This window comes from Pseudopipra pipra, chromosome 9 (genome assembly GCF_036250125.1).
Source record: "Pseudopipra pipra isolate bDixPip1 chromosome 9, bDixPip1.hap1, whole genome shotgun sequence".
NCBI lineage: Eukaryota > Metazoa > Chordata > Aves > Passeriformes > Pipridae > Pseudopipra > Pseudopipra pipra.
Window position 1 is genome coordinate 26,675,649 of NC_087557.1, and position 131,868 is coordinate 26,807,516.

At 44.1% G+C, this 131,868-nt stretch overlaps 9 protein-coding genes and 2 long non-coding RNA genes across 19 annotated transcripts; 5 read left to right on the forward strand and 6 right to left on the reverse strand.

Annotated features, from left to right (window-relative positions):
* The first annotated feature begins 1,050 nt into the window (after positions 1-1,050).
* Positions 1,051-13,102, forward strand: LOC135419172 (riboflavin-binding protein). The gene is made up of 6 exons (XM_064665353.1): positions 1,051-1,366; positions 2,235-2,389; positions 3,110-3,209; positions 4,294-4,422; positions 8,708-8,819; positions 12,738-13,102. The coding sequence occupies exons 2-6, from the start codon at positions 2,251-2,253 to the stop codon at positions 12,978-12,980; spliced, it is 723 nt and encodes a 240-aa protein (XP_064521423.1). The 5' UTR covers positions 1,051-1,366; positions 2,235-2,250; the 3' UTR covers positions 12,981-13,102.
* Positions 9,676-17,537, reverse strand: LOC135419173 (uncharacterized). The gene is made up of 2 exons (XR_010432852.1): positions 16,656-17,537; positions 9,676-13,911 (listed from the first exon to the last, which is right to left on the reverse strand). It is a non-coding gene; the product is annotated as an uncharacterized LOC135419173 (long non-coding RNA).
* Positions 17,538-23,180: 5,643 nt separating this feature from the next.
* IPP (intracisternal A particle-promoted polypeptide) lies at positions 23,181-30,242 on the forward strand. The gene is made up of 8 exons (XM_064665354.1): positions 23,181-23,533; positions 23,617-24,048; positions 24,359-24,514; positions 25,253-25,420; positions 26,184-26,321; positions 26,680-26,802; positions 27,428-27,648; positions 28,462-30,242. Exons 1-8 carry the CDS (start codon positions 23,230-23,232, stop codon positions 28,684-28,686), a joined length of 1,767 nt encoding a protein of 588 aa, XP_064521424.1. The 5' UTR covers positions 23,181-23,229; the 3' UTR covers positions 28,687-30,242.
* A 2,158-nt stretch (positions 30,243-32,400) lies between these two features.
* Positions 32,401-34,681, reverse strand: TMEM69 (transmembrane protein 69). The gene is made up of 3 exons (XM_064665356.1): positions 34,524-34,681; positions 33,881-33,943; positions 32,401-33,253 (listed from the first exon to the last, which is right to left on the reverse strand). Exons 2-3 carry the CDS (start codon positions 33,923-33,925, stop codon positions 32,537-32,539), a joined length of 762 nt encoding a protein of 253 aa, XP_064521426.1. The 5' UTR covers positions 33,926-33,943; positions 34,524-34,681; the 3' UTR covers positions 32,401-32,536.
* A 520-nt stretch (positions 34,682-35,201) lies between these two features.
* On the forward strand, positions 35,202-65,506 carry GPBP1L1 (GC-rich promoter binding protein 1 like 1). 3 transcript variants are annotated; one of them, XM_064665368.1, is made up of 12 exons: positions 35,202-35,317; positions 49,353-50,229; positions 51,076-51,190; positions 51,468-51,597; positions 51,960-52,243; positions 54,949-55,021; positions 56,143-56,336; positions 58,637-58,777; positions 62,331-62,489; positions 63,209-63,333; positions 64,201-64,303; positions 64,565-65,506. In XM_064665368.1, the coding sequence occupies exons 3-12, from the start codon at positions 51,131-51,133 to the stop codon at positions 64,709-64,711; spliced, it is 1,416 nt and encodes a 471-aa protein (XP_064521438.1). In that variant the 5' UTR covers positions 35,202-35,317; positions 49,353-50,229; positions 51,076-51,130; the 3' UTR covers positions 64,712-65,506. The 3 variants fall into 3 exon arrangements, with proteins under 3 accessions (XP_064521438.1, XP_064521440.1, XP_064521439.1); XM_064665369.1 differs by lacking the exon at positions 35,202-35,317 and adding an exon at positions 36,054-36,072; XM_064665370.1 differs by lacking the exons at positions 63,209-63,333; positions 64,201-64,303; positions 64,565-65,506 and adding an exon at positions 62,968-63,174.
* A 1,666-nt stretch (positions 65,507-67,172) lies between these two features.
* CCDC17 (coiled-coil domain containing 17) lies at positions 67,173-70,637 on the forward strand. Of its 2 annotated transcripts, none has more exons than XM_064665371.1 (10): positions 67,173-67,635; positions 67,893-68,084; positions 68,191-68,323; positions 68,440-68,575; positions 68,679-68,738; positions 68,817-68,947; positions 69,029-69,154; positions 69,428-69,597; positions 69,913-70,049; positions 70,379-70,637. In XM_064665371.1, the coding sequence occupies exons 1-10, from the start codon at positions 67,456-67,458 to the stop codon at positions 70,398-70,400; spliced, it is 1,287 nt and encodes a 428-aa protein (XP_064521441.1). In that variant the 5' UTR covers positions 67,173-67,455; the 3' UTR covers positions 70,401-70,637. The 2 variants fall into 2 exon arrangements, with proteins under 2 accessions (XP_064521441.1, XP_064521442.1); XM_064665372.1 differs by having other exon boundaries at positions 67,175-67,635; positions 69,032-69,154.
* A 595-nt stretch (positions 70,638-71,232) lies between these two features.
* NASP (nuclear autoantigenic sperm protein) lies at positions 71,233-82,662 on the reverse strand. Of its 2 annotated transcripts, XM_064665357.1 has the most exons (15): positions 82,509-82,662; positions 81,686-81,736; positions 80,799-80,909; positions 80,170-80,250; positions 79,890-79,987; positions 78,181-79,125; positions 76,274-76,356; positions 75,419-75,495; positions 75,218-75,291; positions 74,039-74,227; positions 73,642-73,808; positions 73,173-73,226; positions 73,008-73,079; positions 71,908-72,039; positions 71,233-71,401 (listed from the first exon to the last, which is right to left on the reverse strand). In XM_064665357.1, the coding sequence occupies exons 1-15, from the start codon at positions 82,568-82,570 to the stop codon at positions 71,348-71,350; spliced, it is 2,250 nt and encodes a 749-aa protein (XP_064521427.1). In that variant the 5' UTR covers positions 82,571-82,662; the 3' UTR covers positions 71,233-71,347. The 2 variants fall into 2 exon arrangements, with proteins under 2 accessions (XP_064521427.1, XP_064521428.1); XM_064665358.1 differs by lacking the exons at positions 71,233-71,401; positions 71,908-72,039; positions 73,008-73,079; positions 73,173-73,226 and adding an exon at positions 73,233-73,530.
* A 604-nt stretch (positions 82,663-83,266) lies between these two features.
* AKR1A1 (aldo-keto reductase family 1 member A1) lies at positions 83,267-103,895 on the reverse strand. Of its 3 annotated transcripts, none has more exons than XM_064665376.1 (9): positions 103,725-103,895; positions 101,381-101,476; positions 95,984-96,103; positions 94,151-94,302; positions 91,437-91,632; positions 90,825-91,024; positions 89,720-89,792; positions 88,693-88,779; positions 83,267-85,134 (listed from the first exon to the last, which is right to left on the reverse strand). In XM_064665376.1, the coding sequence occupies exons 2-9, from the start codon at positions 101,468-101,470 to the stop codon at positions 85,069-85,071; spliced, it is 984 nt and encodes a 327-aa protein (XP_064521446.1). In that variant the 5' UTR covers positions 101,471-101,476; positions 103,725-103,895; the 3' UTR covers positions 83,267-85,068. The 3 variants fall into 3 exon arrangements, with proteins under 3 accessions (XP_064521446.1, XP_064521447.1, XP_064521445.1); XM_064665377.1 differs by having other exon boundaries at positions 103,711-103,841; XM_064665375.1 differs by lacking the exon at positions 103,725-103,895 and adding an exon at positions 102,049-102,201.
* Positions 103,896-104,691: 796 nt separating this feature from the next.
* Positions 104,692-107,654, reverse strand: LOC135419188 (uncharacterized). The gene is made up of 2 exons (XR_010432853.1): positions 107,523-107,654; positions 104,692-107,167 (listed from the first exon to the last, which is right to left on the reverse strand). It is a non-coding gene; the product is annotated as an uncharacterized LOC135419188 (long non-coding RNA).
* A 176-nt stretch (positions 107,655-107,830) lies between these two features.
* On the forward strand, positions 107,831-115,258 carry PRDX1 (peroxiredoxin 1). The gene is made up of 6 exons (XM_064665385.1): positions 107,831-107,938; positions 110,828-110,944; positions 111,848-112,001; positions 112,285-112,407; positions 113,233-113,363; positions 114,875-115,258. Exons 2-6 carry the CDS (start codon positions 110,839-110,841, stop codon positions 114,958-114,960), a joined length of 600 nt encoding a protein of 199 aa, XP_064521455.1. The 5' UTR covers positions 107,831-107,938; positions 110,828-110,838; the 3' UTR covers positions 114,961-115,258.
* A 7,753-nt stretch (positions 115,259-123,011) lies between these two features.
* Positions 123,012-128,574, reverse strand: MMACHC (metabolism of cobalamin associated C). 3 transcript variants are annotated; one of them, XM_064665382.1, is made up of 4 exons: positions 128,459-128,574; positions 126,361-126,555; positions 125,973-126,125; positions 123,012-125,419 (listed from the first exon to the last, which is right to left on the reverse strand). In XM_064665382.1, the coding sequence occupies exons 1-4, from the start codon at positions 128,528-128,530 to the stop codon at positions 125,111-125,113; spliced, it is 729 nt and encodes a 242-aa protein (XP_064521452.1). In that variant the 5' UTR covers positions 128,531-128,574; the 3' UTR covers positions 123,012-125,110. The 3 variants fall into 3 exon arrangements, with proteins under 3 accessions (XP_064521452.1, XP_064521451.1, XP_064521454.1); XM_064665381.1 differs by having other exon boundaries at positions 123,012-125,422; XM_064665384.1 differs by lacking the exon at positions 128,459-128,574 and adding an exon at positions 127,889-127,975 and having other exon boundaries at positions 123,012-125,422.
* Between the last annotated feature and the right edge of the window lie 3,294 nt (positions 128,575-131,868).

The following is a 131,868-nucleotide window of genomic DNA, read 5'->3' on the forward strand; positions in this document are numbered from 1 at the left end:
ACACACAGACCCAAGTGCTGAGCAGCAGGCACGAATCCCTCACATTACAAAGCAGCGAGGAACTCCATGAATTTCAGCCAACACTAGATCGAGCCACATGAGGTGAAGGAGTGGGTAATAAGCTGTTAGATTTACTTCAGTTTCTCCCATAGTTACTTTATGCCTTTTTAGACTTGCCTTAATTAAATTCATTCTTTAAACTTGTCTTAATTAAATTCTTTCTGGAACATAAATATCGCTCAGTTTCCACTGATCTGGAAAAGGCTCTTTTTAGGCCAGCAAGACGTTGTCCTTGAGGCATTTCCTAGAACTAGGATAGAAATCAGTGCTTATAGCTTATAAAGGTTGTTTTGTTATCATGCTCAGTGATTTTGCTCAATGAGAATCATACCACACTTCCATTGTGCCAATGTTTGTATTTTCAAGAAAAAAGGTTAGTAAATAATGGCCCCAGAGTATTATCTGACAAACCAGTGTTCTATTCAAAACAGGAAAACAACAGATGCTGCTTTCCTTATGCATCTAAATAATCACAAGGTACTGAGTGGGGCTGCTCTTTACAAGTACTCAACAAGACAATCTGTGAAAGTAAGTGCAACTATTTGTCATCCCCATGTCTACCTTACACCATGATTTATGTTTAGATGCAAATCCTCTTTGCAGAAAGCAAATCTCCCAATGAAATCCCATCAAGAACCACTATAAGCCACTCAGTTAACAGTTTCTTGTAGTGCTTGTGACACTGGCTGTAAAGTACATATGTGAGGCAGGTAGAGCAACCAGAGTAAACAGCAGCAGGTTATGAAGGGATCTTGTGAAGAAAGAGCAAAGACCTGGGAATCAGGAGACCTGGACTATCTTCCAGGGGAGGCAGTAAAATTACTGTGTAACGAGGCAAACCATCACACCTATAGGAAAAGTTAAGCCAGTCAGGTTGAAATAAGAAGCATTTAATGTCTTGAATTCAGTGAAGCCTGAATCAGTGATAAGAGCCCCGTGAAACTGTTGTGGAAATTAATCTAATAATTAACAATACAGGGAATCATTGAAAAAACAGGCAGGGGGGTTAGTGGCATTTGGATTATAGGAGAGCTGTTGTTTTTCTAATCCTAACCCACATTTGTACTTTCCTCTTTATCATGTCGACGTTTGCAAGCAATAAAAGGGCATTATGTGCTGGTCATTGCATCTGCTCTTGAGATAAATCTGTGTTAGCATTCCAAAGGGTCAAGGAACTCTTCCAGGGCAAACAAATTCTGGAGCACTGATGCCAGATGGTGTGTGTATATAAAGTGGAAAATGAGAAAAGCAATTTACTGTGTTCCTGTTCCAGGGAGAAGTATCACCCGGGAAGACAATAGAAGAGGTGAGAAACTACTGAGAAATTGAAGAGACAGTTTTCTTCTTCTCTATCTGTTGTGTTCTTTCTATCTGAAAATATAGGTACATAGAGGAATGGCAGTCCTTATTCAGGAAAAGTTATTCCAAAAAGTTAACAGGAATATTTGACTAAAGAATGAAGGGTTAAATTAGTAACACGTATAAAGAATTTTGCATTGATTTATGTAACAGGTTCTAGATTTATCTGTATAGCTGGCTAATATATAGTCTGTGTTTAGACAAATTTTATTCATGAAGACAAAACGTTTTTATCTTGCATTTTTGACCAAACTCTACAAAAGAAGCAGAAAACAGTGGATCAGATTCTTAATTATAAATAAGCATATCTTCAACAAAGACAAGTAATCAGTGTAATTTATCCAGCTCAAGTGCTCACCACTACTAGCTCACTTGCAGCTGTATTTGTTGTGTAATTTTCAAGTGTGCAAAACAACTCTGCAAATTTTAAAACTCATCAATATTTTTGTCAAATCGAGCGAAGCAGAGAAATGTCTCTTGGAAGGGTTCAAAGATAATTCAGGTCAGTCTAAGAAATTTAAAGTAATTTTCTTAAACACTGAAAATTATAACAAGTTTTCATAAATAGCCTGAACTATGGATGGCCTTTATCACCTGCCACCACACCTAAGAATTAAGTAGCAAAAGTGTAAGTGTTCAGTTATAAGGAAAGAAGGAGAATGTGTGTCTTAATGTGTGTCTTAATATTTCTGTGTGCATCTTTGCTGAACGTATTTTACTTGATTATATATGTAGTTTTTTAAGAGCAATCTTTATTTTCATGTTATGGCTTCTCCTAGAAAAAAGGTTACAAACAAAGACTTCTCTCCATACAGGAAAAAGAACTGGACAATGCTCAGGTTTGCCGTCACCCTCTTTGCTGTCATAACGTCATCCACCTGCCAAAAATATGGATGCCTGGAAGGGGACACCCAAAAACCGAAGCCAAGTCCTGAGTCAGATATGCAGGAGTGCACTCTGTACTCTAAATGTAAGAGAGGTTTAATTTTTGCCAAATATAGTCGAGAAGTACAGCGTTGTACACCCTAATTGTTTTGGCAGCTCCCCTAATTTCTCAAAAGTACATAAGATTCAGTATACATTGTATTTGAAAAGCTTCCTTCATTGGCATTTTGCTGCATGCAAACCAAGAGTAAGATTCTGGGTCTTAACAAAGTCAACTGCAAAACTCCACTGACTTCATTTCTTTTCTTCTAAAAATCTGATGCAGTTTGCCTCTCTTCTAACTCCATCTGCTTAAAATTGGTTAGAGCAAAGATGAATCTGGTTTACTGTGATTGAGTATAAAAATTAATTGTAGCAGACACGAAATGGGAAAGGTTGAAATCAAAATTCTATTGGGAGAAAAGTACAGTACTTATTACATTTTTTCAACTATTTTGTTTATGTTTGATAGTTTTCAAAGTGAGTATCCCTTGGGATATAACGTCTGGCAGAACACTGGTAAAATTCTTGGGGCTCTCTGGGCACACCTTGACAAAGCACTGTTGGTGACAGTCCACCTCACCTAGCACACAGCTATTTCCAAACCCAAAAATGTTGGAGCTTGAGTACATCTCCTAGTTAGCATTAAGATTTTACCATATTATGGTCCAAACTAGATTAATCTTACATTTTGAGTCGTCCAAATACAGTATTTAAAAAAAAAAAAAAAATCCTTATTTCAAAATCTTTGTTTTATTCCCAACAGCTTCGTGTTGCTATGCAGACTTCACAGAGCAGTTGGCTCACTCCCCAGTAATTAAAGTAAGCAACAGCTACTGGAACAGATGTGGGCAGCTCAGTAAATCGTAAGTGAGCTTTGAAGTTGTCTCTGTCCTGCTTCCATGTGTCTGTGCTGTGGCAGCCACACAGCTGCTGGTGGACACCAGGTTGCCCTAGAGATTATGTCATCCAGCCCAATTCTCATCATCCTTACCAAATCTGACTCTTCTTCTCCTCTCACTAAAGCCCATGAATACTTAATTTATACTCCTTATGCCATTTTATCATGAAAAATTATGTTTTTTCAAGTTTGCTTTCAGCATAGAACGAGGTGTAGCCGTTGTAAACCCAGTAGGTAACAGCCACACCACACCTCTGTAGGTCTCCAGCACAACCATCACCCACCAGTGAGTGTGATCCCTAGTGAATAGGGACCAGGCTTCTTCCTTTGTTTAGAAAGAACATCAACTAGATTATTAAATCTCAGGGGAAAAAAAAAATCCACAAGAGTCCAGAAATGAAACTTCTGAATATTTAGAATAAAAATTCTTGTAGCCCAGTGGGTTTCATAACCATGCAGAATGTCTCCATAATTAAGACTTTTAGTATCCCATTAGATGTTAAAGCTGTGAAACATGGCAAGTTATAGAAATAAAAGGATGAAAGTACAAAACAATTAAGCAAAACCAGATGTGCAAAAGTAATGGCTCTTGCCTGCCACTCCCAGGAGAGCAGCACAGTTTGTGATTTTAAGTAACTTCAGCTGGGCTGTGGGAAAATCTAAAGAATAGCGAAACCGTGAGGCTACAGCATAGACAATGTTTTGTGCCATAGCTTTAAACTACATTTTATTATTTCCCGGAATCATTCTTGCCAGGAAAACTCAAGGCCTCAAAAGTTTACAGAAAGCTCACACAAATAGGGCTGAAATATGCACGGAAACATTTGTGCACTCTGTAGCTGGCTGTGGGGATTGCACGGTCAGAGTCTGTGCACAGCGCCAGAGGAACGAGTTTGGAACTTAAAAACTAACAGGGCCAGAGGATGCTTTTCTGTGTTTTTCTCCTAATTTGTAGGATTGCATCCACATCAAAGCAGGCCTAGAAAACTGGGGCTGTAGCCTTGATGCTCAGAAAGGGGCTTATTTGTGGCTTTTCTCATCCACCACAGCTGTGAAGATTTCACAAAGAAAATCGAGTGCTTTTACCGGTGTTCTCCACATGCTGCTCGCTGGATCCACCCCAATGACACCGCTGCTATTCAGGCTGTTCCACTGTGCCAAAGCTTTTGTGATGACTGGTAGGTTCAGCTCTTCAATCCAAGTATTTTTATTTAGTTTTAATATGCCCACAATTCAGTGGTGTTGTACCACCTTTTCTCTTGTTCTGCTTCCCCATCTCTACTTTTTCCTCTGCTAAGCTACTACCCCTAAAATAATAATGACACAGGCTGTGAATGCAGGATGGAGGCACTAAATTGAGATTAGTGACTCAGGGACAGCACTGCCCTGCTTCAGTGAGGATGCAGTGCAGTGGCATCATGACAGAGGAGCTCCCACCACGTTGACAGGCACTAACAGCAGCCTAACACCCTTTGAAAAGTCCATGTCTGTGAGTTAGTGTTCATGCAGTTAGCATTTTCAATCTAAATACTTGATCACTCTATGATACATTTCTTTTGTATGCATAAAATGCACTACAAAATCAGCAAAGAAGCCACTTCCTGTGGGATTTCATGTAACGATTAATTCATGTAACAAATTATCTTCATTCCTTAATATTGTGCCTTTGACCTTAACTCTTCCATTCCATTATCACACTCTCTAAAATCTCTTCTAAAAGCCTGAGAGAGTAAATTGCAGCCAAGTAATGCTAAAATTATTAATGGCAATGGGCAGCATAATAGCATTTAATTTTGTTCCAAAATACAGCATCAGGGAATCACATTATTTTTTGAGCCCAAGGCACATGGTGGGACAACCCTTAGTCTTGGGGTAGGAGCATTATATTCCTGTAGGGTTCTGAGATTTTCCCAGTGATACACACACAGTATATATCCCTCTCTCCCTGAAATGCTGGATCTTAAATAACATCATCCTGTGACACATAAACCTCAGTCAGCCCCATATGAATGTTGTGCCCAGTCACTAGAGTAACTTGTCTGGAAGGGTAAATTGCTGTGAAGCATAGTGCAAACAGCACAGGCTCTGTTCACACTGTGGGATTCTAACTGCTAGCTTTCCATGAAAGTGATGGTCTGTGAATGTCTGGATCCCTTAGGCTGCTCTGAAAATCATGGGAAACTTTACGATACTTCTAAAAATGTTATAAAAGAGATTTTCTTAAAAGTGCAGAGCACAGGGTAGTGCGAGGTAGGGTTCCCTTGCACTGCTCTCTGCTGTGCCTTCCTTAGTGCTTACACAACTTGAATATTATTGACATGTGGATCCATTTCCATTCTCATATTCCCTCCAAGGGCAAAGTCATGTATGCAGTGCAGAATTTTGGTAGGATTTGCTTTTAAATATGTCTCCACTCCTTTGTGCCAGAGAAGGAAATGAAGCCTAGCTTGCATTTGTAATGGAAGATAGTGAGAAGGGCTGGTGTATCTCTTAGCTTCCCTAGAGTTTTCTCTAGTGATGAAATTTATTTCTGTGTCATGAAACTCCATGTGCCTCAGGAACAGATTTGTCACATGCAGTCTTCTTTCCTAAGTTTTTGGTAATCTTTTAAACTGAATCCACATTATTGACCTCCTTGAAGACAAAGACTGAGACCTTGAATTTCTCTCAGTGCTCCTAGAGCTGAGTACCAAATATTACCAAATTTTGCATTTGGATATTAAAGCACTGGAGTTGCCAGTGAGCTTTACCATAGATCTAACAGCAAAATTATAAAATATCAATATCTAAAACTAATGTATCCCAAAATAAGTAGCATAAAAAGTCATTGCCCAACTGCTATATTGAGTGAAAGAGTAAAGATGAAAGAAAATGTTTGCTGTAAGTTTAGTTTGCACCTATGAAGTGGTTTAAGCCAGCTTTAGTATATGTGAGATTTATACCAAAGTGTATATTGTGGGTCAATATTACATTGCAAAATCCTCGGTGTCCCCTGGGCATTGCCAGAACCTGCAGGTATACAGGACTTTTAACTTCCATTGCTGGAAAGTATGGTGGGGTGATCAAGAGCTGCTGCACAGGGAAAATTGACCCTTTTCCAGTATAAGTCTCCTGCACAGGAAAAATTGACCCTTTTCCAGTACAAGTCTCCTGACAGAGAGCAGGCTCTGCTCTGAACAAATACTGAACAATGATCTATTGCCCCTGTTGGCATCACAGATGCCTGGCCTGAATCAAAAATGTAGTGACGACCCACTACCCTGAACACTGCTCTGTGTGTGCCGGCCTAATGCCAGTGTCAAACCCATTCCTTCACCCTGCCAAAGGCCTGAGGCTAGAAAAGAGCCTGGACAGAATTCCCAGTCTTTCTGGTGATTTAAAGTAACATTTTTTCATGTTCTATTCACTGGAGTCCCTTTAGCATGCTGTAGCACTGCTGGTGATGTGACCTACTTTCTCTGCATACTGAGAGTGTGCCTGCTGCATACTCTGTGTCTTTGTGGCCAGAAATGTGCAGAGTATTCTGAATGAGCAGTGACTTAATTTAAAGGAAATTCATCTGAGTAGCTCGGGGCCTTCCTTTTCTTCCTATTGTCTTAGAATTTCTTGCTCCCACTAGTCCTAAAACTATTGCTTTTGAAAGAATCCAGTGTGTGTAAGCCACTTTCTCATTCACCTGTGAAAGGGCCTTGTGCCCCCTAAAAGAGAAACAGCTCATTATAAAAAATACAGGGGGAAAAAAAGCTTTGAAATAACAATATCCTGCCCATTGAGCATAAGGAACTAGTATGTTCAGGAAGTATTTATGTTTCTCACAGGTTTTAATTAATATTTGAAGAAACAACTTGTGGGTTCCTGGGCAGCAAAAATCAGATTTTTCACAAGTCATGATTTTTCATAAACTTGGCTTCATAATTATTTCCATTGGGATAAAGAAAAACCCATAACAATAGAGTTATGCCTTGCCACCTGCTCCTAGAACAAACCACAGTCAGCCAATAATCGTAATTAGGAAACATTTCATCTCACAATTCAATAAATAATAGCGAATAAAAATATAAACACTTTAATAAGCATATTCTATTCAAGTTCCCGAGGAAACCAGATGCATACCATGAATATTAATTTATCAAATTGCAGCCTCTATTTCCAGCAGAGCCCCTCTCTCTGACAGCAGATTAATGGATGAACACGTTTGAGAATATGGGTCTCCTGCCCCAGACCTGCTCAGGCCCTGATTACCCTCCATCTGTTACTGCTCTTTATCCCTTCAAAAAGCCCAAAAAAACAATGTGAAGGTTCTGCAGATGTGCATGTTCTGACCTTTCTGCATTTGCAAATGTACTGCAATGTCTTGTTCTTTTAGTTCTATGACCACATGACAACCCACATATTTCATTTAAAAATGTAAGGCTGCAGCCCTCGTGATACCGAAACAGTTTTGGAAACACGGCCCTGAAAATGAAAAATTCCAAACAGAAAATATATCCAAAGGCATTAATTACAAATATCACACTGAATGATGCTCACTTTTTGGAAGCTGTGCCTTATGGTTTTGACACTCTCAGTAACTGGGTGTGAACAGTCTGCCTAAAACCAATGAGACTAAATTTAAGTAGATGTTAACTGATTTGCAGAAAAGGATCCTTAAGAAAGGTAAGAGCCAAAAAGTAGAACATAAAAAAGAAGTGGAAGGAAGGAAATTATGTAGGATAATAGTAAGCCATGAGATCTCTCATCGTGTAGACCAGCCAGTTGCACACTCTACTCATTCCAGGTCATTTATAGCCTTTTTTCCACATTACCACTTACAAGTAAAAATGAACTTAAAATTTAAAGTTTTAGTCCTATACCCTACAATACTTATCTTTCCTCCATTACTACAAGTTTAACTGCTTTGAAAACATCATTTTGAGGCTGACAGCCTGTTAGTTTATATGATTTTGTTGTTTGTGGATTTTCCTTATTTTCAGTGCACATTCCTCACAGCAACCCCTCTGCCCAGGAAACATCAGTCTCCTCCCATACTAATTCACAAATACAAACTTTCCCCACACCTCCCTCAAGTGACAGTTCACCCCTGGCATCCCTGTGCTCTGTCACAACGTTGAACATCAGCATTTGTGAAACCCCCTCCCACACAGTGTTTCCTCCACTGAGTAACATCAGATAACCAAGCAGAAAACACCCAGACCACGAGCCCTTTGCTCAAATCTGTGGGTATAAAACGTGGTGAGCGAACTGTTTAGTTTCCACGGGGATTTAGGTCTTCCTGGCCAGCTTGGAGTTTATATATATGTCAAGCAAAGATAACGTGCACATTTCTTGAAGATCAGTTGCTAAGCTGCACTGTAATCACACCACATTACTAACAGAGCCCCTGGACAGGTTTTGAGTTGAATGTGAGTCCACAGAAAAAGAGTGAGAGAAGTAACTGTGTCTTCCCCACTGATCTCCACGAAGGTACGAAGCCTGCAAAGATGACTCCATATGTGCTCGTAACTGGCTGACGGACTGGGAATGGGATGAAAGTGGAGAAAACCACTGTAAGGATAAATGTATTCCATACAGTGAGGTAAGAAAACTGGATCAACTGAAGCAGAAAATATGGCATTAGGAGTTCTTTTTTTTTTCCCCCTGAATATATGGGAGTAAAATGCCATCAATGAATTACCTTTACTTCAGCAGTTCCAAGCCATACCTACATCAGACTTTTTAAATATAGACATTTTCAAACATTTATATTTATGTACATCACTCACTCGAAGTATGTATACATTTAATTAATCACTATTCATTCCACTTGTGAAACAAAAGTTCAAGCAGCACTGATATTTTAACCACAGTGGGATTTAGAGAGTAAAAGATAATGAACGTTGCTTGTACAATGGAGACACTGAGATGCATTTCATAGGGTTCCTTACACAATCTGGGGCTCTACACTCTTCCTTTTTTTTAAATTGGGATGTAAATTCCCAAAACACTGAGGAATTTTTAAAGTTTTCTTGCCTATTAGGCATCTTTGCCCTTTTCTCTATTTTACCTTGTTATGTTCAAGTCATTCTCCATCCTCCACACCCCTATATCCTGACATTCTTCCAATTGTCTCCCTTTTGTTCTCCATAGACCTATTGTATCTCTCACGTGTGTTCACCACTGTGTCTGCCAGTTGTAGGCAGAGCTAACTTTGCTCTTTGTAACTCTGGTGGTTAAAGAGCAGCACTAACAAGGTTTCTGAGAAGGTTTAATGGTTGAGATAAGTAATTTTGTGAGGAAAAGTGTATAAAATGAGAACTGACAAGACTCACAGGAGTAAGGTTGCCTGGAACCTGATCTACAGACCTCTCAGGAGTCAGGATTTTTTTAGTGACTCGAGTAAATTTAGCTGCAGGGCGATATAACACAGCCCAAAACTGCTACACTTAATTGAATATTTTTAACAATTGAACTTTACTGAGTCCATGAAAAACTGTCCAAATTGCGGAAGTTAAACCAAATTTAAGTGAGGTGCTTAGGGACTGGTAGTAAGGCTTGCAGATTCAATGTTTTGAATTGAATTCAAATTCCTGTACTTTCAAAAGTCAGTTCAGCAACTGATATAAGTGGAAGACACAGTCCAGTTAGTGCAGGACTGCTGTCTGCCTTGCAAAAGTGACACTAATCAGCAGGCTCAGGAAGGTGGCCAAAAACAAATGGGCTGTGGAAACTTAAAGCTTCGTTTCCCAGATGTGCTAAATCATCAGTAGTTCCAGATGAAGTGAAAAACAAAATGATAATCTCCGTAAATAATCTCCAGTCTCTGTTCAAACTGTCCCTGGTTCAGAGATAGGAGTTTTTAACCTTGAGTTCCCCTGTATGTATTTCTTAAAGAAAATATACCATCTGCAGGGAAAAACATGCAGCAAATCCCGAGGTCTTATCACTTGAGACCAGGCGCAGCTATTCCTAAACTAAATGGAACCACACCCTAAACTGTCCATGTTTTTCACCAAAAATAGGCTTGCATGGTAAGTAGAAATAAAGATGAAGTTTCTTCAGAGAAATTTTTAAAAAAAGCATTTTCCATATGACATTTACATGATATAAAAACACTAGACTTGATTGGTTTGGACTCAACTCATGGAAAAGAAAGATACTGTTACCCAGAGGCACAGAGGGTTTTCCAACCTCAGAGCACTGTGGACAGTTCCTAATTTTTTTTTTTGATGCCCTCAGCTCCCACAGAGGAGCAATCAGCAACCCTACATGTGACATATGCAACTGGATCTAATGGGTCTTTGGAACAACTGCTGAATAAGGAACAAAGGCTGAATATTAAGGATGCACAACTGATCATGGCCAGTTTTAACCTGGCTAAAACGAGGCACATTTTGTCACTGTTGTCCCAGCTGAGTGCTCCCCGAGCAATGTTAATGCACAGACTAGAACATTTTCCAAGAAGCTAAAAAGTCAAAGTCCTTTGCAGTAACTTAGGGACATGCTGGGTAAATGGGCTGTGTGCACTGTTGGCTTGCTGCAGCATTCTGATTGTGTTCTGATCTTTAAGCAGAGTTAGGAGGAAGGTCAAAATAAAATTGCCAATTTAGCAAGTAGAAGAGCACGAGCATGTGTTACAGAACCTGTGGGACACAAGAATAGAATATAGCCATGTCTCTTGCATACAGACCCAAGAAAACCCACATGATAGGTTTAAATGCTTTCTTGAATGATTACCAAAAAGCAGGTCAAAATCTAGGAACTGCACAGGAACTGGAAGAAAACGTTTAGTGCTACATAAAATCACAGGAATAGTGGGAAAGAAAGAGCTAAGATCTGCCTGCCCAAGAACATAAGGAAAGAACTAGGTGGATTAGTGTTTCCTTTTCTGACCCTGCATTGCTCCCAGTGCACGAGTCAACCTCCATACTCCTTCTCCAGCATTCATGGCAAAAGCCCTGGCTAGGGATGGTATGAATTGAAAAGCTATTTTACAGACTACAGAGTCTTTGGGGCTATTTGGAATGGACTCCGTTATTCATAAAGGATAGAATTCTAAGGCAAAAGTGATTATTATGCTTTCTTCTCATCTGCCTTCCTTACAGTATAGGTCAACATTGTTTTGCACATGGGGAGACAGGGAGATGTAAGAAAAACTTGTTGTCAAAAATAACTGGAGCAGAAGAAGCTGCAGTACTACAGATACCCAATGCCACTTCTGCCTAATAGACTTAAATTTTCTGCACACAGAGCAGCTTCCATCCAGAAGTCTCCCAACCACAAAGACAAGGCATCTGCACAGATTCACAGTGCCAGATCTTTGTATGAGCTGGTGATGGTGGTAAATCAGCACACCAACCAGGAATTACAGCACTTTGAGAAACACTGTAGGATTAAAGAATCAGTGTCATGGGCAAGGAACACTTGTACTATTACAGATGAAACCCAGCTTCCATCAGAGAGATGCTGGTGACATGATCAAGGTGAATCAGTCAGTAACAGAGCCCAGCGATCCTGCTGCCTGACCTACACTTTCAGTTATTAACACTCCTGCCATCACTCCCACCCCCAACTTCATTCTTAGCTTTGTTTCTGGGAGTACCTAAAGCTTCCTTTCCAGGAAACAGAAAAGATTGAACTTCAACCACAAACACGTGGGAGAAATGCAGGCAAGATGAACTGTACATACTGCCTGCTTTGTGTCTGGGCATGATAACTCCTAAGCTAATACTTGTTAGGCAAACTCAGCGGGGTGGGCAGAAGGTTATCAGAACTGCTGTGTGCTTCACAGGTCCTATGACACCGGCCTTACAAAACAAGGTAGCACCAAAAACAGGACAGATGCACTTGAGGAGAGTACAGGAAGCTGCAATTGGAAATTCCTTGAGCCAGAGGGGCCGTTGCACCACTGGACACAGCGCTCGGGAAGCTTGAAGAAAAGTTACTTTCTTCAAGCAGTTGCTAAGTTATGTCCCTTCTCTTTGTCTTTGAGGTCCTGCCTGGACATGAAGTACATTGCAGGAGGCACAATGAGATCCCTCAGAGCTGTTATTCCATTGGGCTGTCTCTGGCCTGTAGATAAAAGGATTCCCATATTCAAAGCACTGTCTGGCACTTTCAGCACTACTCAGATTTTGAGGCATGTCAGAGTGTCCTGACATGCTACAATTTGTACAGCCTCTCACACACAGCTTTGGTCTGTCAGCCCCAGCGAGCTGCTGGGCTGTCAGCCCCAGGGTGGAAACAAAGGGCAGCTGTTGATCCCTGCACTTTGTGTAGCCACTTGCTCTCACAACAGGCAAATCACTCTTGCCAGCTGTGGGACTGGATAACATTTTAAGATATTTCAGAAAAGATGAAGTATGGCACATAGCAGGACAGTAAATGAATGCAGATAACTTTTCTATAAGCTAGTACCAATTTTTAAAAAGTGATAAATGTTTATCAATTTGTTACAAACTGATTTTAACTCAAATCTTTCAAAATGTAATGGAGGCATTTCTTATTTGTCACACAGATGTATGCAAATGGGACTGACATGTGCCAGAATATGTGGGGGGAGTCATTTAAGGTGAGCAAATCCTCCTGCCTCTGCTTGCAAATGAACAAGAAGGACACGATTGCAATCAAGTATCTCCTCTCCAAGAGCTCAGAGGAAAGCTCCAGCAGCAGCAGCAGCAGCAGCGAGGAGCACGCCTGCCAAAATAAACTCCTGAAGTTTCAGAAACCAGAGGAAGAGGAAGGTGAACAGACAAGATAAATGCTAGTGGATGTATGTCAGGACAAGAGAAATCATCATGGAGGCTGGGCTCAGGGCATCATGCCAGCCTGCTTTATTCCTTGCTTCCTAGAACATAATAAATCAATGGCTGGTTGTATTAATCTTTCTCTGATGTTTTTGCATCTGCATCACAAAGCTCCAGACAGGTTAGCACAAGTGTAATCCTGTGACTTGAACTAAGCAGCTACAAGCCTGAAGGTAACATCTAGGGGTTGACTTTCAAAGAGAAGAGGCACAGGCAGCCCCTGCTGACTTAAGGTGGAACAGTGAGAACTAGAGACCTGTGGAAGGTCATGCCTGCCAGTAATGCACCAAATCTTCAACCCAAACCCTTTGTTAGCACAGGCACACAGCACTCCTGCCACGAGTTCCTCTGTGCGTGGCTCTGCTCAGGCAAAGAAGAAATCTGCAGGCAGAAGTAGGTCAGTGAGCCTGGCTACTGACCACTGAAAATGTATTTATTTTGTATCAAAAACATTCTCACAAAACAGGGGATTGTGGTGTACCAGATAAATCCTTGGATCCAAATATTGTCAGTATAGAGTATCCACCATCTGTTGCACAGGGCTTTTACCTTAAACACCAGCAGTACAAAAGTCTCCAACAACACCAATTTGAAGCATAATTTTGAGTGCAATTAATCTCACTGAATGATTCCAAACAGAATGACCTCTGACAAACCAAAGTGTCAGGGAGGGCCCCAGTCAGATTTCTCCCATCAATAATTCTGCTTCCCAGCATCACTGTTACAGTTAAATTAAAACTAAAATCTGCACCAGTCCCAGAGGGACTCGTCAGGTAAGGGTGAACAAAATCCTGCTTTCAGTTGTGCATCCATACTTCTACTGCTGTAGAGTGGACAGGTCTGTGCCATTCTGTACAGCCTCTCATAGTGTCATCACCAGGGAAACTGTGAAAAGAGTTGAATTTGGGGGCCAGATGATCAAATTGTGAAAATCAGCATCATTTCAGTGCTTTCAAAGCGGCTCAGCGCCTGACAGCATTTAAAGATCTGGCCCACAGTTAAAACAATGACTTGGCACATCCTGTTAAACTGAGAGAATCTTAAAAATCCAGCACACTTTCTTCACTGAGCTGGTTATTTATTGGAATGGTTTCACACAGCTGCAATAGTAATGCTAAACCCGTTAGGTCATGCTCTGCTTCCAACCAGCTTCTCAGTACATTTAACAATTAGACTAATTCCTACCAGCACTGAATTGTTCTTAGAATGATACTTTGCCACATCTGCATTTCGTGCTAACTCAAATTGTCAGTTCTACTGTTTGAAAAGAAAGAACAAGAACTTGGTCTTCAGTAAAGCTCTCACAGTCTTTTTCCCCCCATTTCACTAATTCTGTTCTTTCCTGTCCTTTATTGCACCTGGATCAGAGCAGAAATTTTCCTGCTTTTTATTTTGACGTGGTCAAAATTCAAGAATTAATTATCCCCTCTCACTGCCATAACACCAACTTTTTCTGTATCACCATGGCCAAAGATTTCCTTCTTGGCTTTTTTTTTAAATATAGCACAATTGTTTCACAGAATCACAGAATATGCTGAATTGAAAGGGACCCACAGCGACCATCGAGTCCAGCTCTGGCCCTGCACAGGACCACCCCCAAGAGTCACACCACATGCCTGAGAGTATCATCCAAACCTTTCTGCCTATGTCTCTGCACTTTTTATTCCATTCCACTTCATTCTCTTTGCTCTGGCTAAACTACTCTTGAAATCATTCTCAATAACCAGCTCCTCCATGCTTAGTTTCAGGATGACCCATGACACTGGTTACTGCGTGCTCTCGGAGAGCACCAGGTCCTACAGCAAGATAAAGGACCAAGAAAGACCATTTAGCTCCTATTCATAATTTTCCCACTGACTCATGATGTACCCTAAGCAAACCATTTAACTCTTTTGTGATCCCAATAATCTTGCAGAGCTACCATATTTCTTCCAGGTCATCTCTTTTCTAGGACAAAAAGTCAAGAACTCCTCTGTTGTCCCTAGCATAGAAATTGCCCCATACCTTTGGTCATTCTTTCACTGATCCATGCATGTTCTTCCAGAAAGACTTTCAACCTTGATTTAAAACTTCAAATAATGGGGGGTTTAATTTAAAACTCAAAATAATTGTCCAATGCACCTGATAATTTGTTTCCTCAGTGTTAGAGATAATTCCCAGTTTAACATTTGTTGTTTCAGCTTTCAGCCACTGCTTTCTGCAAAAGTCTTTTTTATTAAAGAGTTCTTCATGTTTCAGGATTGCTTTTCTGCTCAGTAGCACATACCCTGGATCAAACTGCTTCACAGCAATTAGGTCTGTCTTAGCTCTCTTCAGTTTACATGTGTTATTATAAGACATTCCCTCTCTCTTTAAATCATACTTATGGTTCTTCTCTGCACCTTCTCCAGCCCTGAATATCCTCCCTAAATCATACAAATCAAAGCCATACTCCATGGCAGTGCTAAGGGTGACCTACAGAGAGACCTTGTCCCTGCCTCTCCCCACACTTCTCCCTAACTGCACTGCCCCTGTCTACAAGAGCATAGTTTTGATTATTTTCATGCCTCCAGTGTCCATGTGTTACAATTCTTGGTGTTACAGTCAGTTTTCCACTGTACAGCTCCCTGGTCCCACAGGTGTGAACTCTTAAGCAATAAGCTCCTATAGTTCTTGCTTTGCACTTGGTTGTATTACAAAACCTTCACCTGAATACACCAACCTTCTTAAGCCACTGTTTGCTCTGTCCAGTTGCTTCAAACTCGCAGTAATTTATGTCTTAAACAACCTTTGTGACACTCAGAAATGGGACCAGTGGGGATTTTACATTTGCAGAAAGGCTAGGATAACTCAGGTAAAGCAAAATGAAAAATAACAGAAATCGCTAAAATATAGACTAGAACAATACACTGTGCAGGTAACCAGGGAAAAGAAGGATCCAAGTTACTGGTGGCTGCAGACATCCCCACCTAATACTGCTTGGATTAGCTAAGTTCTTGCTATGCCTCACAGCCCAAAAGCATGTCCTGCCTCTGGACCCACACTGGCCCAGACCACTGAAATGTTTCTGTATTTAGTGACTTGACCAAGAGCTTTATTAAAATGTCACAAGAGTAAATCAAATGCTTTGTGAAATAGGTTGTGAAATATGTTCCTACAGCAATCTGAGGAAACAGACTTACAACCTTTATCAATAAATTACATTGGACTTACCAACAAGACAGTGTTGAGAAAACAAAAGTAATTGCCAATTATTGACTTATTTACGACCTGGTTGAGAATCAGCTTGTGTACTGTGCTACTTGGGCCTGGTGTCACGTTAACCATAACACAGCTAGCTGGGTCATCCTGATTGCTCTGTTTATTTAATTTTCTTTCCTTAAACATTGGCAGAATACTGTGAGTCTTCTGAAATTTCACTGACATGCCAGGAGTTCTTACAAATGAGATCTCTCTTGACAGCTCTGTTAGAGATCTCTACTATATGTTACCTGAGCACGCTGCTTTAAAATTATGAATGTTACTCATAATGAGGAACCTCATCTTTAATTACTTGCAGACTGAAAAGGATTTCATCATCCTCTGTAATACTAATACTTCATCCTGTATATATATCAATACTAAGCATTAAAAAAACTTGCCCACTGTACCTTGTGCCATTGCAAGGCTTTCTTCCTCAAGCCACAATTTCCTGTAGTACCTTTGGAGTCCTCACTCTATTTTTATAGTTCATGATTTTCCATGGATATCGATTGCCTTGTAGTCTTCCTTTTTAAAAAATAATAAGCATCAGTAATTATGACATCTTCAGCTTCTGTTGCATTTTTCATGTGCAACATAAATATTCATTAATCTTCAAAATATACCTGAAAGGAAAATAACTAGTGAGAAGCAAACCCAGTCAGTGGGAGAGAGTCAGAAAGAGACTTATCTGATCATTGCAAGTATTGCAGAACTCAGACTAGCACAGACAAGTTCTCTTTCAGAGCCTTTTTTCACACTGCAAATGGAGCTGCGCTTTGTAAGACGATCCTTGGACAAAAGTTATTATGAGAAATTATTAGGCAAAAGTTATTGTGCAAAAATTAGAGAATCACGGAATTTTTTAGGTTTGAAAACACCTTAAAGATCATCGAGTCCAACCATTAACCCAGCACTGCCAATCCCACCACTAAACCCTGTCCCCAAGTGCCACATCTGCATGTTTTTTAAATACCTCCGGGGAAAGTGACTCTACCACTTCCCTGGACAGCCTGTTCCAGTGCCTGACCACCCTCTCCATGAAGAAATATTTCCTAACATCCAATACAAACCTCCCCTGGTGCAACCTGAGGCCATTTCCTCTGGTCCTGTTGCTTGTTTCTTGGGAGAAGAGATCAACCCCCACCTTGCTACAACCTCCTTTCAAGTAGCTGTAGAGAGCAATAAGGTCCCTCCTAAACCACCTCTTCTCCAGGCTAAACACCCCCAGTTCCCTCAGCTGCTACTCATAAGACCTGTGCTCCAGACCCTTCACCAGCTTGGTTGCCCTTCTCTGGCCTTTTATGAAATAAAATAGTGCAAAAAGCCTGACCATCCAAAAATCAAAACGAGTTATTCAACAATGGGTTTCCATGTACCTTGAAGGACAATGGAATTATACAAATAATAATTTTTGCATTATTTAAGACAAATAACGTCAAACAGGCTAATTTCCCTTGCTGAGAGACAACCTGCCTGCAGAGAAAAGAAAGCTGTAAATCAGATATGACTTTTTAAGGTTTTTGATAACATTTAATGTAACATTCTGATGAGCAATCAGAGAAAACCAAAGTGCAAACAAAGTCACCATAACACAGGTGCACAACTTGTTAAAAATATATTAAAAGATTACTATGACCATGTTGTCATTAAACACAGACGGATCTTCTGTTTGGAATCCCAGAGGGTCTCTTCTGATTCTAGTCAACACTTATGTTTGGTCAGACAATGAAGTAGAGAATTTGCAAGCACTTTGAAGAACAAGATCAGAATAAAAACAATCTTTCTAACCAAAGAACTAGACCAAGCCTCCAAAGGTGAAATTCTGAAAAGGGAGGTGAAAAATGCTTGCACTGAGGAGAGGTAAATCATTGGAAAAACTCATCCAGGGAAGTGTATGACAAGGCAAGAGCAGAGCAGCCAAGGAGCTGGGACGTGTAGTAGCAACCTATGCCATTTACAGCTGAAATGTTACACTGTGGAAGTTTTAATCTTTTAAGGCTTCGGCGTATGAGGAGCTCTGGAAGTCCTGACTCACTAAGCAAGCAGGACCTACAGACATCTTACTAACAGTTCCTCAGAGTTCATGACGTATCTCACATTCCACTGAGGCACTGCTTCTGGGATGACCCCACCGCACACACAGGCGGTGGAATGTGGTGGGTATCAGGCAGAGTTTAACTCTATCCATCTTCTCAATGAACTCAGTTCACAGGCTCTGACAAGGCAAGTGCAACATGTTCTAGGAGAGCAAACATGCTGCTGATACGTATCTAATGACTGCATAATATAAAAGGAATAAAATTAGCCAAATTTATGCACATTTTCTGGTTATTTTTCTTCCTTTTTTCTGTTCCAAAGGTTTGCATAACTTGGAGTTATTAAAAAAAAAATGCCACATGCTCTAGACAGCTCATGGTTCTGTTGTGTGTTTGCTCTACATACAACACAGAGATTTAGACAAGAAGAGCTAAGTGAGGAGTCCAAAAAGCATTAGGGTTTGGATTACCATCTGAAACAGTGCCAAACTTTGCTAATGGCAAGACTGAACTCCCACATGCCTGCAGACTGATAATTCTCAAGCACAACACATTTTTCCTTTTGGCAAAAAAAGATCTGCACCTTTGATCCAGTCACCTTAGCAAGCAGATCTAACTCAGTGTGAAGCTGCAGGTCAGCTCTAGACTACTAGTGAAAAAAGACCCAAGCTATGAAATCAATCATCTGCTTCAAACAAGTGTGAGGGCACAGTTAGGATCAGACCCCAACAATCTGGCAGCTTTCAACATCTCCAAGACAAATTTGCAGCAATCTCCTGCTACTGAGGTTTATCTTCACAGAGACATGAGGGGGGAAAGTCTCTCTGCTGCTAAAGGGAAGTATTGATTCCCTTTAGCTACTAAAAGCACATCTCTCCTGCCTCTGTTTTGGTCTGCTATCTGAGTCTTAGTATTATTCTGGCCTCCTTCCTTGGAAATGCAGTGAGCTCTCTGTGGAGTTTGCCTTGGTTCCCCTCTCAGACATCTGTGATTAATTCAGTATTCAAGCTCTTGAGTTAATTCTCTCATTAGATCACTTTCCTTCTTCATGGAATGATTATTCCCACAGGAGAAATGAAAAAGACTAAAACAATATTGTGCTAGTATCTGACACATTGCATCCAGGATGTTTACTTTAAATCAAATTGCCTGGAGTTGCTCCAGATCTATGGCTTAAACACAAGAATCTTCTAAGTGGTGGGGAACTGCAGCCATGCATGTTGCACAACATTCCCAGTTTAACTGGAATTCCTCCAAACTTCCTGCTAGGTAAGTGTACCCAGAACACAAACCTCTCCAAACAAGTAGGTCAGATGACAGGATCCTTTCATCGTTAGGGCATACTCTAGGACCAAAAAAGTTTTTTTCCTTGTTTTATTACTTTTTATCATACACCAGTCACCTTTCCACCCAATGCTACTGTGAAGGTGAAGCCTGGAGCCCACAGCACTGAAATATTGCCGGTGCTCCTGAGATCACAAGACATTATCTGTCCATTACTCATTGGAAATGTCACATTCCCTCTGAAGGCTCCTATGGCTCAGATGTGTTCCCTACTTTTGCTGCTGCCACGTGGCTCCCCGGGGCAGGGCTGATCTTCGGAGGGCAACCCCCCTCTCAGCTGGACACCAGCACAGCCTGTGCCTCAGTGCTTTGGGTGCAATGAGGAGACTCAAGAGTTTCTCAATACCCACTTCAAGAATGCTAAACCTGTTCCAGACTGACAGCTCTGATGCCAGACTGTTACCTGAATGCCACCTTTACCTGAAGCCATATTATAGCGGAAGTAGTACAAAATCTTAATTACAATTTCCAAAACAGACAAGAAAGTTCGCAAAGGTTTCTAAAGATGAGAGGGAGAGGAGAGGAGAGGCATTCAGCATGGCAAGCAGTGAGCTTTACAGTTTCCCAAGCCATTAATAGTTCAGCTGAGAAATGGACAGAGCCATCACCACCTTGCTGACAGTGTGAAAAATTAAATGTTTCCACACAAGTCATATATTCTGGGACTGCCTGTGCAGAAAAATTAGCTTTGGGGACCCCTCTTGCTCTCCATCTTTAGGTCAATTCCAGTTCACACCTTTAGCCTACACACACATACACACATATTCATCAAGATTCATTAACCCTCACAGGAAGGAAGGTAAAAGCTCTTGGGCCTGGCCCAAACCTGCCAAGAGAGAGTTTTCTCACACATGGCTTCGGCCTGGTGTTACCTCACTGGGAAGCACACTGTGACCCACAGAGACTGGAAGCATTCAGATCCTGAAGGGAAGCTTCTTTATCCACTAAAGCTTATGGATCACGTGAAAATGTAAGCTGATAACAGGTTTATGCCGGTATCTAATTAGAATCTAGTGCCTGTAGCTCATTAGAGGCTTTTCACTGGGTAGACAACAAAATAACTAGTCATGATTATCAGCATTGGGGTGATAATGGGGTAACCAATGTTTTCTTCCAGGAGTACAGTACCTTCTGTATTCCTTTTCTGTCCCCCACGTTGCATGAGTGTGAAGTCCATCAGCCTGCCTGTGAGTGTGTGGTTGGGGGTTTTTTGGTGGTAGGTTTACTGGTGTGGGGGTTTTTGAGACTGAAAGCTCTCCATCTGTATGGAGTTCAGGGGGGAAAAAAAAAAAAAGACAGAAAACCTTGGATCTAACAAAGATCTCCCTGTAACAGAGGAGGGGTTCAGCACCCACACATGCAACAGCTTTCAACCTCACGTTTTTGTAATGTTCTAATACATCATCCTGCAGTCCCGCTTTTGCTAATGTTCCAATACATTACCCTGCAGTAACAGCGGCACCTGCAGGATTCGGGAAAGGTAGCAAGACATCTCCCTCAACTCCACAGATCATCCAGGCATCTGGAAAGGTTTTCTTCCTGAGAAGCCTTCAGCCAGTGAAATCTGAGGAGCCACGGGCCTCTGCGGGACAGGGGTTTTTCAAGAGAAAGCCTGAATAGCTTGTTTAGTTCCTGAAAATCTACAGCATGTTTTGGGAGACGCACAATAGTATATGGAAGCATTAGCCCCATCCTGTACAGCTCCTGTCTGATCACAGAAGACACCTGCTGAAGCAGTGCCCTTCCCTGGGGATGGAACCATCCAACCACATCAACACAGCACAGTCCTTTGGGGCAAAATTAGCCAGCTCAGCAACGCTATTTTGTGTCCATAAATTTGGCACCGTGGTGTGAAATCCTAGTGCTGGCCTGGAGTCTAACAGCTGACATCAGCCAGCGAGCAAGCCACTGGCATTTAGGAGAATTTTAAGCCTTTTATTCACAGGCCACTTCCGATGAATAAAATGTCAGCATGAGAGGGGTTTGGTTTCTTTTACTGATGTGTCAAAGAAAGAAAAACCTCAATGCATTTATTAGCCGAGCTTAAAATTTGTACTGAGTTATATCAGCATGCATCCAACTGTGTGTGCTTGCAGAAACCTTCTTCTATCTAGATCTATGTTTTCTATGGATGTTTTTTTAAGAACAACTTGAAATGTAATTAGAATGTAATGCTGATGAACAGAGAAACCAATAGGCCCCAGAGGGTATCACAATTCAAATTCCTTCCAGAAGTACATTTTAAAGTCATTACAATGAAACGCAGAATCATGAGAAAAGCCTGAGGGGCCATGACCATTGTAACTGTGAGCAGACATGTTTTTCTTTCCCAGTCTCACAGTAAATAGATATGGAAGCGTTCCAAGTGGCTCTCCGATTGCTTTTTGCTTTGGCTGGATGTCATGCTCCTGGAACAGTTGTGGAAAACTCAGGAGGGATGCTTTTCTCTCAGAATCGGTGCCAGCTCTGCCAGACCCGGTGACCGTGTGCGTTTAACTCAGTATGTGATGCTCATCCCCTGTCAGTGCTCAGGCATGCACTGACTCAGGGAATTATACAGACTGAGATGGAAGCATGCTCTGCCTCAGGGTCAGTGCTGACTTCAGTGACCCACGTGGTGCTGCTACAGGACACTGATGAAACATCTTTGCTGGAATGAAAAGGAAGGCCCAGAAATGGCATGAGACTTTGAAGAAAGGGGGTGCTGGGCTGGGTCTGCCTGTCACGCTCCTCGAACAGTTGTGAAAAACTCAGGAGGGATGTTTTTCTCTCATTATCAATGCCAGCTCTGCCTGACTCAATGACCACATGTGTTTAACTCAGTATGTGATGCTCACCCCCTGTCAGCGCTGGCTCTGGTGCCACAGCCCTGAGCTCAGGACAGGCAATGCCCCCACATCCCATCTCTGGGGTTCCCCAGACAGGCAGCAACTGTGGTTTCTCCCCAAGACTGCGACGTTTCTCCCTCACGAGCACAGGTCGAGGCGGGCAGGGATCCAGTTTGGAAGAGCATGACTGAAGGGAATAGGACTGAGTGACAGAAATTGTGAAGACAGTGAATAAGTGAATAAGCTATCGGGGGACCAGGTTTAACAACAAGCAAGCTCCCCATGGAGCAGGCAGCGAGCACAGGGTGGCCAGAGGTGCCAGTGGGGGTGCGCAAGGACTCTTCATTTTAGAAAGAACATTGAGCGTGTCCAGTGAAGGGCAACAAGGCTCGTGAAAGGTCTAGAAAACACGCCTTTTGAGGAGCGGCTGAGGGGTGTGTGCTCAGTACACGGACCCTCAGCACACAGAGCACCCTCAGCACACAGAGCACCCTCAGCACACAGAGCACCCTCAGCACACAGAGCGCCCTCAGCACACAGAGCGCCCTCAGCACACAGAGCGCCCTCAGCACACAGAGCGCCCTCAGCACACAGAGCGCCCTCAGCCCACGACCCCTCAGCAGCCCCAAATCGCAGCACGCGCCCGGTCCAGTCAGCGCGGCCTCAGCGGGGCGCGCGCCCCCGCGCGCACGCGCCCGGGCGGGCGGAGCAGGCGCGTGCGCGGCGCGGGGCCGGGCGGGAGGTGTCGGTGCCGCCGCAGCAGAAGCTCCGCGATGGCGGCGAGCGCCGGGGCGGGCAAGGGCAGCGCCAGCCCCAGCTCCTGCTCCAGCTCCGAGCGCCACGCCCGCCTCCTCCTGGCCCAGATCAACCGGCTGCGCGCCGGGCAGTGCTTCTGCGACGTGCGGCTGGAGGTGGGCCCGGAGGCGTTCGCCGTGCACCGCCTGGTGCTGGCGGCCAGCAGCCCCTACTTCGCGGCGCTGTTCGCGGGCGGCATGAAGGAGACCGGGCGGGACGTGGTGCGGATCGCGGGCGTGGAGGCGGGCACCTTCCACACGCTGCTCGACTTCATCTACACAGGTGAGCGCTGTGGCGGGGGCTCGGGGTGGGCGCCCCGCGGCCGCAGGCTGGAGCGGGGCCCCGCTGTGGTTTGGTGCCCGCAGGGGTGGTGAGCATCGCGGAGCACAACGTCCAGGAGCTCATCGTCGCCGCCGACATGCTGCAGCTCACCGAGGTGGTGGAGCTCTGCTGCGAGTTCCTCAAGGGGCAGATCGACCCGCTGAACTGCATCGGCCTCTTCCAGTTCTCCGAGCAGATCGCCTGTCACGACCTGATGGAGTTCACCGAGAGCTACATCCACGCGCACTTCCTGGAGGTGCAGGGCGGGGAGGAGTTCCTGGCGCTCACCAAGGAGCAGCTCGTGAAGATCCTGCGGAGTGAGGACCTGAGCATCGAGGACGAGTACCAGGTGTTCATAGCGGCCATGCAATGGATTCTGAAGGATGTGGGGAAAAGAAAGAAATACGTCGTAGAAGTACTGGAGCCTGTTCGATTCCCTCTGCTGCCAGCACAGAGGCTGTTAAAATACATAGAAAGTAAGTGAAAGAAGGAAAGAAAGGCTATCATGTGAGCAAGCCATGTGTTTTTTGGAGTTACTGGGCTTTGTTGGACTTTTTTTTTACATTAACAGCATGATGAGTGAAAATACTTATAGCAAACGAGTTCTATTTTTTTAACAAACAAGCTCAGCTTACTTTAAAAACTTGCTTTTGAAAAAGCCATATAAAAGTAGGCAACCTTGATTTGTCTGCTGTTTTAGGAGAAGCTATTAACTTTTCTACACCTGAGTTGCTTACTGCCTCTAACTTTTCACTGTGCCTTTTTTATTCTGCTTATTTCCTCAAGGTATTCCAGATTTCAGTCTTCGGGTGGCTCTGCAAACTCTGTTGAAAGAATATTGTGAAGTCTCTAAGTCTCCCAAAGAGAACAAGGTCAGCAGTTTTCTGCAGGCTTCTAAAGGTCGTCCCCGGAGGAAAGCCAGGAAGTACCTTTATGCAGTAGGTTAGAACGTGGCTGTTTGAACCTTGTAAAACAAATGAAGTAGTATCTCATGTTACAGTACTGAAGAGATACTGGATTTTTTTTTTTTAATATATAAAGATAGCAAAATGTTTCGTCATGGCTGAGTTACCATGTTAGCTGGTTTCTGCTTAGAATTGCACAGAAGTCCAGCATTCGTGTTTCTTGTCATTATGACATGGCATTCAAAGCCCAGATTTGCTGTCTAAAAGTCATTTGCCTTGGGTGGAAAGCTGCAAATCAGCAGAGGATTTACCCAGGGTTCGCTGCTGGAATGGTACATGCAAATCCACTGCACCCTTTGTTCTTCTGAGAGCTGTGGTTTTCTCTGTCCAGGATACTTTGGTTCATGTGATGGGGTACTTGAAATAGCAAGTTTTCAGCAAAGCTTTATATTTGGAAGAGAACGTGTTTGTTTCACCCTGTGGGAAGTAGCACCGACTTGGATAGCAAAGGCTGTTGGCTGATCTCTGTGTTTTATTCAAAACATGAATTCTAATATTTGTAGCATTATGGTGTCAGCTCAGCACAATTACCATGACCCTCAAGCCAACCTGTCTTCCTTGTGGGCTGAAGAAACCAAGCTGTTGTCAAAACCCAGTTCCTACTAAAAGTGGCTAAATGGCTGTTACTGTAATTTTTTTCGGTGGTTTAGTTATAGGAGCACGGGGATGAGCAAGAAGCTGTTACTCAGCCGTGCTCTTTCCACTTGCTTTCCAGGTGGGTACAACCGACTGCAGGGAGGACGCTGGAGTGACAGCAGAGCCCTCAGCTGCGTGGAGCGATTTGACACTTTCAGCCACTACTGGACCACAGTGTCCTCCCTCCACCAGGCCCGGAGCGGGCTGGGGGTGGCTGTGGTGGGAGGAATGGTCTATGCCATTGGAGGTAACAGCTCAAATATGCTTTCCTTGTTACATGGATACCGGAGAATTCATGGATGGGGATTTTTTTAAATTATTCTTCCTGTAAGTGGTTCTGAGGAACCCAGCAGTAGGTAGTACAACTTTTAGGTATAATTGGGGTTCCTTCGTTCTCTGCCTTGGTTCTCTACTGTCACTGCTCTGTGAATGTCTGTTTGGGCTCCTGTGTTGGCCAGTTTTTGCTAAGCTGCTCTCCCCTCATGGTGTAGCAACTCAGAGGTTACCAGACGGCTTTGCATACCCCCACTAATGGAATTCCTTGTCTCACTTGTAGTCTGGCAGAAGCCCATAGCATAAAAGGCAGTAGCACAGGACAGACCACTTGTGGTCTGCTGCCTGGAAAGGCTCGTTATGTGTGTTTGCACAAGGATGTGATGAGTAGCTCTACTAGCCCATCACTCAAGAATGCATATGTGGACTGGTTTTGTCACCTCAGAACACATTCTTTGGTCCTGAAAACCCTGGCAGTTGTGCTGCAGAGTAAAAGATGTGCAGCACTGTGGTTGTTCATCCCTCTGATGTTTTCAGTAACGTTTCAGGGAACTGTTGATGAAAGCGGTTCCTAGTGATTATTCAGTTCTGGGTATAAACAATGCTTTTGCTACGTTGGCTGTTTGGCTGAAAGATAGATCTTGTATTCAAATGTTGCCTGTCCTGGAAGGACTTGAAGAATGTTTCTATATCTGCAAAACATTTCCTCCATCTCTGTTCTTGCTCTTATTATGCAGGTGAGGACAACTCGATGATTTTCGACTGTACGGAATGTTATGACCCTGTTACAAAGCAGTGGACAACTGTGGCTTCCATGAACCATCCCCGCTGTGCACTGGGAGTGTGCACTTGCTATGGTGCTATCTATGCTTTGGGTAAGTTCTCTTTTTTTTTTTTTTTCCTCCTAAGTGAAGTTAATTTTAAAGATTCATGGAACTTGCAAAGCGATTTGATCTTAAATATTACGTCTCGGTGATGCAAATTTGCAGTTTAGGTTTTGAAAACTAGCTGTGTCCATAAGCATTAATATACCAAATCTTTGTGGATTAGTTATTGTTTAGTTGTAACTTATGTCCATTGTAGACTGACTGCATGCTGGTTTCAGAATTTGTCCTGGAACAGTGCACTGTATGCTAAACATTTGTCCTGGAACAGTGCACTGTATGCCAAACATGCAGCTAACACACAACTTCATGCCATTAAATTCTTTCCTGTGTTTGCTACTATTTGCAGGAGGTTGGGTTGGAGCAGAGATCGGCAACACAATTGAAAGATTTGATCCTGAAGAAAATTGTTGGGATGTGGTGGGAAGCATGGCTATGCCCCGTTACTGCTTTGGGTGTTGTGAAATGCAAGGTGTGTATTGTTAAGTTTGTATCCATAAATAATTCCAACAGCTGTTGGATTTTGAAGCTTTATGTTTCAGTCATGAATTCTTACCATTGTCTTGTACTGAGCTGTCAGTTGCATGTGTTTGTGCTTCGCTTGTTTGCTCTTCTAGTACCATATTTCTAATTCTACAGAACTCAAAGACTATAAAGTTCTCTCTTGTCTTCTGCCTTTTATCTCATGAAGACAGTTTTTCCTGATACTGCTTTTATTTACCTTCCATATTTGGGTTTGTGTGTGTTTCTTTGTGACGATCTGAAGAGTTGCTACAGGTTATTTTAAGACAGACATGTCTAAAGACTTGGTAAATAAATGTGCCTGTTAAGTGTTTGATTCAGGCCTGGTCAGCATTTGCAACCTTCTGAATTCCTTCCCCTGCACTTAATTAATTTTTGCTTTCATCAGAGCTTCCAGTGTTCAAACCCCAAGTTACTCATGCAAAAGCTTTATGTGTGCTGCTGCTGAACAAAAGGAGGTTTTTCTGTCGCTCTTAAGCCATCTTAACGTCAGGCTGAAACCTTTGTTGTGACAGTCATTTTCTGTCTTTCTTCATATTATGAAACCTAAGGGAGGAGAAATTCTGTTCCTGCAGGTTTGATTTACGTTGTTGGTGGTGTCAGCAGTGAAGGAGTAGAGCTCCGCTCTGTCGAAGTCTACGACCCGATATCCAAGCGTTGGTCTGAGCTCGCTCCGATGGGCACCCGGAGAGCGTATCTTGGTGTGGCTGCTCTCAACGACTGTATCTACGCCGTGGGAGGCTCCAGTGAATCTCAGGATGCACTTGCTAGTGTAGAAAGATACTCATTTGAAGAGGTATAGTAGAGTCCGTTCCCTTCCTAAATGCAGACTGCATCAGGTTTGTGTAAGATGCTGTAGAGGTAGCCTGCTTCCTTTCTTTAAAAAGAAAAAGCTGGAAATTCCATTTCCTTTTCACTACTGGCTGGTGATCTTGAGTGAAACAAAGCTCTGGTGATCTCAGGGTCTATCCTAACTAGTTGTTGTGGTTTAACCATGCACAGATATACTGTAGGTTGGTAAATTCTTGCTAGGGTTAAGGTGAGGGGATAGATTCCTCCTCTTCAGTAGAAAGGTCAATAATTTGAATAGAGAGAAAAAACTCACTGAAAAGTTGAGGATCTTTCTTCTGCATCAAAATGGTGTTTCAGCATGACTAAAATAAGAAATTATTCCTGACTGTTATTGCTTATGTTTCTATGATGCTGTTTAGAAGAGTAGCTACTCTTAAAAGCAGAACATAATCCAGTGTGCCAATCTGCTTGCTTTTTGAATTCAATCTAGTTTTCCTTATTTCCCACCTCAAACTGTACCATTCTCTATTTTGGAGACAGACTGCATCTTGCAGTGACTGAAGAAAGGGAGGGGCATTGTGGACAGACAGTATGGGATCTGCTCTTTAGTGACTAACGTGATTTGGACCCCTTGTGAAAGTGTTGTCATTCCTGGCTTGATAATCCTCTTGGTACTGTACACATACCATATTGGAGCCTGTGAGGTGCACACATAGTGTTCTTCGGATATGTTTCAGCCTTTAAGCTTTAGAAGTTATTTTATCAGAATCAGGGCTTGCCCTAAAACTACTTGCTGACTCTTTCACCCTCTCATTAGGAAAAGTGGGTTGAAGTTGCTCCGATGAAGATCCCAAGAGCTGGTGTGTGTGTTGTGGCTGTGAATGGACTCCTCTATGCCTTGGGAGGCCGAGCTCCCAGTCCTGATTTTGCTGCTCCGGTAACCTCTGACTCTGTTGAAGTTTATAACCCTCATATGGACAGCTGGACTGAAATTGCCAACATGATCACCAGCCGCTGCGAAGGAGGTGTGGCCGTGCTGTAAAACACAAAGAAGAAAACTCACTGGAGGAATGAGTAAATCTGTCTCCTCAGATCTCTGGTTTCATAGGCCAGAAACCTTTTTTAACACAGGAGCTGCAGCGGAGAATTAGATCAGAGGGATTTTCCTGAGCAAAAGGAAAAGCCCTTCAAAGTAAATTGGCTTATCCAGTGTCTGTCTTGGGAAGTATTCTGTTAAGAGTAGGAATGCCTCTCATAACTGGATTAAGCTCACTGAAATAAATGGTGAATTTGCCCCGTAAAAATCTGAAGAAATAATTCCAGCATGGCAGAGACACTAATCAGGTTGTTAACTCTCTCACGTGCACCCAAACTGGCATTTTAGCTGCCCTTGCAGTCTGGAAGGGGGTTACTGTGGACAGCAAGGAGTTACCTGGAGATAAGACCAGGTGGGCAATTTGGATGGCATTAGTTGTCTTTTTCTGGTGGAAAACAAGGAAGAGAAGGTAACAGGGGGGAAGCTTGGTGTCTCTACTTATGACCTTGATACATTTGAGCCTCTTTTCTGCTCCTGGACATAAAATATGAATTGGATATTTACTTTCTGGCTACTCCACTCACTTGGATGGTGAGTGGCTGAGAATTTCCTATTTTTGAAGGTTATCCTTACAGTTCTAATAATGTCATTCCACTTAAGTATTGGCTTTTCTTCTCAGTGGTATCAGCTATGACAGTAGAGCTCCTTTTTGTGTAAGCTCTGATCAGTTTTAAATGGAAATGCTATTCATTAATTTGCTGTTCTCTTTAGGACTGCTCTTAGTAAAAAAAATTAGGGAAAGCCTTTTGCCCCCATTTTATTTCCCCACAGTTAAATGTGCTTTTACCCTGTGTGACACATGCTGAGACTTGGCATTGGAGTATTTGCTGTTCTACAAGGCACACACATTCACCTTCACTGCATCTTGTGCCTCTTCCAAATTTGAGCCAATGGAGCTTTCTGTGATAGAATTAGCTGCACTCAGCATTAAAGTGATGCTATCAGTGTGCTCTTGAGGAGTTTGTATTTAGCTTGGATTCATCTAGTAGAACAATACTACTAGGAGTTTGGAGTTTTTTCTAGATTCATTTAATTAACAAATTTGATGTTGCTTTTTGCACACTTGTGATTGCATTTTCTGCACGGCTGTGGATGATTTGGATGGAGCCTGAAGTGAGGCTGCTTGAACTTTGATAGACAGTGTTATTCTGGAACACAAAACCACAAGTGGAATGTCACTGAACAGGAAGCCTGCACTGTGTAGACAAAGGAGCATTCATGCTGTCTAGGGCAATATCCCCTGTGTAAAAGTAACTAATTAATACAGGAATCAAATCCTCCAAGGTGAGAGCTGCAGGTACCTTAAGAATCTAGGATTTAAAATCTGACATAGGGTTGGGCTAAAACATGCTACGTGATGGAGAGTTTCTTTCTCTGATTGTTCTATAACCTTGTGTGTGCTTTTACTTCAGAGGATTTCTTATATGTCTGAATTAATGTCTATTTTTTTCAAGTATAAGCTTGTATTAAACAGCATTTCATAATAAAATGTGTTTTCAGAACTGACTGTGGAATGCTCTTGAATAGGTTGATACAATGAGTTGTATCACTGCCACTTTCATATAATAGGTCCTTTTTTCTTTTTATTGAAAATCCTATTTTCCAGTAGAACATTAAAAAAAGGTTGGTTATTAGTTGTGACTGTTTGAATGGTGCAAGTAACACCTTTCTGCAGTAGAACATTCACATCTCTTCTCAGTGTAGAATCACTCAGACTTCCTGGGAGTCTGGCTGCCTTGCCAGCTCTGTTCAGCCCTCTGTGGGATGAAATTACAGGTAATATTTCTTGGGCATTCTTTACATTTCAGGGTCTCTTGTGGAACCATTGGAGGAATACCTTTGCTGTATTTTATTAGTTTGGGAACTAGGAGTTCACTTCTGATCCCTACCCCTAAACTTCCTAGTTTAATGAAGCTTGAGGGAGCCTGCAGTTGTGTGGAGTTACCTTCTCCAGGTTCTGTAGCTGATTCCATCATGTTTGAATGGAACTTGGAAGCTGATTGATTATGGCCTCTGATACTCAGCACCTCTTTCACTGAATCAAGCCAAAGGCAGGACTCTACTCTGGATCCATCTTAAACAATGACATGTGTAAGTAAGAAAGAACAGAAAAAAAACATTTTAGTTCGTAAACTCAATTTTATTTCCTTTATATTCAGAGAACAATGAAGTATATTTTTGTTTCAGAGGGATGATGCTGTTAACATACAAAAGTTGACAGGTTGCAAAAGTGAGAGGCTGGTGTACAGAGCTGCTGTTTCAGCAATATCATACAAGATGGCTCTATCTCCAGGACAGGCAGGCTTCTTAAACCTCTGTTCTTTGCAGAATGAACAAAGTTTAAGTGACAATATGTGCTTTAGTCTGGGTAGAACAACAAAGGTTAGTGATTTAAACCACTACGAGGATCATCTGGTCCTAAAACCATGTGTGGACGTCACTTTTCAGCTTTCTTGCATATTATCCTGTACTTAAAGACTTACAATTAAAAGCTTACAATAAACATGCTCACATACAATTTCATAGCTTTCTAGAGGTACCTGAGACTAGAGAAGAGAATCCACGTGACTTCTTCCACTAAATGATGTGTTAGGAAGACTGAAGTACAAAGGCCATCTGCTTCTGCAGGGGTTTCAGTAACAGGCCCATCATGGAGGGTTTGCAGACTACAAATGCATCTGTACCTGTTCTGGGTGCTCAAATGTACGGATTCTTAGGAGGGACGAGACACAAACTACTTTCAATCCCTTAACTAATCCCTTAGTGCCAGCACTGGAGTCCTTGTGTCCTATTGTACCTCTGTCTGTGTGTATAACATCAGTTTGCAGTGCTTTAATTTAGGAGTGTGACAGATCTTCATGGCTGTGTTGCATGCAGCTTCCTTTGCTGGGCAGCCCTAATTCCAAACAAAACCTCAGAGCAGGTGGCCCACCTATCCTTTTTTATTTCAGTAAGCCTGAGCAGGAAGTTGACCTTCTGTCTTCTCTGGTGCCTTGTCAAAGATACAAAGCTCCCCCTTCAGCTTTCCCCACTCCAGCACAGCAACTGAATGACACAAATTAGGTGAGTGCTGACCTTGGCTTGCCCTGCAAACAAACCTCACCTGTCCTTTCTTACTGACTCTGCAGAGCACTTCCTCACACAGCATCCCTGGAAGTGTTCAGCTGGATGGAGCTCTGAGCAGCCTGGTCTAGTGGAAGGTGTCCCTGTCCACAGCAGGGGGGTTGGAATGAGATGATCTTTAAGATCCCTTCCAACCCAAATGATTCTGTGATTTTCAGCACCTTCTCAGGTGAAATAGGAGTCTTGTTCCAGAACACAGGAACTGAACATGGATGTGCTTGTGCACAGTTCTCTGCTGCTGCTGCTTTAAACACCAAACTAGAACTGCTTTCACCTTGTTACTGTTTATGACCACACAGTTGACCTCCCCACCTCAGAACATGATCACACATTATAGTTAAACCAGATACTTTAATAATTCAGCCTACAGCAATTCATACCCACATCATTTTGAATCTCCATTTGAAATTCCTATGACAGCAATATCTCGTTAAAGAGTGATTCCTTATTCCATGGATAAGGACAGACTCCCGTTTACCTTGGAAGTCATTGCTATTTGCAATCCTTCCCTCCTAAACTAGCTCGAAAGTCAGTAGGAAAATCAAGTTTGCTTGGAGACTAAGCATCTTGATCCCTGCCATCATCACTTCTAAGCACAAATCAGTTCTTTATTTCTCCTGGAACTCCATGCAAATATCTTACTGGCAGACAGTATCATTTCCCTATTGATTTATTATTTTGTGTTCTGCCATTTATCTCTGCCTTCAAGTCTCTGCACCTCGAAAATGAGCTTCAGTGCTGCAGTGGCCAACAGGGATAACACCATCACCACTGTTCCCCACACCCTCAGTCTTTTAAACCCTCTCGGGTAAGGGGGAAGAAGGGCAATGTCATAATGCAGCGCTATCCCCAAGGCCATCACCAGCATCACTGCTCCCAAGGTGGCATCCTTGAAGAGCAAGGCCTGCCAGGCAAGCACAGGAGGAACGACACCGTTAGCCAGGTTCAGCCAGTCTGGCTTGGCCGGGCTGTTTTCAGGAAGGGCAAAGCCCCACCTCATTCCCCCCAGGAAAGAGGCTGTCACAGCACCGTATGTGACCTGAGCAAAGGCCACCTCGGGGTAGTAGGTGCCCTGGATGACCATGGCCAGTGGTGCCATCACAAAGGGAACCAGCCCCCCCAGGCTCAGGTAAAGGGCCGGCTTGGGAACGTCCTTCAGAGATTCCTTGCTTTTTTCGGATTCTGTCTCAGATTCTGGAGGCTTTTTCTTCTTGGAGACGGGGAGAGAGGTGTGAAAAGCCTGGAGCTGGGTTGCATAAACTGATGCTGGTTTGAGGCTTGGAGGTCTTGAGAGAGGACACACATCCCTCTGGAGCCAGAGGCCAAGGGAAGACCAAGTTGTCTTATTCTTTGCATGGAGCAGCAGCCTGGGACCCGTTAACTTCTGGAGCTGCAAGCATAAAACTTGTCCTGAGCACCACACAGTGCAGGCTTACAGACCTGCAGTTACCACAGCCACCTATGGAATATTGCACCAAGGGGTTTTCCAGGTCAGGTCACATCCCAGCTGTCCCTGCTCTTGGATTTCAGGTGTTTTTAACTGAACTAACCAAGGTACCCCATGCAGCTGATGAAGAGCAACTGGGCTCTCCAGAGTGAGTAAGAAAACCTTTACTCACTGCAAAAGGTTTGTACACCCACCCATCCTTCCCCCCACACACGTGTTCTTTAGGCACTTTTAAGATATATCAGTCCCTTTCAGAACAAAATGTAAAATAATTTCCTCTGAAGCAGGACAAGGTCACCCCAGCAACTAACTACTGTCCCCTCACTGCTCAATCAAAAAGTGAGAGGAAAAACGACCTTGAGACAATAAAATTTCATTTTATAAAAGAAACAGCTTTGCCTAAAGGTGCTGTAGGAACCAGGAGCTCTCCCAGAAGAGCTGACTGATAAAACAGCTGGCTACTTCAACTGAAACCCACCTTTTTTTTTTTTTTCAAAGCTGCAGTTCATATCTTTTCCTATTTTACTTCTAAATAAAAACAGAGAGCAAAGAAAGGCTTCAGTAACTTACTCTGAAAGATGTGTGGAAGCAGCATCGTTGTATGAGAGGAAACATATTTGTTTTATCAACGTCCTAAAACCAGAAAAATTCAGGAGAAGGTCTGAAACTGATGAATAGGTGAGTTTGTCTTATGTCCAAAGTCTACACTTATCAGATGTGTACCGACTCTTACAGGTGTATTTTAAAGAAATATATATATGTTTCTTCATTTCTCCTGGAACTCCACGCAAATACCTCATTAGCAGATAATATCTTTTCCCTATTGATTTATTAGGTTCTGTTCTGCAATTTATTGCTGCCTTCTCTTCTCTGCTCCTCTAAAATAAGGTATAAAATATATCATATGTACTCAATCTGTACGTGCCCACTACAGAATACTACGTTTCAGGCAGCTTTATGAACTGAAGCGGTAAAGTTTTAATAAGTGTTGCAAGACCAATTTCTGGTTAATGAACGGAGTATCAGGGAATAGGCGACGGCTTCCCCTTCATGGATCGTCTCCTTTTCAAGGGATAAATGGCTCCGCACAGCTGATAAACGAGTAATTCCTCACATGAGGAAAAAGCGATCTTTAACAAAAGAAGGAGTGGAAAGGCCATCCCATCCCATCCCATCCCAAGCTGCAGGTAAGCTCCCTGCGGATGACACTCACCGGGGAAGGCAGTTCCCAGTCCTGCTGCTCCGGGGAAGGGCGGCGGCTCCGCACGGCCAAAGTCCCCGCACAGAGGGAAAGGGGAGAGGAGAAGCCTTATATCCTGGAAGAAGAAGGAGCCCCGCTGCCCACGGGCACCGGGCGGGAGTCGCCCGCACTGCCGCCCCCCCGCCCGCTCCCCCTGAGGTGGCTTCCGGTGCCCCGGGAAGCGCTCCGGCGGCGCTCAGCGCTGCCGGTCCGGACGGGAACGAGAGCGGTCCATCGTGTTCCGCTGGCCCGAGGAAGGCCCAACCTGAGCCAAGGGCAGCAGCGCCGCTGGCTCTCAGCCCGAGGGCCGCGGTCGGTCTGGCAGAGGAGCAACAGGGGCTTCTGCTGCCCGTGGGGTTGCGGGGCGGCGCGGCCGCTCCTCCTTTCTAAGCATCTCGGCAGTGGGCCAGCCTCCCACAAGCGGACTACAGATCCCAGCCTGCCCCGCAGCGCGCCGCCCGGCCGTTCTGTGCGCCGGGGGGCGCGTGGCCTTCTGGGACGCGTAGTCTGCGGCGGCTTCCGACAGGCGGCGGCGAGGGCGGTGCGCGGCACCGCCTGTGATTGGCGGGGCGGGGGGCGCGCGGCACGGGGCGGGGGCGGGCGAGGGGGTGCCGGGCGGGGCGTGTCCCTTCCGCGTGCTCGGCCCCGCCCCGCGCGCGCGCCGGCCCCGCCCCCTCCGGCCCCCGGCCGGGCAGGGCCGGGCGGCCATTTTGGGCAGAGCTTTGTTATGGTTGTGGGGCCGCCGGAGCCGCGCCAGGGCCCGCCCGGTGAGTGCGGCCCCCGCGCCGCCCCCGCCGCGCCACACGCGCCCCCCGCGCCCTCACCTGGCCCCTGCAGCCCCGCGGCCCTCCCCGCCGCCCCCCGCGACCACCGCGGGCTCGGCGCGGCCCGGGAGCGGCCTCCCGCCAGGCCGGGTCCCCCCCCACCCCCCCCGCGCTCGGTCCCGCGGCCGCGGCGGGTCCCGGCGGGGGCAGTGCGGGGTCCCCGCGGGCAGGGCCGGGCCGGGCGGTGGGGGGCCGGGGCTCCGCGGGGTATTGTTTCCTTGCCGAGCGGGGAAGTTCGCAGCGCTGACACTGCCGGGGCTCAGCTCCTGTCATGGGGTCGGCCGGGAGCGGGGCGGGGGGGGGCGGGCCCGGGCGGCGGGTGAGTGCGGGGACGGGCCGGGCAGGGGCGACCCCGCTGCCGGCTGGAAACGAAACCAGCGCGGCCGCTTCCCCTCGGCTCCTCCCGGGCCGCGCTTCCCGGCTCCCCCGGCGCGAAGGGGCGGTCGGGGCCGGCAGTGACACGTGTGCTGCGGGCGGCCGGGGCCCGGCTCGCCCTGCCCGCTGCCAGCCGGGCTGGGAAACTTGTCAGGTGCCCTTCGCTGCCTGCGCGCAGGAAAACAGCGCCCGGCCCGAGCGTGAGGTGGCTCTTTGCGGCGTGAAAGTTATTTCTGTGCGTCCGGTGTGTTTTGTGCCCCGTTGGCCGGAGGTTTTGCGTGGTTTGGCTTAAACGGCTGTGGCTGGACTCTGTCAGAATGCAGGTAGCGCTTCAGAGAGCCATTTGAGACTTTGAATTTATTAACGAGCTGTTTTGGAACGATTTTAGAGCAGTTAGTGGGTGTCTGCACAAGTTTCGAGTTCTTAAACAGCTTTAGAGGAACGGTCGCTATTTAAATCCTTGTACGTAATGGTGGAATGGTTGAAGAGGGTTGCTTAAAAATCTTTTTATGTTAACATGACCAGGTAGGTCAGCCTGCCTTTCCCCGCCCCCGAGGTGCGAGTGACACAAGTGTTAGTAATGTTGATAATACTCTGAAACGTTGCGAGTGCCTGAGCAAAGTGTGGAAACAGCAGCGGGGGGAATGGAGATGAGATAACAGCTGAGATAATTGGGGAGCCATCAAGGCTGAGTTTACTGTAGAGTTGACATTGCTTCTATAAAAAAATGTTAGGTGTTATGAAAAAAAGCTTATGCAAATGTTATTTTCATGAATGACTGTGGCTGGCATTTCAGCGAAAGGTTCCCTGTGCTTATCCATTTGGAGACCGGTATTTCAAACTTCCAGTCTCTGACTCAGGAAGGAAACAGGTGTAGAGCAGTGGTAGGAAGAAATAAAATTCCCCAGATTTAAGAGGAGCAGCTTTTCCTTTTGCATTCTTTCTCATCATTTCTAGAGAAAAGTCCCTTAAGAAGAACTTTTTGAAGTTTTGTATTTTTGTATTTAGAATAGAAAGGCTTCAGGTGATACTTCCCTATCTTTCTTTTTTCTTTTTCTTTTTTTTTTTTTTACAGCTGTTAGTAGCAAAGTGCAGCCTCTGCACTTTATATTCGTCTGTTTTATAGCCTTCATCCTATATGACACAGAAGTTTCCATTGCAGATATCATACGAGGACCTAAAGGGAAAATATGCAGGGAACAGATGTCATTTTAAAGGAAAGCAAGTCCTGTTTTTTCTGAGGGTGTCTCAGAAACATGAGGAGCAGAATGCAGATGTGAAATACAACAAATCAAATGGGAGTGCACACTTTCTGAATGTTAGGAAAAATACTTTACTTGGAGAATATTTGCACGGTGTGGTCACCTTGTGTCACAGATGGGACTGTTTGTGTACACGTGGTGTCACTGCCTCTCGAAATTCCTGTTTTAAATTAGGAAATTAAGTCACCAGAGAAAAAATAATATGCACTAGCATTTTCATGAAATGTAAACAGTATTTCAAGGGTGGTGGGATACTTATTTTTAATACTGAAAAATGTTGGATCTGTGAGTTTCTTCAGGAGTGTGGGTTCTCAGATAATGTTCTTCTTGCCTTTACAAAGTGAACAAAAACTATTGGCTCAGGAGTTAAAGTTGCCTTTTTTTTTTTTTTTTAATGTCAGTATTACAAGTTGTTTGAAGTTAGTTGTGTAACTGCTGAATTGACTTGGTTGTGAAGTGCAGTCCAGGGCGTGCTTGGTTTGTTTGTCAGTATGAAGAGGTGGGAACAGGGCTGACTGTTCAGTAGAGCTGAAACATAAAGCACCTCTCTCCAGTGGAGTAGGTGCTCACATGGACACAGGTTTTCCTTATGGCTTTGTAGAAACACAAAGAGGGGATGGCTATTGCTCCAACTTATCCAGGGAAAGGTCACAGTTACTGAATTTTGCAGTCGGTGAGGTGGTGTGTGTACCAGGAACTTTGTTTGGGATTTTTTAAGTTTTACATTAATTTATTTGTAGAGGGCAGGAGTGGTTTAGTTTTTGTTCTGCAAACTCAGCAATGTAAGCAGACGTTTTACTGTCACTTACATAGTGACCAGGATGCCAACTAAATCATGTGGCTTTTGTTTCAGCAAGAGTAATTGAACTGCTTGTGCTCTTTGCTCCTCAGATTTGATGAAAAGCAGTGAAGTTGGCAGAAATGTGGTCCTGCTCAGGATACTTCACGAATGCCAGGATGTTGTTTAACTTGTGTGCTGTAACTTAATATGTCCCTGTGAAAATGTGCCAAACTTTAATGAGTTACTGTATGGTCAGAAGATAAATTTACATTTTTGGGAGTGGATTTAGGTAGAGATTGATAGTGGCTAAGTGTCCACCGCCCCATACATGTATGTGCAAACACTGTGCAGACCTCAGAGTTCTAGGGCTGGTTCACAGGGCTGTGAGCATGACAGTGAGTGGGGAGGGAAGCATATTGGCTTCATTAATCATAGATATTAGTGATCAGGCTGTATCACTCCAAACTGGAAATTCTTGATTAAAGTGTGCTTAACTATTTCAGTTCCTGCCTTCTCCCTGGCCTGCAGCAGTATGGGGAGAAGAATTTTTTACACTTTATACTACTTAGACCTTTCTATATTTAAACAGCAAAACAGTTCTGCAAAGTGTTGGTGTGTGCAGTTCCACAAAATGACTAATCTGAAATAGTTGCACTTCCAAGGTCTGTCTTAACAAAAATCCTTTGAACCAGTGCAGCCAAACATAACTGAGGTTTTCTGCAATAAATGATGCTCAGAAAGAAATATTTTGCAGTCTGTGACCTTGTGCCCTGGGGACTGTTGTACACAAGAGTTCACCAGGAGTTACTGAAGTTCTGGGATTTATAGTCATTCCAACAAAAATGCCAGTATTGGTTTGGTTGGGCTTTTTTCTCCTTGAATCTTGTGATCACTTCCAGTTCAGTGTTTTACACAGTTTTATCCTCCACCCTGAAAGGAGCATCACAGCTTCATGGTGTGATGCTGGTGACTCTTAAGGAAAGGGGTGGGTGGGTGTGTATAATGTTGTCTAAATACATGTCCCTGGTTTTAGGAATCCACTTTTTCCAATACAGGAAGAAATTAAGATTTTTAATTTGATTTCCCTTGGAGCAGTTTATTTTCAGTGTCAGGTCTAGGTTTAGGTGGACTGTGAGTGTCAAGCATAGTAAGGGCCAGGAGGGCAATGGGGGTAGAGGTTTAGGGTGACAGGAATGGCTTTTCTGGATATCTGTGTGACCCCCATGGTGTAGTTACAACATAACAGAGCATGGGGCAATGAGCATCGCTCTTGGAATTTTGTCATGTTCAGTTTGTGATGAAAAACTAACTTGTAAATAAAGGACTGAGTCTGCCAGGGAGGTACATGGTATTTTTCTGGGCACAGAAATTATTGGTATTCACAAAGTTGCTGTGGGTTTGTATGGTAAAGATTACAACAGGTCTCCAGCCTTTCAGCAGAGAGGAGTGTTTTGCCATTGTATTACAGTGTGTCACCCATCATCAAGGGATTAATCAGGGCTCACGTGAGATGGTCTAAAAAGACCTTTGATGTTAATCTTAAAAAAACTCAGCAAGGAAGTCTCATCCTGAAAATGTTGAATGTGTTATGATCTTGCCTGTTAGTTTGGCAAAACTGTCTTTCCTCTGCTTTGAACTCTAGTTAAAAGTAGAGAAACAGGTTAATGGCAACTTTCATGTCTTCGGGTTGACTGGGCCCTATGGAATGTATCCTACAGTATTTAGGGAGCTGAGAGCCTGTGGGGGTGGGAAAAGTTCCATAATGCTGAGGAGTTGAGGTGCACTTTCCCTCACAACATCCAGAAAAAAGGCAGGACTCAGCTGTGTTCAAGGGGAGCACGTTCACGTCAGGGACTCTGTCCTGGATCATGTACTTTTTGGTAGTTTCACTTCTCTATGTTGAAATAACATTCTTACTGAGCACACAGATCTTGACAAATTCAGTAAATGGCCTGAAATCAATAGGATTGGTTTCAGCCATTTTGGTGTAGATGGGTTCAAATTACTGTGTTTTGGTACATTGCCTACGCAGACAAGTAGCAGCTGCCTGGGCAGCAGTTCTGTGGGGGAGTATCTGGGGGCTGTGGTGGTTCCTAAATTATCGTGAGTCAGCAGCATCACTGTCATGAAAATTCACTGGAACATACAGAGGCATTTTAAATAAGGTAATGAAGCAGTTTCTCCATTCTGCTGAGGAGTAGGTAGGTCTTCAGTAGTTACCTTGTTCAGTTTGGGATACTGTCACTCTTGGGAAGGTTATGGCTGTGTAATAAGACCTGTAAAGAAAACAACAATGTCTGTAAAAGAGCCAAACCCAGAGTAAGGAGTGGGGGGAAAATGGATTGTTTAGCTCTAGAATGGTTTTATACAATGTGTTTCATCAGATATCAGCAGGTATAAAGCAGCTTAAAAAAGTTACCTGCAGGTGTGACTGGGAGGCAGCTCTGACATCCTGTCCCTGCCTGCAAGCTGTCACACTTGGTAGGTGGGTCACGTCATTTTTTTCATCGTTGGTGCTTTGAACTTAAAAGCTTGGAGCTTCAACAGTAAAATTTGACTGGTTGAGGGTGGGTTGTTTGGGTTTTTTTTAAGAAATGTGACTATATTTGATCCCAGAATATGATAATACATCCCTTTTCTCCTGCCAAACGGTGCTGTGATACAGGGTGGTCTATGGGACTTCCCCAGGAAAAAAAAAAACACAACTGCTGAAGTTACCTTTCAGTCAGGGAATACTGAGGTATTGGTCTGGAGAAAAGATGTCTTAAAAAGTATCTGCAAGGAGAGTTTAGTCAGCTTGCCATATCCATCATGAGTAAAACAAGTAGTTATGGGTTGAAATTGCAGCAGAATGTGTTCAGGTGAGGCATTAGATGTGGGGACAGGCTTCCAAGCCATAAGAATAACCAAAACAGATTGTAGGGACATGCTGGCAAATGCTGGTTATGCTGATCTGGTTTGATTTACAGCTACCAAAAAAGTATTCCAGTGGAGGTATGTATAGCTTCATAATGAATTCCAGTCTGCTGATTACAGACTCATTTTTCTGGTACATTTTGAGACATTTTAGGATTAATTTTTGGACCTCTGTAGCCTGAAGGTCACTATACAGATTGGTGAAGGGGAACATTGCTTAGCTAATTTCAAAGACATCTAAAGGAAGAGGGTAGAGCTAAATTCTTTTAAACCTCAGGAAAAGGGGATGAATTATGTAGGCTCTGAAGATTTATTTTTTTTTCCCACACAGATGTTTTGCTGGTTTTCCCCTGGTTTATTGTAGGACACTAGGATAGAAGAATGACATTGTTTAACTCCTGGCCTGCACAGTGTACCTGCAGAAGAACAGCAAAATAATTCTCTGCAAGATCTAAAGACAAAGCTCAAACCAGCTGGACAACACCTTGTCCATAACTCCTTGCTTTATTTTATCCCTGTGAGTTTCACAGACTAGATCACAGAGAGACCTCCAGCAAAACACTGTGAACATGCAAAGAGGATATATCTCCCAGCTGCAGCAAATCATTAGATCACTAATTAGGATTAGGGATCCCTTTTCTACTTTTTTTTTTTTTAAAGCCAAGACCAAACAAGTGGAATATATATTATTTTTTCAATTTATTTTATATGTATAGGAGTTGTTTTAAACTGAATTGTCTTCAGTAACTTTTCTGCATTACAGTTTGTTAATACTTCCTCAATCAGAGAAAGTGCTGAAAATGTTAAAGTAGTGGAATGAAAACCATTGCACACAATGTAAACTTTACAAACTGTAAGGCAGGTGTTGTACACATGCTGAAAAGTGCTGAGTGGACATGTCTTTGTCAAGTCCTGGTCACAGAGAAATAAATGTGGAGTTTGATCATATTGTCCTGATGTAAAAGGGTTGGGAAATAATCCAAATGCAGGGAGGGGCAGAGAGGGTATGAGTTGTCCCTCAGTTCTGGGCGTGTTGTCTTGAGGAGGAAGTACCTATAATTGGAATGCACCTCCCTTCCCAGTTCCTAGTCCTGATCTTGTAGGACTCAGGTAATGGTACTGAGGGGAAGAATTACTACAGTACTGGTAGAATTACTGTACAACTACTGCACTACTGGAGAATGGTCTCTTATTTCTGAATGTTTATTTTGTTGACTTTCGATTCTCCTTCCTCTTTGCAAATACCTTCTCGCTTATCCTTCATCTGGAATGCAGATCCGTAATTCCCCCTGCTTGATTTGTAGTCTCTCTTGCCTTGACACAAATATTTGATAAATAATCTGATTGCATTTGATGCTCTTTTCCAAAGGAAATAGGTTTTTCTCCACTCCAGATGGAATGTATTTAAATGTAAATGTGCTACAGTAGCAATAGTAACCCTGGGTAAAATACTGGGTTATAAAATACCCTTAGTGGGAAATACCCATCCCATTATTTTTTTAAGGTTCTAGAGAACTTCTTGCTTCACTTCTGCTTACGCTCTGTCCCCATCTCTGGGAGACAGGTAGGCAGGAGGTATGTAGCATGCAGCAGGGATAAGCCAGTAATTACATATTTGCAATTCTTTCCTGATGATGAGGAACATTATCCTGATATGTACTACTGAGCAGTAGAAGCGACTTTGTTCCTTTGGGCTTTGGGCAGACTGTGCAGATGAGCTTTTCGTTGCTCTCACTCATTCTGTCATGAGGTTTTGGGGAGGAGAGTGGCACCTTTAAAGGCAGCTGTGACAAGGGGTTGTGCTTTCCAAGGTTTCAGGCAGAACAGAGCCTTATCTTGACTTCAGATACTTGCAAAAGGTCTGTAGATGGAAGTGCACAACAAAATAGATGTTTGGTTTTGTTCCCTTCAGGAGCTAAAAAGACCTTTCGATTTAATTAAAATGAGCAAAATAACTTCTCCAGATTTAAAATACCTTATTAGTAAGTGCTAAAGCTGTTTGAAAGTTTAGAACATTATTCACGTTTAAAGCCTAATACTATTTAAAATGTGCTTCTTTGTTTTGTATCAGTAGTTTCAACAGATACACTTGTTTAAGAGAAGGGTGTACAATCCCTGAAACCTTACTCCCTGCAGTAGGGCAGAGCAAGTGAGCAGGTTTTAATATTTCAGGTAAATACTGCAGTTCTCTAACATTAACAGCACTAAAGACAGTTAAAGGGTCATTGGAGGGAAGTGGAATTCTAAGAGGCACAGGAGAGAGGCATAAGGGGTGACAGCATTGCCAGCAGCTGCATAATATGAAACATCCGGGAATAATTGTTGGAAGGCATAATATCTAGAAAGTCTGTGCTGTCCCTGTTCTATGCTTCTGGGGAGTTGAGCCTTTTAGATTTTACATGCTTAAAATGACCTTATCTTGGTACTCTTGATACTTTGATGAGTGAACTCACCAAACCCCCCTGGAGCACGGTTCATTTGTGGTGTGTCACACTTGCTGGCTGAGGCCCAAAGGCTTATCATCTTACACAGGCCTCTGTACAGGTTCCCCAGATGCTGCCTTTTCCAAAATGTGCTTTGGGCTTTTGAGTTAAATTCAGCTTGCTTCCAAAGACAAGCTTGCTGGCTTTGCTTTCTGTGGTTTCCTCAGTACTGCTGACCCAGTGGTGATGTGGTAACCTGGCTGGCAGAAACTTGGATCAGCTGAGGCTTGGAGGGCAGGTATCAGTCAGTGAATAGCATTTCTAAAGATGATGGTTTTGCCAGTGGTGTTTTCTTGTTTGATGTAGAGCCTTTCCTAAGTCACAGTCCTAGAATTCACTTTTCTCTGTGATTTGGTTGTTACTCTTGTCTACCCTGGTGTCCTTGATTGCTGTTATGAAAGAAAAAAATCATCTCCTTACCCACTGCGCTCTGGATCTCACTATGTGTTTACAAGACCAGGCTGTTAAGGATTTGGACAGTACATGGTTGTGTGGGAGCATGTTTTTGTCCAGGAATTTTGAAGGAGGTAGGATTCGGTCAGTGTGACCTTAGAGAAGTGGAAAGTAAGTATGTAAAGGGACAGTTTGTTTGTGAAGCAGAGAAAAGGGGGTTAGGACATAGATGTGTCCGTGTGGACCTTTCTTAACCTATTTCCAGTTCATTTAAATTAGTCATCTGGGTTGCATAAGTGGTCAGGTATGTAACAGCATGGTTTTCCCCACCCCTAGCCTGTTACTCTGGAAGGACTTTTGTATGGCCAAGCTTCTGGCATGTTTTCAGCTGGGAATATATAGATTTGCAGTGTTGTTTCTAGAACACAAAACGTTGAGATGATTCTGCAAGATAGATTCATTTGCTTTAAACTTGAAAAACAAGGTCTTAATCTTTCAGTAATAGCTCCTTTTCACTAAAACTTTTAATATCTCTGTCTGGGAAGATTTTGTTTTAGTACATGATTAACATTTTAATCCATCATTTAGTGCTCTAAAATGGGCTCATATTTCTGTAATTCTAGAAAACCTGGTGTGAGTGATGCTCTGCATTTTTTTCAGCAGCCAGATACCATCAAAACAATGTTTTCAGCAGTGTTTTTAACTAATAGGGACTGTCCTTTCCCTTCAGGTAACCATTTTGGAGGGCTAGTTGTGTGGTATAATGGAAAGAACAAGTACTGATGGCATATCTGAGATTTAGTTGTTCTGGTTCCTGATACCTGAGGTGTGTGAGCAGTACCAGTCGTACGTGCCAGTCCGGAACATCTACATTTGTCCTTTCCAAAGGTGGCTGTTTTTCAGTCGTGTAGACAGGCTGGAGGTGTGTCTAGACAATTGTATTAATGGAAGTGAAAGCAAAATGAAAGTAAGTTTGTTTTGTAGACACTTTATGTAGGTGAACTGCAAATAAATGATCTCACCTGGAGAAGACGCGGCTCACCAGTTGTTATGACGACTGTTGAACCAGTTATGCTGCACTCATGTCTTTTATAGTAAGGCCTCATAATGCTTGCAAGGTTGAAGCAAGATTTATAGTTACATTATAAATGTAATTCACTGGCAGGGGTTGCCCAGAGAAGCTGTGGATGTCCCATCCCTGGCAGTGTTCAAGGCCAGGCTGGTCTAGGTGTCCCTGCCCATGGCAGGGGCGTTGAGAGCTCGGTGATCTTTAAGGCTGTGTGCCCAAATACAATGTTTTTATTCAATAAAATGTTTATAGTAGTAAGACCAAGTGATCTTTTTGGGGTTTTTTGGACTGTTATTGTGGATAACTGGATAATGAAATTTCACATGAGGCTTTCTGATACTCTTAAGGAAGTCAGTAGCATGCTTTTGACTCCTGGGTTGGGCTTCAGGCTGTGACTCCCTATTTCTGTAAATGTGTTGGGTGAATCAGAAGTTGTTAGAAAAAGATCATATTATAGTGAATGCATATGGTATGAATTCTTTATCATAAACTAACTTACACCTATTCAATGACACTACTCTGAAGAGTAACGAAGTGGAAAGTGGCCTGTTTTGTGTGTTTAGGCATATCTGCTTGATTAAATAACTTTAATGGAGCTTCACTGAAAGAAATTTGATGAGGGAAGTAAATTCTGTTCTGCCTTCTGCATCCATTAAATTGTTCACTAATTTTTCTGAATGCTTTTGCAACCCAGCTGACATCTGATCTTTAGGAATATTACTGAAATCCGAATTGACTTGGCTGGTTAGAAAAACAAATCTTTTTTTTTTTTTTTTAAGTAAACTTGTTTTATTTAGAGTAACAGATAGAAATGTAGCGAACTGAAATTGTGGCAGGGATAGACAGGTGACCTTTTACAGCTGCTATAACTGGGTTGATAAATGTGTGATGAAGGGTTAAGAGAAGACTGAAAACAACTGGGCAACTCCATTCAACTGTGGTGCAGCAAGAACTTTATGGATGGTGTGCTGGAGAATGAGGGTTTGTCTCGACTTTGAGTGTTTCTTTACTGTGGTCTGTGTCTCCTCTTTAAACTGAATATGCTTGTATGTTCCTTCCATTTTCATGTCAGTTTTTAATATTTGTTTAGACAAATGCACAAAGAAATCTGGCAGTGTAAAAGAGCACCTGACAATTTTGTTTGACTCAGTGATAAATACCACTTCTGCTTGTGTGCAGAATGACACAGTGAAGGGTATTAAGTTATGAAAGTTAAGCATTTACTAAGGGGAAAACGTACTTTTGGAACAATAAAATCTTATGAAAAAAGGTTGCTGTGAAGTAACAGTTAAGACATTTTTAAAGCTACATGTAAAAAATGATAGTTTAAATTATTTGTAAAGGTTAACTAGAACTGCTGACAAGTGGAACACCAGTGTTAATACAGAGTTTAATTTTATTTTTTTTACTTAGATTACTTGCCAAACACTCATTTTGATCAGTGGAACAGTATTATGGGATAGTTGACAGACAACCTTTTTTTCTTCACCAAAGCTCATTAATGCAGATTTCATTGTTTTGAAAGGAAGTATTCCTTTAGGGAATGTCTCATTTAGTGATATTATTAGTAGTAGTAGTATTTTCTTTTTTTTTTCCTGGTTGTATTACCAGAAATATTTCAAATTCAAATTCAGAGGGAATTAATTAAATTTACATTGACAAGCACTTTTGTTTCCTTTTTCCTGGAGTTGGGAGTGGCTACTGGTGATCTTTGTCCTTGTGTTTTCCACAGTGAAGCAGAGATCAGTTCAATTGAACTGTAAATGCAACATGAGAAGAACTGAGTAGTTGGCAAAGGTCATTTCAGTTCTGTGTAGTAATAATAAAAAAAAAGAAACAAGATTAGATATTTGGAAGAAAAGTTTAAAAATGTACAGTTTTTAGTCACTGGATAAATGGGCCATGGTCCCAAATCTTGAAAACAATTTTGGTAACACTGTGTCTAAAGGACATGGTAAAGGCTAGTAAGGATGATTAGAGGTCTTCAGAATGCTTCCATGAATACTCTTAGTTTGGCAGAGGGATGACTTGATGAGTCTGTGCACCTTGTATAAAACCATGAGTGCCATGAAAAACTCTTAGACTGGGGTTGGGCACTTTGGTAGCACGAGAAAATATGCGACTGAATTGAGGCTGACATTTTTTATAGCCACAAGTTGACTTCTGCACAAAGCACAAGTAAACTGTGCCCACTCTCATTTGGGAGGCAGAAATGTATAAATGTGTCTAAAAACAAAGCAACTGAACAGATTTACATGGAAGCTCTGACTGGTAATAAACTGTAGGACAGACTCTGGCTTAAAAGTCTAAGAAAGTATCCTGGGAGTCCTGATGCTATTTGCTCTTGTTCTTGCACTTTTTTCTCAAGAATTCATTGTAGGTTGTTGTCAGAGAAGGGAATTGAGAGACTTTGGGCCTTGACCATTATGATTTTGTGATGTTACTGTTGTCAGCAGTGTGGGAGTTTATGGGAATGGTCCCAGGTAGGTTGCACATGTGGTGTTGGACAGAATTTAGAGTGTGTGTGAGAAGGGGCTGTAAAACCCAGCACGTGGGATAATCCCAGAGACCAAAGGATTTCAATACTAGTATAATTTACAACACTTCATCCAACAAGGGTTTTGCTTTAGCAAGAAGTATTGCATTTGAATGTTGCATCTCTTGTTCTTTTTGTGCTTGTACATGCCCAGGAAGGCTGTGAGTGAAGAGTTGTGAATGTGCCTACTGGAATAAGGAGACAGGACTAGGAGCTGCCCTACGTGCACATTAGACACTGCTGAGTGAACTGCCCTGGTCACTCATACTCACAGTGACATCAAAATAGCAGGTTGGGAGACCCAAATCTTCTGCAAGATCGTTTGTAAAATTGGTGGTTGGAGTTTTACAACAAGTTTCACCTTGGTTTTGATTGTGCTGAAATATAAAAGGAAGCCTTGCAGCAACACGAGTTTTGCAAGCTGTTGATGTGCTTTCTTTTCAGTTACCCTTTCCAAACGTACTGGGAACCTTTTTTGTGAATGGAGCCTGAGTATTGTACTTCTGTGGGGGTTTTATTTTTGTTGTGTACTCAGACCTGGTTCTTACTTCAAAACTGTAATTCTGTGTTTGTTTATTTAGATACCTGAAATCCAGAGAACAGCACTCTGTGGGCTTTGCTCTCTTTAGGTTCATTTTTCACGTTGCTGCAAATTGTTCTCAAGGTTCATTAAATCAACTTCTTAAATTATATGACTTCTGTTAATAGTTTGACATGGCCAAACTGCTCTAGAGTTTGTTCTGAAAAGCGTATTTATTCAGAAAGTAATGAATCTTGTTTAAATGTAGTCAGCTGCTTTGACTTTGTCCCTGTTTTATCTTCTTACTGCTCAAATGTTTGGTAGCCGCCTCAGAAGGTCACATCTAAAGGAGTTCTGTACCTGTACAGATTTTCAGCATGATGGGAAGTCTGTTCTGTCTGCAGCAGATGTTCCATTATGTCCCTATGCACAATAAAAAATTACCCTTTAATATAAAACCAGGTCTTTATAGATTAACACTTCAGTTGCTTGCAATGTGTGACACTTAGTAGCTTGTGGTATGGGGTAGGATTGCTCAGAAAGTTCCCAGGTCAGTGTTGTGTATGGCCATGACCACTCTGATTTTTCCTCATCTTGGAGACTGGTAGTTCCTATGGGTTGTGAGGCTGCTTGTTCTTGCTTTATCTTCAGCAACATGATCATGGCTCACAGCTTAGGTGCAAAAGTGTTTCCATCTTTCCAAACTCCTCTACGCAAGAGTAACATTTAGTTCCAGAAACAAAAAAAATACATGAAAATGAGGGGATTTATTAGAGGGGATGACTCAGAGGATAAAAGGTGGTGATTCTTTTACTGTTCCCTGTGTGGTGTTTATTTTGAGTGCTGACCAAAATCACCTTAAAAACTTTCTTTTTAAAAAATCCACATACTTAAGGCATGACATAAGTGCAATGAAAACCAAAACTGATGAAAGAGTGGAACCACATCCAAACAAAGAAAACAAACTCTGATAAGTCAAATATAAAGGCATAATAAGGCACACCTGAAGGGATCCTGAGAAACAGCTGATGCCATCAAAACAGTAATAAAACTTCTCAGATGTTTCAGGAGCAGTAAACTATCTATTTGCTTCTGGTTAGGTAAGATGGTTCAAGGAAAAAGAGGTCATAGCAGAATAACTCAGGTTTTGTTGGTGGTGGTATTTTCTGTGGAGAAGTTAATGGAATACCAGCTGTATTACTGTCATCATCCTCTTGAGAGGGGAGTCTGGCTGTATTGGAGCAGGTGAGGAGTGATAGGGGCACACAGAGATGAGGCTTGTGGAAGGGCCAAGCCTGGAGTCTCATTTTAGCAGCAGGATTTAAAATTGCTGTGAAGTGTGCAATCGCTTTCATCAGCTGCAAGCAGTTTCTCCACTCTTCCCTTTATTCTGATTCAGCTTGGTTTTGTTGCCCTTTTGTGAACTGAATCTGGGAAGTGATTCATTTAAAAATAAAAATCCCCTTTTCAGGTTTGTTTTTTTTTTTTAATTAGATTATTTCAGGTTTTGTTTTGATCAAAGATCAAAAAGCTTTTGGCACTTGCACTGTAGTTGCTCTATTTCCCTTTCTGTTCTTCTCTTTAGTCATACTTTGTCATGTTTATGCCACTTGTATTGATGGAGTTTTGTTTGTTTTTTATAGTGACTTCAGTTCCTGTCTCCCCTCTTTGATGGAAGAGGACTATGACCCAGAAGTGAACTCTCCACTGTAGAACAAGAAGCTCTTGTGGAATAATTGTGTCCCTTAATAAGCAGCACCCAGTCTACAAAAAATAGAGTAGAAGAGATTATTTTTGGACCTGGCTTTTTTTGTTCATGTGACCTATGTTTCAGCATGTAAATGGTGAAAAACAGGGAAAATATTTGTGCCTGCTTCTGAGCTCTATATCAAGTAGTGCTTAGCTCTGTGGAGCATTTACCAAGTTACGAGAAGACCAGAGTATATCCCAACATTCATTTTTTAAAGTACTTTACCTTTTTTTAGCAGATGTATGTGATAAAAATGAAGTTTATATTTTAAGATCGCTTCGGCAGATGCTTCTTGTTTAGATCTCAGCATTTAGGGCAAACATTTTTATGTAACATCCTTTTTCCAGAGTGTTTAGGTTGATCTGCTGCAGATCATGAACTGTCCAGCAGCCTTGAGTGTTCAGTGTTAACCATGATGTTGCTCTGAATGTTGTCATGCAGACTTGACAAACCTTTTTGTGATGTAAAGGCTGATTTCTGTACTACCACAACCAGAGGAAATTTAATGAGGTGAACGTGGGCGTGGCTTTTTTAAATATAAATTACCTTCTTAGGTATCTTTTTTTTGTAGTGAGAGTGCAAAGAGAGGTTAAAATGAGCAGCTGAGGGGGTGAAGGGCACACTTGGCACGAAGTGCGGCCTCTCGTGCTCTGCTTTGAGACGCACTGTTGCCTCAAGGCTGGCCTTCCAGAATACTGGAGAAGGAAGGAACCCAGAGGTCACTGAAGCACACAAACTGAGGACATCGGACTGCAGAGCCCAAACTCAGGGTTAGTGATCATATGTACTTGTTTTTTTGCTTATACGATGTTGACTTGTTTATAGATAAAATTGAAAAATAAAGCAAAATGGAAAATCGGAGAACCTTCCACAAAAAGGTGGAATTCAGTTATACAGAGCAGTGAAATATTCCTCATTTTGAGCCATGAAAATTGCTATGATATGTTGGAAAGAACAATTTGATTTTGGATTCGTCAGTGAGACACCTCTGCTGGTTTTCAGTTGAACTTCCATTAAGATCCTTCCAGCAGTTTGTGTTCTGTTCCTCATCATCTGCTTTCTTAGCAATGGAAGCAGTGTCAGCATAGGATATTCCCTGGTGCATGGGAGTTGGTGGATCTGGATGCAGTTTTACTTTGGGGATGCAGGAGCTGAGGTGTGATTATCTTTCAGGTCTCTGAATGTCTCTTAACATCACTGATTTGTCATACTTGATTTACAGCCTCTGGAATAAAACATGCAGTGATCACCCCTTTGTAGATTATGGGGCAATGAAGGATTGTACCCCAAATTCTGGCATGTCTTGATTTTACATGTCTGTGCATTGTGTGGCTTTTCTATGCTGTTTGTTCCATCTTCTTCCCACCTCCACGCCCATTCTATCATGAACTTCATGGGTGTGTTAATTGTAAACAGGAAGTAAGTGGGAATGTTGAAGTTCTTACCTGTTTCAGTCAGAGGAACAAAGTCAGCATGAGAAAAAAAAGGGCTCAAGTGTGATATGAAAAACTGCAGCACTTTTCCCCTCCTGTTTGCTTAGGACAAGCTTTGGGAGATAAATTATATAATTATTTCAGTTTGGAAAAGATGATGGGGAGTGTCCTTTTCATTTACAGATCCTGGCCATGAGGTTTGATGCCTCATTTTATTGAAGGGAGACACTGGACCTAAATGGCGCAGCATGACTTTGTTCCTGCCTGGCTTAACTTCTCAACACCGCAGTCAACCAAGGTAACAGTAACACAGATCACCTCCTTTTGCAGCTGTGACCACTGGTAAGATTAGTGTGTTAGATTCTCTCTGATTCTGTGTGAGATCTGTGGATTTGTGTGCCATCCTGATCAGATCCATGATTAATCAATGCAGATGTGGAAAACTCGTGGGGTTTGGTGAGGTGTTGTGTTTTGTTTTTGTTTTTTTTTCAATTAACAAAACGCCACTGCTGGACTGACAGGCTCCTGGGGTGTCCAAATGAATGCTTCATTACATCACTTTTTGCTTTCTGCAGTCCCCTGCAGCCACCTTTGAGAAACATGGAGAGCATCTTCCCCGGGGAGAGGGCCGCTTTGGCGTGAGCCGCAGGAGACACAACTCTTCCGATGGGTTTTTCAATAATGGGCCCCTCCGAACTGCAGGAGGTGAGTGGGAAGGGTCCCAACGCAGCCCGAGAGCAAACACTTTTTAACATTCTACAGAATGAGGAACTCTGCAGAATATAAACAACGTTTTCCCAAAATGTACCTTTTCAAAACATCCCCTAAGGAAGCTGTACTACTCTCCTCTCCCATGCCATGTGCTCAGGGCTTAAGGGGTATTCATGTTGCTGTATGTGCATTGTGTAGCTCGTTTTCTGATACAATCACACAGTAGCTTAATAAATTCAGCTCAGTAGTTACCTGGTAAACACTGACTGAACAACAAAACAGCTTGATACTTCCAGTGTTCTGCATGCTGTGTTGATTTTTTTTTTTTATTTGCATCCTTATCTCCTTTTGTTTAGACTGCTGGCATCAGCCGTCCCTTCTCCGCCATGATTCTGTAGATTCTGGTGTTTCTAAAGGAGCTCATGTCGGGCTTTCTGGCAGTCAGCCTGGCTGGCATGGTCCCTCACGGGGCCATGATGGTGTGAGCCAGCGTGGAGGAGGAGGAACTGGAGTTCATCGCCACTGGAATGGCAACTTCCATTCTCGGAAAAGTTCCGCCTTTCAAGAAAAGCTGCCTGTTGAATCCAGGGAGGAGAAGAAGGAAGATAAAGAGCATTTGCAGTTTGAGGAAGAAGACTTTGTAAGTGTCTAGCTTCTCACTAGAAGTGGCAGCTGTGAGAAGTGGCTTTTCAGATCTCATTTTTATTAGCATTGATAGGTGGTGAGGATCTAGGGTTGCATTCCATTCCATGTTTGAGGTCACAACGAGTTTAACAAAATTATTCCAGTGCTGACAGGATGCTAATTGGTACCCAGAGTCCTCAGGACGTGATGACCTGTTGGACTGTGGGTTTTGGCACATGTATTTTGCCAAATGGTTATTGTGAACTTAAGGCATTGTAAACACACAAGCCAGGTCTTCAGCAAAACCTGAGTGGATTGACTTTGTGGCTTTGCTTACAAAGCCTTTTTTTTGTTCCTAAATACATCTGTTCAGCTTATCTTCAGTCTTCCTGTATTCTGGTACATGTTGGTGTTTGTGATAACCTTCCCAAGCTCATTCGTAGCATGTTCAGACCTTTGCAACCATCTGTCTTGAATCTTCTGGAACAGTATTTTGTTATCAGAGCTGTTTCCTCTCTCTGCATTAATCTGTGGATCGGGGTTTCTTGAGCCATTTCTTCCATCAGTATCTCCAGTTCATCAACTTTCTTCTTATTCAGCGTTCTGATTCCTGTGGTATTATCAGTATGATAGTCTCTTATATCCTGGCTCTATTTTTACTGCAATATCTTTAGTTTTTCAAGCTTTATCAAATTGTACTTGGACTTCCAGCTTTTATCCTTATCACATACATTCCTTAATGCTGATGTTTTGAGACGTGCACACCTTTTCTTGCTTTCTCTTTTCGATTCAATTTTATTTTTCCTGACCCCTGAAGAGGATTTTATTATCAAACCACATTTTTTTTCGTTTGCATCTGTTTCTTGCTGTCTCAACTTGACCAGTATAATAGGGACAATATCATCTGTAAAGTTCTGGCAATTTGGGCCATTCACCTAATGCAATTCCTCTGTCTTCACCTTCAGTGCTAAAGCCATTGCTGCCTCCTGTAATGAGAGATTCTGGTGATACTCTGCACACTTGTGGCGTATCATCAGCATGCAGTTTTTGCTGTCCTGTTCAGCATTTGTCTCTGGAAGGCTGTTTACAGCTGAAATTGTTGTGGCAGTTTGGCACTCACTGCTTCTGTTCGGGAAGTTAGAAGTTGGAGTGAAGTGTGTGAATGCCCACAGCTGCTTCAGGCCAAAATCCAGAGCCTACAGTTAAATTGCCACAGGAGGCAGTTTGATTTAAGCTGCTGGGGTTTTTTTTCAGTGAAGTGCCTGGGAAGTGATTACATGTTCTTGTTCAGCTGCTTCAGCTGAAAGCAGGAGCATCACAGGGTGGTTAACACCCGGAGAGCAGCAATGAAGCTGGAGCATGGATTTCTGTTACCTGATTTCTTAATAATACTGTAATTCAGGATTTCTATAAACCCGTGCTTTTGACTGTCAGAAACCTGTTGAAATATAGAAATATTGCAACAATTGCGACTGTGCACTGTTGTCGTCTGCCTTGGTCTAAATCCTTCTTCTGTGTTCTTTATTCTCCGGTTCTTTGACTGGTGCCTTCCCCAACTACGTGGCTGTTTCTTCTGTAATTGTTTCCCCCATTTTTAGGATGATAACACCACATGCCGGCTAGCAGCAAGTTTTGTTTTAATAACTCCTGTGTTGTCTTTGCCATAGTGGTGAAATTGCTGTGTGCTGGGGTTAAGTACGTAGCTGTTAGACCTGCCTGGCTGACAATGGCAACACTTGTCCTGACAGACTAACAGCCTGCTTTGCAGACCTAACTTCTCCTGTGCTGTGAGCACCCCTGCTGTAAATCTGACCAGTAACTAAAAAATGAAGCTCTGAAACAGAAGAATTTCTAGGGACTGAGGCAGGAATTCATGCTATGGTGTGACATTTTTTTCCTAACTCTTAAAGAACAGGAATACCTACTATTTCAGATGCTCATTATTAGAAACTTATGCTGTCACCATAGTAACTGACATATGAAGAATTCATTACAAAGAGGAAAAAGATGGCTGTAGTTTGAACTGGGGCTATTTGGGACAGGGGAAGAGGAACAGCTAATCAGAAACACTTGTCATTGAATGCTTAGATTTTCTGTACTCTGCTTTGAGCTCGAACATGTCCGTAGTTGTTCCACTAGGTTGAATTCTGTTGCTGAATCACAGGTAAGTCTGCAGAGGGCACTGAGTCTGCATGAAGGATTGTCCTAAAAAGTGGACTCTGAAGCTTAACAAAAATTTAAATGTATCGCTTTTTTTGTCAGTAAATGTATTCCTTTACATTAGGAATCCAGTATTGCTTTTGGTGGTGTTTTTTTTTAATTGGCTGATGCATAGTTCTTGTATTAAAGTATTTGAGAAAGGAGGCTAGATTCTTCATATACTGATAAGGTGGATTCTGTTTTATTTTTTGATCTGCTGACTAAATACCTAAATTTTTTATGTGTGTATTGGCTGGTAGAATCTACTGAATTGTAATACAAGAGTGAAGGGCCTATCCTGGACCCTCTGATAGTTCCACTGGAAATACAGCAGAAACCAAGGAGAATACAAACTTGATTTTTAGATATCTTGTGACAAAGCACTCTCTTCCACCTTCAGGTGCTGTTCAGAGAAATCTAGTTGTGCTCTGGGTTCCTAGAAACGTAATGTTATGTTAGTACTGTTTATATTTTTGTTATATACAATATAACAATGCACTCATTTGCATTGTCTTTTTACAGCCATCTTTGAATCCAGAAGCTGGAAGACAAAACAACCAGAACAAACCTTTAGGGACACCTTCTGGAGTATGGGGTAGGTAAAGGTCACTGCACAGAATGCTGATGCTGAAGCAGAAAGTTGTAACCAGTGTTTAAATGTTTAAATACTTTAAAGACTAAGTGAAGCAGACAGTTTACCACTTTCTGTCCTTTGTTATTTTCCTCCCACAGTCTTCACTAATCTCTCGGCCTTTCTGTCTACTTGAGACTGTGCTTGTCTTGTCATAAAAGAACTGCCAGTGGGCAGCAGTGTCGCTGTTCTGCGTTTGCTTCCTGTCGTGCTGCAGTTACAATTTCACACAGACATCTCTTGAAGGGCAGAGCAGATTGGAGTGAGCTAGACATTAGTCCCTGACTTGTGGTCTTCATATTAGAAATACAGCAAAACTATCATAATTCTGTGGTTTGCCTTGTTTGTTTTTTTTTTTTAACTCAGAACAGCCTTGCTTTTGATCCTGATGTGGTGTGTGAGTCTGTGCCTTTAAAAAACAAAAATGAGTGAAACAAGGTACCAGGTCTAGCAATTAAATATAGGTTTGTTAATATCTAGTTGGGTTAGATACTGTAAATAGTACAAATGCAAAAGAAACTCAAAACCAATCTGACAATAGTATTGGTTGTATTCTTTTTGCATGTTTGTCAGGTAGCTGTTGTTCTGCTCAAAAACTAATTTATGGGGCTTTTTCCTGTTATCACTATTACTATTTTTTTAAATTGTTATGCTCCTGGAAATGTGCTGATTTGGCCCAAGAACCATTAATGATGCTTGTTTGTAAAAGCACTTTGTCTTTTGAGGTATAAGTTATGCAATGTATTTTTGCTGTGTTAGTGAATTAACAAAGCTGATCCACGGTTCCTCAAAAAATGCTGATGTCTGTTCTGATTCCTGTAGAATGGTGCAAGGCTGTTAGCTGATGTCACTGTGGGTTTTTCCCTTCAGCATCAGGGGAGCTGTTGTGGTTAAATGAGAAAAGATTGGACTTTGACATCCGTATGCAGTGTCTTTGCTCAGAGTTGAAATGGAAGAGCAGCTGATAGCAGTGTCAGAATCAGATGTGTGGTGTTTAAGATGGAGAGGGGAGGAACTGGAGCAGTATTGAAGCTGTTTTGAAACTGAACATCTGTATTTCAGAATCTCTTGTTTCATTTTTGCAGAAAACCCCCCTAGTGCCAAGCAACCTACCAAGATGCTGGTCATCAAAAAGGTTTCAAAAGAGGATCCTTCCGCCGCCTTCTCAGCTGCATTTACATCACCTGTTTCTCACCTGGCAAATGGCAACAAAGCCACCACCATTGTCCCAAGTGTCTACAAAAATCTGGTTCCTAAACCTGCAGCTCCTCCTTCCAAGGTACAGGGGGTTCCAACCAAGTTAGTGAACTGTAGATCAAGGGAATCAAACCCCCAACAAGTAGCAGGAGTTGGAATTCAGTCCTTTCTGGGGTAGTGGCTTTTGCAGTAGAGGTCTGTTTACTACTAAAATTGTTGTTCCCTGTTAAAGTGCCTTTTGGTCTTGTCCATAGGGACTAACCTCTGACTACCCTGAGGTCTGTTTGGGTGTGTTCTCATGCATTAGACAAAACCTTATCTTAGTAAGACAAAACAGGCAATGCTGGAGAGGTGGAATGTGTGCTGCCATGTGCTTGAACTATTCACGTGACTATCTTGAAAAATCTTTATTGGGCTACACTACTTTGATGTGTTCAGAACACAATTGGGGTTAAGATCAGATTAGATTGTAACATCCTGCAATTCAGGTGTAATTTAGTTGAGCCTTAAAAACAACCTAGAAAAGTAAGGAGGGCTGTAGTTCTTTTACTGGATGAAATATAGGAGTGTTGAAAAAAAAAAAAGTAATTTTTTTGTTTGTGATTGCTGGGGCAGTGTGGTGTTCCTTGGAGGTAGGGATTACAGTGGGGAGAATTGCCTGCTGGTGTCATCAACAGCACTTTTGTTAATGAATGGTGACCTTTAGCAAAACAAAAAGGTGTGAGATATCAGCATATCTTTGGCCAGAAAAACTGTGTGCATTGATGCTTTTCTTAAAGACGTGGCCATAAAGCAGCTGTGGTAGGATGCATTATTCTGAAGACTTCTAGAAAGCTGTACAGGAATTGCAGTGCATAAAGTAGCAGAGGAGTCAAAACATTCCTTTCCACAAAGTCAGCAGTATTGGAAAACTGTCACAGGAAAACTGAATGAAAAATGGTTTTGTTAAGTTGTACCAAGTAGTTTTGAAAAGAAGAGAACTGGTGGCACTGGAACAAGTGCTTTCTTTCTTGGCTGGTTGAGATGGCTCATAGCTCACAGTCAGGCAATCCATGAAGGTCATATTCAGCCTCCCTAGGAAAGCAGTAGGGGTCTGTCTTTGGATCTGTCTGAGCTGCCCCTTTGTGGAAGCTGGGGGAACAGCAGTGGGAGAGCTGGGAATCGAACAGTGCAACCCCAGAGCTGCAGAGAGAAACTTTCTGTCATAGTCATACTGTACCCTAATTTTAGTACAGGCAGTATTGCACAGATCAGGATATTTTGGGGGTTTGAAGGGAATGTTTGTGATGGCTGCTGTGAATGCCTTTGATAATGCAGAATGCTCTTGTTTTTAAGTTGAAGAGTAATGCCAATGGCCTCCCCTAGTGATTATTTATTTAAAAATTAATAAAATAACCCATGAGAACATGCTGAAATAGTGGCCTCTGCTCTTATTGCTGGCAGATTGCAAGATCTATTGCATCTCAGATTGAACTGGATCCCATTTGTGCATGAGTTATTTTATTAGTGACTTGAAGCTGGCTTCAGAAGTCCAAGGGATCAAAGGAGCCTGTATATCTTAATGTTCTGATAGGTGTAATTCTTGTGCTACTCAATACAAGTTTCTTGTTAGGAACTTTTGTGTAAAGACTCTCACTTCTCAGTGTTTGTCCTTGGCTGATAAGAGAGGCCCAGGAATAACATTCCAAGCAACAAAAACTTATCTTGGAAGTCTCTGCTCTTCAACCAAATGGCCAGTGTGTATTCAAAGGGATACTGCAGAGAGTATCCAGAGCAAAACAGCAATTGCTCCTTCACTATGACAAAGTGGCTGCTTTTCCTTCTTTTTCCCTTTTTTTTCCTTGTTGTTGTTGTTGCTAAATCAGTGCAGTGATGGACACTTTCAGAACCCTAGGAAATAAATAATTTGAATTCTCACCCTGGACAGAAATGTGTCCCTGATGTGCTTCTTCCTTGCACAGGGGAACTTCCTGTCAAGTGATTGGGTGCTTTTCCTTGTGGCAGGCAGTGTTCCCCTAAGAAATATGAATTTAATTGTTTGGGTTTTTTTTATTTCCCATCTGTGGGATGAGTTGCATTACTTGGTAGTGATTCCAATTAACGAAGGGCAATGCTGGATTTTCTCTTTGAGCTCTTAATGGTGTTTTACTGGAGGGTGGTACCCATGAAGCAGAACTGTGTGTGATTTGAGGAAAAGGGAAGATTCCAGAGGAAAAATGATGGGGGTTGAGGTAAACTTGTTGAGACTGTTCTTGGAGAGGGGGGGAAAAATTTCGTACAACGACCAACATAATGTTGTTTATTTATTTCACTACTTGCAAACAACCCCTACTTGTGCCTTACCATTTAACTGCCCTGTATTTTATGTTCTCTTCAATGCAGCCAAGCCCATGGAAAGCCAACAGAAATGAACATAAACCAGGCTCACTCTCCTCCACCCGTGACTCTGCCTTTACCAGTCCAGTGTCTGTAACCAAACCAGCGGTACTGGCAAGTGGCTCAGTCCTCACCTCTCCCAAAGAGGTAAGGGATTGGGATTTGGGATAGGGTGGGACCTTCTATCACTATCACCTACTGTAGCTCAGACATGATAAGGCCCTCTCTGTACATGGTACCTGCCTTTGCACCCGTGAGGGATGACTCACTTGTACATTCTCTGGCACATCTCTGATACACTATAAGAAATAAAAATGTGGTTTACCTGGCTGTAAAGCCATTGGTCTCTGTTAAAATGTATTAGAATTTCCCTACAGTAAAAAAAACCCCAAAGTACTAACACTTTAAATGTTGGTGTGTAACTAGACATGTATCGACTTGGTGTTTGTTATCCAAGTGCAGATACCAAGCACTGATGTGAATGGATAGGTCAATTGATTCCCATGATGTTCTTCAGTATGGGAAAAGAAGGAAGGAAGGTGATCTGCCTAATTTCCTTTCTCTAAAACAACAGCACAGGCAGTGAGCTCTGAGGGGGTTGAAGGAGTTTAACATGTGTACATGTGACTTCAGCTACAGTGTCTAATTTTGGTGTTGGAAGGAGGCAATCTGCTGAGATTGAAACTGATTCACCCCTGGTTTTGGTCTGAAGTATGGAGAGAACCTTAAATACAATTCTATTAATATTTCAGCACTAAGTGTGACATAACACAAGGAAAAAAAAAGAACAAAAATAAAACAGGCTGTGATGATGATTCACAACATTTGAAATTACTGTGATCACATTTTAAGTGTAGAAATGGGATTTTTTTTTTAGTTGTGTATTTGTCTTGTTTCTTTACAAATATTACTTACAAAATAAAGCCTTGTCATCTTTATGATTTTCTGCTTTGCAGGCTTTACTTTGCAGCAGCCTGAGCTTCCCTGCCTTAGCCACAGCTGAGTGTACAAGCAGTCATTAAAGGCAATAGTTAACAAGCAGGCACCTGTCACTTTGACAAACAGATCTTACACTGTGTTCCTTTCCTTGCCTTCCTTTGTCTGTCTTTAGACCAAGTTCTTTGTGCTGCCTTGTTTTTTCTGTAATGCACAGCACAGCATGGACACCTCAAACAGGGTTTCATCTCAGCAGATACGGAGGGGTGTGTTCACTTTGTGTCATACACACAAGTGTCTCCTTCACCCACCCCCCAGGGAGGTCTTGTGTGAAGCTTCAGTCAGTGAAGGTGTGGGGTACTAACCTGAGAGCAGAGGTGGGCAGCTGGGTTTTCCCCAGAGCAAGCAGGACTTTCTGGAATGCTTCTTGTATTACCAGTGTCAATCAACTAAACAAAAAGGGCTTAAAAATTCCTCCTGACTAAAACTGAGCCACTTGTAAGATGCTTTTCTGTGAATCTGTTGGAGACTTACAGTATGAAAATATGTGACTGTGGCCAGCACATAGTACTGTAATCCTGGCTCCCCAGGACTACTACAAATAATCTCTGGTTTTTTGTTTCTGAAAGGTAATGCCCCTCCTGCAGAAGTGGTGAAAATAGCACCTTTATTCATAAGGGACCACAGTGTGTTGAAAACTAAAAGAGTGCCAGCTGGCACCGGCCCCATGTCCCCACAAGCCAGCCTAAGACAACTTAAGTTACAATACAGTCAGAATTGTTAATATGATTCAGGATTACTTTTCTGTAAGAGTAGCCATCCCTGATACATAGACTGACCTCAGAACAAATCTAGGGTGTTGCATAGTGCTCTCATTAAAAAAAAAAAATACCCAAAAAAAAGAAGGCAACACCAAAAAACTGAGAGATGCCTTGATGTTTCAGTCAAAGGGCTAAACTTACTTCAGAAAAGATGCCAAAAATGATTCCTTGTACTCCTTTAGTGCTAAAAGAGGATGTTCTGTAAAACATAAAACTGCTGCTATACATAACCCTTCTACAGAAGGTTACACGTGAAACCAGAACTGAGGTGAAATTAATTCCCATTCAGAAATCTGTGGTTTCTAAACTTTAGCTATAACTGTCTTCCCCTAATGCATATAAATTAAGTTTTAGTACCTCAACAGCTTATTAAAGATTAAAACAGCCACTAGCAAAGAGTTCAAGTAGAGTATTCCAAGTTACTAGAAGACATCTAATTTTAGTCTCCTTTGTTCACTGTTACCTTTTGTCTCTGCAGTCAAACTAGTTGTCTTGTTGAGAGCTTAATTTCAGTACTGTGTTGGCTTTTTATCCTGATAGTCACAGTCACTTTTTAAGTCTGTTACAACTGGTGATTTGTTCCTTGCTGTGTTGAACTAGGCAAAATCCAAGAAGGGTGCTTGAGAAATGTGTCCTGCAAGGCGTTACTTCCAGCCTGCATTTCCCTGAAGGCTTTATTTCAGTCCAGTGTTTCACGTGCAACAGGCATTAGAAATTCAAGCAGCAGTTGCTGCCTTGTTGTTGTTCTAGTTCCCTTGATCTTTGCTCAGAGCACGGCGAGTGTGATAAAAATTCTTGGCAAAGGAGATTTGTTTTGAAGAGCCTGAAATTGCAACCTTCTTCCCCAGCTTAAAAAAGTGTGTAGGTAGAAAAACACTACAGACTTCAGGAAATGTCACTGTTTTAATATTGACCAAAAAAAAAAATAAAAGCAAGTACATGAAGCAGAAGAGTAATTTTGCATTGAAGATTCTGCTGTCAGGTATCCATAATAATTATTAAAGTCCTCGTTGTTTTAGAGTAACCAGACATGAACTCCATACATGAGCAGGAGGTTAAGGTATCAGGAAATTTCACATAATGTTTTCTTAGTCTTCTTTTGAGTGTCCAGTCAAAATCATGGAACAGATTAAACTGAAAGCTGACCTTGGTTAGCAATGCTCCTATTGCAGGATCACAGCTGGGGTACTGCCAGTGGGCAACTGCTGTGCCGTGTGCCTGGTTCACAGCCCCAGATAATTAAGGAAGCTTAAAGGCTGTGGAAGAGCACAGGGGGTTTCCTTGGATTCTGCACCGAGCTGAGCAGGTTTCCCACAGGCTCCAGGGTTGTCTGTGTCTGGCTCCACACTGAACCATCTGGGCTGAGTGCACAGAGCAAGGAGTTGGCAGTTTGCTCTCCAGGGGAGGATCCCGAGGCTGTGGCTGCTTGTTTCACACCCGGTTGTGGGTAGTTAAGGATGTGACCTGACCACTCCCTGAAAGGAGATTACCTCCCCATAGCTAATTTCAGGGTAGAGTCTGTCAGGATGACTTAAGATGCAAATTTGAACTGAGGCTAATCTCCTTAATTTGTTAATTTTTGTAGGGCAGGAATCCTGCATGAAGTTTTCTGCCTTAATGTTCTGTTGTAGGCTTCAGCTTGCTTGGGAGAGTTATATTGCCAAGGAACAAAACAAATATGGCCACATGAATTGACTCCTGGGGGGGGGGAAATTGAGTTGATAATATTAGATGGGAGAACAGTGTGCTGGTAAGGGAAGAAGTGAATGTGCAACACCCATCAGTATTTTGGTGGGAATTTGACATTAGACTGGGGGGGTTTTGAGGGGTTAATAGCCACCCAAAGAACTGATGATTGTTTGAAAGGCGTAAGCACAGACACTGGAGAGAAACTCTGTAGCAGCACAGTTTGAAATTGTCTGTGTTCTCCCTCCCCTGTGCAGAGTCCTTCCAGCACCACCCCTCCCATCGAGATCTGCTCCTCGCGCCTGACGAAGCTGATGCGCCGGACCACTGATAAAAAGAGCGAATTCCTGAAGGCACTGAAAGATGATAGAAACGGGGAGATAACAGAGAACAGGGAATGTGACAAGCTGGATGATGTAAGATCACTGTCCTTGTGTATGTGGTCATTATTAGTTAAGGAGTTGGGGACTGAAAAAGCCCCGAGCAGTGTATGTAATTCAGGGCTGTGGAGGAGGAAAGGCTTGACTCCCTCTGGCCTGGCACATGTGCCAACAGATGCAGTGCACAGCACTGTGATGGAGGGAGATCTGTAACACAGAAATGCAAATGGATAAGTAATAAATGAGGTGGAAGGGAAGGTCACAGATGTTGAAGGTAATCTAGATTTTTTGCAAGGATTCCCTAAGGAGTGGAAGGATACCATGTTTTTACATCTCTGTTTTGCTTTCCAACTTCCTTATCAAACTACATTCGTGGGAAAGTAGAACTCTGTGCTTGTGAAAGGGGCAGGATTGTGGCTTAAGCCTCAGAGGCTCAGACCAGACTCCTGAATGCATAAATCTGTGCCTTAATGTGTCTGTAAAGCGTGTCCTTAGGATCATTTAACTCTCGTAGTTTTCTGGCTGTCACTCTGAAGCCCCTGGTGATGGCTTTGTCGTGCCAGCACTCGTTCCCTCGGCACAGCAGCGCAGTCCACCAAACGTCACAGCCAGGTACAAATTGCTGCAGCCATTATCAGTCAGGCTCTGTAAGAAACACAGGCTCAAGGTGAAAGGCTTGGCTGGACTTTCAAAGGCAGAAGCTTGAACTTGGAACTGTGCTCTTGGCACACTCTGATGCTTTTATTTTTCTTTAGATGGAGAGCAACAGCACACCAGAACCAAAGGAAAACTGGGAAGAGAATTGCCATCAGAATGGCCTTTCTCTCCCTTTGCCGGAGGAGGGGGAAAACCTCTCCCATTCATTGGAAGCAGAACACAGGTGAGTAAATGGCAAAATAAAGTCTCTAAAGTAAGGGAGGCTGAGTCCTTGGGCTGTGTGAGGAGAAGGAAATTATTTCAAAGAAAACTCTGTTTTTGGGAAGCAGCAGTAGCTTTGTGTGTGTGGAGCAGGAGGTGTGTGAGCTTTGTAACTAGTGCTGGACTGGGCAGGTTCTTATTGAAAGTAAAACAAGACACCAGTGTCAGGTGAGCCAAGGCTTTACCAAGGTCTGTAATTAAATTCCAGTGCTGCTCTAGTGCCACATCCCCATGTGCTAATGCTGCCTAGATATTTACTTGCCCACACTGGGAGTCAGCATGAACCTCGTGTGATTCTCATTAATTTACAAGCAGATGTCCTGAATGGAATGGTTTGAGGACACACACACCACACTTTGTTTGCATTTAGAATACTCCTGTGCTGCTTTACATGCTGCAGAAGTGAAGGAGAGCTAAGAAAATATTTGCCTGGTATCTCAGTCTGTATCTCACGTCAGTGAGTAAGCACTGTGAGCATCTGGTGCAAGCGGATAGTGAGGTTTAGGGAGATCCTGAGCTGTGATACTGGTTTGGTTGCCTCATGTCCTCCTTCAGTGTCCTTGGGCTGGAATTTGAAATCCCTGCCTTCCGCCAGGCTGGTTATGTACCCATTGTACAGGGCTGCTGATGGTTAAATATTTGTAAAAGACATTGAAAAATGTTGGGTAAACACAAAAGATTGTTGAAATGGTCTCTGATAGAGAAGATTCCCTGGTGAATTCAGGGTGGTTTAGTACAAAACCCCGTGCTTCACATACAAAGGGTTCTCTCCTTCGCCACTGTTCCCTTGCTTAAGTTCCCACGCCCCTTTTATTTTCTCCACAATCAGGTTATTGAAAGAAATGGGATGGCAGGAATATCCTGAAAATGATGAAAACTACCTTCCCCTCACGGAGGATGAGCTCAAAGAGTTCCAGATTAAATCAGAGCAGGTATGTTTACACCTCTTGCCACTTGTGACTGCTCTTCTCCCTCTCCCTTCTCATGCACACGTCTTCTGTGGGGTCATTCTTAAGGATGCTCAAGGAAGGCAAAGAGTTGAAGTGAGACTGTAGTAGAATTGATGGCTCTGCATTATCCAAGCAGAGTGTGTGTGTATACACACTTAAATATGTAATTTGTGTCCATGCATGGTTAGGGACAGTTACTGCCCACAACTTTACTTGTTTAAAAACTTGCTTTCATTCCTACAGCGAAGAAGAAATGGATTTGGGAAGAATGGATTTCTTCAGGGCCGCGGCTCCAGCCTGTTGTTCCACTGGAGAAGCACTTTTAAGACAAAGATTGAGGACTCAGACACAGAAACTAGTAGCAGCGAAACGTCAGATGACGATGCCTGAAACTGGGCACAATAAATTTAAAATTAATAAAACCAACCCAATAAACTCAGTTCATAGTTCAACACGTGTTTGGGGTTGTATAAACTAAACAGAGTTTATTCTGTCTCCAGTCTGTTCAGTTTTTTCTTTTGTTGTTGATACTTCATGCACAAGGGAAATGATTGTATCCCAAAGAAGAGAGAAATTGGCTTCTTTAGCTTTTTCTTTTGGTTTTGCCCTAATGCTTACTAGAAGTTTGTGCAGCTAGCAAATTTTGACAGAAATCCCTTGTGGGGCAGTGCACAAGTTCAGTCGTGTGAGCAGGACACAAGTGGCTGACTGATCTCTGCAACAACAAGCTTCTAACAGTGCCGCCGCATTGCCCAGTGCCGCGCGGTAACGGTGTGCTAAAACAATCATTGTCGATGACAAAATGGCTTTTGAAGTTCTAATTATGTTAAATTAATGCTAATAACATGGATATTTTATTTTATTTTTCTTTTTTTTTGGCGGCTCGGGGAGCTTCATCACTTAACCAGGCGTTTGTGGTTTTCTTTTTTTTTTTTTTTTTTTTTTGGGTACAGCTGTAAAATATTTGGATATAGGAATTGTTTGTGTTCTTCTTCTTGCAGCCTTGATATTCAGGGTGGATTGTAAAATATAAATTTTTTGTGAGATTTCAAAGATTAAGATTATTTTGATAACATTATTTACAGATTTTAAAAAGTGACTATCACATTGAGTCTGTATGAGGGGGAAAAACTACTGCATCAAAAATAACTAACTTGGAATAAATATTTTGCATCAGTTTGCCAATTCTAATTGTCTTTCTTATGTAAGAAGAGCTTTCCTCTAAGGGACCTGAAACTCTGGGGGTTCAGTAGCACTGGGGATAAACAGTTTCTTTTCCCACTCTGTATTTCCACTTGGCAAACATTGCTGTAGCGCTCAGACTGCAGGAGCTGAACTCTTCCTTTAAGAAGGGAGAGGGAGAACAATGCTGAGATGACAGCCCATGCTTGAGGGTTTTTTTTTTTTAAAGAAAATAATTGAAATTATCTCCTACTAAAGCAGTTTGCTTTTTTTTTTTCCGCTTCATACAAAATGGTGAAGCTCAACCGGTCGGTGTCACTTGTTCCTAGTGCAATGCTGCTGTTTATGTTCACAACGTGGCAAGGGAATGTCTGAATCCAAAGCTGTTTTCATTGAAATCTTTTTTAAAAATTCATGAAAACATTTCTATTAGATTAAAAAGAATTTTACAAACAACTCAGTTGTGGCCTAAGCTATTTTAGTGTCTGGTGTAAGTTCAGCTTGTGCACAAAGGTTTTGGATTGGAAAGCGCTCGGCTGTTGTGCAGTGTTTGCAAGTGGGTTGGATGGAGTTGCACAGCGAGAGCAGAACCCTGGGCCTGCTGAGCTGAGGGGGTTTCACACGAGGTTGTGCCTGTGTGGTTTTCAGTCCACTCCTGGCCAGGCAGAGAGGACTGAGGTGTAAGAAAGTTGTAATGTTTAGCCATGAATCTTTGCGTCTGGGCTCAAGGGAGCACTGTCGGCATTATCAGGTGTAACTGTGCTGCCTCTGCTTTCAGCTTCCACTGCCGTGGTGATGCTGCCTCTGCAGGGAACCCCAGGTGAGAGGAGCAACGGGGCATTTCTTCATCACTGCCTTCTGGAAACTGAGCTCCAGGGGCTGGGTCTGCCTAGGAATGCTTGGGGAAGTGCTGGGACTCCTGTAAGACAGACATTTTACAGCTTGTCTCGTTCTTTTTGAATGTCCTTGTGCTTTGATCCCATCAAACATGGCTTTTGGCTGGAGAAGTCCATCCATTTTTAAAAAATTTTATAAACTTCCTACATCCATTTAAATCAAATTATGCAGATCCGTTGTGTGCACTGTTGGCAAGAAATGGGGTAAGTTTAAAAACCCCTTCACCTTTTAAATCCGTGCTAACAGCCACTTGGAAGAGAGGAACTGGATTGCTGAGGAATCCCTGCCTGGACTGTGGGACCAGTGGGGGCCTGTGTGTGTGTGCTGGGAGCTTCTTGTTCTGTGCCAGAGTGACTCCTCTGCCCTAACCCCTCCTGTGGATTTAAGTATCCATAAAATTCTGGAAGTGTCAATGTCAGCCTCTGGGTGAGCCTGATCGAGCAAATCCCCGTGCAACAACCGGCAGCTTTTTCCTGAGGAGTCCCTGACCGGGATCACTGTCAGTGAGGTGGGGAGGGACCTGCAGCAGCCTGGGAAGAGCCCGTGGGTGCTCTGCAAGGACAGGTGGGTGCAAGGATGGAAGGAGGGGAGCTTGTTTTGGGAACAAGGGCAGGGCCTGGACACCTGCGGCATGGAGAAGGGGCAGAAGGAGGTGTTTCACCTCTGCAAAGTTTCTTCCTCAAATCCTCTGGTGCACGGGTGGGGGAGCTGCAAGGCGGGAAAGGAGCACCCGCGGGACACCCCGGAGCAGCCAAGGTTTTGTAACCAGGGGCGGGGGAGCTCTGCGGGACCTCCCTCATCTTGCTTTTTGTGGATTGCTCAGGTGCCCAAACGACGTTTTTTTCCCGTTCCGGTGCCCGTGGTGAACAGCGGGAATGGCCCAGGCCGGGGGTGCGGCCGCCCTCCCTGCCCTGCCCAGCGTCCAGCATAGCAACAGCGGCTCAAACACCGCCAGCACCGCCGCCGGCAGGTCTGTGCCCGCACCCAGCCCTCTCCCTGGCAGGGTGGCCCCCCCCCAGTGACCCCCACCCGCTCTGCTTTCCAGGGTGCCGGGCATGGGGAGCTTCCCGTGCCCCCGCTGCCGCATGGCCTTCAGCTCCCGGCAGCTCCTGCGGGCGCACCGGGAGAAGCTGTGCCTCGGGATCCCGGAGCCCGCCAGCTCCTGCCTCCATGGGGGGAACCCTCTGCCTGAGGAGGACGCGCCGGGCACGGCAGGGAGGCCACGGGACACCTCGGTAGTGCGGAGCTGGGTCTGTCACAGAACGGGGAGGGGCAGGAGGGATGGGGATAGGGACAGGGACAGGTGCTGGGCTGGGAAACAGCATCTCTGCCAGCATTGCTGGATCCAGCTTGGCCTGAGCTGGGGCAAACCATCTCCCACCCCTGCACCACACCGGCAGCCTTTGGTGATTATTTTACCAAAGGCAGAAAAGTATATTAGTAAGTGGGGGGGGATTTTTTTCACCCTTTCCTTCCTATTTGTGTCTGCGAGGTCGGGGTGTCCCTGCATGGGGACGGTCCTGAGCCACACCATCGCCTTGAGCTCCCCGGGGTCTCAGCGGCTGCGTGGGGACAGCGGGGACCGGGGTGGGCACGGGGGGCTCCCCTGGGGGCCGTGCTCACCCCCCGCGAGCGGGCCCTGCTCCGCACGGCCGACCCCGCTTCCAGGACGCCCACAGTGCAGGTACAGTGAACCCCCTGCCCCTGTGGGCACCAGCACCCCAGCGGCTCCCCACACCCCACGGCTGGTGGGGGTCCAGCCCCTCCTGCCCGCTGAACCCCCCGTGCAGCAGGGAGAGCCCCCCCAGCAGCCGGTCCTGCCCCAGGGGCAGCAGCAGCTGCCACAGGAGCTGCTGGAGGCCCACAAACGCCAAATGGCGGAGATCCAGGCCAGGACCCAGCAGCTGGAGCAGCAGAGGGAAGGTAGGCACTGTCAGCGGTTTAGGGGTGATGGGGGGCATGTGTGGGGTGCAGCAACCCTCAGGGAGTGGGGCTGTGGGGGCCCTGCTGAGCCCCCCTGTCCCCTCACCCTCCCACAGGGCTGTGCCGGCAGCTGGCAGCACTGGGGGCTGGAGGGGCTGGGGGGCCTCAGCCCGAGCAGGGGCAGCTGGGGCTGGGCCAGGTCCTGCAGGCCCCGAAGGAGCAGCTCAGACAGGTGCAAGCGGCACAGCACAGGTGAGCCCCAGCTCTGCCACCTCCAGGGGAGAGCCCAGTGGGGTGCTCTCCATCAAGGAGCCTTTGGCCTCCTCACCCCCCCATTTGCCCGTTTCCTCCCCAGGGCCACCCTCCACCTCGACACCCTCCTGCCACCCTCGGGGCCACTCACTGCTGAGGCCAGGTGAGGGGCTGTGGGCCATGGCAGGTCCAGCAGAGTGTCCCGCTGAGCCCAGCGATGGCTGATCCGGGGCTCTGGCAGGGCACTGCGACTGTCCTACCTGCGCGCCGGGGGACACGACCCGGCCATCCTGGACCAGCTGCTCCACCTCCAGCTGGAGGCCACGGTGCTGGAGAAAGGAACCACAGGGCTGTGCAGGGGCAGGAGGATGGGTAAGGCCCAACCCCAGCCCCATCTTCCTGCAGGGACCGTGACTCCACAGCCAGCACCTGAGGCATTCCCGGCTGTGCCAGCAGAGCCCCCTGGCACTGGCACACAGGGTCTGGATGTAGCACTGTTGGCTGTGGAGCTGGAAAACTGGCGTCTGGAAGATGAAGTGTTGGCGTTGAAGGTCAGGAGAGAGAGGAGAGCTGATGCTGGTAGGTGATGGGTCCTGGGGAAGGGGGTCCTCCATCTGCACCCCACAGCCCCTGGTTGCCTCTGGGGCTGCAACATCAGAGCCTCTGGGCTGGACATGACTCATGGAAATATGGGGAAGTTGGGGGGGTGCAGCTGCACGGCCCGGGGTGGGGTCTCTGCAGTGAGAAGGGAGAGTCCCGACTCCCCCAGATCCTGAACACTTGCCCAGTGACATGCTGGGAAAGGGTTGCTGGGGGAGCATAAACCCCACAGCAAGGAGTTCCTGTCCCCAGGCTCCAGGGCGGCCCAGCGGCACTCGGAGGAGCTGGCCCAGCTCCAGGCAGAGGTGGGGATGCTGCGATGCCACGCGGAGCAGGCGGGGCCACGGCTGCCCCCACCCATCCTCCCACCCGCTGTGGCCCCCTCACTGCCACCAGCCCTGGCTGTGCCAGAACTTTTTATGGTAAGAGCCTTGGCCCAAGGCGATTTCTAGCTCTCCAGGGAGGGGAGAAGGGAGATGGGAGAAGGGCTGCCAACTGGCATAGGATCACAGATGTGGAGGTACAAGCTTGGGAAGATTTGGGAACAGCTGCCTTGGCTGCAGCTTGGGATTAGGGCCTCTGGGGCAGGCGAGTCCCTTCCCAGTGAGGGAGCAGGGGTGTAATTTGCTCTGCACACCCAGTGCTGTGACAGAATGGCCAGGCAGCTCCTGCCTGTGCCTGTAGCAGGACAGTGTCAGGACCCTCCTGCCCTTGACACAACTTTTTTCATTTCCCAGGAGCCCCCTGGGCCAGCACTGGGGCCAGGCAGCCCCACAGGCCATGTGCCCCACAGCCTCCCCCTCAGCCCCTTTGTGGCCCTGGAGGATCCTCCTCCTGCTCAGGAGCCCTCAGAACAACACAGACCTCCACGAAGGTGAGCCAGGAATGGGCCACACTGCCCTGGCATCCCCTCACTACCCTGGAGTGGGAAATTGGGGCTTTTTTAACTGTTAGGGTCATGAAAGGATGGCAAAACCTGTGTTTGAACTTTAGTTCAGCAAGATGGGGCTTGGGACTGGCTGTGTAATTGGCACCAGGAACCCAGTGCTGGGGCAGGGGGAAGCATTTGGGATCTCTGCTGGGACCAGAGAGGGTCTGGGCATTTTGGCAGCAGAGAGAAGACAGGCAGCATCAGGCTGACCCCTAAGCCAGCAGGCAGTTACACAGCTTAGCCTCCACCTCAGGCTGCCCTTTGTGCCCCAGGACTGAGCTCACAGCCAGATGAGTGTTCCATCCTGCTCACAGTGGTGGTTTGGGGACAGGCAGAGAAGCCAATCACATTCCCTTTCCCTATGGCTCAGCTCATTCCATCGGGCACATCCCCACCAGCAGCCCTTTGTAGGGAAAGCCTGACCAGGAGCAGGCACAGCTCAGCCCTGGCAACCCAGCAAAACCCAGCACCAGCTTTCCTAAGTGTCACAGGCCCTGTGTTTAATAAATGGCTTCAGCCTATTGCTCTTCACTTCTTGGCCTTTCTCTATGTTTATACACACAGTGTCCCAGAGCAGGCTCCCCTCCCCACCTGGGAATGTACAGGCACACAGGCTGCCCAGGGGACAGCCATGCCCTGCCTGGAACCACCACTGCCCTCCATCTCCACAAGCTCTCCCTGCACAGAGGGGCAGAGCTAAAAATACACATCCAACAATGTCCAGGATGTTACAAACCTCTTCATCAGCCTTCCCCTCCCCTCTTTAGGCTGCTCAAGACTGAGGGAGGCACCCCCAGAACCCACAGCAGGCTTAGCTGAGACTGAACCCCAGCACAGCCCCAGCTGTGACCACAGAGCTGGTGCCCCAAGAGAAGGAAAAAAAGTCCCATCTAGACTATCCCCAGACAAGACCACAGTGAATTTCATTCACTGCTCTTCTTCCCCTGAAGCAGCCAGCTCTGCCTGCCCAATCCCACTCCCTTCTCCTGCCTCATGAGGCAGATGTGGATGGAAATGCTGAAGCTCAAGGGACCCAGCATTGGGCCAGGGCTGAGACCTGCACCCCAGGGGAACAGCCAGGAGCAGTGGCTGGAACCTGGCACAGGAGGAAGGTCAAGACAGGGACTATTTGCTTACAATCTTTATTGAAGTCATACAAAAGTTGCCAAAAAGTGAAAAAATACACTATATACAAAACCATTTTCCTTGTAAGGAGAGGAGTGTCCAAGGTTAAAGAATTATCATACTGTGCTTTCAACTGCAGCCCCTGATTCTGCTTGTGGCCTTTTCTCTGTCTAAAAGAGAAGAGAAGGGTTTGTTTTAAAAAACCAAGACACTGCCTTACAGCACCAACTCATGCAGCAGCCCAAGGGTTCTGTAATTTGAAGATTTAACTGACTACATGAGCTTTGCTTGTCTCCAGAGCCCAATACTACCCTACAGCACTGACATGAACAAGTGCAGCCCAGGGGTGGGTAATAAAACCCAGGAGGTATGAAGAACTGGGGGAAGACCCTGTGCTGGAGTTTAGCCCAGCTCAAACTCCCAGAACCCGTCTCTGTCCCACCCCAGAGGTGACAAGGCTCCACAGCTGGGTCTGTCCAGCCCACACAGGGTCAGGCACCACAGTACAACATGCATCCTGCCCACTGGGAATATTCCTCATCCCATCTTGGGAAGCCCTGTGGAGGCCAGCAGGCAATAAAACCTGCACATCTACCAGGCAAAAGAACCATCCCTGAACAGAGTGGGGGAAAATGAAATAAAGAGCACAGCCCAGACTCCTGGCTCAGCTGCCCACCTCCTCTTCCATTTTTTCTGCAACCTCATTTCCACTGGGGGCAGGATCCCCACCACCACCATTGACAGCCGGTTCTGGTTTAGATTTCTTGGCTTCATTGTCTCCCTGATGAGTCTCCTCCTCTGGTTTCCTCTGAAGACAAAATTGTTTATAGTCTTCAGTAAGTACAAATTAAAGCCTTAATCTTTTTGAGAAAACTTAGCATTAGAGGTCACTGCACATTATCTACCCAAGCTGTGCTGGCCAGGCTCAGGACAGACACCTCAGTGCCAGGGTTTAACAGAGCTCTGAGGCTCTGGCTCCAAGGTCTCAACCACAGCAATCTCCAGTGAGACACTGCTTGGGTGCCAGAATCTCTAGTGCTGCATTATCCTTGATTACACTCTGGCAAGGAAATGCAACCACTGAGCCCAGTAACAGTTCCAGGGTAGGTTCAGGGCATCTACAACACTTGAAATCACCCGTGTAAAGCAGCTCCAAGTCACTCCAGGCACACCTGAACTCACAGAAGCCAGTGGAACAGAGGCCAGGCTGTGCCATGGCCACAGGCAACATTAAAAACTAAAGTTCCTACAGGGGATACTCTCAGTTATATCAACACTTCCAGAGAACACACAACACCTTTAAAGGAACAGAGTGCTCAACATCTCATCTCCATTTTATCATTACCATCGCTCTGGCTTTGCTATTTATTAAGCCCAAGTCTCCATTTCCTTTTGGAAGAAGGGAACCCAGCCCAGCCTGGTTGCCTGCCCTTTCTCCTTGAGATCTGCAGGTGAGCCTGCAGCTCTTGAGGGTCCTCAGCAGAGGAAGCCCTTGTTCAGAGAGTACCTGCAGAAGCCACACAACAGGGTCAGAAGCTACACCATGGTCAGGCTGGTGCTGAACCACCAAGAATGGTCTCCTGGAGGTCAGGGTTCTCAGACTGATTGGCTCCCAGTGGAAAGGAGTTTCATCCACTATTTCTGGTTTTACTTTTAAAGTATTTTCCCATTATACAACTAAGTTAAAAAAAAAATCTCTAAGACAAGAAATCCAATTACAAAGAGCAAGACAGTGGTACGTGAACTGCTTGTTCAACAAGTCATTTCTGGACTCACCTTTTTCCTGACTAGGTGAGAGATGTCTGTAACACACTGAGATGCACCATCAGCTGCTTTTCTTACTGGAATCTGTTACAAGACAGACACTGAGACATGAGCAACTGTAACCAGTAATCCTTAGAGCAGACAGGAATTAACAACATCCATCTTAAATTAACTTACTGTGGAAACGGAACCACTGTCTTCACTTTGTGCAAAGCCAGATGTAGTTCCAATCTTAAGAAAAGCAGAAGAAGCAGTGAACAGATTGTGTGCAGACCATTCAAGCAAGCTTAGCAGGAGACAGAAAGCCCAACCCCTTCAAATCCCAGCACTGTACTGTGCACTTCTACACAGGACAGACAACATTTGCTCCACGTTTGCCTGACCCATCATTTCCAGCCCTGATACATTAAATGCCACAGAAACCTATCAAATTCCCATTTAGTTTGGAACAATTACTGTCAAGGTACTTACTAAATATCCTTTCTTTAGATGTCAGCTGCCTCAGTTTCCTTCTGAGAATCACAGCCTGTAACACCTGTGAGCAACCACCAGCCCCTGATCAAGTCCAAGCTCCTCCCATGACTGATTTACTTAAAGTTCCACTGGAAGAATGCTGGGTCAAAAGGATACCACAGGACACACTCACCAGAGTTGCTTTCAGTCCCAACTCGGCTACTCTTGCACTCTTTTGAGACTCCTTTGAATCTTCTATCTTTTCTTTGATTTCAGGAAGCAATCCCTTCAGCTCTTCAATCTCCTTCTCGTCCTCAGGGGACCCACTTTCTGCTTGCTTTATTCTCTCAGTCAGTATGGCTGGGGTGAAACAGTTATCAGGGCAAAACACCTTGAGACAAAGTAACTGTCCAGTTATCAACACCCAGAGTCCACTATCTGCTAACACACACAGTTTCCACAATTCTGCTGTGGGTGTGGTCCGCCTGCCACCGCCCGCAGACCAGCGGGGCAGGCAAACACCTCAGTTAAACAAAGTCTGCTCTGCCTCGACCAAACTCTGACAGAGCTTTAGAAATCCACTTACTTACCCAGTCTCTTGTCGATGACCTCCATGGACTTGCCGAACTGCAGGACGGCCTCGTCGAAGTCGCTGTTGTAGTGGTAGGCCAGGGCCAGCTGGTAGTGGCTCTCGGCCAGCAGACGGTCGTGAGCCTCCAGGTACTTCTGCTGCAGGGCCAGGCAGGCCTGGAACTCCTCTATAGCCTGTGTGTAGTTTTCTACAGGAGAAAAGCCACAAGGTCTTCACAAAAGACACTAATCATCCAAACAGCCCAAGCCCTCAGTGGGTCTCTCGCGTTCTGTCACACCCCACACAGTCAGAACACTGAGCCGCGCTCAGGGCCGAGCTGCTCTGACAGCACTGCCTCCCCCTCAGGGACCGTCTAGTCCAGTTCCTGAAGTTATCTCACGAGTGTTTTGTCTACTTCCAGCACAGTCAAACCAGGCACTAAATCCTCCTGTTCAACCTGCTATCAGGAATTCAATGTAACAGGTCCCAGCTGCAACTCGGATCTGGAGCCAAGGACAGTCCCCTGCCGCCCTCCCGCCGAGCTCTCTGCTAAAGGTGCTCCAGTGACATAAGACAACCCTTGATTTGTAGCCCCGGCCCAGAAACCTGTTGGATCATTTCCAATGCTTGCCCCAGAGAAGGAGTACACTTGGATTTAACAAGATTATGTTTTCAAATGAAAGGCAGGTGAAACATCAGAAGGCACAAACCTGGGGCTTGCTTCCCACTCCTTTTTTCTGCTGTGTAACACAAGAGTCTTTCCTCACTATACCTGAGGATTTTGGAAAGTCTAAGTCAACCATTTTTCATTTGCAGTCTTTATGTTCTGACATGGCATGGTACTGGCACCTCCTATTAATTAAGCTCAGTGACTCTCTGCTTCAGTAACTCTCTTTTAAGTTCATAGGCAAGGTTTGGTCACTTCAGAAATGGAACACATGACTGATTTTGGTCTGACAACATATTTCTTACTCAAATTTTTTCTTTCACTGCTCTGGAAAAGCACAACTATCCCATTTAAGGCACCAACTCAGTTCATCCATTGATGCCAAAGCTTCTCACATGGCTGCAACTACCATGATCAGTCTAATTTGTTTTCATTCTGAGAGCCTTAATGCACCTCTGCTCATTTTAAAGTATAAAACAGTGTCAGAAAGTGGAACTGAACACTTTGCACATGAGAATTAACATTACTTACCAGATTCAATGCTAACCTCTCCTAACTTCAGATGAGCTTGAGCTGCATGGAGCTGAGCTTCTTTTGTTTCTTGTCTAAATCAAGGAAAAAAATAGTTTCCAAGTCCTGATCAGAATATGGTACATTCACTAAGTGGTTATGCCACTCTCCAATTTACAGAGTTTCTCTGGCATATATCCAAATTAAAACTCAAGTCTTTACCTCTTGTAAATGACTTTTGCCAACTCCAGCATGTCCCAGGCTAGCTCAAGATTTCCAATTTCATCCTCCTCACTTTCCTGTAAAGACCAGAAGTTCATGAGAGATAAAGTTTACCACTAGAAGGAAAAGAAGAACAATAATATGTAGAAGAGTTTATTGCATCAATCAAGACTTCGCCTGCAGTGAAGATGGTTCGGTGGAACATAAACTCAGTTTGTTAATATGGCCTCATTAATTTTTTTTCCCCAGAAATATTATCTCAAGAGGAAGACTTTGTTTAAGGTGCTATTCAGATCTACCTTTTTTTTTTAAATGAACCTTTGAACTTCATTAGAGTAGTCTGAGAAAGGGACAGATAATCATTTAAAGACAGTTATCTAGAATGCTTAGTTTCACACTACGAGGCTTCAGATTTTTCCAGCTGTTTTGACTGCTACATCAATGTACATCTCAGGTTTGAGCAGCACCACATTTCTCAATCCGTTCCCATGCTAATCACAGCTTACTGGAGCAGAAGCATTCAACATGTATAGTGAAAGAACAAAACAAGCAGAGAATAAACTCACAGCTTTAGTGACAGGCTACAGCACTGCCCCCGCACTACCAGGCCACGTTACTCAGCAGACCACAAGAGTTTGTTTCAGAGCAGCTGAACAAACCCAAGTTTACAGACACAGCTGAGCAAGATCCCACAATGTGGACTAGGAACAACACTGGCCCTTCCTTAGGCAATACTGCCTTTCAAAAGTAATTTCCTACATAGGACTAAATAAAACACAAGTGAACTTTTATAACATGATGTTTAGGGTAACACTGCACTCTCTCGTGAGCAGTATCAGAGCTCAGCAACCTCACCTTGTCTTCCACTGTCAATTCATTCTCCTTATCATCTTCAGCTTTATCATTTTCTTTATCCTCCTCCTCAGATTCTTCTGTTTCTACAAGGCAAGTAGATGGATGAGAACACTTGTTGTTACTGTGCTTGCTTGACATGGAGTCAGGCAGAATAGATTACATCCAACCCTCATCCTTCCAGTGACAGGTTAGAGGTGTGATGCAAAAAGAGTACAGGTAGATTAAATTCTCAGCAGCAGCAGCAGCCATCTTGCTGAAATTGTTCAGCACTGTTGACTAAAGTAGTCTGTCATTTAAACTTCTCACTACCTACAACAGGAACTCACACAGAATTTAGTTCTCACAAATACACCGTGAGCTCCCACTGAACCCACGGGATCCTGAGAAGCCCCAGAGGCACTGGGCAGCTGATGAACTTCATCCTCCATAAAACAAGTATTTTCAGCAAGATAGCTGCCAAGCTGCACACAAATTAGTCTGAGTTCATGTTCCTTATGTCAGGGATTTAAGTGACAGTGTTATTAATGAACCTCCTGTTGTGTAGCACTAATTTGACTCCTGACACCCTGCAGGAGCATCACATTACCTATTCTGCCAGCAGAAAACATTTGGGGAAAATGTGCAGTGAAGGAGCATGGCTAATAACTTCAGAGAATTGGCTGATCTGAATGCTGAAGTCACACAATTCCTGTATCACAACCCCTGGCTAATTCCAGAACAACAGGAGCTTGATGGGGTGGGGACTAGAGAGCCGGTGAACTCATTAGTCTAACTCCCAAAAAGCACACACCTACCACTGGCAGGGCCAAACCTGTCAACATGAGGACACCTCCTTCATAAGTGAAACAGAAGAGATGTCAGGACGTTAAAATTTAAGTAGTGGGAGGAGTCTGCAATGACAGCACCAGGCCAGGATGTTCAATAGGTCCTCACACTTAGCAGAATTGGGGGGGAAAAAAGCAGCAGTATGTGAACATAGTCAGGCTTTCACAGGACGATGAGCAGGTAACTACTCTTAGTTTATGTTCAGTCATACTCTCTCCACACAGACACCTTGTTAGGCTGCTGCTCCACCACTGAGCGTTCACTGTGTTTAGCAGAACAAACCCTTTCAGTGTCCAGAATTCTTCAGTCTGAACATCTGCCTCTCCTGAAGTAAGGCACATGCTGTGAAGCCAAGTTTCTGACAAGCAAAGTTGCAATTATCAGCTCATCAATTAACTTGTGCAATACAAGGCACTGGCCTGCTAAAGCCACGTACAGTAATACTGCAGCAAAGGGTGCAGGTCTTGCTGGGTTGCTCCAACAAAATCCTGAAAACAGCTATGATAAAGCAGGGAAGCAGAGGGCAGAAGCTAGATAGCTGGAAGATTGCACTAGAGAGCAGCAATAAGCCTTCAGCAAATCAAGTTCAGATTTGCCAACTAAAGTCTCACCACCAGAAAGACTCAAATAGGGAGTTCCTTCCATCCACCAAAACTGAATTCACTATTTTCTTATGTGTTCAGCTATTCTTGTTTTTTCATCATAAATAAAATACAGGCATAACCAGAGGCAACTTGTGCTTCAAGTTATTTGGAGGTTAGTGCAATAAACCCAGATGCATGCAAGTGAACATCCATTCAGTATTCTCCACCAGCCTAGCCATTACTTACACATTTCACAGGGCTGTCAGTTTGCTTTTGAGATTTGCTTTGCAGTTAGTTAAGCGTTAGTCTAGAGAAACTGAGACTATTCACTATTCCTTGAAACTTTACTTGGATGTAAAGTCTTTCAAGAGCCCCTTTACTGTGCCTTTTCCTTATTCTAAGGCAAACAGAAAATTCTGAATGGAACACTTTTTACCCATTGTTAGCCAAATTCATCAAGTCATCCACCCACAAATACTTTTCTCCTCTCAGTGTTACCTTCTCCCTCTTCCACCAGGTCATCTTTCTCTTCTTTTTCTACCTTAGCACCTTCACCCTCTTCCATCAGGTCATCTTTCTCTTCTTTTTCTACCTTAGCACCTTCACCCTCTTCCATCAGGTCATCTTTCTTTTCCTCTTTCTCTACCTTAGCAGCAACTTCAGCCTTTTCTTCCAGGTCATTAGGTGGCTCTTTGCCCTCTGTGGGGACAGGTTCCTTTGAGGATTCTGTCTCTTTAGATTCACCTGGTTTCTCTTCCGTAGCTGTCTCTACTAGCTCTTGTTTCTCTTCCACCTTCTTCTGTTCAGCTGCCTCTGCTTCCCCTTCTGCAGCTTCTTTCTGCCCCGCAGCAGCTGCTGCCTGTGCTTCTGCCTTCTCTTCTGCTCCTGCCTTCTCTTCCACAGCTGCCTCTGCTTGCCCTTCTCCAGCCTCTCCCTTCTCCACAGCTGGCTCTTTATCTGTTGCTTCTGCTGCCTGTTCTCCCACCTCTCCCTTCTCTTCCACAGCCACTTCTCCTGCTTCAGCCTCTTCCCCAGCTGCCTTTGCCTCCTTGTCTGACACTTCTGTTCTCTCCTTCTCCTCAGTTGCCTTGACCACCTTGTCTTCAGGCACTGTCTTCTGCTCTTTTTCTACCTCCTTCCCCTCCACAGCTGCCTCCTCTTTCACAGCCTCCTTTTCCACAGCCACCTGCTGCTTCTGCTCTTCTGAAGTTTCTTCTTTTTCCACAGAAACCTCCATTTTCTCTTCAGCCTCTTCAGGCTTTACATCCCTGTCAGCAGTTGCTTCTTCTTTTGGTTTCTCTTCCGTAACCTCTTTCGTTTCATGACCTTCCTCTTTGATTTCCTTCTCAGACAGTACTGGAGACTCTTCTGTAGACTTTTTGGCCTCTTCTTTTTCCCCCATGGCGTTATAAACCTGTTCTCTCAACTCCTCCCTTGCTTCTTCTACATGATTGAGGAAGCATAAACATTTCTTCGAGTTTAGTGATAAAGACATTAAAGGGCACTGACAACACCACCCTCAGACCCTCCAGTGTGTGTTGGTTTGTTACCAAGTTGGATGACGCTCCTTAAAAGCTTCATTTTCCAAGTACAAGGAATTAGGACACAACCAACATAGTCACTTTGAGCTAAACAAACCCCTTCCCCTTCCCCAGCATTGCAAGCGGCCGCTCAAGCAGTGCCAGCGATTTTAGTCACAGCTAAGCAAGAGGTGCCAGTGTTTTAATAGTCTGGATGGACAGGAATTCCTGTATCATCTCCAGCTGCAGGCAGTGTAAAATAGTTACTGTTCCTGGACTTTTTACAGAGACTCAGACCTGCTGGACTACACACACTGTACTGCTACAAGGTTACAAAGCAGTTCAAGTCAGCGGTGAAGCTTAGGAAAGCAAGCTTGAATGCAGTGTTTCAGGACACAGACACCTGGTGACCCTTCACATATGCTTTCAGTGACCAGCTCCTTGCAGATGTTTTATAGGTTTTGCTCATTTTAAAGCAAGACTAAAAAAAAAAAAAAAAAAAAACAAAAAACCAAAACAACCAAAACCACAACCACCACCAAAAAAAAAAAAAAAGTCCATTCAGACTGCCAAGAGTTTCAACAGAACAGTTCAGGCTACCCAAGATACCAATGGACTAAACTTGGATTGTTTCAGCAAGAACATACAGTTTGGTGCCTCCACACCAGGGCAGGCAGCTTTACCTACCATCAACAGCTGGCAAGGCAGAATCATCTTCTGCTTTTTCTCCTTCCTCTTCCACCTGCATCCCTTCTAAGGCATTTCCCAGCACACCATTTTCCATTCTGCAGGGAACAAAAGCTTGTTATCCCCTTGGCTCTTGTAACACGTCACCACTTGAACTGCCCAAGCTCAATGTCACAGCCCATCTCACCCAGGGCAACCCTGTCTGAATCACATCCTAGTGCAACCCTGTCCATAAAGGAGTGAAATCCTGTTACACCAGACAGACAAACTGTCACCATACCTTGCCAACTCCAGGAGAGACTTTCCATAGTAAAAAAAAGCTTCTGCACACTCATCCGCTGTCTCACCATATTTCTTACCCCTAGAAAAATAATGAAGAATTATTTGCCTGTGCCTACTTTAGGTTTTGATACGTGAACTTGAAAGCTAAATTTTCCTGGACAGGAAGAAATCAGGTTTTTGCCTCCTCTTTCATTGGTTTAAACTAATAATGAACTCTCCCCTCACTTAGCTTTCATGTGGCTTTCAAACACACACAAAGGAAATTAGTCTCTAACCCAAAAAGTACCATTCTCAGAGACTGATCAAGACTAGTGAACACAGTACTAGAAAATAACAATATCTCATTGCTGTTATACTAAAAGACCCCTGCAAAATAAACTATCAAAGCCCTTTTCCTCCCTAGGGAACTGCACTGGCAATTACTATCACAAAAACCATCTAAGCTGCACACCAGCTACAGCACTGCCCAGCACTTGGGGGGAATTCAGTTTGTCCTCTCCTCAGTTCTATCGTAAATTACAAACACGTGAGGTAAAAATCCCAATCTTTCTTGCGTGAGCCACATCAGAACAGCCAAAAGCTGAAGCCCGAGCCCTGCAAAAACACACAGAACATTCTACTACTCACAGTAAACTTGCAGCTTCCTGGAATGCATTAACAGCAGCCGGAATATTTCCCATTACCAAGTGCTTCTGCCCCAAACCCAGTAGTTTCTTTGATTCTCCGTCCACATCCATACTGGAGGAGGGGAAATAAGTCAAATACAGGATGCTGTTAGTTTCCACAGTCATTTCACAGACAGCTTTCAAAATCTAAGCAGCTTTATGGAAGAGGGAGTTGTGTGAGTTCCAGCAGTTGGAACTACCAGCAGGGATTCGTTTGGTTTCGTTTGTTTAAATGTGGAACAACTTAATAGTTCCAATAACCAAGGGAAGATGGGCAAATCTGAACCAACCACTGCAAAAAGTATCAGAATCTGGTATGGCAAAGGGTGCTAAGGAATACACTTTAGGAGTTGCACAGAAACACAGCACTGAGTACCACAGCGTTTCACCAGAATCCAATGCTAGCTAAGTCAAGAAAAAGAAGAATAAGCCCAAGTTAAGACTTTTCATAGCACAGCACGATGCAGCTGAGAAGAATGACAGATGGAAATCTCAGTTTCAATTCACTCCATCCTGCACAGCTTTTTTTCCAGAAGGTTCAGCCCAGCACAGTATCTCAGACTGGGACAAGAGAGTATTGTCACATGCCAGTCTGGGCCTCCCCAGCACTAACTCACAGACCAAGAACTTTGAGAACAGCTGCTATTTGCATATTTATTAGTCCTTGAAATGGTTTTACTGCTCTAGATTTGTGCAAACCACGGGTGAGCACAAGTTTTCAGCACCTACAGCACCCACATCAGTTAAACCCCAAGCCTAACCATGTGATTCGAAGGGTGAGTTTTGTGTTTTACTCAGTAACTCCTGAATTTCATGTTGTTCAGTGACCGACAGTCCCGACTCCCTCACCTGTCTGTCTTGTCTGTGGATGTGGAAGGGGCTGCCAATTCTTCTTCCATCCTGCAAACAAAACATCGAGTGATTCTTTTATAAGAAGTCACCCACCCCACGGCAGGAGGGGTGTGAAACCAGGGCCGGGAGCGCTGGATTTCAGGCGTCCATCCCCGCGGGGCGAGCTCGGGTGGCTGTGCCGGGCTCGGCGGTGGGTTGGGTGTGCGGGGTGCCGGGGGTGGGTGCGGAGGCTCCGCCGGGCCGGCCCCGCGCAGACAATGGGCCTTTCCCGCCCTGCCCGGCCCCGCCCCCCGCCCTTGGCGCCAAACCCCGCGGCGGCTCCTCACGGGCCACGGGTCACGTGATGCCCCCCCCCACGCGGCGTCGGCTGCCCCCAACAAAGATGGCGGCGGCCGCGCCGTGGTCACGTGGTGGCTCCGCGCGAGCCGCGCGGGCCCAGCTGGCGCCGGAGGAGCGGGAAGCGGAATGTACCACCGGGGCGGGGGGGGAACGGGGCCGGCCGGTACCACCGGAGCACTGGGGGGACGGGGCGGGCCGGTACCACCGGGGCGGGAGGGGGGACGGGGGAGGAAGGTACCAGCGGCGGCGGGAGGGGAGCACAGGGGGGGATGCAGGTATAACCGTCGGTGCGGGGGGAGCAGAGGGGACAGGCGCGACATCCCGACCAGCACCCCCAGCCCCCCCCCAAGGAAATCCTGCCCACCGCTCCCCTCTTTCCCCCTTGCCCCCTCCGGGCGCGAAAGCGCCCCCCCCCTCCTCTGCTACCCCCCCGCCCCCTCCCCAACACACACACACCGCGACCGGGGCCAGCCAGGCCTACCTAGTCGCGGAGGCCGGCGCGGGCTCAACGCAGGGGGGAGCGGCGACGGCCGAGGATTGCATAGAAGCTGCTGGAGAGAGGGGCGGCGGCGGCAGAGTGCAGCCCCCTGCCCCTCGGGCCGCCTATATACCCCCGAGGACACGCCCCGGCCCGCCTGGCGGCGCGCGCGCGCCGCGGGGGGACTACCACTCCCGGCATGCCCCGCGCCCGCCCCGCCGCGGGACGCCGGGGCGCCGCCGCGCGGGGGCCGCCGGGAAATGTAGTGCCAGCCGGGGGACGGGGCCCCGCGGGGCACGCTGGGAAGTGCAGTCCAGTGCCGTCCCCAGCCCGCCCCTCCCGGAGCCTCCTTCCCGGCCTCGCGTATTCCCGGGAGGCTCCGGCGCCCTTACCCTGGCACAGCCTGAGCAGCCACCCGCAGCCAGCGCAAGGCGGGCAGTCCGTGGGCTCCGGCTCCGCTCTGCCGCAGCACACGGTCCCGAGCGGGCAGGGCTGACATGGCCGCGGCCCCCTCAGGGCACAGACCCGCGGGCTCCTCTGCCCCGCTGTTATTATTACAAGATAAAAGTTCACCGGCTCCAACTCCGCTATGTCACTGCACGCAGCAACAGAGCTGGGAGTGTGGACTTCACAGAGACACAGAATCAATCTGCTTTTCTTGGGAATTTTTCCCAGCCCACTTACCCCTGATTGGAGAAATAACCGGACAAAGTTAATTGGGGCCCTGACATAAGAGAGGGGGGAAAAAAGTCTCAAAGTCATAAAATGAGCGCAGAATTTATTTAAGACAAGCAAACAAGCAAGGGGAACAGAAGCAAGGAAAGCCACTGTCCTTGGCAGGATGACTGCTGTGAGCAGTGCACAGAGTGCCTTCGAAGCAGGATTGCTTCCCTAATGACTGCAGCAAGAACCATATTCAAACTCACCCAGTGTTTGATTAGAACAATCAAAAAACCCAACAGGAATTTCATTTTCCTTAGGAGAAAATGTCCAGTCTCGTAAAGAATCCTAACAGAGCTGCAATGGCTTTTTCCACTGAGGTAAATTCAACAGGAATTAGAAAACATTTTACCAAGAAACAGAAGTTCCTTAAATTTTACATACAAAGAGTGATAAACAGGTTTGTTCCAGTTCAGCTGCACGCTGGGAGGCCCAGAGCAGGAAATACTTGAGGAGGCATTACACTCAGGATGAATATGTAGCTTTACAATAGGCCTACTGTAAATGAGGTTATCAAAATTAAAGTATCTAATTCTTTACATTTTGAACTATTCAAATACAGAAGATTATTCTTCTGTTTGCTACTGCTATGGGAAAAATTAATCCTATCTTACTAAAATAAAGTGTTAAATGTTGCCAAGGCCACAGAAGGTACCACCATCAGAGCAGGGGTAGGTACTGACACCTCATGCCCTTTATCTCAGATGGTGATTCATTAAGAGACTGAAACAAAATAAAACTGTAGTTAGAGCTGGAGTTCCAGCCCTGGTCAGCAGTGCATCATCACTCAGTATATTAGTCCCTGCCAGGGGGGAACACAGAGACATGGAAGTGAGAAAACAGAGGCACAGAAAGGCAAGTGACTTGCCCTGTTACCATCAGGTCAGGGATAAAGCAGGAAACAGGAGCAGCTCTCCCAAGCAGCAACCCAGCCAGCACCCAAAAATGCTACATCAAAATGGAAGGAGCTCTCTGACAGGTCTTTGCTCTTACTGTATAGTCAGAAACTGATTTTGTGACCTTCCAGAACTCAGACTGGACATCTCTGGTAAAGAAACACTGGACAACTTCACGGGAAAGGCAGGATGTTTTTCTACAAGACTTCCTGAAAAGTTCTTGTGGCTTTTGTGATAGGAGGATCAGAGCTATTGTCAGAGCTGAAACCCAGAACTGTGACAAGCAAGAGAGCATTGCCCTGAAGGCCTGCTCCAGGATCTGCTTTTATTCTCTTCGAATCTACAGGCAAATTTAAAAAAAGAGAAAATAGAAAATTATAAGTCCCACAAGTACAGTGAAGTGGATAAAAGTGCTGGGCATGGCTGGTTACTTCGGTTTTAATGAAAGAGTATGGACACAGTGCAACTGTAGCACATTTCACTTTGTTCCCTGTGTAAAAAATATTAATAAAGATACCAAAGTTGCTGGCTGAGCAGTTTTTTAGTCTTAAAATACTTTCATCTCTTCACGTTTTTTTCATTTTTTCCCCTCATGGTAACAACTAAAGTTTTCAAAACCGTTTCACAGGCAGTAAACCCAAAGTATTGCCCTAGCTTGATAATGACATGTTTGGAACTTGATTTAGACTCCACCACTCTACCTAATCTCCAAAAGATTTGATGCTTCCAGCAGCAAGCTTGTAGTCATTGTAATAAATCCACAAACTCTGACATGGAAGCTACAGTATCTCCAGAAAGGAGGTCGATTAGAAACAGTACATTGTAGGTAAACCTGCTGAGGAAGGAAGGTTTAAATTTGGACAGTGTTTTTGACAAATTGTGGCAACAATTATTCTGTGGAAGGGCACTAAGAGGAGCATGTTACTTTAGACCTTATTTTCTTGTAGTTAATAGGGGTCATTGAAGGGGTAATGGGGGTGTCCAGCATCTCTGGCTACAAGCTTTCCATCCACCTGTGAAGTAAACAAGACAAATGCGAGTCAGCAAGATAAAAATCCATTCTTACTCTCAGTTTCAATTTCTCCATGGTTTAGATTTCTAAACCTTTTTATCTCAAACATCTGGGAGTATATTTTTCAGCTTAAACGAGAGCTGTTCCCTCTGCTCCCAAGTCCTCCAAGCATTTCTTAAAAGAAAAGACAGATTTCTGTAGCCTAGAGCAAGACCCTTTCAAGCTGCAGAGACTTGAAGAACTAGATTAAGAATAGTTAAAAAAAGCCTTTTGCCTTGTAGCTGTTCCTGAGTAAGTGTTGTAACACGCACACTTCCAAAACACTTTAGTGGAGTTGGAACCTCTGTTTCCACGACAGAGTTGCTGGGCTGCCAATTTTTAGAGATGGATAAGATAAAACACACTGGATGACTTGTTCAGGGCCACATACTGAGGCACTAATAGTGTCACTGCACTCCTTCATAGCCCTTTTTGTTTAAGAACATTTCCACAGAAGACCAGCTTGTCCAGCTGTCACATGGAAATACTGAGACCGATATTTGCAGATCATAATCAAGCAGAGGCTCAGGCTGACCCAAAAGCAGATGTGGCCATGCAGAAGTCTCAGCTCCTACGTCCCACCTCTGGGCATTCAGATGCACAAGCTGCATTTCTAGTTGCACTAAATCCATTGCAACACCCCCAATGTGTGAAGAGCTGAGGTAAAACCTCGTCTGTAACGTTTGGGGAAGCCTGGGTGCATTGGCAGAAGTGCACACACCTCCCTGGGTGACAGGTGAGCATCATTCAACTACAACTTACATTAAGCAACTAATGACTGAATAAAAGTCATGTCAGAGAAATCACTGATTTTTATACATACAAATGTGGGTTTTATACATATAAAGGTGATGTTAGGGATCACTCAAAATGTTCCGGGGCCAGAGGGAATCACAGGGACTTTCAAACCAAGCATCCACTAGGAAACACCTCCATCGGCTTTCAGTATAAAACCTGCATTTCAAAGCAACAACTGGAATTCCTGCTATTGAACTGTTTAGATGAAATGAGTCGCCTGGGGGCACTGCAGAGCACAGAACGAGGGTGTTACGGTTTAACGTTTGACTAATGCTCTGATTAAAACAAAATTAAGCTGCAATGAAGCTGTCAACAGAAGGCAGTCCTTAAAACTGCGGACAGAAGTGTCACAGTAGCTTCAGGTTTCCTCACGTCCTCTTGAGAGCCAACAGCTTTCTCATATTCCTAGAATTCAGATTCCTCCTTTCCCCTCCCAGTTTCTTCCCCCTGCATATTTCTCCACAGCATGCCAAGACAGCAGCTGCCAGAAGCAATGTTTCACATCACTGATTCCAGTCTACCCCAGGAATCTGAGAGAAGGAGGGAGGATAAAATCAGCAGTGAACACACTGCAGGTGAATGGTAGTTTACTGTCAAAAATAGGTCATGATGTGTACACAACCATCACTCCTCTCCTGGCTTGACAGTCATTTAAGTTTCACTTCAGTATACTCCTTGGCCAATCATGTGTTTCCAAAAGTTTGGATTTCAGGCAGGTGAAAGGTCATTTCCAACCTCTAACTAGGTAATGAACAGTTAAAAGTATAAAGCAACTTAAATTACCTACACACAATGTAATGGCCTCTCCTCAGGCTTTAACATAACGAGGAAAAGAGAGGCACAACTATGAGAACTTGTGGTTATAGATCAGTGAAGTAAAGCAAGGAAGAACTGTCTTGTCAGACAGAACAGGAGCTCTGGTGTCACTGCCATATCACACTTTGAAATCCAGAACTGAATCTGTTAAGTCAGATTCATAAGAGAGATAGGCATGAAAGGTTAGATAGGAATTTTAATTCACAGTTGATGAAAAATCTTTCCAATAAGCCCAGAAGCGATGGGCAGGAGACAAAAGGTTCCACTAGAGATCCTACAGCTACAGAGCCGTGATTTAATTCTCCTCATCTTGCTTCTTCCTGTCCTGTTATCTGACAATATGGCAATACCTTTGAAGCCCAGCTGCATCACATCCACCCTCTCTCAAGCTGGATGGGCTACCACTTTGAACTGCATTTCATCTCTCCTTTGTGAATCCCTGTGATCTGATCAGGTCTCCCAGGAAACATCAGCTCATCCAAGCCAGGCTACATTCTAATGTATTTTGCAGTTTCGTTAACAAAACAACTTTGTTTGCAGCCAAAGTATGAAAACACTTCGAAAGAAACACGCAGTCAGCAGCAGGTGTGCTTGTCACTGCCACACTCACACAGAGCAGCAGCTAAGCTTGCCCTTTGGTGAACAGACTCCTGATCCATAAACACAGAGATAATTTTGGCTGCAAGGATGTGGGGGTTTATATTTATGCACACATACAGCTGAAAGTGTGGCCTTGAGGCTCTCGGAAGCCCCAGCGTGATGAACAGTTGGAAGTTGTAACAAGTATCTAACCTCGATATGAGACAGTCGTTCACCACACATTCACAACTTCTCTTTAATAAGTCAGACTTTGTCACTGATATGCTCTCCAGCATTCAAAAACCCACAGTCCTGGACAAAAGCTTTCCCCAAGGAACTCCTATAGCCAGAAGAATAATCTACAGGCAGACAAACTGCTGAAGAGGCAGGGGTATGCTTGACAGCTTCCAAATCTGCTGAGAGATTTCCTATATCTATGCAGTGTATGATAGAGAAGGGATAAATCACTTCAGATTCATTATAGCACAATTATAACAATTCATTATAGTTGCCATATGTTGGCCAGTGATGCACCTCTGCTGTACAGTCAGAAACAGGATGATAAGAAAGGAGAAACACTAAAGACAGGAGACAAAAAGGCACTGAGTATTTTTTTTGCAGCGAGGAAAAAAGAACAAGGTCCTTTAATATAATAAAAGAAAGACTAAGAGGACTTCAACACTTACAAGGCATTGGTTTCTCTCAAAACAGAGAAGCATCTGCCAGCACATGAGGTAAGGTTTTGTGTGACAGTAAACTACTGATGCTGAAAGATGCTGCAGCTAATAGATTTGGGAAGAGAAATACAACATCCTAAGCCAAACTCCTTATATTGGAGCAAAGTCATTACAACAGATTCTGAAAGGGGGAACTTGCAGTGGAGGGGAGGGGACAAATTCCCAGATGTGACTTCCACAATGGATGTGGAGAATTAACAGTACCCTGAGTCTTCACTGATCTTGGAGGTTTATGGTATAAAGTAGACAGTGACAGCTGGAACAAGGAGAACTTCTGGAGGAATGCCATGGACCTCAGCCTGCTTGGACTTGTGAACAACAAATCAGCAGGAGTTTGGTGAGATTTGAAGTGAGATGGGACTCTGACCTAAAGATGGGTCAGTAATGGAAACTCAGGAGAGGGCCACCAGTGTCCAAAACAGAGAAAAGTTTTCAAAGAGTTACCTCTTCTGTACCCAGACTTTGAAAAATTCTTTCCTCTTAGATAACCTAAGTAGACCTGATGGGGAGGCTAAAGAAAGAAAACTGTAAAACCTCAAGTTGTGGCCATATGCACACACCAAAACCTACGAGAAACACGAAAAATTTACCGTGATCATTGGCACAATGTAACGCCAGTTTTTATTCAGGCTTGCAATGTGGCTCATCTCCTGGTCTGTGAGGCTGAAATCAAACACCTGAGAACAAAAGCAAGAGGCTCTGATAAATAACCATAAGTTGCCATCGGTTTGTCTTCTGCTTATAAATATGAAATTGCAATTAAACTCATTGTATAACAAACACCATGTAAAGTCTGAGGTGTTCACACACCTGCCAACTCTAAGCCTACACTGTTACTGCATAGTGCTCTTCCACAAAGATAAAAGCAGTAGGACTCTTCCTCCAAGTAAGTGCTGCCTATTCAATCAATATTCTCTTCCCATGTAGATCTAAACCTCAAGTAACAGAATTTACAGGAATTTCTTGAGATTTCTAGCAGCACACTACGTGGCAGAATTTGGTTTAATGGCAGTAACAGCTACAGAAACAGCTCCTAACTTAGAAACAAGTATGTAACCAGCCAATCTTAATGATTAAGGGCTGAAAAAAGATCCCAAGCAGTGATTCGGAGACATCCCCCAAGATTATTTAAAGTCAGAGTTTTCAAATAATTTTTAAAGTGAACTGTCTCTACTTCAGAGCAGAACTGAGCCACTCTTCTTCCTTCAGCATCGCTAGAATGGCAGTTTGCTGCAGAAATAGTCACCAGCCCTCACTTGCAGGACAGAGAAACTATTACTCATAAATAAGAACCACTGAACATCATTAGAAGACTCCCTTGTTCAATAAATTTGTGTCTCAAAAAAATTTAGGTAAAGACTTTTCATGTAGACTTCTAAAAAATACCTTCTGATAACAAGACTGTGCATGTGCACATCTGCACACACTCACACACTGAGTTGCTTAAAACCCATTATTTGTTTTCAAAAAAAAAATAAATCTTTACCCTCCCTTTTAAGTGTGTTGATGAACAAGTATGAACCAAGTGTCTCAGCTTGTTGCTCTGCAAGTCTTAGGACAGTGTATTACTCACATGAAAGGGAATTGATGAAACTCCTTTCCTCCATTTCAGCTTACCTGGAGATTCTGCTGAATGCGAGCAGGAGTGACACTCTTGGGAATGGCAACCACTTTACGCTGCACTTGCCATCTGTTAAGAGGAGGGCAGGTGAGAGATTTTGTCTGCGTGTGCAGCCCAAGAACCATAAGTATTTATTTTGGTTGGGTAATAATCTGTGGCAGCAGAGATGCCACTTCTGTTTGTATGTGAAATAAAAATCCCCAGAGGAGGAGCGACGCAGCACTGCATGGTATTAGAACCTGGGGTGTCCAAGCTCAAGCAAGACAGTAGTCACTGGACTAATTAGTGAGGGGAAGATGTTCATGCCCTGGAACAAGCAAGCAAGTTTCAAGTGTTTTAAGCTAAAAACCCGAGAAAGAGTCAGAAAAATGTACTTAGGCATTTTTTGCAAGTTCTAACACGACAACTTCTGAGAAACTAGATGAAAACCCAGATCCCTGAAGTGCCTGTCTGGTGGCTTGAGCACAAAATCTTGAACATGTTCAACTGGCAGGATAACTTGCTACTGCCCAAGACCCTGGTAGTGATATCAACAGATATAAAGCCAGTCAAAAAATGAGGACAGAAATCCAATTTTACTTTACGAGGTGCTGATCACATTCTGGATATCACTCAATCACCTTGTTTCCCAGTATATCCAGTTTTTGCTATATAAAAACAAAGCTACAAACAGTTCTTCAGTGCAAAGGAGAAAGGTCTTTTCCTCACTCCCTCTTCTTGGGAACCCACCTGAATGCAGCAGCAAGTACTAGAGTGTTCAAGAAACTGGCCACACACAGATTCAGTGGGCAGCAGTCACGTGGGGTACACCACTGCCTTTATTGCCCTACTGCTATTTCCCAGAAGAAAAGGTAGTGAACTGTCCTAGACATGGATCCAGGCCCTAAAAGGACCCCTCTGATCTAGTCCATCCACCTGTCCTAAGGCAGGACAAACTCTACCAGCTCTCTAAGACAAGCACCAAACGGAGTTTGCTTTTGGCACTCCCTGTGATTTTAACCCACACCAGTGGGGCAGAACACATATTTAAGCAGATTCCTTCTGGCTTGCTTTATTTAAGGCTGGGTCCCAAACACCACCTCTCTCACAATTGTTCTGTACCTGAGGATGATCTGTGCAGGTGACTTGCTGTATTTTTCTGCAATTTTTTTGATGCCAGGTTCCTCTAGAAGCACGGGCTCATCTGGGTGTTTCCACATACGGTCTGGAGAACCAAGGGGACTGTAGGCAGTGACAACCAGTCCTCGTTTCTGGCAGTGAGCAATCAGCTCGTTCTGAGCCAGGTAAGGATGGCATTCCACCTATTAAAATGACCCACAGAACAGATATCAACACAAAACTAAACAAATGGGAAGTAGAGCACAGCAGAACCAAACACATCACAGGAGCTCGTTCCAGATTCTGGAAAACCTTATGAGGATAAGATTTAAGTTAAGGTATAACCAGGAGAGTGAAGAAGTGTCTGGTGGGCTAAGTTTACAAGAAACAGAAAAGAAATCATCTAAGCTTAATGCTGGATTTTCCCCAGGTACCAAAACAGATCATACAACAAGAAAGGAAACTCTCTACGATAGGGATTCCCGTTACTCCTCACCATCTTTCCTTCTTACAGACTAAATTGTTCCTCTTGTGCCAAATACATAGCACTGGTTTGCAAATTCTTCACTCTTTTGGACAAATAGGAAAGGTATTTGTCTTCTTCATTCATCTCACCTGGAGCACAGCTGGTTTGACAGTAGCCACACTCAGCACATCATCGATCTGACGGCTGTTGAAGTTTGACAGCCCAATGGCTTTCACAAGACCTTTTTCCACCAGTTTCTCCATAGCCTTCCAGGTATCCTTGTAATCGGTGTAATCGTAGCGCATCGTGTTATCAGGGTTCTTGGGGAAGAGATTGTCCCCTCGCCTACAGCATCAAAGGTGAAGGGTAAGTACACCTATCACATTATTTACATTATGTTAGTTCTTCACTGAAAGAAACCTTCCCCAAAGTATTCTTAAAAACTTACACACAGTCTGGAGGGCAGAGCACAAACTGAGTGAATTTATCTGTTCAGTTCCATTATATGACTGAACCTCTAAGCAGTTATTACACAGATAGTCTTCCTACATAAAGTTGTTATACAGCACTTTGAAGTAGTTACCTGGACTACACAGAACTGATAAGCCACTGTATACACAGCAGCAGCTCTTTGCACACTTGGATCCTAATAAAACAGCTGATTTAGGGAGCAGCAACTCAGAGAGCGGCTTTGGGTTTTCAATTTATTTCCAAGAGAGGATTGGTATTCTTCATAGGCTGTTTGGAGCTGCTACCAAAGGGATCCTGGGTTAAGAGGTATCTAGGAGAAACTGTATTCTCACAGAAGTCTTAATATGTTGGTTGGGCATGTTTCCTTCCAGTAAGTCGCACCAACACATTTAAAAAATAAAATTAAAAAAAATTAAAAAAAAAAAAAGGCCAAAAGAAACAAACAGACACAAAGAATCTAGTTGTGCCAGGTGACACCACCACAGCCAAAGGGCTGTGACTGGTCCCTGAGCAGTCCATGCTTGGAAGAGTATAAGCAATCCCAGTGGAAGAGCACTGCTTCATAACCACCACAGGACTTTGCTAGCTCAGAACTCAGACCCTTACATTGCTCTAGCTAAGCAGGGAATGGTGTGAGAAATGGCAGCAGTTGGGGACAAGGGAAGATGGTTCTTCATGTCATTGATAAATCTAGAAACAAAAGTAACTCTGAAAGCTTTATCAGTTCCCAGCTCAGAAAAGCAGCCTCATATGTCAAGAGCACTGCGTTAAGTGGGGGTAATTTTCAAGACCTAGAGGCACTGTGATTTTCATGTGGAAGTCCTTTGCTCAGCTTCCCAGGACAACAGGCATTATAGATAAGCATGCATTAAAACTGTTAGGTAGAATAATGGAAAACTGGAGAGTGAGTGAAGAGTTTCCAAGGAGAAGAAAAAGGAGAAGTGCTTTATTAGAGTGTCAGTTGTGTCAGCGGTTGCGTAACATCGAGCAAATTTAAACATTAGTAATATCTAAACATACATCATTATCTGTGTTTCTGTGTTATGTGTCATTCTCAAAGCAATATTTAATGGGTCTTTTTTTCCAAGCAAATGAAAAGCAAACCTGTTTCACAACAGGGGGAATTTTTAACAGCTCTTCCTCCAGACCAAAAGCACTTCCTCATTCCGTTATGCTGAGGAATATATTTATACTTTGAGCATCTTTCATCTTACCGTTAGTGTTTCACTCTGTAAAATTCAGTTCCTATAATCAGAAGGAGTAAAAACATTCTCAAAGCTGCAGAATGGACAGAGTCCTCATAAACTGACAGGGTCTTCCCTGTTGCCTGTTGAGTGAAGACTACATGCAAACATCTGGTCAGGAGATTTATTCCCCTTGCCTTTTTTTTTGCTGATTGTAGTTGGGTGGGGGGAACAACTGTTTCCACATCTACAAGGAAATAAAGTATGGAACTCTGCTTCTCATGGGGTTGTAGGGTAATTGCATTTAGCACTTAACTGGAAAACTTTCCATCTCTTATTTCCTCAAATCATAGAATTACTGCAATTAGTGTCATAAGAAGTCATTTCACTTCCTCCTCACACAGATACCACCATGATACTGCATGTGCTTGGCCACTCCAGTACACTGAATAACTACTAGTGAAAAGTGTTTTCTTCTTTACAAAGCACTTAATTTTCATTTTACAGATCAGTACAACTAAGGCACAGAGCAGTTTCAGTATTTCCTTAAGGTTACCACACTTCCCCAATGCCTGAATGAAGACAGCAGACTATTTTAACTTCTAATATATTTGAAACTCAAAGACTTTACCTCACAGGTAGTGTAAGATGGCAAGCTTCAGTATAGAAACTTGTCCCATAAAGCTTTATTACTTTTCCCAGTTACCTAATCTTGGCACCTATGCTAAATTGTTACCAGTTTAGTGATCCTAATTTCATTACCTAATTGTTCTCATGACTAAAAAATTTATGTAGTTGCGTAAAGATTTTAAATGAAGACTTAATACTCATTTTCCAGCCTCATCATTGCTAAATAATGAGAGCAATTATCCTTTTTCTATTTACAATACTACACAAAACCATAAGTTTTGTCTCCTCTACTGTATGTTTACAGACATGCTACAAATCTTACAATAAACAAATTCCCACCCAACTGAAATTCAAAGAATGAAATTTGAACAATTGTTTCTGTGAATGAATGGACAAAATATGAGTAAGCTGTGTGTAGAAAAGAGTGTCTACTTGACAGTCCACAGGACCACACACCAAAAAACATCTTGCAGGCAGTATACACAGGAAGAAATTCACAGCTCAGAAAAATGTCCTCAGGATATAACATGATACAACTGGGCTTTCTGCATTCTGTGCCCTTTCCACTTAGTACTTACTCAAAGGCATGAGGCCAGTGCATAAGGTACAGGTCCAGGTAATCCAGCTTCATATCTCCAAGTGTTTTCCTCAGTGCTGGCTCTACATCTTCTGGGTGGTGCTTGGTATTCCAGAGCTTTGATGTTACAAACAGGTCCTCCCTTTTAATAACCTTCAAGAAAGGAAGGAGAGCACAATTTACTGGAACGAGTTCAGAAAGAGAATTGCAACAATTACCCAACTAGTTTTAAAACAAAGAGAACAATTGAAGTTTTTGTTTAAAAAAAAAAAAAAAGGTTAACACATGGAACATACTAATTAAACCTTTCGAATGTTCTCCATCCAATAAAACTGGATGGAGAAGAGCCAGAGAAATACACACACTGGCAGGTCCTAAAGTATATCAAATACTTCAGTGATTCAAGGGTTAAAGCCACTACTAAGTGTGATGTGGTCAAAAGAAAGATTGTTCACTTTATTCATATGTAAATTTTGAAATTTCTATTTAACAATTCACATATTTAAGGCATAACCAGCCAACTGACTTTACTCATCACATGCTATAAACCAAGAAGCTTCTTGTGGAAAGAGCATGGGAAAATAAACAAAACTTTCCCCAAACCTTTGCATTTGAGTTTCCTGGCTGTGGAAGGAACACACTAAGAACTGAAAGCCCTGTACCATCTTGGAAGGGTAAGACCCATAAATAAAACAAACAGAGAGTTGGTTAACTAGATAGTATAAAATGCAAAAGGGAGATCACAGCTGAGGCACAGAATTCCATCACAAAGGATGCTTCTCACTGTCTTATGTCTGACAAAATTTCACTCAAGTCTGTATTTTGAAGAAGCTGGAATGATTAATCCCTTAGTTTCTCTCCTCCAACCATTCAATTATTTCTGTGTTTCACACAAGGAGGTCGTGTTCAAGAAGAAAGATTTTTAAAAATTCTTTTTAAAAATAGTTTTAATTTAAATTGTAGATTTAAGTTAGCTGGCTAATGTGAACTGAACAAAAGATCTATGCTTTCCTTTGTGAGTTACCACATCTAGTAGGGAGGAATCCCTGGGGCAAGCTGAAAACAGCCTCTCTCAAGCAAATCACAAAACAAAGAGATTGCCCTAAAGCCAAGGCAAGAGCAGCAGGAAAACAGGAACATGAAAACTTTCTTTCCATGGGCTCTGAGGCTGTACAGGCAATCCTTCTGGCCCCTTGGGCCAACAAGTGCAAGGGGATAAATTTAAGATTCCACCATCCATAGGAATGCCTGTTACATTACATTATACTTAGGCCTTGGACTCTCAGGCCCTGGAGTCACACTTATTAAAACTTGACACACAATCACTGTTTAAAAAAAAGAAATCACCACATATTTACTCACTCATATTTTACCTATAACCACAAAACCTACACTCACCAAATTTGCTGAGGCTACCTACCATTGCCTGCTAGACTGGAAAATTAGAGTAACTTTCCACATAAATCGTGGTAAGTATTTTACGTTATAACTCCTGATTCCGGGAACCCACAGTCTTTGAACATCCAAACTGGGATACTTCGTGAGGGGGAAAGGGGCAGGCAGGCAAATTTAAAAAAAAAAAAAAAAAAAAAAAAGGCATTTTCTGTAGCTTCCATCCAAATATTCCTGACAATCTTTTCTTCCCATGACAGCCAGGAGGGTTTTAAGAGCAGAGAAAGACCTCTTTCATGCCTGCTCCTGGCTAAATAACGAACAGCTGGGGTAGACCAGGAGGAACGACCACAAATGTCAGCTTCACAAGTCTGCTTCTGGGTCACGGCTGTAAATTTTGGTACAGCACACACAGTCAGCACGGGGGTTCCCGTGTTTCTACCTTGTTGGGCCCAACGCACTCCTGGAAGGCCTCCCCGATCTCGGCCTCGTTGCTGTAGGCCGCGGCGCAGTCGATGTGGCGATAGCCCGCGCTCAGGGCGCATTTCACGGCGTCCTTCACCTGCAAGCAGAAACAGATTGTCCAGTGCCAGCACTGAAAAGGGACACAGCACCGGGACAAAAGCTAAAAAAAAATGTTACAGACTCAGCGAGCAACACTCCCCCAAAAAGAACCCCACAGACCTGCATAAGGTTGTGATACAGGGCCCTCTGTGGCACAGCCCTGGGGGGAGAGGTGATTGCTGGCAGACACTCCAGGGGTAACAAGGAAATGGGCTGTGCACACAGGACCATTCATACAGGAATGCACCAGGATAGAACAAATCCCTACTTTTCGCTATAGCTGTCACACTTTTCTTGGATATAAAATGGGCTTTAAGAAGCAGTTTTCAAATAAATCAAGGCTTCAGAAGACAAACTTTCTCACCTGACTGATGAATCCATGTCAGTTAAACCTGAAATATATCTCCTCTCGCCCAGCAAAGGAAGGGCCTGGTTTCTAACTCCAGAATCACCAGAGTTTGGGTTTGGTTCAACTACTCACACTTAAGTGCTAAGATAATGCTATTTTATGGTACATTTTTCTTTTGTGTCTCATTCTTACTGATTACGCAACAATGAAAGTTATACTGCTGGGATACTCCTGATGGTGCTCACGACTTCACATTTTGCTCACATTGAAGGTGTTGCCAACAGCAACACGCCCTTTGCTGCCTATTGTTACACAAAAGCCAGAACGTTTGGGAACCAAGGCGCTATATTTCAAATTTGTATCTGCTTTCGAAAGCTCTAATGAAGCAGAAGCACAAAACATCTTCACATGTGGGCCTCAGATATGAAGTGAGTCCAGGAACCACAGAATGGCATCTTTGTGAGGAATCATAAGGAGCTTTTGAATAAAGATTTTTTAATAACTGATTGTGCAAGAACGAAGATTACTACAGGTGCCAGTGTAGTCATCATCTCCTGTTAGGCTGATGGGCATTTAGTAAAATCTGTTTCATTTAAGTTCCAGTGGATAGCAAGCACATGTTCTCTATGACATCTATCCACCTGAAGCACTACAGAAAGAGTACATCCTACCTGCACTGGGATTTCTATACATTGCTACTCACTGACCTGTCTCTCAAAACTGGGGGAGACTGTAAATTACTCTGGGTACAATGCTTGATGCAATAGGGCCCTAATGCGTTTATAGAGATCACCTCTCTTGACAAGAGACTAAAAATGTGTCCACAAAGGCTAGAGGGAGATTGGTTTCTTTCAACTTAACCAAAGTACCAGGATTTTCAATTTTAAACCTGACAAAATTAGTAATACCAAATAAAGGCATGTACAGTCCTGCTTTTGGATGCTACAGAAAGGCAAAGGGGAATCAAATGTGAAAACATCTCTCTCCTACTGCTGGATTTCATTTGTTTTTCTTTTCAAGAACTGTAGTAAAGGCAGATACAGGATATTCTGACTGCATTCTTTGGCATTTTGAGAGCAGAACTGGAATGTAGCTCAGTTTCCCTTAGCCAGAATGACAAAGCACTTCTATTATAGCAGTGAAGTGAACTATTCCCTCCTCTAGCAGAATGGTAGTTACAGTGCTCCTTTTGCCTGACAAAGGCATTCCTCAGAAGGTCACTACAAAGTCAAGGGCAGGGTAACTCTGAAATCACTTGAGACACAGTAAAGGCTTTTAAGACTCAATATCTATCCCCCAAAAAGATGAGAGTTGTGGAGAGGGACAGGACAGGGAAACTAGCAATGTTCTATGTCTGCACTAATCCCTTATTTCCTGTGTCAGATTAATACTTTTTTAAAATCCAAACAGGTACAAAATTTGCCATAAAATGCAAGTAGGTACTGCTCACAGAAGACCAGAGATAAGGCACCAGAAACATGTCTCTGCAAAGTGTTCCCAACAGGAGGCTGTATTTTTTTATCAGCATGTTTTGACAAATTTCTAGGACTGAAAAACTGGGACTGGTCATTTAAATAAGGTTTGGATCTGGGAAAAAAAATCTGTATTTTTGTAAACTACTCTCAGCCTACTAAGATGTTCCCGTGTGAACTGAAAGTTCCTGTTCCACATAAAAGGCAAGCAATCAAGAGAAAATGTGCAAAAAACAAAAAGGCATTTTTGGAGGGGAAAAAAATAACATATAGATATAAGTCTAAGAAAAGTACTTTTTTTGAAAGGAATTTTTGTATTTTTGAGATTATGTGCAGACAGATACACACATTTTGTGGCGGGGAACAGAGGAGGTGGAGATTCATGTGCCTCTGGCTATTTGGTGGTGTGCAGTAACAGTAGCCAAAGGATCCTTCAATCTTTCCATACATTCTTTAGTTTGGCCTGCTGATTCATGCCTTTCTTCAAATGGTTTGCCCCAAAACAGACACAATATTGCAGTCCATGTGATATTCAGATGGAGTATGACCAGAACATAAGTGTTCCTGTATTACAGTTTCTACATATTGCACTAAAATTTGCTGAAAATGAACTAGATAAGCAAAGCCAACTTAAGAGTTGGTGTTGCCTAAAAATAAAGGGGGTTGCCTCTTATCCTTCAAATGTTGATTTTAAGCCCCTCCCTTAACACATACCAGCAGCAGTGAATTTTTTGTGCCTGTAACCAGGATTCTCCATATTGCCTAATGAACTTCAAGAACTGAACAGTCTCCTCCGTGGCTGCAATCCTGTCACAAGACACTCAGTCTAACTGGTTTTCTGAGGCATGTGTTTCCTCTTCAGCTCTCCTGAAGTTTCACACAGAAATACAACTTCCCTAAGCCCCGTGTCTCTCTCCCCCTCCACAGAGCCAGCCTCTGCCACTGCAGGTTAGACTGCTCATCAGGTGGGGATCAATCCTGCAGCTTGAAAGCATGGCTCTCTTGAGAGAACAAAGCATTAAAGGATTACAGATAATCCAGCTGCAATATCAAAGAGCCATGCTACTGATATTCTCGATGCTCTTGTCTGAATGGATTTCTCTTTGAACTCATTCACGCTGTCAGTTCATAAAACTTTTGTACTGTGCTCCCTTCCATTCAACAGGCCTCTGTCATGTTCCTATGGAAACATGTAAAACAAATTTCTCTTCTAGCATTTGATTATGTAAAACACAAAACACCCTATTATTTTATAGGGTCTAAATCCTATAAAATCCTATAGTCTTCCAACACGGATTTAGATTCAATAATTTGTCCCCCATTCTTAATATCTAGGAAACTAGGGCTGCAATGACACCTTTGTACTGGACTGCTAAGATCTGGCTACAGGTCAGGGTTTGCTTACAATCAGGAACAGCAATAACAAAGAAATCACTCAAGCTTGGCAAGGAAAATAACTACAATGTGCAAAATATTTGCCTGAAATAATTTAAAAGCCATCCATTTCCATGCTTGCTTCTAATGCAGCCCTTGCACAAAGGAGCTTTTGACACATAGCCTCTACTTGGGAAACAGCTAGATTAAATACAATCAATGATAATTCTTCTGCTTCTCTGGGTTTTGGCCCTCAGTCTTTAATTCATAACAGCAATTATTATGCCTGAACTATATCATGTCCTTTTAAGGGTAAATCATTTGGATGATCAGCCAAACTGCCACTATGCCTCTGAATTTTCAAAAGTGATAATCAGAAATTTATTTATTCCATAGGAATAGCAGCAACTTCTGTAACTCTGGTCATTCCTAGATTTTGCCTGCAATAAATTCTGCAAGTAAGTCTTTGAAGACAGCAGATATTGCAAATAAGTGACTCCCAGTGACTTCTGAGGAATCCCAGAGAAGATGGCTGGATCCTGTGTGGGGTCCAGCTGCTAGCAGCACTGCTTATTATGGCAAAATCCTGAATTAGGTTTAAATTATGCACAAACAGGATCTGTTCCAGTTCCTTTATAAGGCTGCACTCTCCCCAGAACAGTTCATGCACAAAATAAACAATGTATTCATATTTTGTTTGGTTAGTCTCAGACATTTGTTTTGGACAAAGCACATTTAACTGCTCTGAGTGCACAGAAATTCATCCATTAAGTTTGTGCATATTAATAAACTTAATTAAGCTGTCAGTTGATGTTTTAAGTGGCAGAGCTGAACATTCACCCTCGTCCTCGTTTAAGAGGTTGACTGAGCTCTCAACCCAACTCAGTGGCCACATTAGCACAGCTTCCATTCCCAACAGATCCACTGTCCTGACAGCTGTTTGGACAGGAAAACCCACAATAAATGGCTCTGAATAGATTTAATTTTCATAGCTTGTTTCCCACCTTTTCCTCTAATCGGCACAAGAGAATAGCACGTCTTGAGAAGGGTTTTAACTTTCCCTCTCAGTCACAAAGCTCATGCAGGAGTAGCAGCAAGACACACATTTACTGCACAGACATGCAACAGTGCAAATGCATGATTCAGAGAAGCTGTGGATGCCCCATCCCTGGAAGTGTTCCAAGGCCAGGTTGGACGGGACTTGGAGCAACCTGGTCTAGTGGAAGGTGTCCCTGCCCATGGCACGGAGTTGAAAACAGATCTTTAAGGTCTCTACCAACCCAAACTATCCTGTGATTCTACAATTCTTTGAATACCAGCTAAGAATTCCACCAAGCAGTGGACGTGGCCTTCCACAGGAAGCATGTACAATTTCTTCCCCTAAGAATTTATCTTTCAACCAAATGAAAGAGAAAGGAAAAGACAGACGAGGGGGAGAAGCATTCCAATAGCAGGCACAGTCCACAGCAGGCAAACATTCCCACAGACTGTTTGTAGTAACACAGGGAATTGTTTCCAAGTGTGGTGTTTGCCAATTCATTGCATTCAGAGGCAGAGTGAATGTCTAATGATACATGAGTCTCTTAGTCTAAAAGCTGGCTGACCCAAGCAAGTTCTTTGTTTTTCTGCTAACCATTGGCTGACTGCTGGAACAGGACTCATTGCAAGAACAACTACATTTCTTGCCTCCCAAAATAATGCTTTCTGCTGAGTCACCAGCCTAAGCCAGAGGGGTATCTGGTCAAGCTGGCAGCCTGAGGATTTATCAGTGGAAAAGCCCAGCATCACACTACTGCTACAGCATTTTCCCTGTCCCACCTTACTCATTGGTCTCTTTCTGGATTCATGTCCCAAAGCACAACTGCCTGGGGTCAGGGTTAACAAGTTTGAAGGGATCTCCTACTGCTGCTTTAATGCCTTAGTTGTGCAAATACACACATACATTCCACTGGCTTCAGTGGACTCAAAGCCAGAACAACTCAAGCAAAGGATCCGAGCCTCAGATCTGGGGTCTCCAAAAAAAAGGTGTACACACCACAAAGAGTGTTGTGAGCACAATATTGTATTGTTCTCTGCTTACTTGGCCACGGTCACTTTTCCAAGTTCCCAGTCCCACGAGAGGCATCTTCTGCCCATTGTGGAGTGTAACGAAGTCACACGCTGCAGACATTTTTGCCTGGAGAATAAAAAGAACAAATGGTTTTGGAGCAATTCAGTAAGTTGCAAAAATTTACCTCTTCTGCTCCCAACAGCAAAGTGTTTTTTAATCAAAAAGGAAGGGCTTACAGTGTGTCCCAACATCCTCACAATCTATGTTTCTGCTCTAACAGTTAAAAGACTGCATTCAGGATGAGCTCCAAAGCTGGCTAGCTGATTTCAGCAGAAGCTGAGAAAGTTACTTCCCAAGTTCTGCTGCATCTAAGCTGTTATGTGTTTAAAAAAACAACAAAGAGAATCAAGAGTGGAAACATGCAATGTTGGTTGAATATCTGTCTATATAAGAGGAGTGGATGTTTTCAAAGCATAGCATTCACACAGCATACCTTCCCAAAAAAGATCTGCCTTCTCTGTGTTATCATTTTCCTTAGATAATTAGGTACCAGCCCACAGATGTGTTCACACAGAGAGTTTATATTTTCAATTTTTTCCTTAGCTTATCAACCCACTGTTTTGTACATTTACAGCAGACACCAAACAGCACACTTGTTTTTCAGAAGGACATAACAGCACAGCTTGAGTGATCCTGACCTCAAGGCCACGGCACACCAAGGAGCTGGTGATCCACAGAACAATTAAACCAGAGTAGGTCCAGGCTTCCCCTGTGCTGCATGTCATGCACAGGGTGGCCTCCAGGCCTGTTCTGTGAGATGCACAACCCAGGACTGCAGGATAAGCTTAGCAGCCACCTGTAACAGGGGAACCTGCAGGCAGCTCAAACTTTGTACCTGTGATTATGCCTCCTTGCTGTTATCTAAAAGAGCAGGAAGTTCTCATGCAAGCACCCTTTGTGTTTGACAGTAGAGGTGATGAATAGAGTTGTTTTCTTGTAAAAGAATTCCTAGGAGTTTGAGTGACCAAAACAGGGTAACCTCTCTTATGGACAGGGTCAGCACAACATGCTGCCCACAAATCAGAGGAGGTCTGCACAACCTGGGGCTCCCAGCACCTGAAGGGATGCAAGATTATCAACACTTTCCTCTTTATAGGGTTAGCTCTCAAAACCAGTGTTTGAGGTGATACTTCAGACTCCAAGTGCCCTCCTTACCAGGATTGATTGTAATGGGCCAACAGGTCCTGGTGCAAAACGACAATCACATGAAACTGATGCTCTGGATTTGCACTGAGTTAAGTCCAGATAATGGTGCTGAACGCAATCACTGGTGAACCAAATTGCAGGTGTACATCTGCATTTTGGAGGAGGGGGTCAGAGAAGGCAGAATGAAAATGCCAACAGTATTCTCTTCTATTCTGAGCTTGCACAGGCATTTTGTAGCCAGCTACAAGCAAGTGGGTGCTTTTTACCTGAAATTAGTTGCCTAAATAAAGGCATCTCCTTACATCACAACTAAAAACTTCAGGCTTTTTGGTTCACTTTGGCCTATAATACAAATAAGACATCAACTGTAAGCTTTACACAACCATGTTATGCAATCATCTTAAAGGTAAGAGTTCAGCTCAGAAGACAAGGTACACATTTAATCAATAACTAGCATCAGCACATTTTCTAAGATCCATTCTGCTTCATGTAACGTTGTTGTATATTAACACCACTGAGAGATCAGAAATAAAAACTCTGGAAGAATGAAACACATCAAAATGAGAGACACTAGAAGAAAATACATTAATTAACATTTTTGACTCAGATTGTTCTCTAAAATAGGAGAGTTAGGAGAACCACTGTATCTGCTAGCCATCATCATTTGGTTCACTAAAATGCTGGACGCCTCTTCTTAGGAGGGCAGAGACAAAACCAAACACAAAAGCAAACTAATTCTGGGCAAGACAGATGTGGTTTTTAGCTTAACAATGCTGACCTATTGCCACATTCACATAAAAGAATTAAATCTCACAGTAATTCAAAGGCCAGGAGGATGCATCAATAACCAGAGTAGCGCGAACCACACCTGCGCATCAACCCAGGGTACAACTCATTTTTAACCAGAAGCAAGGGGTCTTCCGGCAGTAAAACACACATAGATATGCACAATATTAATACGTATAGCTATGCAAAATAGGAACACATCGGCAATACTTAAATCGCCGCTACCGAACAGCCGAATGCAGCGCAGACGAGGGGCGACCCTCCGTATTTCGGCTGCCCCCGGAGGCGCCAAGCGCGCCCACCTGCCCCTTATCGGGGACGGGGGCGATAAGGCGGCCCCGCAGCCCCCGCAGCGCTCCCGCACTCACCGCCTTGCACTCACCGCCCGCCCGCAGCGCTGCTCAGCTCAGCGCAGCTCAGCTCGGCCCGGCCCAGCTCAGCTCAGCCCAACCCGGCCCTTCCGCTTCCGCACCGGGAGCGGCCCGGGGTCGGGGGCCGGAGCAGGCGGGGTGGCCGCTGCCGGGCCGGAGGGTGAAGGTCGGCCCGTGAGGGCTCGGCGGGGCAGAGCAGCCGCCCCAGCGCGGCGCTGCCCACGGGCGGCGCTCGGGATCCCGCGCGGGGCCTGTCCCGGCGCTGCTGCGGCCCCGGCTCCCACCCGCTCCCCGATGAGCGGGAACTCCATCGGCCGCTCCTTCTCGGTCAGGGTCCCCTCGGGAAGGTCGGACAGCCCAGATCCCCCTCGCCCCGTTCGCAGCCAAGCGCTGAAGTGATGAACGCGATGGGCCGCGCCACGCGGAGGGAGGCGACAAAAGACACCCCTGGCCCCGTAAATCCCACATGAAGCGTTTGCATGAAGGTCCCCCTGACTGCTGATTGTCTCGGCCTCTTGAAACCGTTTTTACTTGTGGGAAGACAGAATTTCCCTAGTTTTATTTGCAGCCCTAAACAATAGGAATCCAGGGAAAGTGCAAGGCCAGTTACACTCGTTTTGCTCCAGCTTTTGTGCCAAAAGGTGCATAAAGGGGGAAGGAGCTGCACTTCCCAAAGGAGCTGGGGCGCCTCTTGTTGCAGGTGCCCAGGAATGCATTTCTTTGTTTGCTCGGAGGTTTGCTCAGAGATTAGAGCAGGCTCTTTCAGCAGAGTGCTTTCTGCTGGGCAGGAACAACCCTGCTACTGGTTAAGTCAAAGCCTTCCACTGGAGCAGACTTCGGCCTGTAACCGAGACACTTAAACACAACATTAAAAAAAAACCCAACACGTAGGTAGCCAGTTTTGACTTTTACTCCAGGCTTGAAATGAACTTGAAAAGATAAAGATTAGATCAGAAATAAGGCAATGTATATATCCGGTGGGGCTTTGAAGAGCCTGTTATTTATTTCCAGAAAGATAATTCTGCTGCAGATTCGTTCTTTGCTGTTCTGACTTGAACTGCTCAGGAGGTTTAAAGGCACAAAGGTCAATTAATCTCTTGGGCATGCATGTGACCAGATTTTTCTGTTGCACAGCCTTTTTTGACAAAATACAGGAAAGTGGAAGGAAAGTGCAAGGACAAGACAACAAAATTAACAGGAAATAGAAAATTTGAGAAAATGAAAGAATAAAGCGGGAGGAATCACTGCCAAGTTTCTTTTTATGGAGACCCTGTGCATCACAAATACATTTAAAAATCCACAGTCTTCATGCAACAGAAGAGGTTTGATTTATATAAATATCACATGTGAAAACCTTAACAAACCTCAGCCTCCGATAACATTATAGGGAATAAAAGAGAAAAGGTAAGGAAGGCTAAAACATTTTGTCATCAAAAGGCAGTGATTATCCAAACATACAGTAGTAGCTTGCTAATTGAAAAAAGAAGAAATGCAGAGAAGGAAGAGGTAGTGCAAGACATTTTTACCTAGAAATACCGTCTTCATTTAAGCAAAACAAGGAAAGCAAATGTGTGCATTGTATATTTAATGATAAGAAATTGTTTTCATTACAATGATTGTGCACCAGCTGCTCGTGCGTAAATGCCCCACGGCTTGGGAACATGTCAGTTGTTGACTTTTCACTTGACTTTCTGCATATATTATATTAAATTGTCCCCACATGGCCAGGATTTTACTCTTACTGTGTCCCTGATAGTAACACGTGTATGCAGAAGTTGGTATGTTCAGGATTCATGCATGAGGATGTCATCACACACTGGCATTACAGGGCAGGCATGCTCGAGGGGCATGTCCAGTATTGCCCAAACCCAGTTCACATTACTATTCCAACTAAATTCATCTTAATCTAGTAGTCTTGGACACAAAAACTTCAAATTCTCCTCTGACAAACTGCATGGAAACCCAAATGTGTGGTGGTGTTCTGAAACAGGACCCATTTCTTTGCCTTTATTTTTACACACAGCAGTGTGATTGTTTTTCACATCAGGGGCCCATTCCCAAGAAAGATACATGGGAGATACTGTGATCAAAGTGATGGATGTAAAATCTAGCTTGGTTCCCAGTTTGGGTGGTTTCAGTGCTCTGGCACAGCAGGGCCTGCCAGCTCCTTTTTGTTAATAGATTAACTACTTATTGTGTCCCTGTCTGTGTGGATGGGTGCAGAGGCCTCCCTGGGCCTCTGATGCTCCATGCTAATCAGGTACAAGCTGATCCTGTCTGGCAGCTATTTTAGCAGAACACTACACCATGGTTACACTGCTGTGTGGAAAAGCAAGGTGGGGAGAGAACTCCATCCTTCTGGCACCTGCAGGGGTAGACATGCCCTTTATTTCCTGGGAAACCTAATTTTTTTTAATTTAAATAGCATCTTACATCTAAAGATTGAAAAAAGCTAGAGAGACCCAGGTGCTCACTGAACAAGGAGTGGCCCTGAAAATTTATTACTCTAAAACCTCCAAAAAATTGATGTTTGGAAAGACAAGCTCAGAAATTAATCAAAAATAATGAGGCCATGGACGTATGAATGGAAATGCAATGCTGATGCACAAACCTGGAACAAACTGCATACCATATTGGGTATATTATGCACCTGAAAGTATGAGATATGAGCATAACCAGCATTAAAGGAGTCAGAAACCATGAGAAAGTAATTTCTGATTTGTAAATTGGTAAACATGCCAGAGTTGCATTAGGACTACATTGTTCTAGAGGTTTTAATTAGGACTGCCTGACCTTTCAGGAGTTAATCTTTCACGGGTTCATTGGCCTGAGGTGATAGGGAGGTACATACATGTCTCACTATATAGACCTGGATTCTCATGGCAACATTGATGTTAAGAAAGTAGCAAACTTCTTTCTTTAAAAGATTAAGTAAGCATGCTATAACAGTAGAAACAGCATTAAATAAATTATTTGCAAGAAGTGAGTGCAGATTTTTTCCTGAGTACACATGTGCTTTTATTGTTTTAAAACTAATTTAATCCGGTCCCCAAACCAGTCATCTCTGGGTGAAACACCCCGTGGGCATGGTCACCCAGCAGCACTACCCAGCGATCTCAATTATGAACATTTAAGTGTGTTAATCCTTTGTGGTTTTCTCCTTATGACAATTTATAATCAAGTTTTAACAAGTATAAGAAACACAACCGTAAACTGCAAAAAGACAAGTGAAAATCAGTTGCTAAACACATTTCTTCCTTTTGACTAAAGCAAGCATGTTTGTCCTTGATATGTGCCTAATGGCCTTTAGTATTCATTATCTAATAAAGATTTAATATTTAAATTCGGGGTTTGGTCCTCAAAAAGTACCATGCTGCTTCAGTTCTGTCTTGGATCCAAACACAATGCTTATGAGGATTCACTGAGGCCAAATATCCCTCAGAGCAGCTTCACCCTGTGAATGATGCAAAACGTCCTGAAATGAGTAATTGTATCCTCCGAGAGTTTCCATCCTACCACTGAAGCTCAAAGGTTAATTTAGTTTTCAGCTGTTTTTGCTGACTTGCATGGCTTGGGTAGGCATTTCCATTGATGGGCAAGAATCAATGAAAGCCTCGGGAATGAGTGCCAGGTTGAGGAGGCAGTGGGTAATGCAGAGCGAGAGGATGGAGATTTGACACCCCCCCCTCTATAACACGTTGAATTGAACAGTGTTGAAGTATCACTGAAGTATCAGCAGCACTCTGAACGCACATTGCCCTGTTTATAGGTTTTGTGTTATTCATGTCAGTGGCCAACCCTTAATTCACCTGAATAACCACCGGTCATCTTTTATGCTCCCTCAAAGTGCTGTGAACCCTCTGAGGACTTCTAACAGCGGTATCTTCGTTAATTAAGGCATTAAGAAAGCAATTTCTCCTCGCACTAGGCCCATCAATTGTTTACAGCCGTGACATCTGACGCTTCCACGGCACCTCCCGGCCCTCTCTCCAGGGGATTTATCTGCGCGCAGTGCAGCGGGGGTGCCCCTCACGGCCCGCCGCGATAACCGCGATGTGCCAAGTCATGCTGCCCTGGCAGGCGGCGGGGCCGCCCCTCGCCGCGGCCTCGGGCCCGTCCCCTCGCGAGATCGGCGCGGCTATAAAGGGGGCGGCGCGGCGGGGCCGCCGCAGTTTCAGGAGCGCTGTTGTTGCTGCTGCGTGTGCGGGACCGGCCCGGCCTTCGCGTGAGTGTGTGCGCGGGTGCGGCACCGCCGCGGGGTTGGGGGGCGGGGGGCGGCTTTGCACCTTTTTTACCCTTTTTTTTTTTTGCCCCTCTTTTAAATTTATTTTCTGGGCGCTTTTTTTGTGCGCGTGGCTTTTTTTTTTCCTTTCTTTCTCGTTTGCCTTCCCCTCCCCCTCTGCGCGGGTGCGCCCTTGAGCGAAGCGCGCAGCGCTCTGGCCCTGGCCCGCCGCGTCCCGCCCCCGAAAAGGAGCGCGCTGCGGGGGCTGCCGCCCGCTTCCCGCCGTCAGCTTTCTCCTCTCCTTTTTAGCGGGCAGATAAGTCCTTCCAACGCCCCGGCCTTTATCAGAGCTGCCCGCAGCGCTGCACGGGGAGGAGCCGCGGGAGGAGCCCCGCAGGGGGAGCGCGGCTGCCGGGAGCTGAGCGGCCCCTTCTCCCCGAGATGCGCGTCGGCATCTCACTTCTAAGCTTCAAAAAAAAAAACAACAAACCACACCCGAGTGCTCGATTCGGCTTGGGGGCATGCAGGGGGCGGGTGTCCCCTGTCCCAGAGCAGGGTAGCGGTGTCCTTGGCGCAGGGGGAGGCTCGGAGGTCGCCCCGCAGCCCCGTGGTTGGGGGGGTGCCCGGGTGCGGTGCCCTCGGTGCGGTGTCGCTCTCTGGCCGCAGCTCCCGTATCTCGACCGCCTTCTTGTGACGGTCTGGAGGTGGCAAAGTGGGTGTGTTTTTGAAACGGCCTTTCGCTTTTGTTCGAGGCACCCTAAAGGTATGAATTGCTGGTTCGGAGAGCGGGCCTGGCTTGTTATAATTGCCGTTTGAAGATAATTGAGGCCGTCTGCGGCTGTGAGCAACAAAGGTTGCTCTGACCGGGTCCGAGCGTATTTGACTTACAGCGTTCATTCGGCTCTCCTCCGGAATGAAAGGAAATAACAATGATTCTGTGGTCTGTTACTCTGTGGGTTAGGAAATGCTGTGGCTAAAAATCCGAGCGTAACACGTGCTGACCCCAGACAGAAAAGCAGAAAGGTTGGCAGGTCGCAGTAGGTTCTCCGAGCAAAGCAGATGGTTCTCTTGCAGCACCAGGCAGCCGAGATCTCCTGCCGATGTTAAATGATTTTCATGTTATCGAAAATGGGGGCGATAATTGTAGTTTAGGAAGGGGAAGTATCAAAGAGCAGTCCGACGGCTTCCGCTTGACATTGAATACCTGCCTAGTGAAATACTCCAGGGGATTGCTGATGGAACAAATGTAGGAGGACTGGCGCAGTACTGAGCAAAAGTGTGACCTTGAGCTTGAGTAACGGAAAAGAATGTAATTCAGTGACAAAATGTGGGGTCGTGCACTCCAGGCCAAACAGCTTTTGCTTATAAGATAAAACCGGCCAGTTGGAGGCATCTCAAATACTGTGCAATGGCTGTTCCACCCTTCTTTGTGCAGAATTGCACTTTGGGAACAGCACCTGCGTTTGTGAGTACAGGATTATTGATGTTCTGCTGCCAGGCTGCTTCAGTTGCAATCTACAAATACTCTCTGGTTCTGGCCATCTTTATTTGCAAGACTCGCTCCCAGTCTGCTGCAGTTGAAGACTAAACCCTTGGGTGAACATGGGGATAAGGAGCTTTGTTGCAATAGGCATTTAGAAACACTGAACGTGCTGGCACTTCTCAAAATAAAAACTGAGAGGTGGATGGTTACTGTCTATATACTGCCAGGGTGCTCGAGAGAAACTTTCAAAAGTAAAACTGTTGCTAAAAAAAAAAAAAAAACAAAAAAAAAAACACAAAAAACCACGTGGATTGAAAGCTAAACGTTTGACTGGAGGGCCAGTTCTCCAGGAACAAAGTGCCTGGCAAAGGGGAAGGAGCCAAGAAATGAGGTGCTCTCAAACTTTTTTTAGAACGGACTTAGTGCCTCGCAGGCACAACATGGAAGAATCCTTGAATCTTGGCTTTCCTTAGCAACATGAGACTCATGCTAACCTCTGAGGTGGTTTTATTTCCAAGGCAGCTAGTGCTTGTAGCGGTGTTTAGAATGATTTAAGTGAAATCACTTTTAAGAATATTTTGTGGGCTGCAGAAATAAGGTTTATAGAGTTGGCAATCTGAAAGATTGTGCTCTGGATGCAACTGGAATTCTAAAGTGATATACTGCATTCCCAGACTGAGCAAAAAATACTGCACAGGGTGTATTACAGATGACTAGCTTTTAGGGCAGGCAGCCAGAAGTAGAGTTCTCTTGTCCTTGTGTACCGTCTTACTCTTTTTTTCAATGGACTTGGGGAGAAAACAACCTGGCTGTACTGATTTAAGACTTGGTGAAATTTTAATTGTTAACACAGAATGCGATTTCCACATGTACCACGAGTCTTTCTGGTTGCAAATAAAAAAAGATTTAATTGTTTGATGGCTTAAAGTGTTGTTATGCAGAGCACTGTTCCCTAGGGATTAACAGAAGTTATTTTCTTTCAGAATCAACGGGAAGATCAAGTTTGAGGTCTTAAATTCCCTTGTAAAATTGAACAAGGGTCTTCTCATCGGAAGGTTCTAAAAAACAGACTTTCTACTCATCCACCAAGTGGAATGGGAAGATATTTCTGAGTTCTGCTTAGGCTGTAGGCTAGCCCTTTCCCAGACTCTGAGCTGTTACTGGTTAGATAACCATTACTGTATCATTAGGAGGCTATGAGCCAAACATCTTGAAGTGCTGGTCATCTCTGTAGTGGCTTGACTACCCAGGTGACAAAGTTAAAACCCATGTCACTCTGAAGCCTTGTGTAGCAAGTCTAAGTTGTCTTTGGTGTTCAGTCTAGATTGATAAAAGGCTTTGAATAAATGCTTACTTCCAGGTGCAAAGGTACCATTATCTAAACTGTGTTGGTGTTACCTCCTGTCTAGATTAAATCAAGATGTCTTCGGGAAAGGCTTTCATTGGAAAACCAGCCCCTGACTTTACTGCCACGGCTGTGATGCCAGATGGACAATTCAAAGACATCAAACTCTCTGACTACAAAGGTAAGTTTGTGCTTCTCTAATTACACAGATAGTCTGGCCATAGGCAGGAGTGAAGGGTATCTAAAGATACATCTTGATTTGGTTCCAGAGTAATAGTGACCACTTGGCAGTGGACTGAAGTATGGAACTTCTGCAGTGGTTCTCAGTGGTGGCAGGAGTATGCTTGGGAAGCTGTCAGCAGCATGACTGGATGTCCCACCTATGATAACTGTTGTTAATTAACACAAAACCCCTCTAAACTGTAATCTTGCATCAGGCTTATTGCCCTGTGTATCACAGTGAGACTGGTGTAACAGCAAAATCTTCTCTTCCATCTTTGTCAATGGAAAGTAGATTCTTTCCTCTAACCTCTGAAGTCCTGTTCTCTGGAGTACTAGCAACATGTTTGCCTTGCCAGAAAAGCTTACAGTAAAGGGAAAGTCTGAAGTATCCAAGTACTAATGTTGATGGTTTCAGAAACAGGTTTCTAATCATGCTGCAGGCTGCATGAGGGCGGTGAGTAGGTATAGGCTGTTCCCCTACTCAGTTAACATGTCTCCTTGGCTTGTAGCCTTTCAGACCTGTGCCATTTCTCTTTTAATTGTCAGCCACGAGGTCTTCTAGTGTAGCACTCCCCGAGGTGTACTCTGGGCAGGCCTGTGGGAATAGGCTCAGGAGACAGGCATTCCCTGTCAAATTTGACAGTCTGGTTTTGGAGGCTTCAGTTGGGTAGGATTCTGCATTACATATAAATATATATATATATAGCAAGTCTTAAAATAAAGGCATCTGTAGTTTGTCATTTAATCTTTAAAGGTAGTTTTGTGTTAAGCCTTTTCCCCTCTATCAGAATTTGAATGGTTGATACCAAATATGATAACTCTTAAAAAGCTGAGAGGTTAACTGGTTATACTGCTTTTCTAGGAAAATATGTTGTGTTCTTCTTCTACCCCCTGGACTTCACTTTTGTCTGTCCAACTGAAATTATTGCATACAGTGACAGAGCTGATGAATTCAAGAAAATCAACTGTGAAGTAATTGGAGCTTCTGTTGACTCTCACTTTTGTCACCTTGCCTGGTAAGAATCATCATTTTAACCTAATAGAATGTTCTGTCTGGCCTCAGTTCTTGCAGAAACTGAATTCTGAGTGTATTCAAACTTGCTTAATGAAGTGTCAAAGGCACTTGGGAAGTATTTGTAGTGCCAGCTGCCTCTGATCAGAACTGAGCACACTGGTCAGTTCTTTTGTTGCCTGCTGGCTGACTGAGTACAATACTGCAGAAAGGATCAGCTTCTGTTGTTCCTTTAACCTTCCTTCTGAACTGCCCATATTTTTAACATTTAAACTTCCTTCTTTTAGGATCAACACTCCTAAGAAACAGGGGGGCTTGGGTACTATGAAAATCCCCTTGGTTTCTGACACAAAACGTGCCATTGCCAAAGAATATGGAGTACTTAAGGAGGATGAAGGTATTGCATACAGGTAATAAATACACCAGAAGGTAAACTTGCTGATAAAGTCTCTTGTTGCAGTACATGGAGCATGTCAGATGAACACAGAGCTTGTGTACACTTGAACACCTGCAGTAGGCTGAAGCTCTTGGCTGTTCTACATGTAAACTCCTTCAAGGAGAGATGCTACTTGGTTCTCCTTAGTGCTTAGGCTTCCTGTGCTTTTGTCTAGTTAGATAAATGCTGCACAGTGCAGGAGTATCATGCAGGTGAGCTTCTGCAAACATTGGTAATGCAAGACCTACATAGTCATGAGAATGATTACGGGTATTTAGTGATCAAAGTACAGATTAATTAAAACCCAGGCCTTATCTTTTAGCCAACTGTTCAGTAAAAGTTGCTGAGGGAGCTGAACTTTTGCTGATTTAACCTGACTTTGGAGGACTGATGAGCTGTTTCTGGTTGGGGTTTTGAGAACAGTGTGTAGGATTTTTTTTTTTTTTTTGAATGTAAGAATGCCTCTCTTGGAATTTACTTTTTCCTTGGGTTTCTCTTCCATTTTGTCTTTTTTTACTAGGATCTTCCTTAAACAGGAAGCATTTCTTTCCTGCTTCAGTGTTTTGACTTGCCTCCTGTCCTTCCTAGTTGCTGCTGAATGTTAAGCCTTTAGTTGCTAATGTTTCAGTGCTATGCATGCACCAAAGGTGTTAGTTTTTAGGAAGAGGTCAGTAATACTAGATGACACTGCCATAACTGAATACTGAACTTTGAGTTTTTGAAACTCATTTCAATCTACTCAAGTCTTTCAAAAAGCTGTGTTTAACTTTGGGGCTGTTTTTTTTGTTTGTTTTTTTAGAGGCCTGTTCATAATTGATGACAAGGGCATCTTGAGGCAGATTACTATCAATGATCTTCCTGTTGGCCGTTCTGTTGATGAAACCCTCAGACTTGTCCAGGCCTTCCAGTTTACAGATAAACATGGAGAAGGTAAGAGTTCTTCTTTTTAATTTAATGCTTTCTCTGAGGAACAGTATTGAGTAGGCAGGATAAATCAAGGTTTACTAAAAGGTACTAAGTCCACATCAATCTGTGCACAGCAAGTAATTGTAGCTTTTGTAATGCAGCTGGTTCTGTAAAGCTGCTTGTTGAAGGACACTGTAGTGCTTTATCCTGTTCCAGTTAATTGTCCATTGAGTACTTGCTAATGTTGAGATATCACTTAAATCAACTTGGTGATGGATATCTTGTCCAGCACAGAGCAGTTGTGTCCCTCTCAATTGGACAGAAAATACTTGAGACAGAAATGAAGAACATGAAGCAGCATGATTTAGATTCTGCTCTTGGATTTGGTAGGTTGAGACCACCAGTTCTAAGGTAGTGTTTGATGCAGTCTGCTAGGCAAAACATTCAAATTTCCAGAAAGTCTGCTGATCTTTTTGTCAATGTGTAGTGAGGGGAAAAATGGATGAGTCTGTGCCCATAGTTCAAGGGTGATAAGGTGCTTCAGGCTGGCAGCTTTTCTGCAGGAATTAAAAAATAAAAAGGCACCGCAGATGAAAAGTTTAAACCAAGTTATGGAAACTCAAAATTGCTATGTAGGTGTTGGTAGTCTTCTGTTGTCATTAACTAATGACATGTGTTGCTGCTGGGCATACTTACTGTGCTTCAGAACAGGTAAATCAATGGCAGGTTTTATTTTAATAAGCTGCTCTTGTGGCTCTGGTATAGCCTGAAGAGAGTCAGTCTTTCTGAACATGTCAGGTGAGGGAACATCCCAAATACCTGATGGAGCAGTCACATGTCATGCAAATGAAGCCTTTTGGGGTTTACTGTGCCTTGGAGTAGGCGAGTTTTAGAACTAGGACTGCAGTGACATCTAAACCAGGATAGACCAGAGTAAGGTGTGTAGCAACACTCAGAAGCTGAGAATTCTGTAGCTGTAATTGCCAGTCCTGTGTGGAGCAAGCACCAGACATTGCATGGCTGTAAACAAGGAGTACTGTTGCTGCAAATTTGAGACCATGAAACCTCTGAGTCATGGTGGCTTTCTGATAGCCATGTAGGGGAACTAGTGACAGTTTAACACTTTTTCCCCCCTCAGTGTTAAACTGGAGAAAGGGCCCTGGGTGAATTAAAGATAAGGGAATACAGACTGGACTGGATCCCAGGAGATAAGTGTACTGAGATGGTGTTAAAGCCTCTCTGGCCTGGGCTGCTGGAGTTGGTGTTACCTTGCTGTTGAGCTTCTCTGAAGCTCTTAAGTGGAGTGGGGAGGGGGTGCATGTGTGAACACTGTTCTGTGGGCAGACACCTGGTTCACTTGCCCAGTGAACAAATGGAAATGAGTAAAACAAACTGAACATAATGTGACCCTGAATGCCCCATCTGTATGTTGCAAAGGTGTGTACATGTTCTGAGTTGCTGTTTTGCCTTGCTGTTGTGTAAAACGTGTTCTGCAGAAGCAGCTGGTAAGACTTAAAACATTCGTATCGTTTCAGTGTGCCCAGCTGGCTGGAAGCCTGGGAGTGACACAATCAAGCCTGATGTTCAGAAAAGTAAAGAGTATTTCGCCAAGCAGAAATAAACATTCAGCCTGAGTGGAAACTAGAATGCCTTACATAAAGAGCAAGCATCAGTTACTGAACTTTGACTAAGTCATTGCATCTGAGTCAAGGGATCATGTTATAGTTATAAGCAGTAACTTTTTTACTTGAAGGAAAGTTTGTCCTGTTGACAGTACCTTCATAGAAAATACTAATGATCAGTATCTGTACATCAAGCCCTGTTGACCTTAGTGACAATGCTGTGTATGTGGTTAGCCATGTGTTACATATAGAGCAGTGGTATCCTTTTGTAACTCTATTAAACTTGTGAAAAGAGCACCCTGTCTACTGTTTTTCTGTTTAGTTGTCAGGAGGAAAGCAGTGCAGGCTGCACTTGTGGAAGCTCTCCCTACTGAAGGCCTTTTACTACAGCTCCATTAGAATGGAGATAGAAATGCTTAGTTTTCATGTTGCAGTAGTAAAAGACTCTTCACATTCCTCGTGCCTTTGCTACTAGGTAAAGGAACGTGGTTTGATTTTTCTGTCAAGACTTAATCTCTGGGCACTGCAGTGTTGCTCAGAGCATAGATGTGACTGACAGAGGTGGGGCACATTTTCATGCACCATGTCAGCTTACTCATTTCTGCATCTGCTGTAGTCAGCATGGACTGTTCAAGGTCAGTTTCTAGGAATCCAACATTCAGTTTGAATGCTGTCAGTACAGGAGTGGAAGACTGGGCTTCCTGGAAAGCAGACTTCCTTGGAAATACAACATTCATCCCTAATCTTTCCCACTATGTGTCATGGGGGTGATAATATGCCAGTTATCCATTAGCTTGTAGTCATATGATTTAGATCAAAAGGGTACTCAGGTGTGCCCAGCCTTTTCTTTAATCTCTGTATTCCCAATCATTATGTAAAACTCAAAGCACCTGACTGTGGCTCTGAGTTCCACTGAAGCTGTGTATGATGTGTAGCTTCATAGTTAAAAGGTGGCTTGTGATAAAGTCAGAGCTGAGAATTTGGGTAATGAGCTATTGCCTAACAATGTGAGTTAGAGCCTTGTGATCTTGATGTACCTGTAAAGATTAAACTGTTAAAGGCCAAGACCTTGCATCTACCTTCAGCTCCTCAAGCAGTAAACAAGTTCTGTTCTGCTTAAAGTGAGCAATAGCAAAGTTAAGGCCCAGGGCTACTTACATGACTCAGAAGTGAAAGTTGCACGCCTTGAGAAGTAAACTTGTGTAGTACAGCTGGAAAAAGTACACTGCAGAAGCCTTAACACCAAATGCTTCAATAACTACTGAAATAGCTAATCAAGGTCTTGTTTATGTGCCATAAATCTTCACTGAAGATATGTGAAAGTGATGTTTACCTGGATCATTTTTTTTCTTTATATGTAAAACAATCCAAATTCTCGAGATAACAAATGAGGCCAACATCCCCAGGGGGCATTGATAAGTAACAGGAGCATTTATGTGTTCAAAGTAAATTTAATATAAATCAGCATGGCTGAGCATGAAGTTACCTATCAAATGCTCTTTTCTAGCAAATGAAAAGGAGTAGAGCTAGGGCTAAGCTAATGTAAAACTTACCTTAGTTGTGTCTAGCTATTTTAGTCTTGAAATGTAAAATTGGTAACAGCAGTTATTTGAAGGGTACAGGATTCATGTGGTTTAATTCTGTGGAATGGGGGATTCTTTAACCTGGTCATGTGACTAAAGTGACTGTTGCTCTTATTCAGAAGTAAAATTACACTTGATTGCACTGGGCCATTGCATCATAGAACCATTTATGTTGGAAAAGACCTCTAAAATCATCAAATCCAGATGTTACCGAGCAAAGCCCTGCTGACCACTAAACTTTATCCCCAAGTGCCACATCCACACATTTATTTTTAATACTTCCATGGATGATGATTCCATCACTTCCCTGGGCAGCTTGTTTCAATGCCCATCCACCCTTTCAGTGAAGAAATTTGTCCTTAATACCTAATCCAAACCTACCCTGGTGCAATTTGAGGCCATTTTCTCTCATCCTGTTGCTTGTTACCTGGGAGAAGAGAACAAACCCCACCTGTCCACAGCTTCCTTTTGGGTGGTTGTACAGAGCAATAAGGTCCCCCCTGAGCCTCCTTCAGGCTAAACACCCTCAGCTGCTCCTTGTGCTCCAGACCCTTCCCCAGTCCTGCTGCCCTTCCCTGGACATGCTCCAGCACCTCAGTGTCTTGTCATGAGGGGCCCAAAACCTCTGTGAAGTCCTGCTGACTCATGACTGTGGCAAAGGAGCCTGTTCTGTGCCCAGGCTGAGGGCCAGCACATTAATGACCTAGTTCAGCCCCTCACCATGACACAAATGGATTTTCTCAAATCTTTAAGTGTATTCACTGTTCATAGGTAAGAGAATGTGTTTGGAAGGAACAGGCTTTGTAGCTGCTCTGTCACCTACCCCTTGTCATGGAGGATAAAGGGGTTTTCTCATGTTCTGGCCTTGGAGCTCTCTCCCAAAAGGCAGAGGAGACTGTATGTGCCCTGGGGGGAAGATGAGGATCTGAGGGTGGTGGAGCCCTGACCCCTGCAGCCTCCTTATCCCACGGGCTGAGGTGTCCCACTGTGGCTGCTGCCAGGAGGGGAGGTCAGAGCTGCCCTGAGAGAAGTGTAGGAGTGTCCCATAGAAACATTGTCTTCATTTATTCATCCCGCTCCTCTGATGGAAGACATTTCCTTCAGTACACCATAATTCCCTCTGCCTGCTGGTCATGTGGGCCCTGACAGGAAAATGTCAGCCCTCAGCAGAGCTGTGTCACTCCTGCTCTGAGCAATCCCTAATCCCATCCAACAACCCACCTTTTAGATGTCTCAGTAGCCATAGCTGCGTTCACGTGTTTAACTTTCCTATTTTGGAAAAGGGGTTAATCTCGGTGGCTACTTAAGAAGCTGTTAGTTTAGAAAAACAATTCCCTGACTGAGAAAAGCATTTTGGTTATAATCAATTGCTTTGCTGCTGCCCACCTGGAGCTGCTACACTGAGAGGCTACGAACTGTATGTACTTAAACATCACAGTCACAGGTGAGTGGTGAGACTGTGGAAATTTGAAATGGCCAAGAAACAAAATACCTGTGGGTTAGGAACTGTATTACATGTTTGCACCAAATTATTAGCTGGGAATTCACGCAATTAATTTTTCTTTTTATTCTCCAGCAATGTGACACATTTGTGGAAAAGTTTGCCGTATTGTCATTTTAATGTTTACGTTACTTACGTTTCCAAGAGTATAACACCAAAAAGTGGGTAATACACAAAACTTTTTCAAATCCAGAAGAGTCTAAGTTTATTTCTTTGCTTAAACTCTGAACCTGGAGCACCTTCTCCCCTTCTTTCTTCACTGACCTTGGTATCTGCACAGCTGTTTCTCTCACATATTCTCACTCCTCTCTCCAGCTGCAGGTTGTTGCACATTTTTCCCCCTCTTAACTCTGTTATTCCAGAGGCTCTCCCACTGTCACTGATGGGCTCAGCCTTGCCCAGCAGCAGGTCCAACTTGGAGCCACCTGGCACTGGCTCCATTGGAAATACTGGAAGCTTCCAGGAGCTTCTTCACGTATTATTTAAAATTAACAATATTTACTCCCTCATTTTTGTGACATATTTATAATTAAGTTTTCAGACAATAGCATTTGTGTAAGAGCAACAGGATTTTTTTGGTATGTGTAATACAAAACTGTGCATCAGACTTAAATTCTATATATTGTATGTTTATCATGGAATACACAGAATGTGACATTTGATGTTTGATATACAGAACCTAACCTTTACTAGATTTTGTGCAACTTCTATGAGTATGTTATTTCAAAATTAACAGTTGCATATTTAGATGCTTATAAGAAAAAAAATTGCTTATTAATGTTTAAAGAATTAGCACTTTGTTACAAAACAAGTTTCTCACTGGTTTTGAAAAACAGTCTAATAAGTTACTAATTTTTAAAAGTACTATTTTCTTAACGAGTGCTGCAGCCTTTTTATCAGGCCTCTGTTGGGTTGTCCAACAAATCAATACAGTGCAAAGAACAAAAGCAAGTAGTTTACATCTCACAGGTGTTGCAAAATGATGCACTTTGGTTAAGAAAGCATGTTTGCAAAAGCCCTATGACCGTACCTTTTAGTAATGTTGTATATCAAAACAACAGTCACGTAAAGATTACATTAAAATAATGAAGTTTATCATATTAATAGTTTGAAAAATGTATATCCTCTGAAATTTTCAGTGGGTCTGGTGTTCAGTATTAAATGACAGTATGTAAATATATATTCTAATGTATATTGCTGGACAGATAAAGCATAGAGGACTTCAACCAGAAATGTCTTGGCTCTAATTTGCAAAGGGTGAAATGAGGTAAGTGCACAGGGGTGGTGTGAAAACAAAGGTACCAGTAGGAATGCAGCACACTTGGTCAGTTAATTCAGAAAAGTGTGTTAAAGATGTCACCGTCTCTTATTTTAATACAAATTAATGGTACATGCAAAAAGAACAAGGAACTAGAAAATCAAAGAAATAGCTGGGGTTTTTTTTATTATAAATATATTAGGAGTTTGCCTTCAGTGTATGGTCAGACCTGATTTTACTGTGGGTGGCCACATGTGTTTGTATCAGGCCAGTGGTCAGTGTCTTCACCTGTAACATCGGTATGATTTAAGCACCTCACAGAATTTAGGAGAATGTTACCACAGAACAGCTGTACAGGCCAAAGCCTGTGCAAATCAACCAGCTCTGCATCACCAACTCCTCTGTGCTGCACACACTTGGGTGGCTGCAGGAGAACAGGCTGTGGGTTGTTTGCAGTGCTCCCGAACAGGAGCTGTGCCTGTGGGAAGCAACTCTCACCACACCTTGTGATGAAAGCTCTGGGCTTCACTGTGAAATCTGGCTCTTTCACCTGAAGCTTAAATCATTATGGGACATGTGTCTGAATTTAGAATGCTTCTGTGCAAGACACCATTTCAGCACAGATATATGACTATACATATATATATATGAATATACATGAAACCATTAAGGCTGCACTGTCCTCTGAAACAGCCCAGTAGGTTTATGTTCCATATTCTACAGCAACAGATTTTTGACGTGTTTGCACTGACAAATGAGATTAATATCCTTTGTCTAGAGAGAAAAGAAGTCTTTAACCTACACTTAATAAAACAATATAATTTAAAATTAATGTATTTCATCAAATTCACAAAAATAAGGTAGTTTTTTACAGTTTGGCAGACTGAAGGAACAGTGAATAATTCAGGAAGATTAGTCAGAACAACACTGGAGAAAGGGTTATGACAGGAAATTAAAACCTAAGATCAGCTAAATCCCTTAGAAGGATTAAGAGGGTTTATGCATTCATAGAAAAACTAATGATTCTGCATAAATTTAAGAAACCCAGAAAAATCCTCCCACCCTTCCCTGTCTTTAATTTACTTACAGGAATTTTCCTATCCCATGCTTTGTTTTACATGAGGAAAAAAACCCCAAACAACTTAGTGTAAAGGTGTATGATTTTCAGACACCTTTCTAAGCGTTTTGGGGAAATTAAACATATGCAATTATTAAAAATAAAATCTCTTGCTCACTGAGTTATGTACAAACATCAACAAAAATAACATAAAATGGGAAACGTATTATGAACGATAAATGTATTAATGAATGATAGTAAACATTTTAAATATTTGTGTGTATATATATAATCATGTTTTGCAGATTTTGGCATATTGTTGGAGAAATTTTAAACATTCCACTAAAATAAATATCTTATTGTTCATTCTATGATAACACATTTTTTTTTAAAGTTTCCCAGCGTGTTTCCTCAGGAATGTGAACATCCATCTGCTTTTTCAGTCACAGAGAGAAAAGAAAAGCACATTTGTGTTCCTTGGTGCTTTCTGTTTCCCCCTTGAAAACCCAGAAGGGAAGTTCTCTGTTTTCTGAAGCAAACGTGGTGGATGATCTGTCACAGGATACTTGCTAGGATAGGAAGCCAACTTAACAGCAAAAAAAAAAAAAGCTTCATGAATACATTTGTCTGCTTTGGTAGGTGAATCTGTGAAAGTTAAGGCTGCAGAGGTACAGCTGTTTTTTTGCTGCAGTCAACGGCAAAACCACTTCCCCTCAGAGGAAGAACTTTGGGCTGCTGCTGCTTAAATCAGTATTCAAAGCTAATTCATTAAATATACTTTTTGCATGGGGCTGAACAAAGAGTGATGATGATCACGGTGGTGCTGATCAGGAGCTGCCACTCCTTGTTTTTAGAAATGTGTAAGTCTTTATTCGGGTGTTTTTTTAAGTCAAATTCAAGTCTCTGTGCCTTTTCAGAAACGTACCCCATGTTAAATAGTAGCTACACCAATTTTGGTCACAAATTAATAAAACGTCATGAATACTACACTGAATGAGCACAATTATGCTTCTGATCCAGAGGAGGGCAATCTAGCTCTAAAAAAAACCCAAAACAACATACCAAAACCCCCAAACCAAGCCAAACTTTAAAACCCCTACCAAAACAACAAACCAGAAGAGTGCACTGCTCTCCCGAGGCTGACACACCAACACTGAGTAATACAGCAAACCATCTCCAGTTTTCCACAGTTTAGAGGAAGACAGGATTGTTACAAGCCACTCTTTTTCCAGGAGAAGAAAATAAGTCAGTTATCAGGAATTAAGTTTGCCACACTCCACTTCATACCACAAAGAAACTTTAGTGCTTATTCCTGCACCACTGAGATGTGACTGAATTAACTGGCACCAAAAAAACCCAGCAGTGTTTTCCCAGGTGTTTTTCTGAGCAGTAACACTCACGACTGCTCGTCACCAGATTAGATTGTGCTTTGTATTTAATTGGTATTTTCTGTCACATCTTTAATTTTAATAAAAAATCTCAGTTATTTTAAGGTTAATGAAGTAAAAAAAGAGAAAATGTAACTGAAGGTGAATAACAATGTATGTTATGTTCACGAAAACATTACAAATTGTTAATTCTCCATAGAATATTTTATTAGCTTGAAATATGCTGAATATCTTGCTGCTAAAACTGAATTTAAATTCAAGTAGGTTTTAATTTATTTTATTTTTACTGTTCAGCTCTTCAATACTCACCCTACTGGTCATGCTGAGGAAAAAAAAGAAAAAAAGAGTCTTTAATAAATGTTTAAAGGTTCGGATTTAGAGAAAAAAACCTGGTTGTCTAAAAATGTAAAGTGTGATACTTGAACTAGTATTTGCAATTACTTGTTTGACATTCACGAGTGCTGAAAATCAGAATGCCTTCCCAATGCCTCGGGATCCGAGGAGGATCCGTTCCTCACCGTGCCTGGTCTTGCCCCAGGAGATGAGATAAGTCAAACAGGTTCTCAAACTTCAATTTTATTAAGACAAAGACCATTATACTCCCAGCAGCAAGGAAAGAAAACTGCTCACTGGCAGCTGTGGATCTCAGTTACCTGACTAAGGAAAAGACAGTGACACCCAATCCAGGTCACTCCGAAATTACTGCGGTAGGAATGGATGTCACCAAACATTTGTACTCAGTCCAGCCTGATACAACTGCATTCCCAGAACCACAAGGAACACAAGATTTCCCTCACTGTGACTCAGTGTTCACTAATAGGTTTTAACAAATAAGAATTCCAGTACTAAGAGGTATCACTTTAATGTTCCTGAGGGAAAAGTCCCTCGGTTGTGTATTGCCGGACATCTTGAACTTTTGTTGCTGTAAGAACAGAGGAAGAAATGAGAAGTGCACTGTTAGGTGCTTGCTGTTAACTGCTCTTGCTGCAATGACCTGGGAGAGATAAAACTTTATTAGACTTACTCATAATGTGCTGTGTGTTTTATTTTTTCATATCCCAGATGAGCCTGTGATAATAGTTTATTAACTTCTGCTAAGATAACTAAATTTTTCTTCAGTTTGCAGATACTGGATTTTGTGTCTTTGGTAGCTCACTATTTTCAGGATGTTAAAATCAAAATGATCAATCCTTGCTTGAACATCTTGAGCTCTCCACAAGTTAAAAAATCCATTGTTTAAATAAAAATACTCAGTACTGAGGGTTACTCACAACTTTGTATATTTTATTAACCAAAATACCATGTGAAGAGAAATAAATTACAAAAATTGAAATGCAGTGACTGTGGTAATCTGTTTAATAAATTAACTAAGTCAAAATATTAAATATTTGTAAGAAATCAATGCAAAAAATCAAAATATTTTACTTTAAATCGTAATGTAAAAAGATAGATCTTATTCCATTCTGTATTTATCCTTCTGAGATAATCAGTATTTTGTGTTTGTTATTAATATGAGCCATTAGCTCAAGCCCCTGTTAAATTACAGATCAGTTGGAAAGTTCTGAAAGGTCAAACCAATTTCAGCCAGAAGTAATTCTATAACAAAAGAACAGAATTTAAACAAATTTCATTATTTTACTTAAATTAAAACTCACAATACCTCTATCACACAGTAAGTCAGGTGTCGGCCTTAGTCAGACGTGAACAAAGCACGGAAAGCAACAAAGACTTTTTTGTAACAGCAAATGCATTGAACAAACCCAGTGATCACAAGCCCATTACTCTGTTTACAGGGAAACAAACCTGTTATAGTGAATTTGGATTACGCTGAGTTAGTGCATAGACTCTGAAAAACTGTACCAAGCAGGGACTTGTTGTGAGGGCAACCTTCATGTTTGAGTCTCCAAAAGGCAGGAAGAATCACAACATAAAAAGAAAGGGCTCAGTTCTGCAAAGTGAGTATTTTTTTGCATCATGTTGATACCATTGAAAGGAAAAAAGTGCTTAGTGATTTGCAGCATTGCACTGGAGTCATAAAAATAAAATACTATTTTAATGTATTATATTATTTTAACAAGGCCTGAGCCTCAAATCGCTCCAAGATAAATTAATTCCCGGTTCCCAGCGCCATCGTAACTTCTGAACAAACCTAAGAGGACAAAGTCACCAATGAATGCTATGTTTCTGCCTGAAGATGTTTTATCCAGCAATATAAGTAATGTGAATGCCATTAATATTTTCCTTTTTCTCTGCTTGTTTGCCTGTGTGTGTGACAAGGCTTCACGTGATGGTTTTTAAGTGTGTGCAGGTTTACAATCTCCCTCACACAGAAAGCACACCAGCAAACTATGGCAGTAACTCTGGGGGGGCTGTGGTGTGTGCTGGCACTGAAAAGTGCTTTAAATACAAATGTCATCTACCTCAGAAAAGGTCATGAGAGTTGTCCTTTTCAGTCAGTTACCCCGACAGGAGTAAAACCTCCACTCCCACAGAGATTACTCAGCATCTTTCCAAGTGTCTCAGTCAGCTGCTCTATAAATGGGTAGATGTTTAAAATGGACCTAAGGATGTCATGGTGTTCTGAGAAGCTCTGGGTGAAGAGGAAACAGCACCTCTGTACTGCCCCTTTCCCTTCCCTAACCACCCTGAAGGAAGCAGATGCCGTTGGCTCTGTTCTCCTCGCTCCTGTTCCATGTACAGACCACACAACTCACTGAAACAACCCCTGGGGAATTTTCTTTTGGATGGTAAGGAAAGGAGACATTTAAAGGCTTCTTAATTAAATTAAGCCAGCTTCATTCCTAGTGAAGGAGTACAGGGCAGATTTTCTTTCTGAGGAAGAAAAGGCTGAAAAGACCAAACATCTATTCCCCAAGGAGAGTTGTGACATAGGATAATAAAATGCTGGGCACATCTAAAAAAGTATTTGCCCTGAGTTCAGACACAAAAAAATTTTGGAGTACTATGGCTGAACTTTTTTTACACTTACAAAGACACTTGGAAAGAAAATTCTTGAGAACAAAAATGAGTTCTCTAGTGAGCAGCACGGGTTTTCCAGGTGCCAGGGTGTATGAACTATTCCCAACCAAAGGCCAATCAGTATCTTACCAAAAAGATGGACTCCCCAAAAGACACACCCCAGCAGCAGCAGCACGGAAGGCACTGCTCTCACCCTCCCCCAGAGTGCTATGGAGCAGTGCTCCCTCTCTCTGGGAAGCTGATGTTTGGACAGAGACGCTGCCCACGCTGCTGGGATTTGCCATCTCTTTATACGCACACCATTCTCCTCCTCAGCACCAGGGAAAGGTCGGCGCTGATGAGTTACGCTTTGCTGCCCTCTGCCCCTCCCTGCAGCCAGTTACTCACTGAAATTCGATTCTCTGGGCTTCCTGTGTCAGCCCCAGCAGTCGGAATCTCTCCGCTGGAGGGGTGGCAAAGTAGACTCTTTGCTCCTCTGAATACCTTTCCTTCACCTCAATGATGTCCCTGTAGCGCCCGTCCTGCCAGTGAAAATTGAACTGCTCCAGCAACTCAATCCTTTTCTCCTCTGTGCTCACACAGTCAACAGGGGCAGGCTGCTCCAGGAACAGCACCTGAATGTCTGGGAACAGGAGGAGACCCCGGATAGCAAACCAACCGCCATACTTGGGATGGATACACACACCATAGATCTTCTGGAAGAAAAAAAAAAGAAATATCTAGGATGTCTCACTTTGTCTCTAGTAAACTTCAAAGCATCAAGCTTCAATGCAACTTCTCACACTGGCAGCCCTCTGCTGGAGTACTGTACAGAGCAGAAAGGAAAGCTCTTTCCTGAACATATGGCTCAAAGCATCACTTTTCACTCCCATTTTCCTGTGCCCACACACCCCACCCTGTAACAGGGGGAGAGGTTCATTTCTGAAAATCTAACACAGAGGTTAACCAGAGTGTATTTTTTCCCCACTTATAATGCTCCAAGCAACAGGTTTGCCTTTGCACTGCAATTTATTCTTCTGCGTAGGTTTAAGACATCAAGATATTTCTCTCCATGTACGCATTTCCCCACCACCCTGAAGGATCTTGGAAGCTTCCAGTTCCCACATGAAATACTTTATGAACCTTTATGTGATCTGGACTTTGTAATTTCCTTCAAGGAGAACTAGTAACCAGTGAGTAAACAAGAGTTGCACAATTCAGTGACTGCAGTTTAGTGGTTCTTCCCAGGCTGTGTTTTTACCTCACCTTTTTCCCCCATGGATCATGCTTCACATCCTTCCTTTGGTAGTAATATGCAGCTCCAGCAACGTGGGCAGCTGTCTGTGCCAAGAACTTGGGCTTTCGGCTCGGCAGGATCTCATAATCAAACATGACATCCACCCTCTGGTCAGGGAATTTCTGGGAAAATTGGAAAACATCAGCCCAGGCTGTGAAGGTCCCTGCACAGCTGCAGGCTGTGATGGCAGAGACAGAATATGCAGGTCACCAGGCTGCTGATGCTCTTATTACCTTCATGAATCACACTTCACCCTTCCAAAGAGCACAGGCAGGGACCTGCAAGGCTCTGTCTGCTGCTGAACCCACTTGGTTTTATGCCATAAAAGTAAAAGGAATCGGTATTTCAGCTTCTTACCTCCTTCACACGTGACAAATGATAGGAAATACACTGATCCACGGGATCCCTGATTATTTTTGATCGTTCTTTCTTCACAAAAGGTTTAAGGGCCTTGTCAAACATTGAAGGAGTGCTGAGGATCACGAAGGCCAGTGTGTCGTCTGGGTAGGGGAGATGAAAGGCTGGCTGGACAACAGCATTGTACCATCCAACCTTCGGGCAAAGAAACACAAATTTCCATTAGAACAGGGACACCACTCTAGTGGAACATGCAGGAATGTAAAAAAGTGGAAGGAAGTGTAGCCCCCCCTTCATTTGCAACCCAGATAAGGCAGCCAGCTCGGGGCCTTCCTTTCAAACTCAGCTGATTTGCACCCAAGGATTCAGAGTTTCTGGAAGCTGTGCTGTGAGCTGTGTGTGAGATAAGAATCAGGCACTGCACTCAGCTCCAGTCTGCCCTTTATCCAGCTCTGCTCAGAAACCTAGAGGGAAGTATGAGCAATCAGGTCTTGCCAATGCAAATCAGATGGTTTGGTTTAGATAAAGCTTTTACAGTTTGTTTTTTCTTATCATGGGCCAGAAAGAAACTGGTACTTCTGTTTTGCTCATATGATAAGCTGCATGTTTTATTTCTTCAGCAGGAAACACTTGTGTGGAAATGAAGGATGTGAAGCTCCTGGCAGCGCTAGACCCCCCCCAAAACCCTCAGCTCCACCCTGTGGAGTGACACAGCCACATTTGGATATTTGTTTCCAGGGCTGGATGTGTTATAACACAGTCTAGAAACGAGGGATCAAGCCAGGGCAGCGGGAAGCATGACCAGGACAGGGCTCAGACCTGCAACTGTCAGGTGGAATGGCCAAAACCCCATGCACCCCACTACTGATGCCCTGCACAGTAACATCAGTCTCTTTACAGGTTATGACAACTCCCATTCTCCCAGGGGGCCATAAAGGTCAGGTCTAACATTCAGAGAGATGCCCAGTAAAGTAACATTAAGCCTGAAAATGCAATGCACAGATTACTTTAAATATCAGTGAAATAAATCTGAAAGTGACTTTACAGGTGACAGTGGCATCCAGACCTGCCCATCTGGAAACACAGAGTGAAAACTAAGTTTACTATAAAGATGCATCCTTCTGTCAACCCAATGTTTAATCAGTTTTGTGCCTCTTGTTTAGGACGCTGAATTGAATTGTCATAAGAAATCAGAGAGATGTGAATCTAAGGTTTGCTGTTTTCCCAGTGTCAATCAGTGCACCAGGACTGGCTCTATCACAGTGAAATCTAGAGCAAGCTGCAGGGCTAAAAGGTTTCCCTCTGGCGGCGACAGTCTTTTTATCTGGGTTCCACCCCTAATTCTGCTGCTGTGCTTTGGGAAAGCAGCATTAAATTCTCCAAATTCTGGAGACGCCACCTCTCTCAGCACCTCACTCCCTTTTACTTCTTATGTGAACAATACAGCAGGACACGCAAACACTTCAGGTGCCAAATACAACAACACTCCCCAAGGGAAGGGCTACATTTATTGCGGATCGATTCTTACTGGATATTGCAGATTAATCTGTATCTGATATTGCAGATTGATTTATTGCAGATGGATTTACTGCAGATCGATTTATTGCAGATCGATTTAATGCAGGCTGCCCCTGGGGCGGGCAAAGGAGGAGCAGCTGGACACAGGGGGCAGAGGCAGTGGGGAGAGGCCCCTTCCATGGACAGCAGTGCCCATTTACGAGCGGATGAGGTGCTCAGCCCTTCAGTGTACAGGCGCTTCTACGCTCAGATTAAAATTTAAACCTGCCCGTAGGACTCTGCCCTGATGCCTCATTGCGCAACTCTCCGGTGCCCGCCGGTCAGGGACCCGCCGCAGGGCCCTGCGCACCGCGCGGGGCCGGGGCACGGCAGTCACCGCGCCCTGCGGCACCGGGCGGCCTGACCGCGCCTCCCGCGCCGGCAGCAGCGGCTCCCGAGGCACCCCCAGCACCGGGTCGGCCGAGGGGCGCCCCGACCTCCCGGGGTCACCGCCCCCCCAGGACCCCTCCCCGGCCGGCCCCACGCTCCCTCAGGCCCTGGGAGCAGTGACGTCACGGTGCCGCCGCGGTGACGTCATTACCTTGAACGCGTGCGGCTCGAGGCCGAGCGGGCCGAGCGCGCCCCGGAGCCGCTCCGCCACGCGTCGGTCCATGCCGCGCGGGGCACCACGGGAGCGGTAGTTCCGCCGGGACGGGACACCCCCCCCCCCCCAACGCGCGCCCTCCCGCCTCGTCTCCAGGGAGACGAGGCGCCGCGCAATGCACACTGGGAGTTGTAGTGCGCGGCGCCCTCTCCCCCAGCATTGGCCCGCTCGGCGGGGACTCCATGTCCCAGCATGCTCGGCCATCCCAGACATCGCGGGCTGAGGGCGGTTCCCTCTGCTCAGGGCACGTTTTCCCCGCCCGGGGTTGTGCATATTTTTGTGTCCCCACACGCTGTTGGAGAGTCCCGCCTGCCCTTGTGGGTGGGTACTGCTTACTAAAACAGTTAGCGAGGCGGCTGTGCTCGCAATCCTTTCTCCTTCCCCATGTGAAAGCCCGTGTTCCTTGCAGCTTCCCTGTTCCTACCAATGCATTTACCACATTGAGACCAAGGCTCGAGTTCGGATCTCCTTACCCTAATCGGTATAGCAGCTTAACATAATCTTTTACAGTTCTTGTGCAACGTTCTCCATCCAGCCTGAAGTCTTGAGTTTACTGAAGTGCCAGGACGCCAAATCTGCAAGTTCTTAGGGACAGAATCCCTTCAGAAATGCGAATTTCTTGCTTTGTGAAGTCCCCTTATATCTTCTAGAACCCCAAGAGCTTTTCCTTATTGTATCCATGCCCCTTGGGGTGGGAGGGCAGAAAGATCTCCTCCGTCCAGCTCCCTACTTTTTCTCTGTTGTTCTGAGATTTTCCTGTAAGGTTTAATGTGCTGGATCACAGGTTACCCCTGGAAAATGCTTGGAAGGGGTTGTCCTCTCTTTCTCAGGTGCTAGATCTGCTGAGCAGCTACAAAGCACAGCCTTCCAAAGAACAATCTTAGAGTTTACACAAACTCAGGATGGAAGCGTGGAGCACCCAGCAGAGGCTGGGTAGAGGGGACACACCTTCAGGGAATTCGGGGGATGCCCCGCCCTGTGTGCGTGTTCCATGGGAGCAGGGACAAGGCAGCTGCCTGGGAGCTGCAGGAGTGTGTCACAGGAGGGTGCTGCTGGCTGGTGGCTGCTCAGAGCTCTGCAGGACAGCTCCTGTGGCAGATTGCTTTCACAGGCGGTGGACTGGCAAGCTCAGAGACGCTGGGGACTGATCTCTCATCTTGCCGTTCTCTTTTGCCAGCTGTCTCCTTGGTACCTGCCTGTGGATAGAGTATTTGTCTTGTGGAGCACGGGTAGTATGGCTGTGGCTTTACTGATGCAGAAGGTAGGAGATTTGCCAGCTTTGTGAGGTGAGGTCGTCTGTTTAAATCCTGAACTGGCAAAGCTTGAAGCAGGTATGACTTAAAAGTCTGCCCTCTCCTGGAAATGACCTCTGGCAAAGTGCAGGAAAGGTGTTTAGTCCTTCTGAGGCAGCTCCTGAAGGGGGTGAGCAGGCTACCCAGGGAAGGGGTCACAGCACCAAACCTGACGAGGTTCGTTTGGACAATGCTTTCAGACACATGGGGGATTTTGGGGTTGTCCTGTGCAAAGACAGGAGTTGGACTCAATGATCCCTGTGGGTCCCTTCCAGCTCAGAATATTCTCTGATTCTAAGTGGCAGCCTCTGTTACTGAGACATTTGTATCCTGAGGGTTAGCATCTCCAGCTCATTCCATGTTGGCATTGACAATGGGTACCTGCTGTTCCCTTCCCAGCTGTCCTTGGCGCTGAGCTGGCAGGGTCTGAGTTAGCTCATGGCTTCCCTGAGCCATCTCATCTGCCTTGTTTCATCAGGAGTATTGCTGTCTTCTACCCAAGCCCTCTGTCAGGGCTCCACATGCTCTCCCTCATTGATAGTTGGACAGTACTTGCATTTTGCTGTGATGACTGGACATAATAATCAGTGCCTCCAAGAAGAGGTGCTCTTTGAATTGCCTTATAGAGCTTACTCTATAGAATAAGAGCTTACTCTAATTCTTTCATCCCTCTTTTTCCTTTCTCACTGTGCTTGGCTGGTGGGAACTAGCTTTGTTTGTGCCTCAACCCCCCCCCCAGCTTGGCCCTTGCTCTCCCCCCACTCCTACCCAAGGGTTCTGGCCTGCTGCCTGGAGAGAAATGAGTGACAGCTCAGCTTCCTCACCGAGGATCCTTAGATGTTTTTGACTCTGTTTAATTGTATCCTCTGTCCAACCCCAGCTGCCCTCAGACAGCTGCCAGATGTCAGAACTATCACAGGTCTAGCAGAGGATTCATGACACTGTTGCCAGCATTTGCTTCCCCAAACAGTTTTGTGCTACAGGAAAACAGCATCCAGAGAATATGTATCTCTTCCCTGGGGGAAGGCAGCAGTGTCTCTGTGAGGTGTCTGTGTCCCAGGTATGGTTTTGTGGTTTGGGTTTTTTTATTATTAGGAAAAACACAACACTCTCATTCATCTCCCTCAGGCTAATGATGATGGGCTATAGCGTGATTGGGTGTCATCATGAAGCATTTATACAAAAAGAATCATGAGTTCTCAGTGTTCTCCACAACATTAAATAAATATCACCAAAACACAACATTGTACTGGTTATAACAGAAGGGATTTTCCTTCTGTTTTCCATCCACAGCTCTTGAAACCTTTTTCTGTCCCTTTTAAAGAACTTTTGCTCCACATTATGTTGGAACCTGAGAGAGACTCTCACAAATCGTTTGAAGACTCATGGCAATTTGTTAACTGAAATGGAGTTAAAGGACATCTTAATTCCTTGTTTATTTTTCTGATCTTTCTAGCCCTTGACCATTAGCATATAAATGTCTGCTTTTATCAGTGGGGAAGCACCGATGAACACTGAGTCTGGAGGTCAATGTAGCTCTATTATTAGGTTTTCTTTGATAAAAAATATTGTATCAAATTGGTGAGATGTTTTCAATAATGGAACTTCATTGCAGTTCTCCTGTAATTAAATATCAATTCCCTATTTCTTTCTATAAAAGCCTAATGCTTTCCCTTATGTCACTCTCCCACCTGTTGTTAAGCTCGGATATGTTGTCTGTTCTGTCAACATCAGCTTAAAATGTTCCAAGCCCTCTGCTTTATCCTGCCCTGGCCTCACAGCACATTGCCTCCTGAATTTCTGCCACTGCAGTTGTTGGCTGTACTGTAAATCCGATCAGGGAGCCGAGCTGGTTCTAACAAGTGCGTCATTGTTTGGGGTTTTTGTTGTTTTTTTTTCCCCCTGAAGTGGTGTGTTTCACAGTGCTGCTGCAGGAAAAAAAATTGTGCTGGCACAACTGAGAGAACAATGTGAACAGGGCTAGGTGGGGAAGCAGAGATTCTGCTGCCAGACTGTTCATCTCTGAAAACACAACTGAATTGCTCAGCAGAGCTG

Coding starts and splice junctions, on each gene's coding strand:
- LOC135419172 (XM_064665353.1), top strand. CDS start 2,251: ATGCTCAGGTTTGCCGTCACCCTCTTTGCTGTCATAACGTCATCCACC. Junction 3,210..4,293: donor TGTGGGCAGCTCAGTAAATC/GTAAGTGAGCTT, acceptor CATCCACCACAG/CTGTGAAGATTTCACAAAGA. Junction 8,820..12,737: donor AATGTATTCCATACAGTGAG/GTAAGAAAACTG, acceptor TTTGTCACACAG/ATGTATGCAAATGGGACTGA.
- IPP (XM_064665354.1), top strand. CDS start 23,230: ATGGCGGCGAGCGCCGGGGCGGGCAAGGGCAGCGCCAGCCCCAGCTCC. Junction 26,322..26,679: donor TGGTGCTATCTATGCTTTGG/GTAAGTTCTCTT, acceptor TACTATTTGCAG/GAGGTTGGGTTGGAGCAGAG. Junction 26,803..27,427: donor TGGGTGTTGTGAAATGCAAG/GTGTGTATTGTT, acceptor CTGTTCCTGCAG/GTTTGATTTACGTTGTTGGT.
- TMEM69 (XM_064665356.1), bottom strand. CDS start 33,925: ATGTTTCCTCTCATACAACGATGCTGCTTCCACACATCTTTCAGA. Junction 33,254..33,880: donor GCTTCCACACATCTTTCAGA/GTAAGTTACTGA, acceptor TTATGCTTGCAG/CTCCAGAAGTTAACGGGTCC.
- GPBP1L1 (XM_064665368.1), top strand. CDS start 51,131: ATGGCGCAGCATGACTTTGTTCCTGCCTGGCTTAACTTCTCAACACCG. Junction 56,337..58,636: donor CTGCAGCTCCTCCTTCCAAG/GTACAGGGGGTT, acceptor TCTTCAATGCAG/CCAAGCCCATGGAAAGCCAA. Junction 58,778..62,330: donor TCCTCACCTCTCCCAAAGAG/GTAAGGGATTGG, acceptor TCCCCTGTGCAG/AGTCCTTCCAGCACCACCCC.
- CCDC17 (XM_064665371.1), top strand. CDS start 67,456: ATGGGGAGCTTCCCGTGCCCCCGCTGCCGCATGGCCTTCAGCTCCCGG. Junction 68,324..68,439: donor GCTGGAGCAGCAGAGGGAAG/GTAGGCACTGTC, acceptor ACCCTCCCACAG/GGCTGTGCCGGCAGCTGGCA. Junction 68,739..68,816: donor CCACTCACTGCTGAGGCCAG/GTGAGGGGCTGT, acceptor GGGCTCTGGCAG/GGCACTGCGACTGTCCTACC.
- NASP (XM_064665357.1), bottom strand. CDS start 82,570: ATGCAATCCTCGGCCGTCGCCGCTCCCCCCTGCGTTGAGCCCGCGCCG. Junction 80,910..81,685: donor TCCACAGACAAGACAGACAG/GTGAGGGAGTCG, acceptor CCCCTCCTCCAG/TATGGATGTGGACGGAGAAT. Junction 72,040..73,007: donor CTCACCTAGTCAGGAAAAAG/GTGAGTCCAGAA, acceptor TTTTGTCTTCAG/AGGAAACCAGAGGAGGAGAC.
- AKR1A1 (XM_064665375.1), bottom strand. CDS start 102,135: ATGACATGCAGCACAGGGGAAGCCTGGACCTACTCTGGTTTAATTGTT. Junction 91,633..94,150: donor CACTGGCCTCATGCCTTTGA/GTAAGTACTAAG, acceptor TTGATGCTGTAG/GCGAGGGGACAATCTCTTCC. Junction 89,793..90,824: donor CCTGCACAGATCATCCTCAG/GTACAGAACAAT, acceptor TCCTCTTAACAG/ATGGCAAGTGCAGCGTAAAG.
- PRDX1 (XM_064665385.1), top strand. CDS start 110,839: ATGTCTTCGGGAAAGGCTTTCATTGGAAAACCAGCCCCTGACTTTACT. Junction 110,945..111,847: donor CAAACTCTCTGACTACAAAG/GTAAGTTTGTGC, acceptor CTGCTTTTCTAG/GAAAATATGTTGTGTTCTTC. Junction 112,002..112,284: donor CACTTTTGTCACCTTGCCTG/GTAAGAATCATC, acceptor TCCTTCTTTTAG/GATCAACACTCCTAAGAAAC.
- MMACHC (XM_064665381.1), bottom strand. CDS start 128,530: ATGGACCGACGCGTGGCGGAGCGGCTCCGGGGCGCGCTCGGCCCGCTC. Junction 126,556..128,458: donor TCGAGCCGCACGCGTTCAAG/GTAATGACGTCA, acceptor CTTTGCCCGAAG/GTTGGATGGTACAATGCTGT. Junction 126,126..126,360: donor ATTTGTCACGTGTGAAGGAG/GTAAGAAGCTGA, acceptor CAATTTTCCCAG/AAATTCCCTGACCAGAGGGT.